This window comes from Lathyrus oleraceus, chromosome 2 (assembly GCF_024323335.1).
Source record: "Lathyrus oleraceus cultivar Zhongwan6 chromosome 2, CAAS_Psat_ZW6_1.0, whole genome shotgun sequence".
Classification (NCBI taxonomy): Eukaryota; Viridiplantae; Streptophyta; class Magnoliopsida; order Fabales; family Fabaceae; genus Lathyrus; species Lathyrus oleraceus.
Genome location: NC_066580.1, coordinates 235,149,601 through 235,293,779, shown reverse-complemented (window position 1 = coordinate 235,293,779; position 144,179 = coordinate 235,149,601). Strand labels below are relative to the sequence as shown.

The following is a 144,179-nucleotide window of genomic DNA, read 5'->3' as shown; positions in this document are numbered from 1 at the left end:
GACAATCGATACCAAGCATCCGGGTAAACGAAAGACAACTCAAAGGGATAAATTGCAAGCATCCGGCAATTATCCGACAACAAAGAAATACTCGATTCCACAACGGGAAATAACGAATCTTACTCAACAAAGAAAACACAAAAGGCTTCGACTGAAGAGTGCATGAGATATATTATTCATTACCGGCAGACCGTGAATAATACACTCGCATGGAAGATTATCCATAACTGGTTACTGGGTTAATAAAGGATAAATCAACCGAAAAGAAAGGCATCGGGATACCAAACTAGGTATATAATGATGACCAATCAAGAGGAACAACAGACATTACCAACAAAAAGGTAAATGAAAGGCGATCTGCTGAGGATTCACTGGTGAGAATCAATGATCCGGGGAACACAATCACTGACACAAGGTGAAAGGACCCGCTGGGGATAAAATTGCTAGCATACGGCAATTATCCATAAAAGACTTGCTAGGGACATAAGTGCTGATCTGAGCAACTTATCCAAGCAAAGGAAAATCAACATCAAGAACTAGATGAAGATAACCACAAGGGAAATTGTCACCGGTTAGGATGAACAACAAAGTTAACTTTGCAAGGAGAGAACAGGGTTTATAACTACCGATTTGTAGGTAGAAAAACCGCAAAGATAGGACTTACGACTGCTGGTTTGTAGGCAAAGGGCCAAAAGGGTGGGGGATAACCACAAAATTAGGGTTTACATCTACCGAATACGGGGTAGAAGACCAACAACTCCGCGTGGGGATAGAATAAATCACAAATCCGCAAGGGAAACCAAGATAGGGTTTATAACAAACCGCAAACTGCTGAAGAGCAGGAAAATAGGATTTACAACTACCGGTATGAGGGTAGAAAACCAAAACTCTGGCTGGAGAATAAAAGGTGTATAACCACAAATTCTGCCAAGAAAGCCAGGAAGAATAGGACTTATAACTACCGGTATGAGGGTAGAGGCCCCAAAACTACTCCGCTGGGGAACAACCCACTGGGGAGCACAAGACATTTGACAAATAGCCGATTCGGGAATAATCCGAAAAGACAGACTGAATCAAGACACGTCCTAATGAGGATATAACTCAAATAGGAACATCCATCCCAATATATGTGTTGGGAGGAAACGGAAGAAACCGTCGTCCACGAGGATGTATCTCAGTGGGGAACTGCAGAAGGAAAGACAACATTTTCTGCTTACGGGCTGACTCTATATGGAGAGATTTTATAACACCCGACATCTGCTTGGGGAGATTTGTAAAGAGATCTATATCACCCAAAAGCAGGGAACAACAAACAAAAGATATATGGCGAGAAATGCAACATAAATATCTGAATGTTTATGAATATGCATGAATATGCGTAATTTATGTTTGACGAATGCTGACAAAACAGACAATTCTAACACAACAAGTTCAGGAATCAAACGTCCGGTATTATACTTCCAGGGGAAAACCAGCTGGAGAGCCAATCTGCGGAGATCTATATGCTGTAAAGCAAAGATCTGCAGGTACTGCTGAAGAAGCAGAGAATCAGAGATATCAGGAAACAAACCAATCCAGGTACAGAAAGTCACAACAGGCAAAACAGCCACCAAAACGAATCTGTAGGGGAACAAGAGAAAACCCAAGATATCTGCAGGGGATCCCAGTGTCAACTAAGAAACAAAAGGTGCATTGCACAAGCCCGAACTGCTGTAGGAGCAACTCCACATAACTCCGCCGGGGAACAACCTACTGAGGGAGAATGATATCATCCAAATAGAGTCTAACTGCATAATCAACTCTACTGGGGAAAACTGTCGGTTACTCTCTTGGGGAACAAACCACTGAAGGAGGACAGATCAAACAAGTAGATTCTGCAACGAACCAACCTACTTGGGGGAGAATATACATAGCGAACTGATCACAACAAGTAGATTCTGCCATATAAGCCACTCTACTAGGGATCACAAACAGTCAGGAAATCAACCCGTTCTCTGGATGCTAGAGCCATCATCCGACCATACTGGGGATTGAAGGAGTATTCAACAGGCGAAACTGCCACAACAAGCATTCTGCAGACTACGCTGAGGAAAAGATGGTTGAAATACTGGGATATCAATCCAGTCAACCATCGAGTAGGAAAATAAATCCTGCTCTGCTGAAGAAAAAAAACTCTGATGGAGAGATAGCAACAATTCCGCAGACGACTTTGCCGGGGAAAAGGTAAAGTACCGGGTATCAAACCACTGACTTACCGAGTCTTCAAAAAGAAAGCGATCGTGCTGAGGAAACAGACAATTCCGCTGTCAACTGCACTGGGAAGAGTGACAACAACTCTGTTCGCAAATCCGATGGGGATATCAATAACAGCTCTACTCTTGACTGTGCTGAGGAGGTAAATAAAGTCTGGGGCATACGACCCACTGGAGAAAATGACGGGGGACCAAGATGATAAACCATCAACCGCCGAAACTCACAAGGAAAAACCCATGCTAGGAAAAACTGCTGCTGGAAAAGACGAAATCTTCAACAACACTTTGCTTGCGACTATACTGGGGAACAACCCCACCAACAACTTTGTTTGAGGAACAACCCCATCAAAGATCTGAAGAAAGAAGATACAACCAAGCCAGGAATATGAACCAATGTCTTACCTGTTGGAAATCATGCCACCCTCGGGAGAGCACTGAGATATTCTTGAGTATCCTTTCAATCTTGTGAACGTTCACTTTGTTTAAAACAAAAATTTTGAAAAATTTGATTTGTTTAAAACAATGACATTTTATCAATTTAAAACATGCAAAACATTTGTTGAATTGAAACAAATAAGAGTGCAAATAATTGGATAAAAAGCTCAAATTTATTTGATGGAATGGTAGCCTGCAAATGGCAAGACTCCATAGATCTGTACAAATTTGAAATCAGTGATATATATTGGAAGAGGGCTACATTGAACATAATGATCCTTTCTCTACCAATTTGAATCTCGATGTATCCGAAGCTTCAGTTGACGATGAATCGAGAATCTTCTGACGAAACGACGACTGTGAAACAGAAAGTCTTGTCAGGATGCAGTTACTTGCCAAATCCCTAATTTTTGCCTAGATTGCCCCAGGGTGAGGTACTCAATCTAGCGGGATGCAAATATTCTCTTTTTTCCAAGTCTCTAATTTTTGCCTGGATTACCCTTGCGGGTTCTCCACCGAGACGCTCATTTTTGCCTAAGCCGCCCTTTCGGGTTTTCAACTTAGCGAGCTATTCTGTTTTTTCATTTGCATATACTTTTTTTCCTAGGCAAAGTATCTCTTAACTGCATCTGAATTCACAGGACGAGTGAAATCCTCCCCATCCATTGTTGTAAGCATCAAAGCACCGCCTGGAAAGGGTCTCTTAACAACATATGGACCCTCGTAGTTTGGAGTCCACTTGCCCCTGGAATCGGGCGCGAAAGACAAGACTTTCTTGAGCACGAGGTCACCTTCTCGGAACACACGAGGCTTGACCTTCTTATCGAATGCTTTCTTCATTCTCTGCTGATATAACTGACCATGACACATGGCAGTTAAACGCTTCTCTTCGATCAAATTCAATTGGTCGTAACGACTCTGAATCCATTCAGCATCAGTCAACTTGGCTTCCATCAAGACTCGCATTGATGGGATCTCCACCTCTACTGGGAGAACGGCTTCCATGCCATAAACAAGAGAGAAAGGGGTTGCCCCTGTTGAAGTGCGTACAGACGTACGATATCCATGCAAAGCAAATGGCAGCATCTCATGCCAATCTTTGTACGTGACAGTCATCTTCTGGATAATCCTCTTGATATTCTTATTAGCAGCTTCAACAGCCCCATTCATCTTAGGTCTGTAGGGAGAAGAATTATGGTGTGCAATCTTGAATTCAGCGCACAACTCATCCATCATCTTGTTATTCAGATTAGATCCATTATCAGTAATGATCCTCTCTGGCACACCATAACGGCAAATCAGCTGGTTCTTGATAAACTTCACAACCACCTGTCTGGTTACATTCGCGTACGAAGCGGCTTCAACCCATTTGGTGAAGTAGTCAATTGCTACGAGAATAAACCTGTGTCCGTTGGACGCTTTCGGCTCAATCATGCCGATCATGTCGATTCCCCACATAGAGAAAGGCCATGGTGATGAAATCACATTCAGAAGTGTCAGAGGAATATGAATCTTATCCGCATAAATTTGACACTTGTGACATTTCTTCACATACTTGCAACAGTCAGACTCCATTGTCAGCCAATAGTAGCCTGCTCTCAACATCTTCTTAGCCATGGCATGTCCATTGGAATGAGTACCAAATGAACCCTCATGGACCTCAGTCATCAATAGGTTTGCTTCGTGTCTATCCACGCATCTGAGCAAAACCATATCAAAATTTCTCTTGTACAGCACTTCACCACTGAGGTAGAAACTGCCTGACAACCTTCTCAAAGTTTTCCTATCTTTCATAGATGCCCCAGGCGGGTAGACCTGGTTCTGGAGGAAATTCTTGATATCAAAATACCAAGGCTTGTCATCTTTCACTTCTTCAATTGCAAATATGTGAGCGGGTCTGTCCAAGCGCATCACAGTAATATTGGGGACATCATTCCACCATCTGACCACAATCATGGAAGCAAGCGTAGCAAGAGCATCTGCCATCCGATTATCCTCTCGAGGAATGTGATAAAATTCAACTTCTGTGAAGAATGTTGAAATTCTCCTTGCATAATCTCTGTACGGAATGAGACCTGGCTGATTCGTCTCCCATTCACCCTTGATCTGATTGACAACCAGGGCTGAATCACCATAGACATCAAGATACTTGATTCTCAAATCGATGCATTCTTCAAGTCCCATAATACAAGCTTCATACTCCGCCATATTATTCGTGCATTTGAAAGTTAGCCTTGCTGTAAACGGAATGTGCGAACCTTGAGGAGTAATGATCACTGCCCCAATTCCATTTCCATATTGATTAACAGTGCCATCAAACACCATCGTCCATCTGGAACCAGGTTCTGGCCCTTCATCAAGTGTAGGCTCATCGCAATCTTTCATCTTCAAATACAGAATTTCCTCGTCAGGGAAGTCATACTGAACATACTGATGATCTTCAATCGGCTGGTGCGCTAGATGGTCAGCCAAGATACTACCTTTGATAGCTTTCTGAGCTCGATACTCGATATCATACTCAGATAACAACATCTGCCAACGGGCAATCCTCCCAGTTAAAGCAGGCTTCTCGAAGATATACTTAATCGGATCCATTCTGGATATCAACCAAGTTGTATGATTTATCATGTACTGGCGCAAACGCTTAGCAGCCCAAGCCAAAGCACAGCACGTCTTTTCAAGTGTAGAGTACCGAGACTCACAATTAGTAAACTTCTTACTGAGGTAGTATATAGCAAACTCCTTCTTCCCTGATTCATCTTGTTGACCGAGTACACAACCCATCGAGTCTTCAAGAACTGTCAAGTACATAATCAGAGGTCTTCCTTCCACAGGCGGAGACAATATCGGAGGTTCAGACAGATAATCTTTGATACTGTCGAAAGCTTTCTGGCAATCCTCGGTCCAATCATGAGACTGATCTTTCCGGAGGAGCTTGAATATCGGCGCACATGTGGCAGTCATGTGGGATATAAATCTGGAAATGTAGTTCAAGCGGCCAAGAAAACCTCGAACTTGCTTCTCAGTTTTGGGTGCGGGCATCTCTTGTATTGCTTTGACCTTTGCAGGATCAACCTCAATACCTCTTTCACTTACCACAAAACCCAACAACTTGCCGGAACGGACTCCAAAAGTACATTTGTTCGGATTCAGGCGAAGTTTGAACTTCCTCAAACGCTGGAAAAGCTTCACCAAATGCTCAACATGCTCAACTTCCGTTCGGGACTTAGCAATCATATCATCAACATAGACTTCTATCTCCTTGTGCATCATGTCATGAAACAAGGTAGTCATAGCTCGTTGATACGTGGCTCCGGCGTTCTTCAAACCGAAGGGCATCACTCGATAACAGAATGTTCCCCAAGGTGTGATGAATGTTGTCTTCTCCATATCCTCTGGTGCCATCTTGATTTGATTATATCCGGAAAATCCGTCCATAAAGGAAAAGACTTTGAATTTGGCTGTATTGTCTACCAACATGTCAATGTGTGGTAGAGGAAAATCGTCTTTCGGGCTAGCCTTATTCAAATCTCTATAATCAACGCACATACGGACTTTCCCATCCTTCTTAGGAACAGGCACAATGTTGGCCACCCATTGAGGATATGTAGAAGTCACCAGAAACCCAGCATCAATTTGCTTCTGAACTTCCTCTTTGATCTTCACTGCCATATCTGGATGAGTTCTTCTGAGCTTCTGCTTCACAGGCACGCACTCAGGCTTTAAAGGCAGGAAATGTTGCACAATATCTGTATCTAAACCAGGCATATCTTCATAGGACCAAGCAAAGATGTCTGAATATTCTCGTAGCAAGCTGATCAAATCTTCCTTGACAGACCCTTCAAGAAGTGCCCCAATCTTCACCAGGCGAACACAATCCTCAGACCCCAAGTTGACTGTTTCCAAGTCTTCGAGATGCGGCTGAATGATCTTCTCTTCGTGCTCAAGGAGACGGGTAATCTCATCAGGAATCTCTTCAACATCATCTTCCTCTGCCTCAAATACAGGGAATTCAAAATTGGGAGATGGCGTTGGATCATTATGTTCAATGGGTTTTAAGATCAACCTGCATAATGATTTTGGTTAAGGAAAAACTTCAGAATTTAGACAAGCAAATCATTATGCAGATGAAAAATGATTGCTTTTATTTTGTTTTTTATGGGTTTTTTGTGATCACTGATATCATGCAAAAAAGCAAAAAGTGAAAACAAAGGAAAAACAAATGTTAAACAATGCATTAATTGAATGAAAACATCATTGTATATATGCTTTGCCAACAATGTCATCACTTCTCCTTTTGGCATGGGAGAAGGGTTTTAAACAAAGTGAACAATTACTCTGATCTATGGATGACTGTAGGAACATCTACAACGACCCAATTGTGGCAGACACCACCAGGAATAACAAAATTGTTCAAATCTTCTGCGTCTTCTTCAATGATAGCAGCAGCTTCCTCTTAAGGTTGATCAGCATGGATGAATCCTCCACTTGTGAACAAACCTTGCTCATTACATGCCCCAGAACCATAGCCAATGCCAGCCCGGGATCTATTGTCTTCGAGTTCAAGCACTTTCCCTAAACCAGCGACTGCACCACATTCAATGGCCAGCTTAGCATTTCGGTAGGAAGTGAATGAAGGAGATTTCTTCTCGATTGGTTCATCAATAGATAAAGCTTGGAACTGAGTTCCGACTTCATCCTCAGCGTCAATGTACGAGAAAGAAGACAGATGACTAACCAGGAGAGCCTTTTCTCCCCCTACTACAACCAGTTTCTTGTTCTTGACAAATTTCAGCTTCTGGTGTAGGGTGGATGTCACGGCGCCAGCCTCGTGAATCCATGGTCTGCCTAAGAGACAGCTGTAAGATGGGTGGATGTCCATTACTTGAAAAGTAACCTGAAAATCACTTGGTCCTGTCTTGATTGGGAGATCAACTTCCCCAATCACGGTCTTGCGTGACCCATCAAATGCTTTTACAACAACCCCACTCTGCCTCAGAGGAGGACCTTGATACGACAATCTGGAGAGTGTGGATTTTGGCAATACATTAAGAGACGATCCAGTGTCCACCAGCACATTGGACATTGCATCAGATTTGCAGTTCATGGAGATATGTAAAGCCATGTTGTGGTCTCTTCCCTCCTCAGGGAGATCAGCGTCACAAAAGCTCAAAGTGTTGCAAGCGGTGATGTTTGCAACAATACTGTCAAATTGCTCAAGGGTGACGTCGTGATCAACATACGCCAGATCCAAGACTTTCTGCAGAGACTCCCTATGGGGTTCTGAATTCAGCAGCAGAGAAAGAATGGAGATCTTGGATGGTGTGTGTAAAAGCTGGTCTACAATATTGTACTCACTCTTTCTGATGAGCCTCAGCATCTCATCAGATTCTTCATCAACAATGCCGCTTGGGCCAACTGAAGAAACAGGAGTCTTTTGTACAAATGAGGAGGGTCTGGCAACATCAAGTGCCGGATTCTGAATATTCACAGCGGTCCCCACAGGGAGCTCAATAGAATCAGAAGCTACAGCCTTAGCAGGCGCAGAAAACACACGACCACTTCGGGTTAACCCACTGACATCAGCTATAGTGGTCACAGAAGTGGAAGGCAAAGGCACTTCGACCCCATCTTGGACAGCAACAGGATTATATCTGAATGGCACAGCTCGATCAGATGAATAAGGCACAGGGCCGGCTGGTTTGATGATCAAAGAAGGGGAAGCCTTCGGCTTGTTGCTATTGTAGCGAATAACAACTGGCTCAGGCAGCTTGAACACTGGCGAGATGACACTCACTTCAGGCTCGACTATATCAACATTGCGATTCTGCAGGATCTCAATGGTACCCTCATTCAACAACTTCTGAAGTTCTCTGCGGACCTGGTCGCAACCCAAGCGGTTAACCGAACAGACGCGGCACTTGTCGTGGTTATGCTCCAAATAGCTGTACTGACACAGCATCTTATGTAAATCAACCAACGACTGCCTGATATGGCTGACATACCTGACCTTGTACTTCCCAAGGCATTCCTGAATCATATTCACAGATTTCCCATGCGGCGGCAATGGGTTCTTGGTGACGTTCGGGCTTGAGTCCTCAAAACTCAGAATTCCACTTCTCATAAGGTCTTGCACCTTAGTCTTCAGTGGGAAGCAATTTTCCACATTGTGGCCCGGAGCACCGGAATGGTAGATACAATCCTGGTCTGGCTTGTACCACCATTGTGGGTTTGCAGGAATGGCAGGAGGATCCCTGGGAGAAACCAATTTCCTTTCCAACAAGGAAGGATAAAGCTCTGCATATGTCATAGGAATTGGATCGAAGCTGATCTTCTTCCTATCATAATTCACGTTAGCTTGATTGGTTGTACTTCCACGAGGCTGGTAAGCCTGTTGCTGTGGACGTTGCTGTTGTTGTTGGTATTGCGGTTGTTGATATTGCTGCTGATGCTGAAATTGTTGATGCTGATACTGTTGAGCATTATCTTTGAATACAGGTGCTATGTGAGCCACCTGGTGCTGATGTCCGGCACGACGTGCAGGCTTCCTCTGAACAGAGGGTCTTCTATGCTTAGGCTGAGATTGCACGGCATGTGCTTCGCCTTCTTTCCTCTTAAACGCCCCATATCGTTTAGAGGAAGAACCATCATCCTTAGCCAACCGTCCTTCTCGGACACCTTCTTCAAGACGCATCCCCATGTTCACCATCTCGGTGAAATCAGAGGGAGCGCTTGCTACCATCCGCTCATAATAAAATGAGCCAAGAGTCTTCAGAAAGATCTTGGTCATTTCTTTCTCTTCCAGCGGTGGAGTGATTTGAGCTGCCAGCTCTCGCCATCTCTGGGCGTACTCCTTGAACGACTCTTTGTCTTTCTGCGACATGGACCTGAGTTGATCTCGGTCAGGCGCCATATCGACGTTGTACTTATATTGCTTGACGAAAGCTTCGCCAAGGTCGTTGAAAGATCGGATGTTGACACTGTCCAGGCTCATGTACCATCTGAGCGCGGCACCAGACAGACTATCTTGGAAATAATGAATCAGGAGTTGATCATTATCAGTCTGTGTTGACATCTTCCTGGCGTACATGACCAGGTGAGCAAGTGGGCAGGTGTTCCCCTTGTATTTTTCAAAGTCCGGGACCTTGAATTTGATCGGTATCTTGACACCGGGAACTAAACAGAGTTCGGCTGCAGACTTTCCGAAGAGATCTTTTCCTCGAAGAGTCCTCAATTCCTTTCTCAGCTCAAGGAATTGATCGTTCATGGCATCCATCTTTTCATGAACATCTGAGCCCTCAGATGGCTCAGAGTGATAGATGGTGTCGTCTACCCTGGGCATGGTATGCACAACAGGAGGAGCGGGAACAGGGACCGGGCTAGATGCCGGCATTTGAGCAAATGTTGGAGCTGGCAGATCAGGCATAAAGCCTGGAGGCATCCCCCAAGGAAAACCGGGAGGCATAGCATTAGGCTGATGGGTGCTGACTGGCACCGTTGAAGTAGAGATTTCAGAAATAACCGTCCTCTGAACAGGAGTTGCTGGCTGTTGAGCAGGCTGATTCTGAGCAGCAAGGAGTTGCTCCATCAAAGCGCCAAGTCTGGCGACCTCTTCCTTTAGTTCTCTGTTCTCTTGTTCCAATTGCTCCATGACCCTTGCTGAATTGACCCGCGTATAATACCGGTGAGTCAGCTTGTCTTCAAAATAAATGAAGAACACAGGTTAGGACGAGAAGACCAGAAACAAAAGGGTACCTGCTTATGCAAAAAATGATGCATGAAATGCTTGTGCAAATGCTTTGTTTTCGAGGAAACCTTAGGGTATTATTTGCAATATTTTGAATATTTAAACATTTTAATTGCTCATGGAAAATATTTCATTCAATATATTGAGACAAAGAAGTACAGTGTTTTTGATTCATTACAAAGAGAAAAGGTAAATAACATCCTATGGATCCCTAGAAGCTCGGGATGCTGGAAGACGAGAAGTGCACAACTTCTTGATCTCTCTCTCATAGGCAGCCTCCATATCAGCTTTCTCCTTTACAAGTCGATCATACCTCCTCTTCCAGAATTTGGATGACTGAGGAAGCAGAGAAGTCCAAGTGTCGTTTGGGTCGTCGATCACTCGGTGCTCGAGAAACTCAATCATAGCATCCTTCTCCTTGAGCTGCTGCAGCAATTCCTCTCTTTCACGGATCCAAGCACGTGAAAGGTCTTCTTCTCTCAACTCCTCTACACGTTGGGTAGGGAGGGTCGAAGGCCCAGCCACATCCAACAGTGTAGGTCCCGGATGGTCGTACGGCATCAGGTAGGTGGCAGCTCTCTGTCTGACCCAAGAGGTGTATGGCTCCAAAGCAATACAGTTCTTTGGACCCAACTCGTTCCTACTCTTCTTGTGAATACTGCGCCAAGCACGGACAAATCTGGCTTTCAGGCCTTGGGGATCTTTACCCTCCTGAAAGAACACACCTTCTAACAGAATGTTATTAGGTTTATCCTTTAGGGGGAACCCAAGCTGACGACGTGCAAGAATAGGATTGTAGGTAATCCCACCACATGTGCCAAGAAGAGGCACATTAGAGAATTCACCACAATAATCGATGATCTGGACGGTATCATACACGCGATCATACCAGGTGATATCATCATTGGTGAGAGACATGAGTCTTTGAGACCACCGTAGACATCCCTTGTTCTCCTTGAAAGCAACTGTCTGCGGCAAGTGCAAAATAAACCACTTGTACAGCAGGGGTAAACAGCAAACAATAACTCCTCCACCTTTCATATTCCTTAGGTGCAAAGAGACATATGCATCGCCCAACAAAGTCGGAACTGGATTAAGAACTGAGAAGATCCTAATGGCGTTCATGTCCACGAACTTGTCGAAGTTGGGAAATAGCACTAATCCATAGATGAGTAACACAAATAGAGCCTCAAAGGCATCCTCACTCATGGCCTTTCCATAAAAGGTAGCTTGGGCAATGAGGAACTCGGAAGGAAAACCCTGAATTCCGCCTTTGGTAGTTAGATTAGCTCTAATCAGATCTTCATCTATATGCAACAAGCTAGCAATCTCTCGAGCAGATGGAATACTCTCTAGGCCACTGAACGGCACTTGATCCAGAATCGGAATCCCAATAAGATGAGAGTATTCTTCCAAAGTTGGCAATAGCTGGAAGTCCGGAAATAAGAAGCAATGATGCAACGGATCGTAGAACTGAGCCAAGGTACTCATCAACCCTTCGTCAACCTGAGTGGTGAGCAGAGGCAGAAGCTTCCCATAGCGAGCTTTGAAACCCAAGGGATCTAATACATAAGATGTCAGATTCCTTAACTCTTTTATATCGGGCTGTTTGAAGCTGTACTTCTTTGTATGCCTTTTTGGTCTTTCCATGTCTGAAAATTTTGCAAATAAACCCTTTAAGTTCCTTGAAAATTTTCTTTTTCTGATGACATGAATGCGGATGAATGCGTGAATGTATGAATGCAACAAACACACTCAAGGATCAAGCAAGGCACACCAAACAAAGGTCGTGAGAAAGCTCATTGTATCCCTAATATCAATCATCCATTTTGGTGGATTTAGGTTTTCACCCTATCGACACCCAAGTTCCATTGATATTAACGGTACATGAACCAGTTCAAACATCCTTAATATCAACCACCCGCTTTGGTGGATTTTAGGTTTTACACCTGATCCGGGATCCATTGATATTAACAATGTTCGAACGACTCGACCACGAATCATGGGTTTGTTGAGAGTCACGAGCATGGAGTCTTGGTTAAGAACCACCCAAAGGGAGTGTATTAGGGTTTAAGCCTGCCAGACATGTTCTACCAGAGGTTCCCATAATCATCGTTCCATCTTTCGAATATTATCGGAGGAACGAATACTCGTATTCCAAGAATATTCTCAAGAGAAACTCTTATGAGTGTAGTATCGCGTAACAATCGTATCAGAACTGACATCTGAACGACCTCCGCACTACGGTCCTAAAAATAGGCCAAGATGGGTTTGGTAAACTAAGGTCCTTGGCTTCTGCGGCACATGATTGAAAGAATAATGCCTAACCACAAATAACTTGTGTGACATTATTAATTCAACATGACCTCCACCAAGTGAATGGACTCGCAAGTCAACTGGCTAAGGAATACTCCACACCAGTCAACAAGACTATGCCATTCTCCTATCCTAGGGTGCACTCGAGTTCGGGTATAGAACTCATCTCACAGATCACCAAAGCACACAGCAATTGTATATCAAGCAATTCAAACATTACAATCAATACAGTGATCCCAAATTGTACAAAAATATGTCAAATAACAAATAATAATATAGCACAACAAGGGTGAAAAGTAGGCAATACCACCAAGGATCGTCTTCCCCAGCAGAGTCGCCACTTTTCTGTAGCGGTGTATTCGTCGCTATATGATTTATCGATTAAACCATAAGCAAAGCATACAATGAAATTTCGAGTCGCCACCGCACTTTTATTTATCCAAAGGACTGGCTAAAAAGCGAACAAAAGCCTAAGAAGTTTTACACGTAGAAAACTAATAAAAAGATCAGAGAGTCTGGGTAAGGGGTAAATTACGCAATGGGAAGGTGTTAGGCACCCACTACATCCTAGGTACTCCTAGGGAGCCCTTTTCACACTTGTTGTAAAAGATTGTTATTTGTTATGACATAAGTATTGTGCAAACATGATTGGGATAATGAGAAAAGAATGTACAATTTTATTATGTTTGTGTTCGAACGGATGAACCCGTTGCCTACGTACCTTCCATCAAAGGTAAGGATCAAAACGTCGTAGTTCGGCTAAAAGATTTCCAAAAGTGGGTGGATTCAATTTTAGACACAAGCCCTAAGGTCTTACGTTATCCACGGGAGAAAACTCAACCTTATACAAACAACAAGTCCACCATGTGAGAACGGCTTCAATTTGCTAGTGAGGGGTTAACCCTATAATAAGCAAGGAAGACTTACAATTCAATCAACTAAGGACAAATAGGTGAGATTGACATCAACCAGCTAAGATAAATCAAACCTATAGCTCATGTATGAAAAGATTAACAATGGACAAAGCCAAAACAATTGTATGGGTGAAGTTAATTGATTATGATTATGAAAGTGGAGTCAAAGTATGATTAAGATTAATTCAAAGAAGTATTATGAAATGGGGTTTGAAAAAAGTCAAGGACTTGGGTCCAGGTTTTTAGTTTGAAAAGCATGAAGATGTTTGCACAATATCTATGTCGAGTTTGAAGTAATGTGTGAAAAGGTTTAGGACATAATGGGGATGAATGGATGAAGATGGGTTGTAAAACTTCTTAGAAGGTTCACCTCTTGAAATCATATAGGAGATGATTCAAGTGTGTCCTTTGGAATAAGCAATGGATAATAACAAACAAACAAAGAAGAAAGTCAACAAAAGCGGATACCGGATGCCAATCACTGGGCTTATACCAATCTCCTAAAACAGAACTGGATATCAGAGGCCACTCAATGGTCTTACACTAATCTCCTCAAACAAAGAAATAAAAGAAAGTGGATACCGGATGCCAATCACTGGACTTATACCAATCTCCTAGAACAAAAACAAGATTAAACTGGGATACCAGATGCCAATCACTGGGCTTATACCAATATCCAACATATGATCATAGGAAAACAAATGCCAAATTACACGGACTTACAATTGTATCCTCACATACAAACAAAGAAAGCAAAACATGGATGTCAGATGCCAATCTATCTGGGCTTACTCTAACCTCCACAGTATGGTCCTAGGAATACAAATGCCAAATTACACGGACTTACAATTGTATCCTCACCTACAAACAAACAAAGCCACATGTGATCATAGGAAAGCAAATGCCAACTTACAGGGACTTATAATTGCATCCTCACACACAAACAAACAAAACAACAGAAGATATGAGTGACCAATGAGGTCTTACACTCTATCCTTCCATATCATAGGAGCAAAGGCCAATGAATGGTCTTACAATTGTCCTCAATGGGTAAACAACAATGATAATGTCACAAAGACAAATGAGATGGTTATGCATTAATGAGCAATTAATGATGATAAATGCATAAAGCATACAAGCAAACATGTGCATATGAAACAACAATCAATCAATGAAGTCAATCAGCATACACTATAACCAAACAAGGAGGCTCATACAAAAGGGTTTAGGCATTGAAGCCAACTGGAATAGGGTCAAAGGTGCTCTTAACCTTGCCATTGAGGGGCTAAGGTGAAACAGATGAAAGGAGATGAGGGGTGTGCCTTATTGCTCTTATCCCTGATCAGGGAGAGCTTTTGAATATCAGAAGGTGTGAGAGTTCAGAAAGTAGGAACTCTCTCCACATATTAGACTCTATAGATCTTGGGTTTGAATCTCAATGCTACAACCATGTAATGGGAGCAAGGAGAAGACTCACAGAATAGTAGGAGATAGGTTGCTTATCTCTTTGATCTACCAATTGCCTTATTTAAAGGACTTTTCCTGCTTGGGACAAATGTAAACACACACAAACATTGCCTCTTAAGGAGGACTTCAGACAGTTGCCTGGCCAAGTAACAGGCCAGGTCTTCCAGACTACATGAAGAATAAGGAATTATACCTCAATGCAAATTGCTATAAAGCAAAGCAAAGCAAGTTCAAAGAACTAAGCAACTAATGGTACCTGAAATAGTCAAACAGAATCAATACACAACTCAAAGTTTAAATCAGAAGGAGGTAGAAACCAACAGTCAAAACAAACAGACAAATGTGCAAAGCACAAGACTCAAATCATATGAGTCAAGCCACCTACAAAACAAAGAGGTTAGCTCATGATAAACAATCAAGCTCAATCAAATTTGTATGATCTCTTTGGGGCATTGTTGCTTAACCTGAAAACAGGAACTCAAACATAAGCAACAGGACCACTAGGACAAGCCTAGGGTCAAAATGGGATGAGAAAGTCAAAACAGAAAGTCATATCCAATCAAAATCAAGTTTAAACATTTAAGAGGCAAACTCAATTGGTCCCACATTCATATCATTCATCATCATCATATCATAAGCAAAAGAAGTCAAAGCATGGCAAATGAAAGCTCATAGAAGTCAACAGCAAGACTTAACTCAAAACCAATCATAATCAATTCCAAAAATCATTAAATAATTTATGATCAATCATAATCCATAACATGACATGCATATAAAATTTCAGCTCATTTGGATCATGGGAAGATGGTCAATGAAAATCAGAAAGTAAAAGCAAGTTTAAGCATGCTCAAAGAAGTCAATCAAACATGTATCAACTCCAAAAAATCATAAATCAGTGATAACATGTGATAAATGAATGGGATCAACACCATGACAAAGCTTAAGATGTCTACTAATCACATGTCAAATTTCATGTTCATCCAATAAAGTATGAGAATTTCACAAATGAAATGGCAACATGTATCACACAAGTCAACATTTTGGTCAAACAGGGGAGAAAATCTCAAACAATTAGGAAATACCACAAATAATTCCAAGAAAATTCACATGTAAACTAGACGTACAAGAGTAGGTTCATGCAAAAATTCACATCAATTTGAGGTCAAGAGGCATGGTATCAAAAATCATGAAGTTGCACATCAATAGTGTGACACAAATTGTCACACCCTAATTCAAAAATTCATAACTCACAATCCCGATAAGATAACTTCACAAACTCTACACCAAAATCACCATGAGCGTGTCTGGTTTAAGCACAAAAAATTTCAGGGCCATTGGATAATGCATCATCATTTCACAAAGGATTTGGTAAAAGGTACAAAATATTGTCACATGAACAAAATCCTAGCACCAATTAAAATCTATCTATGCAAAAATTCTGGAAAAATCATGATAAAATAATAGAGATCCACATGAACACAATGCAAAAATTCCCATGAAATTTGAATTTAAAATGAAGCTGCTAGGATTTTTGTAAGTTGTTGAATCAAAATGAAATAAATATTGAACAAATAAAATGAATTAATTGAAATAATTGGGCACGATGGCAATTTGGTAAATACCGGACCAACTTAATGAAACGGTGCGCTTAAGCTCACAGGCGTGGCAAGTCGTGATAGGTCACATGGCAATGAAACAGGAACCTCATGCAAACAAAATTCAAAAAGTGCAGAAAACGCGATTTCTGGGTTTATGGTTAGGGTTCGCTACAGTACTCATCTTCTTCACCAAATTCGATTCAAATTTTTTCCAGAAATACAAATTGAAACCAGCATTCGAACCAGCCAAGCATCCTCATCAACATTCTACCATTTATTTTCAATAACATAAACTAACACAAGAGAAATAAGCAAAAACAACTTTTAACATGAAACTTCAACTCAACAATATTCACTCAATACTCGACCATTTTTATGGATTCAAGGCTCAATAGAATCAGCAAAACAAGGCCTACCTAAAGCATGGCATGGTTTAGAGAATAATGAAAATCGAAAACTCACCAAACTTGGAGGACAGTGTCGATTCAGTGCTTCTCTTGTTGCAAATGCTCAAAACAGATGCTCCTTGTGGTTTGAAATGATGAATGGAGAGTGACTTGTAGCTCAAAAGCCTTTGGAATGTCTTCAAACTAGATCTGCCATGGAAGTGTGCTTGGTGAAACAGACTCGAGAATGCTGTTTCAGCTAGTGTTTTTGGTTTTCAATGGGCTCAAAAGTGATGGTATATCATGCAGTAACCAAGGCCAACTCGAATCCTTTTGAGTTTTTTAGCAAAAAATCAAAGATGAGGAAATGAGGTTTTTTGAGAGAGAGAGTTTTTCTGTCTTCAATTGATGGCTGCTAGGGTTGCTTCTTGCAGAAAAAGAGCTTATATACCTCTGTTTAACTTCTCTAATTAAGGTTAATGGAAAATGAAGTTGGAATTGCTAATTTGACATGTTTTTTGCTAATTGGTGGTTTCTCACTCAAATGGTGCATGTGCATGAGCTGGCTGCGAAATTTGGGCCTAAACAAATCCAAAATACATTTTCTGAACTATCTCAATTGGCAAGATGTGTTAGAAGTGGTTAATTTTGAAACTCATTTTTGCACCACACTTGAAATTAATTCAAGCAAGTCCAAAAAGGTCATTTTGAATGGTGATGTTTTGATGCATGATGATGACATTTTTGGAAAGAGGGGATCAAATATGACTTGTAGGAAAAAACCCCACCCAAATTGGCCAAATGGTTTGGAAGATATGGCCTTTTGAAGTTCAAAAATGTTTGATATTGAATTGATCATAACTTGCCAACCATACATGGGAATTGAGTGTTCTTGGACTTTTTGGAAATGGGAGAACAAGATCTTCAACTTTCATGTTGGGCAAAATTTCATTTGAAGCTTGTATCATGATGTAAGTTTAGGATCAAGAAGTTTCCATTTTTGGCAAATTTGAATTACAGGTCTACTTTCTATTTCTGGAAATTTCTTGTCTGACTTTATTTTCTTCACTTTGGATGCTTGACATGATATATGAAGCTTATATAGGCATGAATGAGACCTCCCAAACCAAATCCCATCCTCAAATCACTGATTAAATGGACAGTTGACCAAGTTTGACTGTCTAGGGTTTTGCTTGACTGAATCACTTTCTGATGAATTCCAAACCCTAATTCCTTGATATCTTGATTCCAAATGATGTCACAACATATAAGAACTCTTGATGATTGATCATGGTGCCCAAATTCTGCAAGAATGGCCACCATCCACTGCAATGACTGACTTTGACTGATTTTGACCTAATTGGCTGATGATTGCTTCAGCTGCAAGTAACATGGTTAGATGACAATATTTTTGTACTTTTGGTTGATAAACATATGAAAAGCAAAGATATACAAATGCAAAACATGCTTGGTGATCAAGAATCAACTCACAAGGCAACCCACCCACTAGGAGGGAAGCTAGGGCATGCAATGATCCTTGAGGCCATGGTATGATATGATATGGGCCATGAGGGATCTTAGGGCCGAAATTGGGGTCTTACAGCCGCCCTTTCGGGTTTTCAACTTAGCGAGCTATTCTGTTTTTATATACTCTTTTTTTCTTTTTAGGCAAAGTATTTCTTGACTGCATCTGAATTCACAGGACGAGTGAAATCCTCCCCATCCATTGTTGTAAGCATCAAAGCTCCGCCTGAAAAGGCTCTTTTAACAACATATGGACCCTCGTAGTTTGGAGTCCACTTGCCCCTGGAATCGGGCGCGAAAGACAAGACTTTCTTGAGCACGAGGTCACCTTCTCGGAACACACGAGGCTTGACCTTCTTATCGAATGCTTTCTTCATTCTCTGCTGATATAACTGACCATGGCACATGGCAGTCAATCGCTTCTCTTCAATCAGATTCAACTGGTCATAACGACTCTGAATTCATTCAGCATCAGTCAACATGGCTTCCATCAAGACTCTCATTGATGGGATCTCCACCTCTACTGGGAGAACAACCTCCATGCCGTAAACAAGAGAGAAAGGGGTTGCCCCTGTTGAAGTGCGGACAGATGTACGATATTCATGCAAAGCAAATGGCAGCATCTCATGCCAATCTTTGTACGTAACAACCATCTTCTAGATAATCTTCTTGATATTCTTGTTAGCAGCTTCAACAGCCCCATTCATCTTAGGTCTGTAGGGAGAGGAATTATGGTGTGCAATCTTGAACTCAGCGCACAACTCATCCATCATCTTATTATTCAGATTAGATCCATTATCAGTAATGATCTTATCTGGCACACCATAACGGCAAATCAGCTGGTTCTTGATAAACCTCACGACCACCTGCCTGGTCACATTCGCATATGATGCGGCTTCAACCCATTTGGTGAAGTAATCAATTGCTACGAGAATAAACCTGTGTCCATTGGACGCCTTCGGTTCAATCATGCCGATCATGTCAATTCCCCACATAGAGAAAGGCCATGGTGATGAAATCACATTCAGAAGTGTCGGAGGGATATGAATCTTGTCTGCATAAATCTGACACTTGTGGCATTTCTTCACATATTTGCAGCAGTCAGACTCCATTGTCAGCCAATAGTAGCCTGCTCTCAGCATCTTTCTTGCCATGGCATGTCCATTGGAATGAGTACCAAATGAACCCTCATGGACCTCAGTCATCAACAAGTTTGCTTCGTGTCTATCCATGCATCTGAGCAAAACCATGTCAAAATTTCTCTTGTACAGCACCTCACCACTGAGGTAGAAACTGCCTGACAACCTTCTCAAAGTTTTCCTGTCTTTCACAGATGCCCCAGGCGGGTAGACCTGGTTCTGGAGGAAATTCTTAATATCAAAATACCAAGGCTTGTCATCATTCACTTCTTCAACTGCAAACACGTGAGTTGGTCTATCCAAGCGCATCACGACGATGTTGGGAACTTCATTCCAATACTTGACCACAATCATGGAACCAAGCGTAGCAAGGGCATCTGCTATCCGATTATCCTCTCGAGGAATATGATGAAAGTCAACTTCAGTAAAGAACGTTGAAATCCTTCTCGCATAATCTCTATACGGAATGAGACCAGGCTGATTCGTCTCCCATTCACCCTTGATCTGATTGACAACTAGGGCCGAATCACCATACACATCAAGATGTTTGATTCTCAAATCAATACATTCTTCCAGTCCCATAATACAAGCTTCATACTCAGCCATATTATTCGTGCATTGGAAAGTTAGCCTTGCTGTAAAAGGAATATGTGTGCCATGAGGAGTAATGATTACTGCCCCAATTCCATTTCCGTACTGATTCACAGCGCCATCAAACACCATCATCCATCTGGAACCAGGTTCCGGACCTTCATCAAGTGTAGGCTCATCAAAATCTTTCATTTTCAAATACAGAATCTCCTCATCTGGGAAGTCGTACTGAACAGACTGATGATCTTCAATCGGCTGGTGCGCTAAATGGTCAGCCAAGATACTACCTTTGATAGCTTTTTGAGCTCGATACTCGATATCATACTCAGACAACAACATCTGCCAACGGGAAATCCTCCTGGTTAAAGCAGGCTTCTCGAAGATATACTTGATTGGATCCATTCTGGATATCAACCAAGTTGTATGATTTATCATGTACTGGCGCAAACGCTTAGCAGCCCAAGCCAAAGCACAACACGTCTTCTCAAGCATAGAGTATCGAGACTCACAATCAGTAAACTTCTTACTGAGGTAGTAGATAGCAGATTCTTTCTTCCCCGATTCATCTTGTTGACCGAGTACACAACCCATCGAGTCTTCAAGAACAGTCAAATACATAATCAGAGGTCTTCCTTCTACAGGCGGAGACAATATCGGAGGTTCAGACAGATATTCTTTGATACTGTCGAAAGCTTTCTGGCAATCCTCGGTCCAGTCATGAGACTGATCTTTCCGGAGGAGCTTGAGTATCAGCGCACATGTGGCAGTCATGTGGGATATAAATCTGGAAATGTAGTTCAAGCGACCAAGAAAACCTCGGACTTGCTTCTCAGTTTTGGGTGCAGGCATCCCTTGTATTGCTTTGACCTTTGCAGGATCAACCTCAATACCTCTCTCGCTGATAACAAAACCCAATAACTTGCCAGAACGGACTCCAAATGTACATTTGTTCGGATTCAGGCGAAGTCTAAACTTCCTCAATCGCTGAAAAAGCTTCAACAAATGCTCAACATGTTCAACTTCCGTTCGGGACTTAGCAATCATATCATCAACATAGACCTCTATCTCCTTGTGCATCATATCATGAAACAAGGTAGTCATAGCTCGTTGATACGTGGCTCCGGCGTTCTTCAAACCGAAGGGCATCACTCGATAATAGAATGTTCCCCAAGGTGTAATGAATGTTGTCTTCTCCATATCTTCGGGTGCCATCTTGATTTGATTATATCCGGAAAATCCGTCCATAAAGGAAAAGACTTTGAATTTAGATGTATTGTCTACCAACATATCAATGTGTGGTAGAGGGAAATCATCTTTCGGACTAGCTTTGTTCAAATCTCTGTAATCAACACACATACGGACTTTTCCGTCCTTCTTAGGCACAAGCACAATATTGGCCACCCATTGAGGATATGTAGAAGTCACCAGAAACCCCGCATCAATTTGCTTTTGAACTTCCTCCTTGATCTTCACTGCCATATCTGGATGAGTTCTTCTGAGCTTCTGCTTTATAGGCACGCACTCAGGCTTCAAAGGCAGGAAATGTTGCACAATATCTGTATCTAGACCCGGCATGTCTTCATACGACCAAGCAAAGATATCAGAATATTCTCATAGCAAACTGATCAACCCCTTCTTGACGGACTCTTCAAGAAGTGCCCCAATCTTCACCATACGAACACAATCTTCTGACCCCATGTTGACTGTTTCCAGATCTTCGAGATGCGGATGAATGATCTTCTTCTCGTGCTCAAGGAGACGGGTAATCTCATCAGGAATCCCTTCAACATCATCTTCCTCTGCCTCGAATACAGGGAATTCAAAATTGGGAGATGGCGTTGGATCACTATGTTCAATGGGTTTTAGAATCAACCTGCATAATGATTTTGGATAATAAAAAACTTTAGAATTTAAACAAGCAAACCATTATGCAGATGAAAAAGATTGCTTTTATTCTTGTTTTTAGGGTTTTTTGTGATCACTAATTTCATGCAAAAGCAAAAAGTGAAAACAAAAGGAAAAACAAATGTTTAACAATGCATTAATTGAATGAAATATCATTGTATAAATGCTGCCAACAATGTCATCACTTCTCCTTTTGGCATGGGAGAAGGGTTTTGAACAAAGTGAACCATTACTCTGATCTATGAATGACTGTAGGAACATCTACAGTGACCCAATTATGGCAGACACCACCAGGTATGATGAAGTTGCTCAAATCCTCTGCATCCTCTTCCAAGATAGCAGCAGCTTCTTCAGCTCGATCAGCATGGATAAAACCTCCACTCTTGAATAAACCTTGCTCGTTGAATGCCCCAGAAGAATAGCCAATGCCAGCCCGGGATCTGTTGTCTTCAAGCTCAATCATCTTCCCTAAACCAGCAACTGCACCACATTCAATGGCCAGTTTCGCATCACGATAGGAAACAAATGAAGGAGACTTCTTCTCAATCGGCTCAGCAATAGATAAAGCTTGGAAAGGAGTTCCAACTTCATCCTCAGCATCAATATACGAGAAAGAAGACAAGTGGCTAACCAGGAGAGCCTTTTCTCCCCCTACCACAACCAGTTTCTTGTTCTTAACAAATTTCAGCTTCTGGTGTAGGGTGGATGTCACGGCGCCAGCCTCGTGAATCCATGGTCTACCAAGGAGACAACTATAAGATGGGTGGATATCCATAACCTGGAAGGTAACTTGGAAATCACTTGGTCCAATCTTGATTGGGAGATCAACTTCCCCAATCACAGTCTTACGCGACCCATCAAAAGCCTTCACAACAACACCACTCTGCCTCATGGGAGGCCCCTGATATGACAATCTTGAAAGAGTGGTCTTTGGCAATACATTTAGAGATGATCCAGTGTCCACCAGCACGTTGGACATGACATCCGTCTTGCAGTTCATGGAAATATGTAAAGCCATGTTGTGGTCTCTTCCCTCCTCAGGGAGATCAGCGTCACAAAAACTCAAAGTGTTGCAAGTAGTGATGTTTGCAACTATACTGTCAAACTGTTCAATCGTGACATCATGATCAACATAGGCCAGGTCCAATACTTTTTGCAGAGCCTCCCAATGGGGTTCTGAATTCAGAAGTAAAGATAGCACGGAAATCTTGGACGGTGTTTGTAGAAGCTGGTCTACAACGTTGTACTCACTCTTCTTGATGAGCCTCAGCATCTCATCACATTCTTCATTCACAATGCCACTCGGGCCAACAGAAGAAACAAGAGTCTTTTGTACTGAGGAGGGTTTGGCAGCAGGTGTCGGGTTCTGAACATTCACCGCAGTCCCAACCGGACGCTCAACAGAATCAGAAGCAACATGAGGCTTCGGGGGTGCAGAAAACACACGACCACTACGGGTCAACCCGCTCACGTCAGCAATATTAACAACCGAAGTCGAAGGCAATGGCACTTCTTTCCCATCTTCCACAGCAACGGGATTGTATCTGAAAGGAATCGCCTTATCCGAAGAATAAGGTACAGGGCCTGCAGGTTTGATTGTCAGTGAAGGAGAGACCTGCGGCTTGCTACCATCATAACGGATGACAACAGGCTCAGGCAATTTGAACACAGGAGATATAACATTCACTTCTGGTTCATCTTCATCAACATTTAGATTCTGGAGAATCTCTATAGTACCTTCTTCTAACAGCTCTTGAAGCTCTCTTCGCACTTGGCGGCAACCCAGTCTATTGATGGAGCAAATGCGGCATCTGTCATGGTCGTGCTCCATATGACTGTACTGACACAGCAGACGATGCAACTCGACCAATGACTGTCGAATATGGCTTACATATTTGACTTTATATTTCCCAGGACACCCCTGGACCATGTTCACTGGTTTCCCATGCTCGGGCAATGGGTTCTTCGTAACATTGGGGCCTGAGTCCTCGAAGCTCAGCATACCGCATCGCATCAAGTCTTGAACTTTGGTTTTCAACGGATAACAATTCTCAATGTTGTATCCCGGAGCACCGGAATGATACACACAATGTTGATCTGGCTTGTACCACCACTGCGGGTTAGCAGGCACAGCCGGAGGCTCCCTGGGAGTAACCAGTTTCCTCTCCAACAAGGAAGGATATAATTCAGCATATGACATAGGAATGGGATCGAAGTTGATCTTCTTCCTATCATAATTCAGATTGGCCTGATTACTGGTGCTGCCACGAGGCTGGTAAGCCTGTTGCTGTGGACGATGTTGCTGTTGATACTGAGGTTGTTGCTGATGCTGATGCTGATTAGGCTGCTGATACTGAGCATTATCTCTGAAAACAGGTGCTATATGAGCCACCTGGTGCTGATGACGCGCTGGCTTCCTCTTAACAGAGGGTCTTCTTGGTTTAGCATGAGACTGCACAACATGTGCCTCCCCATCTTTCTTCTTAAACGCCCCATATCGTTTAGAAGAGCTCTCATCTTTCGACAGCCGTCCTTCACGGACACCTTCCTCCAGACGCATCCCCATGTTCACCATTTCGGTGAAATCAGAGGGAGCACTCGCAACCATCCGCTTATAATAAAATGAACTAAGAGTCTTCAGAAAGATCTTAGTCATCTCCTTCTCTTCCAGCGGAGGAGTAATCTGAGTTGCCAGCTCTCGCCACCTCTGGACGTACTCCTTAAATGTCTCTTTATCCTTCTGGGACATGGCCCTGAGTTGATCGCGGTCAGGCGCCATATCAACATTGTACTTGTACTGCTTGACGAAGGCTTCGCCAAGATCGTTGAAGGATCGGATGTTTGCACTATCAAGGCTCATATACCAACGAAGAGCCGCACCGGACAAACTATCCTGGAAATAATGAATCAGAAGCTGATCATTATCAGTCTGCGTAGACATTTTCCTGGCGTACATAACCAGGTGAGCGAGAGGGCAGGTGTTCCCCTTATATTTCTCAAAGTCAGGGATTTTGAACTTGACCGGAATCTTCACATCGGGAACCAGGCAAAGTTCAGCAGCAGACTTGCCAAACAAATCCTTCCCTCGGAGGGTCTTCAATTCTTTTCGCAGCTCGAGGAATTGGTCATTCATAGCTTCCATCTTCTCATTAACATCTGGGCCCTCAGACGGCTCAGAATGATAGATGGTGTCGTCTACCCTAGGAATGGTATCCACGACATGAGGAGGCATAGCAAGGACCGGGCTAGACGCCGGCATAGAAGCAAAAGTTGGAGCTGGAATATCTGGCATGAAACCAGGAGGCATACCCCACGGAAACCCGGCTGGCATGGCATTCGGCGTGAAGTGAGCATTGGCAGCTGGCACGGTCGGAGCAACCACTTCAGATATAACCGTCCTCTGGGGAGGCGTTGCAGGAGGTGGAGAAGGTTGATTCTGAGCAGCCAAGAATTGCTCCATCAGAGCACTCAAACGGGCGACTTCTTCCTTCAGCTCTCTGTTCTCTTGTTCAAGTTGATCCATCACTCTAGCAGAATTGGCTCTGGTATAGTACCGGTGAGTCAGCTTGTCTTCAAAATAAATGAAGAGCACAGAGTTAGGCCGCAGACAAGAAGACCAGAATAACCTGTTTATGCAAAATGATGCATGTAATGCTTGTGCATATGCTTGATTTTTATTTTCAAGGAACTTTTAGGGTTCTATTTGCAAATTTTAATATTTAAGCATTTAATAGCATATGGAAAATATCTCATCAAATATATTCGAGACAAAGAAGTACAACATTTTTGATTATTACAAGGGATAAGGAAAATAAACATCCTATGGATCCCTAGAAGCTTGAGATGCTGGAAGACGAGAAACACAAAGCTTCTTGATCTCTCTCTCATAGGCTGCTTCCATGTCCGCTTTCTCTTTCGCAAGTCGATCATACTTCCTCTTCCAGAATTTGGAAGACTGAGGAAGCAAAGAAGTCCAAGTATCATTCGGATCATCGATCACCTGATGGTCGAGAAACACAATCAGAGCGTCCTTCTCCTTGATTTGCTGAAGCAACTCTTCTCTTTCACGGATCTAAGCACGTGAAAGGTCTTCTTCTCTCAACTCCTCTACATCTTGGTTGGGGAGGGTTAAAGGCCCAGCCACATCCAACGGTGTAGGTCTCGGATGATCATACGGCATAAGATACACAACGGCTCTCTGTCTGACCCAAGAGGTATATGGCTCCAAAGCAATGCAGTTCTTCGGACCCAACTCGTTTCTACCCTTCTTATGAATATTGCGCCAAGCGCGGACCATCCTGGCTTTCAGGCCTTGGGGATCTTTACCCTCCTGAAAGAATACACCTTCTAACAGAATGTTATGAGGTTTATCCTTTAAGGGGAACCCAAGCTGACGACGTGCTAAGATAGGATTGTAGCTGATCCCACCACATGTACCAAGAAGAGGCACATTAGGGAATTCACCACAAAAATGCTATAAAGCAAAGTTTATGAAATGATATACAAATGATGATGATAGATGCACAAAGGCACACTCAAGCAGATATGCACAGATGAATCAAGTAAGCAGACAAACAAGTCAATTAGCACACACTATATACAATCAGTTAGGCTCAAGCAAGGTTAGGCTTTAAAGTCAACTGGAATGGGGTATGTTGTGCTCTTAACCCTAACATTGAGAGTTAGGGTGAAGCAGATGAAATGGAGATGAGGGGTGTGCCTCATAGCTCTTATCCCTGGTCAGGGAGAGCTTTGAATACTAGAATGTGTGGGAGTTCAGAAAGTTGGAACTCTTCTCCACAAATGATATGACTCTATAAGATTTTGGGTTAGTATCCATAATGCATCAACATGTTATGTGAGCAAAGGGATGACACACTGAATAGTAGGAGATGGACTACACATCTCTTTTATCTACCAATTGCCTCATAAGAGGACTTTTCCTGCTTGGCACAGAGAGTAAACAATCACAAGCATTGCCTCTTAAGGAGGACTTCAGACAGGTGCCTGCCCACATAACAGGACAGGTCTTCCAGACTACATGAAGATTAGAGGTTATACCTAAGTGGTTAAGCAACCAAGCAAAAGCAAGTTCAAAATGAACTTAAGCAACTTATGTACCTGTGGAAACATCAAACAAATCAGTACAACTATACAGACAAACAACCAACGGTTAACATCAACAGTCAAACCCAATAAGCAAAGGCATAGGCCACAAGTCAAGCTCAAATGAGTTAACAACCCTACAAAACACACAATGTTAGTAGTCAAAGGCAAACATCAAATGCTCAAATGATGGAGCATCATGAACCATATAACTTGGATGTTCAACCTGAAATCAAAGCTCAAACATGAGAGGCAAACCACTAGGTCAAAGCCTAGGGTCAAAGATGGAGAAAAAATTTAAAACAGAAGCTGAAAATTAACATGAATCAACTTCAAACACATCTTGAAACAGTCCAAAAGGTCTCACATCAATATCAATTACCAAATCCATTTCATGATCAATTTAAATTCAAGACAATTTTAAAGCTCAAATGTGACCAACCAGAATGAAAAATCTCAATTGAATCAGAAATCAGTCAAATAATTCCAAGAAAATTCATGTTCATTCATAACATTCATAATATGTATCACACAAAAAATCAGGATAATTGGAGATCATTTGATAGGGTAATCACATCACATAAGGTGAACAAACAAAGGTGTGACACAAATTGTCCCACCTACATTCACATGATCATAAAACAGAAATGAAAAATGATAAAAATACCAAATCAACACCAAAATGTCAAGCAAAGTGTCTAGTTTCAACATGCAAATTTTCAGATTCATTGGATAGAAACTCAGCATTTCACAAATGAAGAAGCAAGGCAATGTCAAGATATGATACATGTTCACAAACCCTAGGGCAAAAATGTTTCCAGCCAAGCACAATTTATGGAAAAATAACCAAAAAATAATAGACAGAAAATGTGACACAATGCAAAAAACCACATATTTTTTGGATCATTTATCAATTATTTCTGAATTTTTAAAGATGTAGAAAAAATAAAAAAAATGTAATATGAAGTATGCATGGAATAATGGAGGGAAAAGGAAAATCATGAAGCACATTTGAATAATTGGTACAGCAGAGGATCAAACCAAGTAACAATTTAAAATTGGCGCCTGGTGCTAAACGCACCGTTTTATTTAAATTTTTGCCTGGCCAATCAGATGCAAGCATGAGCGGTCCATGCAACCACTCACGTGCTAGCCCTAGAAACATACGGAAACGGATTTGCGTGGCCAATGAAGCATCAAAACTGTGGCCTAATGTCCTGTATCATCTTCTTCACAAACACGCGCCATGAACAGTGATTCAATAAGAACATGATGAACAAATTTTCCAGATCTTAAAACTAAGCACATGTACATGTAGCATAAACATCATGGATCAAGAATCAAGCAATGGTTAAGCATCTAACATCGTGTATCATGAGGATCGAACAAAACAAGATTCATCATTAAACTTTAAACAGTCGAATCTTAATGAATATGGCATGGATTTTAGTGATTCAAAGCTCAGATTAACCACAACAACATGATCTACAACATTAGCATAAGCAATTTGAGAAACGAGAGAATCAATTTCGTGACCTCTTGAAGAGCAGCTTTGGAGTTCAATGGAATCAGGCCTTGCAATGCTTCAATCTTCCTCTAGCAAGCTTGTACAAGTGTTTGGAAGAGATCTTGAGGTTCAATGGTTCTTGATTCGAGCAGAATTTGATTTCACCATGGATGAGTTCAAGCTCCAAGCTGCTCCAATGTGCACGAATTCATGTGATTCCAAGTCCAATAATGATCAATGATGCTTCAGAGTGATGAATCAAGTAGTGGATTGTGCTTTGGTAATGTGAAGAAATTTTGAGAGAGAAAGTTTGAAGGATTTTCTAGATCTGAAATTTGTGTGTGTTGTTATGAAATTCTGTTAGGGTTTTATGTTATATACTCCCTCCTAATCATGCTCTAATCAAGATTAACCAATGCTAATGAAAATGGATTAAGTTTGGAGGTGCTTTGACAAATTTTGGTTTTCACCCTTATGCATGGAAATGGCATGTGAACAGTACACGAGTTCAAGTTAATTTCACTTAAAATGAATTTTTAAAATCATTGGAAATGGCAAAATGCTCAAATAATTCACCAATTTTAAATTTCAAGATTTCCCTCCAAAAATCAAGTGAAATACCAAATGTTCATGTGATCATAATTCATGAAACTCAATGCATGATTTGGAAAGTAGAAGTCAAGAGAAGAATGTACAAAAAAGAGCCACTTGAATTGGAGCTTTGGTTGAGAAGTTATGGCCATTTGAATCTTCATGTACACCTTGCCATGTTTTGATCATAACTCCTTAAACACACATGAGAAATGGATGATCTTGGACTTTTTGGAAATGGGAGAGCAAGATCTACAACTTTCATGTTCAACAAAATTTCAGTTGAAGCTTTTCTGATGATGTAATTTGAAGTTGAAGTTAGGTTAAAACCTTTCCATTTTTGGTAAGTTTGAATTATAGGTCACTTTCTATATTTGGAAAGTTTTGACCTGACTTTATTTTCTTCAATGTTGATGTTTGAAATGTCAAATGAGACTTGTTTGAACATGAATTAAGTATTTCTAATCACTTCCCACCTCCAAATCCACAGTTGACTTGGCAGTTGACTTTCTAGGTCTTCAGTTGACCTGGCAATGTTCAGATGAAATTCAAGCCTCTACCACTTGGGATTTTGATTCAAAATGATATCATAGCTCATATGAAGTCTTGATAATGACTGTGGTGTCCAAATTCTCAAGAATGGCCACCACCTATTGCTCAATGACTACCTTTGACTGCTTTGATTGTTGATTGCTTCATCTGCAAGACAAGGGTTAGATGACATATTTTTGTACTTTTGGTTAGTAAACAAATGAAAAGCAATGATATACAAATGCAAAACATGCTTGGTGATCAAGAAATCACTCTCAAAAGATAGCCCACCCCTAGGGAAGGGAACAAGGTGCACAATGATCCTTGAGGCAATGAAATGATATGATATGATGGCATGAGGGATCTTAGGGACAAAATTGGGGTCTTACACCCGACTAGAAAGAGTTAAGGAGTTTGACATCCTATGTATTAGATCCCTTGGAATTTAAGGCTCGTCATGGGAAGTTTCTGTCTATTCTGGCTACTCAAGTGGATGAAGGTCTAATGAGTGTTTTGGTGCAGTTCTATGATCCCTTGTACCGTTGCTTCACTTTTCCGGATTTCCAGCTTTTGCCCACGCTTGAGGAGTATGCTTATCTTGTGGGCATACCTATCCTAGACCAGTTGCCGTTCAGTGGCTTGGAGAGAGTTCCTTCTTCTCAAGAGATTACTGATCTGTTGTGTATAGATGAATCTATTATTGGTGCTCATATGACTACCAAAGGTGGAATTCAAGGTCTCCCATCTGATTTCCTCATTGATCAAGCTACTATGTTTGGGAAGGCCATGAGTGAGGACGCCTTTGAGGCCATATTTGTACTTCTCATCTATGGGCTAGTGTTATTCCCCAACATCGACATGTTTGTGGATGTGAACGCCATTAGGATTTTCTCTACTCTTAATCCCGTTCCTACCATGTTGGGTGACACTTATTTCTCTTTGCATATGAGGAATGAAAATGGCGGTGGTACCATTGTGTGTTGTTTGCCTCTGTTGTACAAGTGGTTTATTTCGCACTTGCCTCAGACGCTCGCCTTCAAGGAGAACAAAGGATGTCTACGGTGGTCCACGAGACTTATGTCTCTCACTAATGATGATATCTTTTGGTACAACCGTGTATATGACGGTGTGCAGATTATCGACTCTTGTGGTGAATTCTCCAATATACCTCTTCTTGGTACATGCGGTGGAATTAACTACAACCCTATTTTGGCACGTCGTCAGCTTGGGTTCCCCCTAAAGGATAAACCCAATAAAATTTTGTTAGAGGGTGTGTTCTTTCAGGAGGGTAAAGATCCCCAAGGCTTGAAGGGCAGGATGGTCCGCGCTTGGCGCAAGATCCATAAGAAAGGAAGGAAGGAGCTAGGTCCGAAGAACTGTATCGCTTTGGAACCCTATACCTCTTGGGTTAGGAGGAGAGCTTCCGAGTACCTCATGCCTTATGAGTATCCAAGACCCACACCTTTGGTTGTGGCTGGGCCTTCAACCCTCCCTAGCCAAGGAGTTGAGGAGTTGAGAGACGAAGACCGTTCGCGTGCTTGGATCCGTGAACGAGAGGAGTTGCTTCAGCAGATCATAGAGAAGGATGCTTTGATAGAGTTCCTTGAGCACCAAGTTATTGATGATCCTGATGACGCATTGACTTCTCTACTTCCTCAGTCTTCCAAGTTTTGGAAGAGGAAGTATGATCGACTCGCCAAAGCGAAGGCAGATATGGAGGCAGCCTATGAGAGGGAGGTGAAGAGGCTTCGTGCAGCTTATCTTCCGGTCTCGAGGGCTTTGGACGATTGCTTCTAGGGATCCATAGGATGTTCATTTTCCTTCTCTATTGTATTGTATTTGGTTACCAAGACTATACTTCTTTGGCATAAAAACATTTCCAAATGTTAATTGACGTGATATTTCCGTATGTGATAAACATTTAATATTTCCAAAATTTGCAAATAAGACTCTAAAGTTCCTCTGATATAAAAATTAAATCATAAGCATTGCATGCATCATGTTTATCTATTCCTAGGGGTTTATATCTTCTTCTTGATTCTAGTCGGGGTTTTCTTACACTGTTTATCTAATGTGAGACTGGAATCAAGGGGTAGAATACCCTTTGAAATTGATAAACATGTCATTGCATTTGCATATTCATTAGCATGTCTTGCATAACAGGTACCGCCGCAGTGTTCTCATCTTGTTTGGTATTCCATTATTAGGATAGCTGACTCAGGCATTCACTGATACGGTACCCGAAGGAATCAACAGAGAGCAATGGAAGGTTTACAAGCAGAGCTCACTGAGATGAGGATTCACATGAATCAGTTCATGGAAGTGGTCCAAGGAGTGGCTCGGGGACAGCAGGAGATTAGATTGTTGGTACATGGGAATCCCCCTACTACTCAACTGGAGGTTGTGGCTGATCCTCCCGCTGGAGAGGCTAATGGACCCAATGGACCGGGGCCTATCCCAATCCCACACGGCAACCTTGGTCAACAACCCATCCATGATGATCAGAAGGATCAATTCCCTCTGCTTCAGGAGGACTTTGGCATGGGCCATGGTATGGACCCTATGTTTCGGAGACTGGAAGAGAGGTTGAAAGCTGTGGAAGGGCAGAATGCTCTTGGTGTGGATGTTGCTGACTTGGGGCTGGTCCCAGGCGTGAGAGTTCTGCCAAAATTCAAAGTCCCTGTGTTTGATAAGTACAATGGCAACTCTTGCCTGAAGACTCATGTACAAGCTTACTTCCGCAAGATGATCGCGTATTCTGATGATGAGAAGCTGCTCATGTACTTCTTCCAAGACAACCTAGCTGGGGCATCCTTGGAGTGGTATATGAGGCTGGACAGAGCCCATATTCGCTGTTGGAGAGACTTGGCTGAGGCCTTTGTGAAGCAATATCAGTACAATGCGGATATGGCACCTGACAGGACTCAACTCCAGGATCTGTCTCTCAAGAGGAACGAGTGCTTCAAAGAGTATGCTCAACGCTGGAGAGAGTTGGCTTCCCGTGTTCAGCCTCTGATGTTGGAAAAAGAGATGGCCAACATGTTTATGAACACACTGCCTGGATTTTATTTGGAGCGTCTGGTGGGTTGCAACGCCTCAAATTTTGCTGATGTGGTCTCTACCGGTGAGAGGGTGGAGAACTACTTGAAGACATGTAAGATCCAAAATAGGGTTGGATCATCTTCGGGGTCAAAGAAGCCGTTCTTAGGAGGACAAAAGAGGAGAGAAGGGGATGCAAATGCCATATCTTCTTATCAGAACAGGGGTAACCGGAGGAATAACTTTCAGAATTTCCATCAACAACCTTATGTTGCAGCTGTGACCATTCCGGCTGCAGCATCAGTGCAACAACAACAACCTCAACGTCAACAAAATCAATACCAACAACAATAGGGTAACAGACCTGCTTATCAACAGAGACTGAGGATGATTGATAGGCGTTTCGACACTCTTCCGATGTCGTATGCCCAATTGCTTCCCAACCTTTAACATTTGCAACTTGTGCAATTACGCACTTTGGCTCCTCCCGTTGGCAGGCTTCCAGTGGGTTATGACGCCAATGCTAAGTGTAATTTCCACTCTGGGGCACCTGGCCACACTATTGAGAACTGCAAAGCTTTTAAGCACATAGCTCATGACCTTATTGATTCAAAGGCCATTAACTTTGCGCCGGCTCCTAATTTTGTCAACAATCCCATGCCGCAGCATGGTGGAGCAAATGTTAACATGGTTGAAGGAGAAGCCAAACTAGTCAAGGAGGTGTTGAAGCTGAAGACTCCGCTGTTAGAAATCAAAGAATACTTGCTAAAGGCAGATGTTTTCCCCGGCTGTGGGAGCGGTTGTTTGGGTTGTGTTGCATAGAGTGGGGGTTGTGTGAAGCTGCAGCAGGGTATCCAGGCCTTGCTTGACGATGGTATCCTCCAAGCTGAAGACTTATCTGCCCACAGGTCTGTTGAAGGGGTTGTTGAAGGGGTTGTTGAGAATGCAGATGTTGATCCTCCCCTTCCTGAAGATGCTGAAGAATTTACAAATGTTGTTCCTGCTGATTTTGTAATTCCCAATGATGTAATTAATTTTTCTGATGCTGTTGCTGATATTCCAAACATGGTGTTTGATTCTGATGTACTTGCTGAACTTGATTCCGATGTTTCGGATGTTTGTACTTCAATAAATAAGATTTCTGAGTATGACTGTGACGTTGCCACTATCATAATTTTCTACCCGACCGCTCAGATCAGTGCGCCAGTAGCGCAACCGGTACCACCAGTACGACCGCATCAATCCACTATGACCATCACGACCCCTGGTCCTTTACCTTTCACCAGCGAAAGGGCCATTCCTTAGCATTACGGGAGGAATGTGTACACGCATGATCATGGAGTGGAGCAGCCACTGAAAGTAGAAGAGGTGCAGGATCAGAAGTCTGAACCTGGAATTGAGATAAAAGATCCCACAGTGGACTATGTTGGTGGAATCGGGCGATTCACCAGACGTGGTAGACTGTTCTCACCACCGGTGACCCAACCTGATAGTGCTGATGCCGCGGCGAAGGCCAAAGGCAAGCAAGTTGCGAATGAGGGTAGCTCTGCACCACAGGCTGGCTCTGAGCCTGCTTTTGCAAAGGATGTGGACGAACTTTTGAGAATTACAAAGAAAAGCGATTACAAGGTAGTCGATCAGTTGATTCAGACGCCATCCAAGATATCTATTCTCTCACTCCTGCTGTGTTCGGAGGCACATAGGGAGGCACTTCTGAAGGTCCTTAATGCTGCATATGTGCCTCCGGAAATCTCAGTGAACCAACTAGAAGGGATCGTTGCAAATGTTCATACAAGCAACGAGTTGGGTTTTACTGATTCTGACTTGATGCCAGCTGGACGCGATCATAACAAGGCTTTGCACATCTTGATGGAGTGTAAAGACACTGTGCTATCCCATGTTCTGGTGGATACAGATTCCTCTCTCAATGTGCTACCCAAGAGAGCCCTGTCAAGGTTAGACGTAGAAGGTTTGATCTTGAAACCTTCCGATCTTGTGGTAAGAGCCTTCGATGGTTCTAAGAGGTCGGTGTTCGGAGAGGTAGAATTGCCAATTCAGATTGGATCACAAACCTTTAACACCGTATTCTATGTGATGGACATCAGTCCTTCGTATAGCTGCTTGTTGGGTCGTCCTTGGATCCACAATGTTGGGGCAGTCTCCTCGACCTTGCATCAGAAGATCAAGTTCCCGGTCAACGGAAGAATTATCACTGTCTGTGGTGAGGAGGATATTCTGGTCAGTAACCTGTCTACATTCAAGTATGTAGAGGTAGAAGGTGAGATTCATGAGACCCTGTGTCAGGCCTTTGAGGCAGTTCAAGTTAAGGATGCAGCTCTAGTGGAAGAGGTTGAAGCAGGTGCCTCTTTGTCGTCCTTCAAGCAGGCACAGGCCTTGGTAAATTCAGGTGTTGCTCCCGGTTGGGGACGTCTGGTGGATTTACCTGTAAAGGAAGACAAGTATGGGATTGGGTATCAGCCGGCATTGACTTCTACAACTTCAACGCCTCAAACTCGTCAGGGGCCGATTACTTTCTCCAGTGCTGTCATCATTCAGTATGGCCAGGTCTCTGCAATCAACAAAGAAGATGGGGATAGTGATTGCGACATTGACAACTGGGTGCGTCCAAGGGTCCCGGGTGAAGTTCTCCGCAACTGGTCTTCTGAAGAGATTATCCAAGTCACTTTTCTTAAAGAGTAATTTTCTTTGTTTATTCATGCATATCCAAGTCTTACATTCCGCCTAGGGCGTGATGACTCATTGTAGGGCTCATCTATGTGGATACTTGTATTTTTTATCATAAATAAATGATGTGTTTTTGCATTCAAATATTTTGTTCACTGTCTTTCTATTTTTGCAGTTTTCAAAAATAAAAAATATAAAAAATATATATATATATTTGGCAATGTTTTGTTTAGTTTCCACTTCTTGTTCACACTTATAAGCACATACCATCACTCATGCAGATGCACGTCACCGGATCCTATTGATAACAGCTCTGCTAGGGCTCGCTTCGACTTTGAAAGTCCAATCTTTCAAGCTGAAGAAGAGGGTGATGAAGACTGTGAACTCCCTGAAGAACTTGCCAGGTTATTAAAACAGGAGGAAAGGGTCATTCAACCGCATCAAGAGTCTGTTGAAGTGATTAATCTCGGCACCGAGGACGCCAAGAGAGAAATCAAGATAGGGGCTGCTTTGGAAGATAATATGAAGAAGGGGCTGATTGAATTGTTGCAAGAGTATGTTGACATCTTCGCTTGGTCTTATCAGGACATGCCAGGGCTTGACACAGACATTGTGGTACACCGTTTGTCTCTCAAAGAGAATTGTCCTCCGGTCAAGCAGAAGCTCAGAAGAACAAGACCAGAGATGGCTGTCAAGATAAAGGTAGAAGTGCAAAAATAGTTGGATGCATGGTTTCTAGCGGTTACAAATTATCCGCCATGGGTTGCAAATATCGTTCCAGTACCTAAGAAGGATGGAAAGGTACGAATGTGTATCGACTACCGGGATCTGAACAGAGCTAGCCCTAAAGATGATTTCCCATTACCTCACATCGACATTTTGGTGGATAACACGGCTCAGTTCTCGGTATTCTCCTTCATGGATGGCTTTTCTGGCTATAATCAAATTAAGATGGCACCAGAAGACATGGAGAAGACAACTTTCATAACCCCATGGGGCACCTTCTGCTACAAGGTGATGCCGTTTGGTCTGAAAAATGTTGGGGCAACATATCAACGAGCTATGGTAACTCTTTTCCATGATATGATTCATCATGAAATTGAGGTTTATGTTAATGATATGATTGCCAAATCTCAGACGGAAGAAGAACATCTGGTGAATTTGCAGAAACTGTTTGAGCGTTTGAGGAAATTCAAGATGAGGCTTAATCCGAACAAGTGTACTTTCGGGGTGAGATCTGGAAAACTGCTGGGTTTTATTGTTAGTGAAAAAGGGATTAAGGTGGATTCGGCCAAAATGAAAGCCATACAAGAAATGCTTGAGCCAAGAACAGAAAAACAAGTTTGTGGTTTCTTAGGAAGGTTGAACTACATTGCAAGGTTCATCTCTCACCTAACAGCCACGTGTGAGCCAATATTCAAATTGTTGAGAAAAGATCAGGCCATCAGGTGGAATGATGATTGCCAAAGTGCTTTTGAGAAGATAAAAGAGTATTTGCAGAATCCTCCAATCCTTATGCCTCCAGTCCCAAGGAGACCGCTGATTATGTATTTGACAGTACTTGATAATTCTATGGGTTGTGTTCTTGGTCAACACGACGAGACAGGTAGGAAAGAGCATGCCATCTAGTACCTGTGTAAAAAATTCACAGATTGCGAGTCGAGATACTCTATGCTTGAAAAGACATGTTGTGCACTTGCATGGGCTGCTAAGCAATTGAGACAATACATGCTGACTCACACGACCTTACTGATCTCCAAATGGATCCAGTCAAGTATATATTTGAGAAGCCAACTCTCACCGGAAGGGTTGCTCGTTGGCAAATGGTACTGACAGAGTACGACATCCAGTATACATCCCAGAAAGCCATCAAAGGGAGTATTCTATCAGACTATCTTGCTCATTAGCCCATTGGTGATTATGAGCCGATGAAGTTTGATTTTCCGGATGAAGACATCATGTTCCTCAAGATGAAAGACTGTGAAGAGCCAATTGTTGAGGAGGGACCTGATCCAGATGAAAAGTGTACTTTAATGTTTGATGGGGCTGTCAATGCCAAAGGAAGTGGAATTGGTGTTGTCATTACTACTCCGAAAGGTGCCCACATGTCTTTCACCGCTCGTCTGAATTTTGAGTGCACCAATAATGAAGCTGAGTATGAAGCCTGTATCTTAGGTATCGAGCAAGCCATTGATTTGAGAATCAAGACTCTAGACATCTTCGGAGATTCAGCTCTAGTGATCAATCAAGTGAATGGTGATTGGAATACTCTCCAGCCTAATCTGGTCCTCTACAGAGACTACACGAGAAGACTGTTGACTTTCTTCACAACAATAAGGTTGTATCATATACCTCGTGATGAGAACCAGATGGCAGATGCTCTTGCTACTCTATCCTCCATGACCAAGGTGATTCGGTGGAACTATGCTCCCAAGATCGATGTTATGCGCCTTGATAGGGCCGCGTATGTGTTTGCTACTGAACTGGTAGTTGATGACAAGTGAAATTCTAGTTAACAAACTTTCGATGTCACACGGGATGTTATGACATCCAATTCTGCGCAGACAAGAATTATGCAGAACTTAAAAAGTAAGTGCAGTAAATAACACAAGGAATTGTTTACCCAACTCGGTGTCACACACACCTACGTATGGGGGCTACCAAGCCAGGGAAGAAATCCACTATTAGTAGTATTAATTCAGACCTTAAACCAACTGTTTGATCTTATCACTTAATACCTACCCAATGCAAATTCAATCTTACACTAAGATCAGAGTTCCCACTCATTCCCCCTCAATCACCTCAGTGATTACAACCTTTAATTAGATTAAAGTTAATGGTGAAGTCACACTTCAAACAACTCTCGATTGTGCTTAACAACTTTAATCAAGATACACAGCACTCACGCTTAAAAGCTTAGAGTGACACAACACTTACAACTCAATGAACACCCTAGTCCAATGCAATCATCTAGGTGATAATTGCTTGGCTCACAAGACACACCTAATACAAGACACACACAAAAATACAACAGTGAAGTATGATGGACCAATAAAATCTTCACGCCTAAAACCCACGAGTTCTAAAAGAAGGATTGCCATCCTCTTATATTGCAGCACTTGGGCCTTGTACTTGTATTTCCTAAAATTAAGGTTAAGCAAGTTAACCTAATTTCCACATATTAGGGTACTAACAAATAGGCTATTTGTTAGGTTCATTAATCGTAGCTTAGTTGTTAGTTTCCTGGATTTTAGCTCAGCTGTTGGACTCCTGAAGAATAGCCTGAGAAAAATGTTGAAACAGAAAAACTAACCATCCTACACTTTAGCATATGCTGTCAGGAATGAATGTCACAACATTCAGTTTGACGACCAGAACATATACCATATGCTAAGTCTGTTATTTTCCTAAAAACGGACTGTGCTAAATGTTGTACTGTAGCAGACCAACCAGTCTATACTTCAATATCAGCTTACAGTAATAAATGTCAAAACATCCAGTTTGACATTTACACAATGGCCTTATGCCAGGTCTGTTATTCCCTTGATAAATAGACTGAGATACATACTGAACTAAAGTAGAAAAAACCAACCTGCCTATTATTCAATATATGTTATCACTGATGAATGTCATAACATGCAGTTTGACATTCACACAGTAGGCCTTATGCCAGGTCTATTATTCTCCTGAATAAACAGACTGAGATAAATACTGAGTTATAACAAACAACCAACTATTCTAAACCTCAGTATCTGCTGTCAGGGATGAATGTCATAACATCTAGTTTGACATTCAGTAAATCCTGTATTAGCTAAACCTGCAACATACTACTCAAGTATGTCATGACATCAGTTAAGACATCATAGTACAGTTAGATGTTTTAACACAAAATGCAGCCAATCAAACATCTACAAACTCCCCCTTTGGCAAATTTTTGGCTAAAACAACTTGGCATCACAATAGAGTTCACAGCAGCAGAAAAACACACATCTAGCAGGGAAATTTACCTAGCTAATACACTCAGAGCAGCAACACACTCAACACACATAGAAGTTAAATAAAAACTTCTAACAGCAGCACACATACAGAAGTTAAATAAAAACTTCAAACAGCAGCACACATACAGATAACACACTCACACTCATCACACATAGAAGTGGACCATCAGCTGCAGCACAACCTCTGGATTAGAGGATCTTCAATATCTGTTTAATCACATAGCAAATAATCGGTTGTCCTGGGGCATCACAGGTGTTACTCCCCCTTTTTGTCAAAAATGTTGCCAAAGCAACACTTTAAATTACAGACCAAAATAAACAGAATTACACACAAATGACAGAAACACAGGAAATGATTTAATCATCTGACTCAGAGTCAGCCTCAGCATTAGTGCCATCATCAGGACTGACATCCTCTTCACGCTCTGCATTTTTCCATGCAGCTCCTTCTGTAGCCTCAGCAGCTTCACCAGGCACACCATCATCAGACATCTCCAATTTGATAATCAACTTTTCCAAAGTGAGCTTCCTTGCCTCTAGCTCTTTGCAAGTCTCTCTGAGTATGGCAATGACAACAACTTTATCTGGTTGATTGCCAACACTTGATGTCTCTCCTGTTGTCATGGCAATGTCAGGGACATGCTTACCCAGGAATAGTTTATAATTGAAGGCCAAGGGACTCTCTCTTCTTTTCACAAAATCATTCTCTGTCAATATGTTTGGAACTTGATTTAACACAATGCCACATATGAGGGAAGGAAAGGCTATAGGCCCCTTCACACTGAAGCTCCCAGCATGTTTCATGGTTTGATAAAAAATGTAGGTTCTATAGTCAAACTTTGATTTGGTTCCAACAGCATAGATGAAGTTTCCAAGCATCACAGCCACAGTGGATTTGTGATTGGTGGGTACCCAGTTGGCAGCTCCAATTTTGTGTAGCATAGCATACTTAACACTGAGTTTGCTGGCCACCAACTTACCATTCAGAGGCCACTTTCTGACTTGATTAGCAGTGATGACTTGACAGATTGTGTTGTCAGTCACCTCAAGCATGGGTTGAGCTACATCAGGTCTTCCCAAATACATGTTGATTACTGAGGGAGAGAAGTTCACACACTTGCCTTGCACATATACTTTTCTGAATTCCCTAGACTTTCCATCTGCACATTCCTCAGACACATTGACAATAAACTCCTTTACTAAAGTCTCATAGCACTTTGAAAGCTGAGTCACAGTTTTCATTAGCCCTGCCTCTTGAATAAGGTCTACAATCTCCTTACACTCCAGGACATTCTGAGCCAGTTCCCTCTCCAAGGCCAGCCTCTTGTGATAGACATACTTCCATCTGTTCACACTAGAAGCAAAATGGAATGAGACATTATCAATAGGTACCTCATGGACACTAGCTGCCAGCTTGCTAGTGGTTGGCTTCTTTTTTGACAGAGATGTTGTGACATCACATGGGACATCTGAATTAGACTCCACAACAACAGACTTGGTCTTCATTTTCTTGGGCACCTCTTTGCTCCAAGATTTCGTAGGCCCATGCTCTTTCCTTTTGAGGGAACTCTCTGTCACCTTTGGATTGGAAGAAGTTGCCACATCAATCTTCCTTTTTGGGGACCTCTGCACCACAGTCTTCTTTTCTCTCCTAGTCCTAACCCTTTTGGCTATGCTCGGGACAACCGAGGTCAACAGTTCATTATCAGAGAACTCTTCCAGATTAACTGTGTCAGCTTTAGGGTTGTCACTGACATCATGAGTGACACGGACTGCCTCACTATCCACATTCTCTAAGGGTTTGTCAGTATTTAACCCCTCATGAGCATCATTTTGCTCAGCCTCATCAGACACATTCTTTGCTAAGGAAAGTGTATTTTCTTGACACGCAACATTTTTTGGTACAATCGTGTTTAGGGGAACTGAGACCCCAAGAACCTTTGAATACTAGACAAAATTCCAGTTACCAAGGTTGCAATGGAATTGTGAACATACCCGGAGCCTTCTTTGGTTTGTTCATCAAGCGCGAGTGCTGAGGAGAAGCCTGAGACCGTTTCTTTAGGTCTTCTTGCATGTGAGGTATTTGCAGAGTCAGACACAGGATATTCCCTGTTAGGGTTGCATGATTCGGAGCTGGAGGAATCGGACATGGTCGTGTAGGAAGATGAGTCGGATTGGTGTGACATGATGAATATCTCAGAGGAGAAATGAAAAGTTTCTTTGAGAGAAAGCTTGCAAGACTGAAAGTTGAAGCGATGGAAGAGGAAACGCTTGTTGCACGAGCAATGTCTATTATTTGTTGACCAATCAGAGTGCACTATCAAGTGTTTAATAAGTTGACTTATTAAACAGTAAATAACTAACATCATTAGTTGCTATAATTTCTCAGAAGGACACATTCCCTCTTTGCCCCTAACTTTGTCAAACTGAGTAGCATTCAACGTCATGACATTCTGAGTGACATTGTACTCAGTCTGCATCTGATTCATCCATACCAGTGGTGAACACTTGCTACCAGAAGCTAGGTACTTAGCTTTTGCAGTGGACAATGATACACACTTCTGTTTCTCCCTTGCTACTACACCATTTTGATGGGGTCCAATAGGTGAGGATGACTCATGGCTTTCAATCTGCATAGGTACCATTAAGTGCATTGGCACCAGTTTCATAAGTTTGGCAGATTTTGAATGTCCCATCTTGGAATGTGGCATCTTGTTTAGCTTGCCCATCTGACATTTTCCACAACCTTTTCTTTCATCCATAAGGAGATTTAGGATTCCTCTAATTGCTTCCTTGGATATTATCTTCTTCATTCCTCTTAAATGAAGTTGTCCAAGTCTTCCATGCCACAACTTCACTTCCTGCTCTTCCTTGGCTAAGGGGCACTTTGAGGAGTAGTGTGAGACTCTAGATTCCCATAGATAACAGTTATCTTTGGATCTGGCTCCTCTCATAACTTCCTAATTGCAACCATTCATCACCACACATCCTTCCTTAGTGAACTGTACATTGAAGCCTTGATCACATAGCTGGCTTATGCTGATGAGATTAGCAGTTAGTCCTTTTACTAACAGCACATTACTCAGTTTTGGAACTCTAGGCCAGTCCAGCTTACCAACACCCTTGATTTCTCCTTTAGCTCCATCACCAAATGTCACATACCTGGTAGCATGAGGTTGTATATCCACCAATAAGTTGCTCATCCCAGTCATATGTCTTGAGCAGCCACTATCAAAATACCAGTCTTGTCTGGTAGATGCCCTAAGGGATGTGTGAGCTACTTTAGCAACCCATTGTTGTTTCTCAATGGGGGAATTATGCTTAGATGCCTTCTGCTTAGGTCTGACTTGAGGGGTCTGGTTAGGATAACCATGCAACCTGTAGCAGAAGGGTTTTATGTGACCAAATCTACCACAATAGTGACATCTCCATCTCTGAAATTTCTTCTTCTGATGGTTACTCATCATGGTTCCCTGATGTTGAGACATCGGTTGTGACTTCTGCTTGAGTTTCTGAACTTCAACCTTTGAGCGTTTGAGTTCAGCTGAGGATTTCTTAACAAAGCCTAAACCAGACATGGTTCCTGACTTCTGTCCCACCTTTAGAATCTCTTCCAAGGTGTCAGTTCCTTTATTCAGCATTCTGATGGATTTTGTCATTTATTCTAGCTTAGATGTCAGCAATGCTATCTCACCATTCAGGCCATCTATGACTGTCAGATGCTTCTGTTTTTCAGCTTCTAGTTCCTTGATGAGTTTCTTCTGCTTTTCTCCTTGGATGCATACTTCTGCACTTTTGACACATAGCTCTTTATATGAAGCAACAAGTTCATCAAAGGTAAGTTCATCTCCACTTGAGTCATCATCGGAGGCACAAACACTAGTTAGTGCAGTGACATGTTTAGCAGATTCTCCTTCAGATTCACTCTCAGAATCTCCTTCAGACCAGGTGACAGATAGCCCCTTCTTTTGCATCTTGAGGAAGGTAGGGCATTCAGCTCTAATGTGACCAAAACCTTCACATCCATGGCACTGGATTCCCTTGCCTTGGGTGACCTTTTCTTCATGTTTTGGTCTTCTACTGATGTCAGAGGAGAAGTTCTTGAGATTAGGTCTGCCCTGTTGATCAACCTTCTTTATGAACTTGTTGAATTGTCTCCTAAGCATGGCTATGGCTTATGAAATGCTTTCATTTCCTCCATTTCCTTCTTCTGAATTCTCTTCAGTATTTGATACAAAAGCTATGCTTTTGTTCTTCTTTTCAGCATCCTCACATAATCCCATTTCAAAGGTTTGGAGTGACCCAATAAGCTCATCAACCTTCATATTGCTGATATCTTGAGCCTCTTCTATGGCTGTGACCTTCATGGCAAATCTCTTTGGCAATGATCTGAGAATCTTTCTTACAAGTTTCTCTTCAGCCATTTTCTCACCTAAGCCACCAGAAGTGTTGGCAATTTCAAGAATATTCATATGGAAGTCATGAATAGTCTCATCCTCTTTCATCCTCAGATTTTCAAACTTGGTGGTCAGCATCTGAAGTTTAGACGTCCTCACCTTGGAGGTACCTTCATGAGTTATCTTGAGGGTATCCCAAACTTCCTTAGCCAGCTCACAGTGATGCACCAGTCTGAAGATGTTCTTACTTATTCCATTGAACAATGCATTCAAGGCCTTAGAATTTCCAAGGGCTAATGCCTCTTGCTCCTTGTCCCACTCTTCTTCAGGAATTTGCATACTGACTCCATCTTTACCTGTCTTCGTTGGATGTTCCCATCCTTTGTTGACAGCTCTCCAGACTTTGCTATCTAGAGACCTTAAGAAGGCTATCATACGAGGCTTCCAGTCATCATAGTTAGAACCATCCATCATGGGTGGTCTATTTGAGTATCCTACATCCTTGTCCATGGTACTAGAAAGTAACTTCCCTAGATCTCACCCAGAAATTAACAGGCAGGGTGCCTGCTCTGATGCCAATTGAAATTCTAGTTAACAGACTTTCGATGTCACACGGGATGTTATGACATCCAATTCTGCGCAGACAAGAATTATGCAGAACTTAAAAAGTAAGTGCAGTAAATAACACAAGGAATTGTTTACCCAACTCGGTGTCACACACACCTACGTATGGGGGCTACCAAGCCAGGGAAGAAATCCACTATTAGTAGTATTAATTCAGACCTTAAACCAACTGTTTGATCTTATCACTTAATACCTACCCAATGCAAATTCAATCTTACACTAAGATCAGAGTTCCCACTCATTCCCCCTCAATCACCTCAGTGATTACAACCTTTAATTAGATTAAAGTTAATGGTGAAGTCACACTTCAAACAACTCTCGATTGTGCTTAACAGCTTTAATCAAGATACACAACACTCATGCTTAAAAGCTTAGAGTGACACAACACTTACAACTCAATGAACACCCTAGTCCAATGCAATCATCTAGGTGATAATTGCTTGGCTCACAAGACACACCTAATACAAGACACACACAAAAATACAACAGTGAAGTATGATGGACCAATAAAATCTTCACGCCTAAAACCCACGAGTTCTAAAAGAAGGATTGCCATCCTCTTATATTGCAGCACTTGGGCCTTGTACTTGTATTTCCTAAAATTAAGGTTAAGCAAGTTAACCTAATTTCCACATATTAGGGTACTAACAAATAGGCTATTTGTTAGGTTCATTAATCGTAGCTTAGTTGTTAGTTTCCTGGATTTTAGCTCAGCTGTTGGACTCCTGAAGAATAGCCTGAGAAAAATGCTGAAACAGAAAAACTAACCATCCTACACTTTAGCATATGCTGTCAGGAATGAATGTCACAACATTCAGTTTGACGACCAGAACATATACCATATGCTAAGTCTGTTATTTTCCTAAAAACAGACTGTGCTAAATGTTGTACTGTAGCAGACCAACCAGTCTATACTTCAATATCAGCTTACAGTAATAAATGTCAAAACATCCAGTTTGACATTTACACAATGGCCTTATGCCAGGTCTGTTATTCCCTTGATAAACAGACTGAGATACATACTGAACTGAAGCAGAAAAAACCAACCTGCCTATTATTCAATATATGCTATCACTGATGAATGTCATAACATCCAGTTTGACATTCAGACAGTAGGCCTTATGCCAGGTCTGTTATTCTCCTGAATAAACAGACTGAGATAAATACTGAGTTATAACAGACAACCAACTATTCTAAACCTCAGTATCTGCTGTTAGGGATGAATGTCATAACATCTAGTTCGACATTCAGTAAATCTTGTATTAGCTAAACCTGCAGCATACTGCTCAAGTATGTCATGACATCAGTTAAGACATCATAGTACAGTTAGATGTTTTAACATAAAATGCAGCCATTCAAACATCTAAAACAAGCCCTGGTACCACGACATCAAGTGCTTTCTGAAGAATCAATAGTACCCTGCAGGGGCATCCAACAATGATAGAAAGACTTTGAGAAGATTGGCAGACAATTTCTTCTTGAACAAAGATGATGTGATGTATAAGAGGAAATTTGACATGGTTTTGCTCAAATGTGTGGATAGACACGAAGCAGACATGTTAATGCAAGAAGTTCATGAAGGCTCCTTCGGTACTCATGCCGGCGGACGTGCAATGGCTAAGAAATTGTTGAGAGCGGGTTATTATTGGATGACCATGGAATCTGATTGTTTCAAATATGCTCGGAAGTGTCATAAATGCCAAATTTATGCTGATAAGGTGGACGTGCCACCAAATCCTCTGAATGTGATGTCTTCGCCGTGGCCATTTGCTATGTGGGGCATTGATATAATTGGAAAGATTGAGCCGACTTCTTCCAATGGGCATCGTTTCATTCTTGTTGCCATCGACTATTTCACCAAGTGGGTCGAAGCAGCGTCATTTGCGAAGGTCACCAGACATGTGGTTACCCGATTCATTATAAAAGAAACCATTTGTCGTTATCGGATTCCCGAAAGAATCATTATTGATAATGGTTCTAACCTCAATAACAAAATGATGAAGGAGTTGTGCAAGAATTTCAACATTCAACATCACAACTCTTCCCCTTATCGTCCTAAGATGAACGATGTTGTTGAGGCAGTAAATAAGAACATAAAGAAGATTGTGCAGAAGATAGTCGTTACGTACAGAGATTGGCATGAGATGCTACCTTTCGCCTTGCATGGGTACCGTACTTCAGTACGTACATCGATCGGGGCAACCCCTTATTCCCTTATGTATGGTATGGAAGCAGTCCTACCTGTTGAAGTGGAGATTCCTTCTCTAAGAGTCATGTTGGATGTCAAGTTAGACGAAGCTGAATGGATTCAGACAAGGTTTAATGAATTGAGTCTTATCGAAGAGAAGCGAATTGAAGCCATTTGTCATAGGCAGTTGTATCAAATTCGGATGAAGAGAGCCTTTGATCAGAAAGTGCGTCCTCGATGCTTCCAAGTCGGAGATTTGGTGTTGAAAAGGATCCTTCTTCCTCAGACAGATCACAGGGGAAAGTGGACTCCTAACTATGATGGATCGTATATTGTCACCAAGGTTTTTGATGGTAAATCCTTAATGCTTGCAACTATGAATGGTGAAAACTTCACTTCCACTGTGAACTCAGACGCAGTTAAAAAATACTTCGCATAAAATAGACCCGCTAGACGATAAAAAGAATAGTCCAGGCAAAAAAATGGGCATCCCGGCGAACCAAGAAAATGAAAAAGGTTCGGGCAAAAGTTAGGTATTAAAAAATGAAAAGATTGTACATCCGGTAAGTTGAAAACCTGAAAGGGCAACTTAGGCAAAAATGGGTATCCCGATGGATTGAAAACTCGAAAGGGCGATCCAGGCAAAAGTTAGGGATTAAGCGAATGGCTGCATTCTGAGTAGTTCTGAATATCATCTCGTGTCGATAACCGGAAACTTCCGAAGGATAGGAAATAGTCCAATCACCTTTTTCGGAAAGCTGATCATCTGGAGGATCTTGAAGACGAGCGAATCATAGCAGAATTGGATTCCGATAGAAATCCATTTCACATTGCCATTAGATTAATTTATGTTTTTATCTGTTGTGCAATTACCTCTTTCCAGGGATTGCTTCCTGATGTAAATACCTATTCAGAGGCCACTCAATCAATAAAATCATGTTATTCAGTACATCTCTGTGTTCATTTTCATTTTACTGTTTTGTTTGCAAAAATGACGTCCGAATTTTTGATAAACATTGCATCATGAAACATAAGAGTTTACAGGCACGTGCTTAATAAACATTGAAAATTGCAGTAAATTTTAAGTGCTTTGGATCGTCTATTTAGAACAGGTACACTCAGACATTTCCTTAAGGTCCCCATCAAATGATCGCGGATGTTTTTCCTCAACAGTTGGAATTTGGTATCTTATCCCTGGAGAGCTGGTCCGAGCGTTGGATTCTTCAATCCCCAGCAGGCTCTCACTGATGTACTTCCCCAAGCATTTGTTTCAGATTATACATTCACCAGTAGAGTCGACAGTGTCAGACTGTATATCCCCAGCGGAGTCGACAGTGTCAGACTGTATATCCCCAGCGGAGTCGACAGTGTCAGACTGTATATCCCCAACGGAGTTGACAGTGCCAGACTGTATCTTCCCAGCAGAAGCGGCTGCTCCTCAGAGTTCGATGCCAGATCGATGATCTCGACGCTAGACCCATGGTCTCTTTCCTTGAAGCAGAATCTCGGTACCGTATCATTGTTTGCTTCCCCCGCTGAGTCGTCTATCTCGCAAATTATGGTTGCCATAACCACTGTCGCTTTCCTCAGCAGCAAGTTTTCAGTGTCATTCTCTCCCCAGTCAGAGCCTCAGTATTTTATTATTTGCCAGAACATCGTGTGGCGGGTCATTTCCCCACAGAGTTCTTTGTGCTGTGCATCTCTAACAGCCTTGCCAGGGTCCAGAAGATGGTGATCATTTCCCCAGTAGAATTCCTTGCCTCAGCTTGGCGTTCTCTCTAATCAAGCATTTCGCATCCCTGCATGTAGAATCATATTGCATTGTATCCTCCCAAATTGCGTAGCATTTCCATTTTCATGGAGCATTACGCCATTGAAAAATTCAAACATACGCATGTAAAGCATAAGGCATTCTCGGTATCCCAAGTGATAAGCCAGAAGTTGTTTCCAGTACTCAGACTGAAGAATGTTCATGACTTATCTTTATTATTCCCAGCAGGGGTCGTTGGCCCACGCGCCGCCTCAATTATCATTTTCCCTATTTCTGCCGATTCTGACAGACATGAAAGTTTCCGGTATTCAGACCGAAGTGGCATTCAGGCCAGTTTTCCGATGTTCAAATCGAAGAAGTTTCTGACATTCAGGTCGATGCAACTTGTGGCATTCAGGCCAAGTTTCTGGTATTCAGACCGGAGTGGTATTCAGGCCAGTTTTCCGATGTTCAAATCGAAGAAGTTTCCGACATTTAGGTCGATGCAACTTGTGGCATTCAGGCCAGTTTCTGGGTATTCAGACTGAAGTGGCACTCAGGCCAGTTTCCCGGTGTTCAGACCGATGTTTGATAATCTAATATCTTCCGATGTTCAGATCGAAGAAGTTTCCGACATTTAGGTCGATGCAACTTATGGCATTCAGATCGAAGTGGCATTCAGACCAGTTTCTCGGTGTTCAGATCGATGTTTGATAATCAAGTATCGTCCGATGCTCAGATCAAAGTCATTTCCAGTATTCAGATTGATGAGCGGCATTCAGGCCATGGTTATTTCTGTGTTACCATTTATTTTGGAATTCAGGCTAACATTCCTTGTTTCAGTGTTCAGACCGACTCTCACCGTACCAGACGGATTCTTTTTCAAGACCACCACTTGGCCGATTCTGACAGCCATTGTTACTTCAGTGTAAATTTTCGGGCTTTTATCGTATTCAATCACTTGATACCTCGAAAGTGCGAAAGCCATTTCTATCTTCCTTTTGGGTTTCCAGTTGATTGAATAGGGGAAGCTGTAATACCGCAAAATTTACCCTTCATTTTTCCTTGAAGCATGGAATTATGTTTTACACTTCATTAGCATCATATTAGGTCATACTCATTGCATACTGCATTAGTGACATGGAGATCAGGTTTTGATCAATCACTCCTTAACAGAAGGAGCCCACACAAAGCAAGATTGAGAATTGGACTCCATTTTCTAAGTATACAAGTCTCAAGGGTCTCAAGGGGGTCCAAGTATCTTATTATGCTCCTCAGTTCATCAGTGAAGGATTCAAAGCTATCAAAGTGTTCATTTGGATTTAATTAGAAATTAGGGTTTCATGGCTACCTGCAACAGGCAATGTTTGGTTGGAAGTAGAGGAGCTCATCCATGTCATGATTAGAGAGGCATCTTGGCCTAGGAATATTCACAATTATCTCAGAAAGATCCATTGGCAATCAGTGCAATCACTTCTTGATCATTTTGCCCTAAAACTAGGGTTTGGTATAAAATCAGTTTATTTCTGATTCTTTGGGTGAAACTCTTTTCCATGTCCCTCCATATGTCCACAACGGTCTACATACAAAAACTCAGCTCTTTATTTGAGCTAGAAGTGCTTCAATTGATCAATCGAATCGGGAATCAGACAGTTTGGGAAAAGTCAACTGTGGGGCCAGAAAACTCAACTCCTGACATTTTGAGAGTGGAATCTCAAAATCCATGCCTAGGGGATCCTACATGTTAAATTTGATCAAGGTTGGATCATGGATTCATCATTTAATCAGGAATTGGAAAAGTTACTTAATTTGGAAATGATTGACTTTCTATTTAGGGCAAGTTTTCATGATCGTTGCACTCACTTTAAGCCCATTTTGCATCAAGATAAAAGCTTCATTTGAAACTTTCTCCAACATCAAAGTTGTTCCTCTTGTTCCAAGCTTTCTAGAGATATAAAGTTTGCTCCATTTGGATTAGAATTGAGAAAGGTATGCTTAGTCAAAGTGAGACATTTTTTTAGGACACCTAGAAAAATTTCTAAGTCCAAAATCTTCAAAATTTCTCAAGACTTCTTGGCCAGTTTTCTTGCACTTCAAGGTATTATTTGAAAATACTTTCTTCACAATAATTGTACCTTGCCATGTCCCCTTTCACATCCTTTTGGAATCATCTCATTTGGATCCATGGTTTGAGAGATACATTCATTTAAAGTGGGCACCATGACTTGATTTTCTAGGCAGATTTTGGGCCTGGCTGGCCCAATCAGATTTTCTAAGCATGCTGCACAAACCAGTCACATTTTTTTACCTCTTTTGGCCAAGCATTGGACATCCATTCACTTAAGTTTGGCCCAAAATAACAACATTTTACACCTCACTTCACACTTTTATTCTTATGGATAAATCACTTATTAAAAAGCCCATGAGAACACCTAATCCACCCTATTTAAGAAGCTGAAACCCTAACCCTAGAGGAGCATTGGGATTTCGTGGCAAGGAGGCAAAGCTTCATCACATATCAGATTCCATTCCACTTCTATTTTCCATTAGGTAATCATCTCTTCCATGACCATGTTTTGATATATCTACGCTTGCTTACCATGTTCATCACCATTAATCCTTCAATTTTCATATTTCTTTTTCTTATTTAATATATTTTCTTCGTCCATAAAATTACCCAAAAATATTTTTCACTTTTCTTAATGTTTTACTTAATTTTATATAATTTTTATTTTCGTATTTTTTTAATAATAATATTTTATTTTAATTATTTATTCTAAATGGTCCATTTTAACACACTTTTTTTTATTGATTTTATTTTTATGACTTAAAATTATTGTTAGCATTTGATTTTTGGGATGAAGATTGAACACTCTCTCATGGTCAACCTGACCTTTTATTGGAATTTTATTTCACATTTTCAATTTATTTTGGATTTATATTTGACCTAGTTTGGTTGGTTGACTTTTAATTTGACTTCTGTTTTATTTTAATTAATTCGCGTACCAATTTTCATTATTTTTAAAATCTTTTTAGGGGAAAATGATGTCTTGACCCAACCTTATTTAGTTTAATTTTTCATAATTTTCTTGATTAATTTACTATTTACTCTTGATTTATTTCTAACCTAGTCTTATTAATTGACTTTTGGTTTGACCTATGTTTTGTTTTAATTAATTCACTTGCCAATTTTCATTATTTTTAAAATCTTTTTGGGGGATGATGATGTCCTGACCCCACCTTATGTAGTTTAATTTTTCATAATTTTATTGATTAATTTTCTATTTATTTGTTATTTTTTAAGTTGACTTGAATATTCATTTGACTTCTTTATGATCGATGTTTGACTTAGGGATTGCTTATGGAAATTGAAGAGATCTTTTGATCCTCCCTTGATCATCTCATATGCCATGTATTAGAGGCCTTTTACCTTGATTTTATTTGGTCCTTACCTCATTTCTTGATTAAATTATTCAGTGGAACCTTCGTGTGTATATTTTCATCTGTTTGATTCATCTGTTATCTTTTATACTTGTTTCTCTCGTTCATGATTTCTATTGCTTGATTATTTAACATGTTCATAATCCCATGCATTGTTTAAATGCTCTACTATTTGATTCTTTTGTTTGATTATATATTGTTTATTTATCTGATCTGATTGATAACTGTTGCCTACTTGTATGATGTATGAGGCATATATTCTTATTGTTTGTTTGCCATGAACAATCCCCATTCATAACAAATGTACCCCTCTCCCATAAAGTGTATAATATTTATTTCTTTATTTCTTTAGTCACATGTTAATATAAGAATTAAAACGAACTTCCGATAACCATTTCAAAATAAGATCAAAAGCTCGATCCAACGCCGAGTAATCATTTTCAAAACATAACAGAACCAACACGCATTCATCCATCCTCTTGTAAGTCGATTGCCACAGGCATAACCATCTACCTGTAAGTCGATTGCCTCCGGCATCGCCATCTACCCTTATCCTTAACTCCTCTCCGCGCTCCATTCGTCGACTCTTGTTCCGTTTAGGTAGCACCCATTAGGTAGAACCCTTTGTATGATAACATAGGTAGAATTCCCATATTCTTTGCATGCTAACATTAGGTAGATGTTCCCCTTTTTAAATCCTAACACATAGGTCCATATTGCATGACAATCTAGAGCAGAGTCTCCCCACTTTTAGACCTTCCGTGCATCTCCGATCTTGTGGCATGTCAGTCCGTTCTATTGCAAAGAGGTAACTGCCTAAGACTCGATTCAGCGAGCTGCGACACCTACTGCTAGGACGTTGAACACACTGCCCACCCTCCTTTGACACAGTTGGTGTCCTCTTTTTTAAGTCCATGTTCAGATGGCAATCCTTAACCCCTAGTTTAGTCGAACTACGACAACTCTGATTCTCATGTTCAGATGAGATACGTAGACACGAGATGTGATGTCTTACCGAGTTTGACTGACGACTAACAACTAATCCTTGTTTGCTTTCGCCCTTGCTGCGATTCTTTTCTCTCGCCCTCGTTGCGATCGAGACCTTCCCTTTCTCTTGCCCTAGTTGCAATCGAGACCCTTGTTCCCATAGTTAGCCGAACTACGTTTTGCTTTGATTCTCATTCCAGATGAGATACGTAGGCATAAGACACGACGCCTTACCGAGCACACTTCTCTTTAACCCATAGGTAGCCGAGCTACGAAGACTCTGATTCTCATACTCAGATGAGATACGTAGGCAGTGGATGCGACATCCTTGCGAGTCATTTTCTTTTAACCTTCCTTTTAGTAAATAGTACTTTAGATATACCTACACCCTTTATACTAGAACAACACTTATGAAAAGGGCTCCCTAGGAGTACCTAGGATGTTTTGGGTGCTAAAAACCTTCCCATTGCATAACCAACCCCCTTACCTAGATCTCTGGCATTTTTACTAGTTTTAGATTCGATAAAACTTTTAGGTTTTTGTTCACTTTCTAACCATTCCTTTGAATAAATAGAAGTGCGGTGGCGACTCGACTTGTATGGTTTACCTTGGATTTATTCAATATCTCTAATGGTAACGAATACCCCGCTACATTATGCTGACAAAACAATCGCGAAGGATACAAAGGGGTCGCAAAGAAAAATGAACCACCGGTACAGTTCTCGGTTAATCCATAAAAATCATGGAGGTAAACTGCTGGAAAACAGAGAGATCAACATCCCAAAAAAACTCAAACCCTAGCTAGGGAAGGAGGAGATCTGCTGAGGAGAAAACACATCCAACAATAGGGAATTTTAGGTCAACACCATAAAATGGGAGACAACCCTACTAGGGAGGAATCAAAAAGCTGCTCAGAAACCAGGAGGAAACTCGAATTGGGAGCAAAGATGCGACGATCGGTGGAAATACCAAGGCGATCTACTGGGGAGAGATCAAGCATCTTCTGATGATGATCTACCTGCGGAAGAAATACAAACTCCACTGGGAAGGACGAAACTCTGTTAGGGACCAGGACATGCCACTGGGGATTTGAATCAATCAACTCAGCTAGGGAACAGAAAAGAAATTTGACTGGTGTATCAAACACTCCATCGGGGAACTGAATCCGCTAGCTGAGGAAAACAACACTCTACTGAGGACATGAATCAACATTAATGCTTAGAGATACCCGAAGAGTTACTGCTTGGGAAACCTCGGATGCTTCACACTTAAGGACTTGTTATTCACTGAAGTGTTGTTGATATTACTGTTACTTGCTTTGGAAAAGTTCTTGCTTTTATATATTTAAGAAAATTTGATTTTGATTTTAAAAAAATTATTTCAAAATGATCATAATAAAAATTTAAAACTATTGGCTGAAGTAAATAAGAGTATAAACAATTGGATAAAAGCTCAACTTTATTTAATAAGATAGTAGTCTGTAAATGACAAGACTCCATAGATTTTACAAAGTTGAAAATGGTAATTTACATGGAAAAGGGTTACATTGAATACAAATGATCCTTAATCCTTCTACCAAATATTGATATCCACTGTGTTTTCGATCGCTACTGAAGATGAGCTGACGTCAACCCTTGTGCTCAAACAAGTCTTTAAAAATCACTGAAGATCAGCAGAATGCAGTTACTTGCCATAATCCCTAATTTTTGCATAAGTTGCCCCAAGGTGGGTACTCAACTTATTGGGAAATCATTTATGTTTTTATGTCTCTAATTTTTGCTCGGATCGCCCTTTCGGGTTTTCAATCCACCGAGACGCTCATTTTTGCCTAAGCCGCCCTTTTGGGTTTTCAACTTAGCGAGCTGTTCTTTTTTTCTTTAGGCGAAGTATTTCTTGTCTGCATCTGCGTTCATAGGACGAGTGAACTCTTCACCATCCATAGTTGTAAGAATCAATGCACCACCTGAAAAGGCTCTCTTGACAACATATGGGCCTTCATAATTAGGAGTCCATTTTCCTCCGGAATCTGGCTTGAACAATAAAATCTTCTTGAGCACAAGGTCACCTTCTCTGAACACACGAGGTTTGACCTTCTTATCAAAAGCTTTCTTCATCCTCTGCTGATATAACTGACCATGACACATGGCAGTTAACCTCTTCTCTTCAATCAAATTCAACTGGTCAAACCTGGTCTGACACCATTCAACTTCATTCAACTTGGCATCCATTAGCACACACAATGAAGGAATATCAACCTCTACGGGGAGCACTGCTTCCATACCATACACGAGAGAGAAAGGGGTTACCCCTATTGAAGTGCAGACGGATGTACGATACCCATGTAAAGCAAACGGGAGCATCTCATGCCAATCCTTATACGTGACAACCATCTTCTGGATAATTTTCTTGATGTTCTTGTTTGCAGCTTCAACAACCCCATTCATCTTGGGTCTATAGGGAGAAGAATTATGATGTGCAATCTTGAAGTCTTTGCAAAGAGCTTCCATCATATTATTATTCGAGTTCGATCCATTATCAGTAATGATCTTACTTGGCACCCCATAACGACATATAATCTTATTCTTGATAAACCTTACAATAACTTGCTTGGTTATATTTGCATACGATATTGCTTCAACCCATTTTGTGAAGTAGTCAATTGCCATTAGAATGAAACGATGTCCATTCGAAGCTTTGGGCTCAATCATCCCAATCATATCAATTCCCCACATGGAGAAGGGCCATGGGGAAGAGATAACATTCAATAGTGTCGGAGGAACATGAATCTTATCAGCATAGATTTGACATTTGTGGCATTTCTTCACAAACTTGCAACAGTTAGATTCCATTGTCAGCCAATAGTAACCTGCTCGCAACATTTTCTTCGCCATTGCATGTCCATTGGAATGAGTACCAAAGGATCCTTCATGCACTTCGGTCATCAACAAGTCTGCTTCTTGTCTATCCACGCTGTCGCAACCTGAAAAAAGGGAATGCGAAAAAAACAACCGGCGAAAAAAGAAAAGACAGAAGAGTCGCCACCGTGCGTTATTTATCCCAAAGGAGGGAAAGGAAAAGCTCGAAGTAAACCTAGAAAAGGGAAAGAAAAAGACAAGGTCTCGCAACCAAATCTTGGGTTCGGGAGTCGATTATGTGAAGGGAAGGTATTAGCACCCCTACGCATCTGTAGTACTCTACGGGATCCACTTTTGTTGTTCTTGTCTAAAGGGTGTGGGTTTATCTAATGTACTATTTGCTAAAAGAGGGGGTCAAAAGAAAATGACTTGCACGGATATCGCATCCACTGCATACGTATCTCATCTGGATATGAGATTCAGAGTCTTAGTAGCTCTGCTGCCTATGGGCTAAAGAGGAGTGTGCTCTCTAAGACATCGCGTCTTATGCCTACGTATCTCATCTGGAATGAGAATAAGAGCAAACCGTAGTTCGGCTAACTACGGGTTAAGGGTTGTGTTTTTTAGATGAACGAAGTTACTATGCAATCTACCGGATGCTCGACCTTTGGAGACTTACTCGCCTGTAGTAGAAGGAGTTAACGTGTTCTTAGGAGAAGAAAAATCAATGAGTTTGTTTGGGTTTTAGGAATGCTCGTGCAAAAAAGGAAGTCCTAGACGAAGGAACAATGCTACCTTAATTGACATGCATACGAGAGACTATACGAAGCCTAGAAATCCTATGGGGAGACGATCACACCATACAAAACAAACATGCATAAAGTAAAATGCCACCAAGGGGGATCAAACCTACATGGGTAGGGCTTTAGTCAAGAGGGGTTATATCAACCTCGACAAACAAGCCGTGGAATAGGTAATCAAATGGGCTCTTAACCACTGACATTGAACGTCAGGGTGAGTAGATCAAAAGGGTAATGAGGATAAGACCTCATAGCTCTTAACCCTGGACAGGGTGAGCTCATGACAAAAAGTGGGGATTCAGAAAGGTGGAACCCTCTCCACTGACTGACCGGACAAAAGATCTTGGGCTTTTATTCTGAAGCATCAGCACGTAGTGCGAGCATAAAGAACGACACACTGAATAACGGGGGATTGATTACTAATCCCTTTTATCCGTCAATTGCCTCTTCGTGGAGGACTTTAGCACTGGTGCCTCCTTTTGGAGGTCTTTGGGCAAAAAAGTAAACAAACAAAAGAAAACATTGCCTCCTATCGAGGTCTTCCAGCTAAGAAAGCGGTAAAATGCGAGAAAGATAAAGGGATCAAGAGGTCTACCACACGGATAAAGATCCGAAGTAATAACAGCTAAAGAAATAAGAAACCCAGAGATCTCTCGAGCTGGCACCATCAAAGAAAGCAAGTCAATACAGGTAATCGGAATAAATCTCCAAATGGTATCCCACAAATAAAGTGGAATGCCAAGCAAGCTATCCTTTTAGGAGTCATGTGAGCCCTCACAAAAAACTCAACAAACAGGTTAGAGTGACAAGATGGGGTGCAATCAAGAGTTGCCCCAAATCAAAATGTAACCACATGAATCATGCCATTAAAATTCACAAAAAGAGCTCACAAAAAGCAACCAAGTGTAGGAGGCCTAAACCTCTTGTCAAACACATGCATCAAAAGGGTATCAAAATTCAAAGTCAGGGGGCAAGGATCCACACATCAAGGCATGACATACATACTAAAACATGTGCCCACATGCAAAACCTAACGATACCCACTCTTCCAAATTCACCCATAATACCTCATACATTCAGAAATTTCAGGTTGAAAGTATAAAGTAATGGAAATAGGGCATACCTGATTGGGGAGGATCGATTGAAATTGAATTGCACCGTTGGCTTTGCAGAACAATCTTAGGGTTTATATGAGAGGGAATTGTTTCTTTGCAGATGAGTTCCCTTCAATCTCTGGAGGTTGCTCTGAATTAGTTAGAATCTCTCTAGGGTTTTTCCACTGAATTTTTTTATAGAATTTATAACCTGATTTTCGTGGCTTTGTGGGCTGAAATGAGAGAGGTCCAAGTCCAAGATTTTCTATTATATTTTGAAAACGCGTGCGCTTCGCCTATCGAAGGATTTGCTCGCCTAGCGAGCGCGACAGTTCAGTTTCGCTAAGCGAACCATGCTGCTCGCCTAGCGAGCATGACAGCTCAGGCACAGACTTCTTCTCCTTCAAGATTAACGTTTTGAATGATGAATATACCCCATTTGAACATGTTGGAAGTAACTCATGTCATTCCCTTGTGTTGACTGATCATTCAGATAAAACCCACAAAGTGTCTTGGATAACATTCAAGCTTCTCGGATCTAATCCTGATTGACATGATGAAATGCAATATGAAATGAATGCATGAATGAGGGAGGGCAAATTTGAGGTGCTACACACGCATCGGAGCAAAACCATGTCGAAGTTTGTCTTGTACAATATATCACCATTCAAGTAGAAATTACTGACTAATCTTCTCAATGTCTTCTTATCTTTCAAAGATGCCCCAGGCGGGTAAATCTGACTTTGGAGGAAACACTTGATGTCGTAATACCACGGCTTCTCGTCTTTGATCTCTTCAACCACAAACATATGAGCCGGCCTATCAAGACGCATCATAGATAAATTGGGAACTTCATTCCAATACTTCACTACAATCATTGATGCCAACGTGGCAAGAGCGTCTACCATCCGGTTCTCATCTCGAGGGATATAATGAAACTCAACCTTTGTAAAGAAAGTTGAAATCCTCCTCGCATAATCTCTATATGGTATCAAACCGGGTTGATTTGTCTCCCATTCTCCTTTGATCTTATTCACTAGCAAAGCTGAATCACCGAAGACATCCAAATATTTGATTCTGAGATTCATGGCTTCTTCAAGCCCCATAATGCAGGCTTCATATTCTGCCATGTTGTCTGTACACTTGAAAGTCAATCTAGCTGTAAACGGTAGATGCGTTCCTTGAGGAGTAATAATCACTGCCCCAATGCCATTTCCATATTGATTAACAGCTCCATCAAATACCATGCCCCAACGGGAACTAGGTTCTGGCCCTTCTTCTAGCATTGGTTCATCACAATCTTTCATTTTCAAGTATAAAATATCTTCATCAGGAAAGTCATATTGTACTGACTGGTAATCTTCGATTGGTTGGTGAGCCAAATGGTCAGCCAAGATACTACCTTTGATCGCTTTCTGAGATCGGTATTCGATATCATACTCTGATAATAACATCTGGCAACAAACAATTATCCCAGTTAAAGCAGGCTTCTCAAATATATACTTGATTGGATCCATTTTGGATATAAACCAAGTGGTATGATTCAACATATACTGACACAGACGCTTAGCAGCCCAAGCCAATGCGCAACAAGTTTTCTCAAGCATAGAATACCGAGTCTCACAGTCGGTGAACTTCTTACTGAGGTAATAAATTGAAAATTCTTTCTTCCTAGTCTCATCTTGCTGACCAAGAACACAACCCATACTATCTTCTAGCACAGTCAAATACATGATCAACGGTCTTCCTTCAATAGGTGGAGACAAAATCGGAGGCTCAAGCAGATATTCCTTGATACTGTCAAAAGCTTTCTGGCAGTCTTCAGTCCAATCTCAAGACTGGTCTTTCTGAAGAAGCTTGAATATAGGCGCACATGTGGTAGTCATGTGGGAAATGAATCTGGAAATATAATTCAACGGGCCGAGAAAACCTCTGACTTGTTTCTCAATTTTGGGCGCAGGCATCTCTTGTATTGCTTTGACCTTGGCAGGATCAACTTCAATACCTTTCTCACTGACAATAAAGCCCAACAGCTTACCAGAACGAACACCAAAAGTACATTTATTGGGATTCAAGTGGAGTTTATACTTCCTCAAACGCTGGAATTGCTTCAACAAATGCTCAACATGTTCCTCTTCATCAATTGATTTAGCAATCATGTCATCGACATATACTTCAATCTCTTTATGCATCATATCATGAAAAAGAGTAGTCATTGCTCTCTGGTAAGTTGCACCAGCATTCTTTAGACCGAAAGGCATCATTCTATAACAAAATGTTCCCCAGGGTGTAATGAATGTGGTCTTCTCCATATCCTCGACTGCCATCTTAATCTGGTTATATCCGGAAAATCCATCCATAAACGAAAAGACTTTGAATTTAGCAGTATTGTCTACCAACGTATCAATGTGTGGCAGAGGGAAATCATCTTTCGGACTGGCTCTATTCAAATCTCTATAATCCACACATATGTGGACTTTTCCATCTTTCTTTGGCACGGGCACAATGTTGGCCACCCATTACGGATATTCAGCAGTTACAAGGAAACCGACATCAATCTGCTTTTGAACTTCCTCTTTGATCTTCACAGCCATATTATGATGTGTTCTTCTCAACTTTTGCTTGACTGGCGGGCATTCTGGCTTCAACGATAATCTATGCTCCACAATATCAGAATCCAACCCAGGAATGTCTTGATAGGACTAAGCAAACACATCTGAATACTCTCGCAGAAGATCAATCAACCCCTTCTTAGCATCTGGACACAGTCGAGACCCAATCTTGACTTCCTTCACATCATCTTCGGAACCCAAGTTGACAAGCTCAATCTGCTCTTCAAATGGCTGGATAATCTTTTCATCTTGCTCAAGAAGACGAGACAATTCATCAGTCACTTCTACATCACTTTCCTCTTCGGCTTCAAACACAGGGAATTCAAAATTTAGAGAAGGAGAAGGATCATTGTATTCAATGGGGTTAGGAACCAACCTACATAATGATTTGATATTTTGATTTTAGAGCAGTGAATTTGTGACCAAATATTATGCAGATGGACAATTATATTGTTTATTTATGTTTTTTGTGATTACCATTTTCAGAAATAAATAAAAAGTAAAAATAAACATCAAAGATGTGGATGAATAGTATTAATTTTAATGATGATCAATTTAAAATGCCCAACAATGTTCACTTCTCCCTTAGGCATATGAGAAGGATTTTTAAAATATAAAAAGCAATTACTTAGATCGATGCAAAATAACAGGAATATCAACAACAGTCCAATTGTTGCATGTCTGTCCATGTGTCACAAAGTTGGTGCAGTCTTCCTCTTCATTGTCCTCTAGCACAACAACTAAGTGTTGTTCGTTCCCATGAATGAACCCTCCGCTATAGAAACTGAGTTACATCTCTCCTGATCTAATGGTTGATGAGCCCTTCTGGAACCCCAAACCAGTTCTTCCCTTGTTGTCGGAGACCTCTACCACGCGCCCCCATTGATCAACAGGACCTTCTTCCACAATCTTTTGCGCATCTTTCAGAGAGGACATAGGTGCCCCAACTCTCTTCTCAGCAGCAATAGACAAGGCTTGGAACGGCGTCCCAACCTCATCCTCAACTTCCACATATGAAAAAGATGACAGATGGCTGACCAACAGTGCTTTCTCACCTCCCACAATCACCAACTTGCCATTCTTGACAAATTTGAGCTTCTGATGCAGAGTGGAAGTAATAGCTCTTGCTTCGTGAATCCATGGCTTTCCCAACAAACAGCTATAGGTCGGGTGAATATCCATTACCTGGAAAGTAATATGAAAATCACTCGGACCTATTTTGACTGGAAGGTCCACTTCCCCAATAATAGTCTCGCGCGAGCCATCAAAGGCTTTGACAATTACTCCACTGTACCTCATGGGAGCTCCTTGATACGATAACTTTGACAATGTTGATTTTGGAAGCACATTGAGTGACGACCCAATATCAACTAGAACGTTTGACAAAGCATCTTCTTTGCAATTCATAGAAATATGCAAAGCTAGATTGTGATTTCTTCCCTCCTCAGGGAGTTCTTCATCACAAAAACTCAAATTGTTGCATGAAGTGATGTTAGTTACAATGTGATCAAATTGAGCCACAGTAACATCTTGCTCCACGTATGCCTGTTCAAGAACTCTCTGGAGTGCTTCTCTGTGCGCTTCAGAATTCAAAAGCAGAGACAACACGAAAATCTTAGAGGGGGTTTGGAGCAACTGCTCAACCACATTAAATTCACTCCTTTTGATCAGTCGGAGTACCTCATCATCATCACTATTGGCTTTCAAATTGCTGGATTCACCAGACTTTTCTCTTGAACAACCCACAGGATCTACCATAGGCACCTCTGCCTTCTTACCAACAATCAAATCTTCCTTACTCTCTGGGACAACTGGCCCAAAAACTCGACCACTACGGGTGACCTTCGTAACATATGCAATGCTTACTACTGAATTGGTCGTAGGCAACGGGACCTCTTGACCTTTCTCAATCATCGTAGCATCGTATTGATACGGTAAAATCTTATCAGATGCATACGGGACTAGGCCCGCCAACCGTATTACCAACGGTGAAACTGATCTATTGCTGACGTTCTTGTTGCTATCATACTGCATCACCAACCGCTCTGGTTGCTTGAAAACGGGAAAAATGACATTAACATCATCATCTTCATGACGAGATTGACAAATCTAGATCATGCCTTCATCCATCAGGCGCTGGATGTCCCTTTTCACAACAACACACCCCCTTGGGTTCACACTACAAATATCACAACCTTCATGATCATGTTCACATTCACTCACCATATAGATGTCCTTGTGTATCTGCACCAAGGATCCATGAAGGAAACGCACGTCAAAAACTTTATATTCACCTGGACAGCCGTCCACCATATTCACTGAAGTATTCCCATGAGCGGGTAAAGGATTAGCTTTCACATTAGGCGTGCGGTCTTCAAAAGACACCATGCCACTCTTCATAAGCTTTTGCACCTCATATTTCAGTGGATAGCAGTTCTCAATATCGTGCCCAGGTGCACCCTGGTGAAAAGCACAATGAAGCTCAGGTTTATACCACCATGGAAGTGGTTCTGGGATCTGCGGTGGATTCCTTGGTTGAATCAAATTCTTGAGGACTAAAGATGGGTACAACTCTGCGTACGACATAGAAATCGGGTCGAAAGAGACCTTCTTCCTCTCGAAGTTCTGTTACTGGTGATGATTGTTGCTGGAATTGTTGTTGTTGTAGGTGTTTGTTCTTTGTTGTGGTTGTTGTTGTTGACGTTGATTTTGATATTGATGTTGTTGTCCTTGAATTGGTGTTGTTGACTGATTTGAAAACACTGGAATAATAGAAGATACTTGATGATGATGATGTTGACGGGGTGGTAAATTTCTTCTTGCTTGAGGCCACCTCTGCCTCCCACTGCTTACTGCATTTGTTTCATTTTCCTTCCTCTTGCTAAAATTGCTCCCATACTTCTTGCTAGTGGACGCCTCTTCTTTCGACAATTGTTTCTCACGGACCCCCTCTTCAAGTCTCCTCCCCATGTTTACCATTTCAATAAAATCATTGGGGGCACTGGCAATCATACGTTCATAATAAAATGAACTCAGGGTTTTGAGAAAGATTTTTGTCATCTCCTTCTCCTCTAGAGGAGGAGTAATCTGGGCAGCCAACTCCCTCCAACGCTGGGCGTACTCTTTGAATGTTTCCTTGTCTTTCTGAGACATGGACCTTAGTTGGTCCCCCAGCACCATATCCACGTTGTACTTGTACTGTTTCACGAAAGCCTCACCTAGATCATTGAAAGTGCGGATGCTTGCACTATCTAGCCCCATATACCATCGGAGTGCAGCACCTGTCAGGCTATCCTGGAAATAGTGAACCAATAGTTGATCATTATCTGTCTGGGTTGACATCTTGCGGGCATACATCACAAGATGACTGAGTGGATAAGATTTTCCCTTATACTTCTCAAAGTCAGGCACTTTGAATTTGACTGGGATTTTCACATTGGGCACTAAGCACAGTTCAGCAACACTCTTCCCAAACAGATCTTTGCCTCTCAGCGTTTTCAAATCCTTGCACAGCTCAAGGAATTGATCCTTCATCTCATCCATCTTCTCGTAGACGTTCGGGCCCTCAGATGGCTCGGAATGATAGATGGTGTCTCCTACACGCGGCAAAGTATGCACAACGGGAGGTGGCACAGACATGATCGGGCTAGATGCCGACATGGAAGCAAAAGTGGGAGCGAAACCCTCTGGCACAAAATTAGGTGGCATTCCCTAAGGGAATCCAGCAGGCAGATTTGGAGCAAAGTGGGCGGTGGCAGCAGGCACTGTAGAGGTAACCACTTCAGAAATGACAGTCCTCGTCGGAGGAGTTGCAGGAGTTGGAGAAGCTTGGCTCTAGGCAGCAAGAATGGAATCCATCATGGCAGTCAGTCGGGCAATCTCCTCTTTCAAATCTCGGTTCTCTTGCTCAAGGTGTTCCATGATCTTTGAATGATTGGCTCGAGTGTTATATCGGTGAGTCAACTTGGCTAAAGCACAGAAGAACACCAATCAGACACCTGGCAAAAACCTGCTTATGCAAATGATGCATGAAATGCAATGCTTGATTGTTTTTATTTTCAAGGAACTTACTATATCATTTGCAAATATATAAAAATTGGAATGGCAATTGCAATAATTTGATATGACCAAAAATCTATTTTCATTTATATAAATTGGAAGGATTACACTGAGTACAATTTCAGAAACCAAAATAAAAGATACAAGAGAAAAGGAGACTAGTCATCCTAAGGATCCCTAACAACAGTGTCAAAAGATCTGGCTGAAGGCGCATACTTCCTTCGAATGCGACGAATCTCGGTCTCAAAAGAAGCCTTCATCTGAGTCTTCTCGAGGACAAGCTGGTCAACAATCTTCTTCCAAGCAACGGAAGGGTGAGGCATGCTAGAATATGGGACCTTTGGCTCTCTCTGTCTCTTCGTCACTCGGTCTTCAAGTAGCTCAATCAGTGCGTCTTTGTCCTTAGACTCCAATATCAACTCTTCATGCTTCTTGCTCAAAGCATGGAAACGCTCTTCCCACATATCCTTCTCTTGCTTCATCTTGATGAGCGCGTCTTCCAACTCCTCTACATCTTGGTTAGGGAGAGTTAATGGCTCAGCCACAACCATAGACATAGGTCTCTCACAAGGATAAGGCATCTTCAATTCCATAGCTCTCTTCTTCATCCAAAGAGTTTAAGCTTCCAAAGCTACACAATTGTGCGGACCAAGCTCGGATCTTCCTTTCCTATGCACATTATGCCAAGCATGCACAATCTTCTGCTTCAAATGTTGGGGATGTTTACCCTCTTGATAGAAAAGACCCTCTAACAACGTGTTATTAGGTTTGTCTCTCAAGGGGAACCCAAGTTGACGACGAGCCAAAGCAGGGTTGTAGTTAATTCCTCCTTGTATACCAATGAGAGGCACATTAGAGAATTCACCACAACTATCAATAATCTCCAAACTGCTTAAGGACGGATCATACCAAACTACATCATCATTGGTGAGAGACATAAGTCTCTGAGACCACCTTAGACATTGTTTGTTCTCCACAAAAGCAGGTGTCTGAGGCAAGTGCGAAATAAACCACTTGTACAGAAGAGGAATACAACAGACAATCGTTCCACCACCCTTAGAATTCCTTAGATGTAAAGAGAAATACATATCACCCAACAAAGTAGGCACAGGATTCCCAATCAAGAAAAGTCTAATGGCGTTAACATCAACAAAACCGTCAATGTTAGGGAACAAAGCTAATCCATAAATGAGCAATACAAAGATAGCTTCAAAAGCATCCACACTACCAGCTTGAGCAAGAGTGGTAGCTTCCTTGATGAGGAAAATAGATGGCAATCCAAATAACCCTCCTTTTTTCACCCAATGAGCCTCTATCTCAGACTTCTTTAAGTGAAGAGCTTCAGCAATAATACCAGATCGTAGAATCTTCTCCAATCCACTAAAATGCACTCTACTAGAAACAGGTATCCCCAAAATATGAGAATACTCCTCCAAGGTAGGCACAAGCTGAAAATCTGGAAAAGTGAAACAACGGTAAAGATGATCATAGAACTTCACTAGCACACTCAAGAGTCCTTCAACTACATCAGCAGACAAGTTGGACATGAGCTTCCCATGACGTTGTTTGAAGTCCAAGGGATCTAATACAAAAGATGTTAGCTTCCTTAACTCTTTCAAGTCGGGACATCTAAAACTGTACTTCTTAGTGTTCCTTCGTCCATAATCCATGGTCTGAAAATATTTGCAAATGATACCTTAGTTCCTTGAAATTTCGTGTGATGAATGTTATGATGCGCATGAAATGCATGAATGCAACAATCACAAGTAAGGGATCACACACAAGGCAAAAAAAGGTCAAGGGATGAATCAAGTCATTGCCAAGATCAATCATCCATTTTGGTGGATTATGGTTTACACCTTATCAACACCCAAGTTCCATTGATATTGACAAGACTTAATTGAATCAACCAAGAATCAAGGGTTTGTTGCAAGTCACGAGCATGGAGTCTGGGTAAGAACCATCCCAAAGGAGTGAACTAAGGATAAAACCTGTAGATCATGTTCTAAAAAGTTCCCACAGTCTTAATTCCATCTATCGAATATTACAGGTTAAGATGACCGACCCATTGACCCATAATATTCTCAAGAGAAACTCGTCTGAGTGTAGTATCGCGTAACAACTGTTATCAAGTCTACACTTGAACAGTTTCCGCACTACGTCCTAAATAGGCCAAGATGGGTTAGGTGTTCTAAGGTCCTCAGCTTCTCAGACCCAATTAGAAATAGTCATGCCTAACCATAAATACTTGTGTGACATTTCCAAATCCAAAGGAGTCTCCACTGAGCAGATGGATCTCAAGCCAACTTGTTAAGGACTACTCCACACAAGTCGAACATTACTATACCGTCCTCCTATCTTAATTGCACTTAAGTTCGGGTTAGAACTTATCTCACCACTCAGAGATCACCAAGCACAACAAGCAGATTATATCACACATACATATATACAAACATCACATATATACAAATATATTCACACAAAAAGTAGGCTAAACCCACTAGAGACTACTCCCCAGCAGAGTCGCCACTTAATTTCTGTAGCGGGAAATTCATGATCATAAAGCTATTGACAAGCTAAACATCAATTAACAAGAGTCGCCACCGTGATTTTGTTTTTTCCAATGGAAAAGGGAAAAAATGCGAACAAAACCCAAATAGTAAGAAGTTTTCAAATAAAAACTAATAAAAATCAGAGATCACATGTAAGGGGATTGGTTACACAGAGGGAAGGTGTTAGCACCCAAAGCGTCCTAGGTACTCCTAGGGAGCCCTTTTTGTGTGCATATATATTTTGTACAAAGTGATGTTTACAAACAAATAGAATGAGGGGATGAGAAAAGACTTGATTAATTATATTTTTGTGTTTGATAAGACCTTTGGTCTCGTCCTACGTACCAACATATAAATGAGGGATCAAAACCTCGTAGTTCGTGCTATAAATTTCAAAGTGAGTTGGTTGGTTTTAACAAAAATTAAGCTTGAAAGGCACAAAGGTCTAAAATGGTTTGGACGAGTTAGTTCTTTTTGGTTTTTTGAAAGTTTAAGTCAAGTATAGTTAAGTTTATTTACAAGTTTGATTTAAGAAAATAAGTTTGAAAATGCAATGGCATAAGGCCAAAGTTTCTACCTTTTTGTAAAAGTTGTCAAAGTTTCTAACAAAATAGTTCACGCAAAGAAGGTTTTGGAAATGGAGGGAAAGATTTTGAAATTAAAGAAATGGGGAGAAGATGAAGAGACTACCCTAGATACAAGAAATTTAAAAGTTTAAAGTTGAAAAGATCTAACCAAATGGGAGCAATTATATCAATAGAAACCCAGAATTCCCTTAGACTTTTTTAGAATCAAGCAACACACAAATGCATAATTATATCAATCTTGAAGAGAAAAGGCATCAAATAAAGATGTCCTCATCCAAGCTTATCCAATTCATTGATCTTCTTTAGAATAGCCTATGTAGTAGATGAATTCCATAAGTCACAGGTTCAACATAACAGCTTAACAAGGATCAATGTTGCAGATGAATCTGGAGAGATCTTGAATGATGTATCAAATGAATTCAAACTTGCAAGTTCTTGGTTCTTCAACAAATTGGCATTGGCCAAGTCCATTAGCAAAGGAATATTGCCTAAATTCTAAGTCCAATTGGGGAGATCAAAACAATAGTCCACTCAAATTGTCTTTTAGGGTTTTTGTTATTATTATGTGCATTAATGGTCAAAGACCAATCAAACAAACAAAGAAACAAAGTATATCACACAATATGGTCCAAGTGGATGATGCGGTGTTTCGCAAGTATACGAACGCGTCAGAGTAATATAAAAGATTGTCGAATCCACAGAGACCAAGTGTCAATCTATCGTTATCTATTGTTATGGTGTTTATCAAAGGCAATCAAAATAGGTGTTTTTGGAGTGTGCAATGAAAAGTAAAGTGTTGAATAAAGATTAATTAATAAAGATAGGATCAAATGTAATTCACGTAATCAATTAATAATCCAAGTACTTGCTAATAGAATTACTTATGGGCAATGTTTCCTACTTTGAAAAGAACTAATTTAACAGGAATTGTCGCTTTCGCGTATTCAGAACCGAGTTGTACTCCCTAATCACACCCTCTTATTGTCACTTATAAAAAGGCGCGCATTGCGTTAGAGTAGTAAACCTATTTTTAAGAAATATAGTATCTTGACTAAGTTGAAAAGTATTATAACCTGGATTTCTTAACCAAAAGAGGTTCTCACGAACCAGACTCTAAACTTATAAACGCGTCCGAAAATAGTTTTAAAATCTCTTTTCTTCTTAAGTTAAAAACTCCTAATGAACTAAACAAAGCGCTTTCTCTATTTTTGAAATAATTAAAAACAATTAAGTTTAGATAAACGTTGGATGGCTTTCGATCTTACCCAACAGAATTGAAGTGCGGGAAAACTTAAGTTGAAAGTTAAAATAGCCTTTAAGTGTTTCTACGAACAATTGTATGGATTATCGGTTCAATTACGATCCTTACATTCTAACCTTATAACTTTAGTTAGACATGGTAAAGTAAAAGTGCATTAATTTAAATAAAAGTAGTGTGAGTGCGAGAAATAAATAATTTAAAGCGAGTGCGAGGAAATAAATAAAGTAAAGCGAGTGCGGAAAATAAATAAAGTAAAGCGAGTGCGGGAAATAAAGAAAAAGTAAAGCGAGTATGAGGAAATAAATAAAGTAAAGCGAGTGCGGGAAATAAATAAAGTAAAGCGAGTGCGGGAAAATAAATAAGATAAAGACAAGTAATGAAAACCTGCTCCAATCGGAGGATTGAGTAAATTGCAAAGCGGAAATGAAAATGGCGGCAGGATTAACTTCCTTCCAAAATGCTCCAAACTCGATTACAGACTCTATCACAGACTCGATTACACAATTGTGGTAACACTCCAATGCAAAGCGATTACCACTTTATAATACTGAATATATGCCTAATTGAAACAAAGTTGCTCTGAGTTTGCCTCTGCTCTAAGTTTGGATCATTGTAAAAGTGATTTCGAGTTTCTATTTATAAGTAAGTAAAAAGATGGAAATGACCAGGATGCCCTTCAACTTGAAAATGGGAGGGAAAACTTTTCCTCTTGTGGCGCCCGCCACAAGGCCATGGCGCCCGCCACAAGGCCAATCTGAGGCACCTTAGTGGAAGTAGTGGGGAACATGGAAGTTGATGGAAGTTGAGCTTGGACACGTCATGGCAGGGTCTATGGCGCCAGCCATGGGGTAGGCCACAAGTACAAAATGCTGAATTTTAGGGGTTTTGGCTCTTTTTCGCTCCTTTTCTCGATTGGGGCTCCGATTAAAGTAAAAACCTGAAAACAAAGGAAAACATAGCAATAACACAACAAAATAACAATAAAACAACTAGAATGCATGTGAAATCGGAGTCGAAAATACGGTAAATTTTAGTGTTATCAAACTCTCCCACACTTAAACCTTTGCTTGTCCTCAAGCAAAACATTAAAAAGCTCATAAAAGAAAATTTGTGTCAACGAGTGCTTCAGGTAAAAATTCTAAGTTCAAGTCGGGATGCAGTGATAGGTACTAACTGAGTGAACTAAGGGTATCATGATGACACTGATCCGCAAATACGGACATAAACTTCATTCCTATATTAACCAACCCATATTATCCCACAATACCTAGGCCTGCCTCTTCATCTCTTTTTGTGTCCTTTTCATTCAGGCGCAATCACATTAAGCCTGTTATCCGTACATGCTTCATAGTAGAGTGGCCTGTTAGTGATTATGATCTGAGCATGGGGTTTCTGGCACATAAATATATGTAAACCCTTTTATTGGACCTAACTGTAGTTGTGGGGGATCGGATCGTAATCCGCCCTACCGAGTTCAGTGCCAGATACCTCTGAACCAACTAACAGTGGGTAAGTGTTTCTTTTTCTTTTTCTTTTTGTAGCAAATTTTTACAATTCTTTGGTTTAAATGACTTTGTGAGGGTCACCTATACCGGAGTTGCCTTTTTGCTTTCTTTTATTTTTTTGTTTTGCTGGATCATTCACTTATTTGCATCGGTCCCCTACGTAGAGGATGCGTAGGCCGGAGCTGACTGCTGAGATAAACTACTGAGGACTTATACGGAAATGATGATTAAGGCCATGGTATATGGGGTTTCGGGAGTGGTTCCTATATTTACGAAGTCTATGGTGCTAAAATAATACTGATGTTTCGCAGAGTTCTCCCAAGTCACCGCATCCTTACTCAAAACATGTCCTTAAAACCTGAAAACTTTCAGAATAACACTATTTTCTTTTGCAAAAAAAAAATCGGTGGGGCTAAAGGTATGGGGAGGTAGGATTGTACTAAAGATATATTATATTTAGTGACTCGTCAGACTTATGCATTATACTAAAAAGCAAAATAAAAAACTAAAAGGAAATAAAAATAAATAAACTATCTAAAAACAGCAAAGAAAAACGAGAAAAACAATAAATAAAAGACGATTGAGTCTCCTCCCACACTTAAATTGAACATTGTCCCCAATGTTTCGAAATAAGATAAGGGAAGAGTTACTTGACAGCCTATTGCTGACCACTAGTGCCCTCGCCATCCTGAGGTGGACGACGGGATCGGGTACGACGACGGTCTCTCTGATCCATCCTCGCCTGCAGGGCATCCTGAGCGGTCCTCACCTCTCGAAGGTTACCCATAATGGAACCTTGAGTGGCTTCAATGAGTGCCATGTGTCTTTGGTGGTAGTGTTGCTGACGGGCTTGTGAATCTGTGATCGTTTGCAGGGACTGTAGAACAGTATCGTAGGACCTGTCTGTCCTCCGCTGCGACTCTTGCATGAAGCTCATGTTATCCGCCATTTGTTGCTGGATGGTAGAGAGTAGGTCGTCACGCCTCTGCTCTCTAGCCATGTGGTCACGCCACATATCCTCTGTAATATAGAATCCAAGAGTGGTACCTGCAGAAGAAGAAGATGGTGCGGTGTGTGGTGGTGAAGGATGATGGGGGGACACATGGGGTACGGGAGATCTCTCTCTCCGATCATATTCATCATCGGTGTCATGTCCCGCCTCATCAGGAATGTTAGGAGAAAGGGGACCCAAAACAGGTGGAGCATCTAAAGCGTAGGTCCAATTCCTCTCATCTCGTACATCTGTACGTCTAGTGCACGGCAAAACAACAGATGGGATGGCTACACCATGAACCATAAGCATATAGCCTCCTTCTCTCCTCGAACGACACAGTTTCATGTCTCTCAAAAAATTTAGGTTAATTGTGCGAGGAGGTAAGGGGTCTAGGGTGTCCATCTCATTGTTCAGGTTAAGTGCCCAAGCAATAGATGTAATCAATCCCCCAAAAGAAATCGGTCCCGCTTTATTCAAAGTTAAAGTCATATGAGCAAGCATGAACGGGACTGAATTAATACATCTATTTGTGAGGCTTCCTTGTAAAAATAGAAGCTCTCTAGCATTAACCTTATTTGGATTCTCCCGGCCAAAAATAGTACATGCCAACAGGTATCTAAAAACTCTGATGGTCGGGTTGTGGATAGTTGAGGCAAGAACTCCTTCAAAAGAGTTTATGGAAGTGTTTGATAAACGCTCCCATAAGGAAAATACCTCAACTGACCACTCTGAATCCAAAGGGGCCTCACAAATAGCACCGTCCCCATGAGGGATCCCTAACAAGCTGGCTAGTTCGTCGGTACTGAATTCGTATTCAACAGCAAACATTCTAAATCTGACAGTACCAATTGTGCTAGTAGTGTTAGGGTTGACAATATAAATCAAGGAACTCAAAAATTCAATTGTCAACCGCTCATAGGTAGGTTCTTTGTTGGAAAAGAAATTATGCAAACCTAAATTATCTAATAAATGAAATATGCTATGATAGATACCTAAAGTGTAGAGACAGTTTTCGTCAACATACCTTGTCGGGAGGATTTCCCGATTTTGCAACCGTTCGATAATTTTTCTTTGTCTATCCCCCGGTTTCCCTCCTCGAAGAATGAATCCATTAAACTCCATTGTGTAGCTCTTGAAAAGTGACGAAGAAGATGAAGTGGTTTGTGAAAAGGTTGGATTTTTACGAAATCTGACGGATGAAAATGAAAATGGAAATCAGAAAGATGATTTGTACGGTGTGGTGGTTAGAAAAGTATGAGCTTTTTGTGGGTTCAAGGATGTTTTTCCAAGATGAAAAAATGGGTTTGGAAGGTTGTAAGGTGTAAAAATGGTGAAGAAAGGGGTTCTTCCCCGACCTTTTACAGACGCTATGGCAGGCGCCACAGGGTCTATGGCGGGCGCCACAAGGCAAAATCTGGCTGGGCCAGATTTTGGTCCTTTGGCTTGGGTTTCTCTTGTCTTTTAGCTTTTAGGGGTCCGGATAGCATTTGTTTTGTGATTTTCCTAGCATCATTGGCTTGCATAATTTTTGTAGAAGTAAAAATAAAATAAAAAATGAAACAAAAATTAAATATTAGACTAATAAATAAATAAACAACTAAAATAAAAAATGCAAATAAAACAAACATAAGACATATATAGATAAAAGTAGAAATATCGATGTATATATGTAGTTTATATAATATTCCAAATGCGATTATATAAGATGGGTTATGTAAATACGAGAAAAATAAAATAAAAGAAAGATAAAATAAGATGGAATGGTGAGATCATATAGTGGGGATGTCATCTTCCTGAGTGGATCCACGGAGCGTGGCTACTTCCTGCTTGAGCTCTGCGATCTCCTGATATAGACAGTCGGCTTCTGTAGCATGGGTGAGATCAGACACTCCCATCTGTAAAGTGAGGTCAACCACCTCCTGTCTAAGCTCTACGATCTCTCTACGACACTCATCAATCTGGGTGCGGATGTCGGGGGTCTGCAATGAAAGATTATTAGAGAAAATAGTGATTCTGGGAGATGGTGGTGTAGGCGTATATTCAACAACGGGTGGTGATCTCGGCTCCTCAACGGTCTCTCCCTGGCCCTCCAGAGCACACTGGTCATCATAGGATCTGGCCGTGTGAAATAATGGATAGCCTCGCTGTCGACTAGCAATCGGAACTGACATGGGTGGAAAGAGGGTCTCCTCATCAACCCTCTGGTTAAACAGAATTCGATGTCCATGGTGGTGTACCCACAGTAGGTCCGAAGATGTAACAGCTTGCGAGACAGACCTAAAGCGACAACAATCTGCGTGATGATTCCGCCAACATGGATGACTCCTTCGGTAGATCTGGAGATATCGCTGAGACTGTATAATAAAAATTTCCCACATGCTACTGGGCGAGACTGGGATGTACAAAATAATAGGAAGATCTCCTCTTCACTTAGTAGTGTCTCTGCATCTGGCCTTTCCAGGAAGGAATATGCTAATATCATCTGAAAGTATCTGAAGGCGGGGTTATGTATAACATGAGACAATAGTGTAGATGGATCCTGGCTTCCGCCACCTGATATATCACTCCAAAACTTCTCAACCTCCTTACCCATAAAATATCCCATAGGTGTCTCCGGGATAGCATCAGGAGTGGTCTGGAAGCCCAAAAGGTCACCGAACTCTTTCTGGCTGAAAGAGTACTCAACTCCAAAAAGCCTGAAAGCAGCATACCCATCTGGTCCAGAGTATGGGTCATAGTCGAATGAACTCAGGAACTCCAGTGTCAGGTTCCTGTAGGTGTTACTCAAGTCATCACCAAACTCGTCCCAGTGAAGCTGGTGGCTAAGGAATCGGATACTCGGCTCGATACCCAGTGCCTCCATACAATGCTGATCAGGATAACGTGTGGGTGCCATAGGGCGCTGATACAGAGCGATGTAGCGCTCTCTCTAAGCATTATCTCTATAGGCCACGTGCATGTCATCGAAATCCTGCATCCTGTAAAAGTTAAGAAAGTGATCCTGAAAGTGCAAACCATTCAAATTTTAGTCTCAGTGCAAAATATGATAAAATAAAATAAAAATAAAAGTAAATAAATGCGAAAAAGTAAAATGAAGGAAAAACCATGGGTTGCCTCCCATGCAGCGCTTGTTTAACGTCATTAGCTTGACGATTATAATCTATACACCTGTAGTAGTAGGAATTGGTGGATCAATCAGGGTGTGGCTTGAGTAGTATGCTAGAATGTCTCCTCCTTCGTAGAGCTTCAGTCTTTGTCCATTTACAATGAATGGACTATAGGTTTCGTTCTTGATTTCCATGGCTCCGGATCTCAGAATCTTGGATACTTCGAATGGGCCAGTCCATCTTGAGCGTAGCTTTCCAGGGAAGAGTCGTAACCTAGAGTTGAAAAGGAGAACAGAATCGCCTATATTGAAGTTTTTCTTTACTATTCTTTTGTCGTGATAGGCTTTTGTCCTCTCTTTATATATTTTTGCATTCTCGTAGGCAGATTGCCTAAGTTCTTCTAATTTATGGATGTCTAGGGTACGCTTTTCTCCAGCGGCTAGGTAGTCTAAATTCAAAGTCTTAATGGCCCAATAGGCCTTATGCTCTAATTTGAACGGTAAGTGACAGGATTTTCCATAAACTAGTTGATAAGGAGTAGTTCCTATAGGGGTTTTGAAAGCGGTTCTATAGGCCCATAATGCTTCTTGAAGCTTCTGAGACCAGTCTCTCCTAGAAATAGAAACAGTTTTCTCTAGGATTTGTTTTATCTCCCTATTAGATACTTCTACTTGGCCACTAGTCTGTGGGTGGTATGGTGTTGCTACTCTATGCCTAACTCCATATTTTCTTAAAAGTTTGTCAAATATTCTCGATATGAAGTGTGATCCTCCATCGCTTATGACTAAACATGGTGTTCCAAATCTAGGGAATATATAGTTTTTAAATAGTTTGATTACTACCCTAGTGTCGTTTGTGGGTGCAGCTATAGCTTCAATCCACTTAGACACATAGTCTACAGCTACTAAGATATACCTGTTCCCTAAGGATGGTGGGAAAGGTCCCATGAAATCTATACCCCATACGTCAAAGAGTTCTACTTCCTGAATGTTTCTTAGAGGCATTTCATCACGCCTTGAAATGTTTCCAGTGCGTTGGCATCTATCACATTTGACAATGTAAGCATAGACATCGCGCCACATGGTAGGCCAGAATAGGCCAGCTTGAAGAATCTTGGCGTATGTCTTAGAGGTGCTCGCATGTCCACCATAAGGTGCAGAGTGATAGTGCTCGATAATATTATTTACCTCTTCTTCTGGAATGCAACGGCGAAAAATGCCATCTTTACCCCTTTTGAAAAGGAGCGGTTCGTCCCAATAGAAGTTTCTCACATCGTGGAAGAATTTCTTTTTGCGGTGGTAGTCAAGATCAGGGGGGACTATATCAGCAACTAGGTAATTAACGAAGTCTGCATACCAGGGTACGTTACTTATTGCTAAGGAATTTTGGGGGTGCTCATAAGGATCTAGGTTATCATCTTCAATGGTTTCTACTCTAGCTATCAGTCTATCATAGGCGAAGTCATCATTTATGGGTACTAGTTCAGGTTTTAGATGTTCTAGCCTAGAAAGGTGATCAGCTACTACATTTTCAGTGCCTTTTTTTATCTCTTATATCTAAATCAAACTCTTGTAGTAATAGAATCCATCGGAGTAACCTGGGCTTGGCATCTTTTTTACTTAATAGGTAACGAATGGCAGCATGATCGGTGTAAACTATAATTTTTGCTCCTACTAGATAAGATCTAAATTTGTCTATAGCGAAAACTACAACGAGTAATTCTTTTTCAGTTGTTGCATAGTTAAGTTGGGCAACATCTAGGGTTCTACTGGCATAATAAATGGCATGTAATTTTTTATCTTTCCTTTATCCTAGAACGGCTCCAACTGCATAATCACTAGCATCGCACATTATCTCAAAAGGTTCCGACCAATCGGGTGGTTTCATAATGGGTACTGAGATTAACGCTTGCTTTAAAAGATTAAATGTGTCATTACATTTTTCATCGAAAATGAATTCAGCATCTTTCATTAAAAGTCCAGTTAAAGGTTTGGTTATTTTGGAGAAGTCCTTAATAAAACGCCGGTAGAATCCAACGTGTCCAAGAAAGCTTCAGACTTCTCTGATGGTTTTTGGTGGTTTTAGGTTTTCTATAACTTCTATTTTAGCTTTATCTACCTCTATACCTTTTTCGGAAACTATATGTCCTAAAACTATTCCTTCGGTTACCATGAAATGACATTTTTCATAGTTTAGCACGAGGTTCACCTCCACGCATCTCTCCAGGATTTTCTCAAGGTTAGCGAGACAATTATGGAAATCAAATCCGTAAATCGAGAAATCGTCCATAAACACTTCCATGATACCATCTAGGTAATCTGCGAAGATTGACATCATGCAGTGTTGGAAAGTAGCTGGGGCATTACAGAGGCCGAATGGCATTCGTTTGTAGGCAAAAGTTCCATAAGGGCATGTAAAGGTAGTTTTTTCTTGATCTTCGGGGTGGATAGGTATTTGGAACAATCCAGAGTATCCATCTAGATAACAAAAGTAAGAGTGTCTGGCTAGACGCTCCAACATTTGGTCTATAAATGGTAAAGGGAAATGATCCTTCCTAGTTGCTTTATTTAATTTTCTATAATCTATACACATCCACCATCCTCCTTCTAAACGTTTTGCTACATGTTCGCCTTTATCGTTTTGCACGACTGTGATGCCTCCCTTTTTAGGTACTACATGCACGGGGCTCACCCACTTACTATCAGAGATCTGGTAGATGATACCTGCCTCAAGTAACTTAAGAACTTCCTTTTTAACAAGATCACTCATTATAGGGTTTATTCTTCTCTGATGTTCTCTGGAGGGTTTTGAATCTTCTTCGAGCGAAATCCGATTCATGCATATGGATGGGCTTATACCTTTCAGGTCAGAGATATTATATCCTAAGGCTGAGGGATATCTTCGTAAAACGTCTAAAAGTTGGTTCGTTTCCTCTTGGCTCAAGGTAGCACTAACTATAACTGGACGGTTCATCTCTTCATCGAGGAACTCATATCTCAGGTTCTTAGGCAGTTCCTTAAGTTCTAAGGTTGGTTTCTTAGGGCATGGCATAACATCTGGAGTAAGGGATAAACATTCGTAAAGGTTATCATCGATGTAGGGTTTCTTAAAGTCATCATCTTCCCTTATGAGAGTTGATGGTAACTTAATTGTTTTTATAATTTCTTTTTGTTCTAATTCTCTAACACATTCATCAATGATATCTAAGGCATAACACGAGTCTCCCATCACAGGTGCCATAAGAAATTTCGAAAGTATAAATTCTATCTTCTCGTCACCTACCTCAAATGTTAACTTTCCTTTCTTGACATCTATTATGGCTCCTGCAGTCGATAAGAATGGTCTACCTAGAAGGATTGGTATATCATTGTCCTCTTTGATGTCCATGACAACAAAATCAGTAGGGATAAATAACTGACCTATCATAACAGGAACATCTTCTAAAATGCCTATCGGATACTTAACAGATCTATCGGCTAACTGAAGTGACATCTTAGTGGGCTGTAATTCTCCTAAGTTTAACCTCTCACAAACTGCTAAAGGCATTAGGCTCACACTAGCTCCTAAGTCTAGAAAAGATTTTTCGATGACATGATTACCCAAAAGGCAAGGAATGGAGAAATTTCCAGGATCTTTATCTTTCTTTGCTAATTTGTCCTCGGAAATAGCATTACATTCCAAAGGCTTCGGATCGTCAAGTCTACGTTTGTTGGTAAGGATGTCTTTGAGAAACTTTGCATAAGAAGGTATTTGGGTGATGGCTTCTGTGAAAGGGATTTCTACATGAAGTTTTTCTATAACTTTAATAAATTTTTGATACTGTTTATTGATCTGGGTTTGTTTGAGTCTTTGCGGATATGGTATAGGTGGTTTATATGGCGGGGGTGGTACATAAGTTTTATCTTTAGGTTCTTCTCCTTTTTCTCGACCTTCCTGAGTTTCAGATTCCTCTGGTTCCTTTACTTCGTCTGTGGGTTTGGTACATTCCTTAGAAGTTTCGGGTTCACTCAATCTAGGGTTTGGTGGCTCATCGTAAGCGTTCCCACTTCGTAGGGTGATGGCATTGGCTTGTCCTCTCGGATTTTGTTGAGGTTGTCCAGGGAATTGTCCTCCAGGTGTAGTCTGAGGGGCTTGGTTTAAAGCTACCTGAGAGATCTGGGTTTCAAGCATCTTGGTATGAGTAACTATTTGGTCAACCTTGGTTCCTAACTGAGTAATCAATTCGTTAACATGAATGTTCTGGTTCATGAACTCCTTGTTTTGTTGGGTTTGAGCGGTGATAAAATTTTCCATAATTTTCTCAAGGCTCGGCTTTAGTGGTACGGGTTGCATAGGTTTATTTGATCTTAGGGCTTGATAACTAGGTCTCAGAGGTGCATTATTTTGAATAGGGTTATTGTTTTTATAGGAGAAGTTCGGGTGATTCCTCCATCCAGGGTTATAGGTATTCGAATATGGGTTCCCTTGGGTGTAGTTCACTTGCTCAGAGTGGGTTTCGTTTAATAGACTGCATTCTGCAGATTGGTGTCTTTTGGTTCCATATATCTCACAATCCGACAAAACTGCGGCTATAGTATTCGGGTCTATGCACATATGCTCGACTTTGAGGGCTAATGCGTCCATTTTAGCTTGCATCATGTCTATAGAGCTTAGTTCATGCACTCCTCCTTGGGCTTCCTTCTTCTTAATTGTCGCTCGTTCGACTCCCCATGATTGATGGTTTTGAGCCATATCTTCGATGAGGGCACTAGCTTCAGGATAAGGTTTGTTCATCAGCGCACCGCCTGCGGCAGCGTCGATGGTCATCTTTGTGTTATAGTGAAGTCCATTATAGAAGGTTTGAATGATTAACCAATTTTCTAAACCATGATGTGGGCATGCTCGTAAAACTCTTTATATCTCTCCCAAGCTTCGAACAACGGTTCTCCTTGGTTTTGGGTAAATCTAGTTATATGGTTTCGAAGAACGGCGGTTTTACTCGGGGGAAAATATCTAGCAAGAAAAACTCTTCTAAGGTTATCCCAAGTCGTAATGGAATTGGGTGGAAGGGAATCAAACCATGATAGGGCTTTATCTCTGAGGGAAAAAGGAAATAATCTTAAACGTATTGCCTTAGGAGAAGCTCCATTGGTTTTAAAAGTGTCTGCTAATTTAAGAAATATTTTTAAATGTTGGTTTGAGTTTTCAGTAGCGAGACCTGCGAATTGTCTCTGTTGCACTAATTGCAACAGGGATGGTTTAAGTTCAAAATTATTAGCTGGGATGGTTGGGTTTACTATACTAGAACTAGGTTCTTCATTTTATGGTTGAGCGAAATCTGTAAGAGGTCTTTGGTTTTGATCTTCCGCCATAGCTCTCTTAATTCTATGAAAGAATAAACGTGTGCGAGCGTAATGTTCAGGTTCCGCCAGAGGGTGTACTAAGCTTAAACTTCCGGTGCTGCGAGTTATTGCATTGACCGGCGGGAAATAGCCTAAGTCTAAACGATATAACAACAGGAAAATGAAATTTGATGAAATTGGTCCCCGGCAACGGCGCCAAAAACTTCATGCGGTGTTTCGCAAGTATACGAACACGTCAGAGTAATATAAAAGATTGTCGAATCCACAGAGACCAAGTGTCAATCTATCGTTATCTATTGTTATGGTGTTTACCAAAGGAAATCAAAATAGGTGTTTTTGGAGTGTGCAACGAAAAGTAAAGTGTTGAATAAAGATTAATTAATAAAGACAGGGTCGAATGTAATTCACGTAATCAATTAATAATCCAAGTACTTGCTAATAGAATTACTTATGGGCAATGTTTCCTACTTTGAAAAGAACTAATTTAACAGGAATTGTCGCTTTCACGTATTCAGAACCGAGTTGTACTCCCTAATCAAACCCTCTTATTGTCACTTATAAAAAGGCGCGCATTGCATTAGAGTAGTAAACCTATTTTTAAGAAATATATTATCTTGACTAAGTTGAAAAGTATTATAACCTGGATTTCTTAACCAAAAGAGGTTCTCATGAACCAGACTCTAAACTTATAAACGCGTCCGAAAATAGTTTTAAAATCTCTTTTCTTCTTAAGTTAAAAACTCCTAATGAACTAAACAAAGCGCTTTCGCTGTTTTTGAAATAGTTAAAAACAATTAGGTTTAGATAAACGTTGGACGGCTTTCGATCTTACCCAACGGAATTGAAGTGCGGGAAAACTTAAGTTGAAAGTTAAAATAGCCTTTAAGTGTTTCTACGAACAATTGTACGGATTATCGGTTCAATTACGATCCTTACATTCTAACCTTATAAATTTAGTTAGACATGGTAAAGTAAAAGTGCATTAATTTAAATAAAAGTAGTGCGAGTGCGGAAAGTAAATAAAAGTAGTGCGAGTGCGAGAAATAAATAATTTAAAGCGAGTGCGAGGAAATAAATAAAGTAAAGCGAGTGCGGGAAATAAATAAAGTAAAGCGAGTGCGGGAAATAAATAAAGTAAAGCGAGTACGAGGAAATAAATAAAGTAAAGAGAGTGCGGGAAATAAATAAAGTAAAGTGAGTGCCGGAAAATAAATAAGATAAAGACAAGTAATAAAAACCTGCTCCAATCGGAGGGTTGAGTAAATTGTAAAGCGGAAATGAAAATGGCGGCAGGATTAACTTCCTTCCAAAGTGCTCCAAACTCGATTACAGACTCTATCACAGACTCGATTACACAATTGTGGTAACACTCCAATGCGAAGCGATTACCTCTTTATAATACTGAATATATGCCTAAGTGAAACAAAGTTGCTCTGAGTTTGCCTCTGCTCTAAGTTTGGATCATTGTAAAAGTGATTTCGAGTTTCTATTTATAAGCAAGTAAAAAGATGGAAATGACCAGGATGCCCTTCAACTTAAAAATGGGAGGGAAAACTTTTTCTCTTGTGGCGCCCGCCACAAGGCCATGGCGCCTGCCTCAAGGCCATGGCGCCCGCCACAAGGCCAATCTGAGGCGCTTTAGTGGAAGTAGTGGGGAACGTGGAAGTTGAGGGAAGTTGAGCTTGGATACGTCATGGCAGGGTCTATGGCGCCTGCCATGGGGTAGGCCACAAGTACAAAATGCTGAATTTTAGGGTTATTGGCTCTTTTTCGCTCCTTTTCTCGATCGGGGCTCCGATTAAAGTAAAAATCTAAAAACAAAGGAAAACATAGCAATAACACAACAAAATAACAATAAAACAACTAGAATGCATGTCAAATCGGAGTCAAAAATACGGTAAATTTCAGTGTTATCAGTGGACAAAGTGAAAATTGCATAAACATAAACAATTAGAATGATATGTACAATGGCAAATGATAATAGAGCAATAAAAATAAATTGCATTCAAAGTAAATGCTTGAAAGTAAAAGTTAATGGTTAGTAAATTAATAGTTAGTTTTGTTTTGCTTTTTGATGTTAAGACATTCTTTGGAGAACACTCAACCCACTTGCCACAAGCATGGATCCTTAAACCAAAATATCTTCCAAAGGAAGGAAAGAAGGACAAGTTTCCACACAATACCATGGAAGAGGGGAGACTTACAATCTCACTAACTAGAATGCTTATGCCTTTTGTGTCACAAATTTAGCGCTATGTTAAGCAATCGTAATTGGACTTATGTAGAAGTCACAACTATTTGAGGCCGGGCAATAAACTTTTGGTGTTAATGCATGTTGGAGACATACTATGCTCATTAAAAATACCACACACAAAAAATATGCAAAGGTGTGACCTAATCTCATCCGTACTCATGTTAATCTTTCAATCAACTAGCATTAGGACTTAGAGATGTCATTGGCCAATTGAAATAAATGGATGAAGAAGGGGAATTAGATGAGGAGGGAAAGGGATGAATGCGATCACAAATTGGTCAAAGGAGGACTTTTACCAAATTAATATTATTCATTCATTTTGGGAGATGGAATGTACATTCCATCAATCCCCTAAATCCAATAATATTAATTTGACAAAGTCAAATCGACCTTGACCAAGGCTCAACAACAAAGGGGAAACTCAAATAAGTCAATCCAAATGGTCAACATAATTAAAATGGCATTTATTTAATTAAAAGTATTAAAATAATGCATTAAATTCAAATATGTTTTATCCAAATCCTAAAATCACATCAAAACACCAAATAAATGGCCATGTGATTAATCATAGGTCAAGCAAGGTTAAAGGACCTTGGATAAAAAAATTCATAATTTTTGGACACTTCAAAATATTTTTAAACAATTAAAAACAAGTGAAAAATCAATTAATTCATGAAAAATATTAATAATGATCCAAAAAATAATTTTAATTCAGAATATGAAAGAGAAAAATATTTGAAATTTTTTAGTGAAGGTCCTATATTTTTTGGATCAATATTGAATTTAATATGAATTATTGAAGAAAATGAAATAAAAAGAAAAATCAGAAATTGCAAAAATACGTGGACCATCAGATATCCCTCATTAATTAAGGTGGCAGATCTGATGATCCACAGCGTGCATTCCACCAATGCACGAGTCAACTGCGTGGCAAACTTGTTAATAAAAAGGAACGACTAAGATTATAACGTGGAGCAAGGAACACACGGTCTAGACCTGAAACACCTCATCACCGGAGCCAGAGCTCCGGTTGTCTTCTCTGGCGAGCTTCGTCGGACTGGTCATCATCAACCATCACCAAAATTTCAAACAGGGACATGATCTTAAAGAGAAAACATCACTGAGCACGAATATCACCTCCATTTCTTCCAATTCCAACTATATTGAGAGATATGTGGAATTGAAAAATGAGGTTCATGATCTGAGTTGCTTCGATTCAGCATCAAAATAACTCAAACACCTTGCCTATATTGGTAGGACTTCAGCCAACACAATAATCAAGAGAATTGAGCAAGAAACAAGGAGAATCGAAGAGATCAAATTTTCTACAAATTACCTTCAATGGAGGTCTGAGCTTGCTAGATCTTGACCTGGATCGTGCTTTGCTTCACTCCAATTGCTTGCAGAAGAGGAATGGAATGGCTTAGAATCAAAGGACTCCTGGAGAATTGAATTCCAAAACAGTGGAGATTCAAGCTCAAATTCAACAAAATTTTTCAGGTTTATCCTCTCAATGTGAAGGGTTTTCTGTGGGGAATCAAAGCTTGCGCAGTGTGTGTCTTGATTCTGAGTAATTAAGCTTCAATTTATAGAGGATTCAAGTGATAATTGCACACTCCTTTCAAGTTTCCAATTTTGGCAAAGTGATGTAAGCAGCTGCATGGGCGCGCATAGTCCCATCAAATGATTGTTCAAAAGTCCATAATGAAGTTCAGATGCATTGGAGGTGGATTGGATTGCAAGGCAATTGAGCATTGTTGTTCGAAGTTTGATCCATGACACATGATACTAGCCTATTTAAGCCATGTGCAGCCTATGCATTTCTCATCCAAAACGGATGAATTTTAGCTCTTTGGAAAGGTGAGATCAAGGGGAACAAGTTAGATGTTGAATACTTTTTCATTTGGAGCTTGTAACTTGGAGATATTTAAGGTGTAAGTTTGGAAAAATTTGACATATAAAAAATTTTCTAAGTGTCAAGCCATATGTCTCAATATTTCGCCTTGCTTAATTTTTTATGGGAGCTTCAAATGAGAAAAGTGTCTTCATCAAAGTTGTAACTATCTCAAAGAGATTCAAAATGATCACAAATTTAATGTCATTTGGATTTGAAATGATAGAGTTATGCATTTTTTAAGTTTGGCAAAATCACTTGATCAATGGTATATGTCAAAAGTGACCTATAATGTAGCCTCATATCACATGTGCAAAGAAGTTGAATTAGCTCCCACTCCCAACATCAAAGTTGAAGTAGACACGATGAATTTGATTGTGCAACTTGGAAATCTTTTATCTCATAAAAATTGAGAATGTTATGGCCTTGGGAAGTTGTCTTTCAAATTAGGGTTTAGACAAAATGACCTATAATGTTTCAACATAGAAAATGATTTTCCAACCAAAACTAGCTCTAGGTATCAACATGAAAGTTGTTTATAATGTCATTTATAGTAAGGTTTATCATGGAATCATTTTCATATGGTGAAAATTGTAGGAGATAGGGTCTAGGGAGAACCAGTTTTGATTAGACGAATCCATCTGGCCAACCACCATCAACCAACTTGCTAATTTCCAATTCTCTTGACTTTCTTGGATCATGGTAGATCATATATGAATAATATGATGAAATTTGAAGTGTCCCTTGAGAAATTTGATCAATTGGCGAGATAGCTTATTGGAGAAGTTACTCAAGATACCCAGTCAAACTAGGGTTTCCAAGGCAAATCACCTTCAAACTCTTGAAGCAAACTTGATCAATATATCATGTAAAGATCATTGGGACTCATATATGATGCTTATAACCATTATTGAATCAATTCTTGATTGTACTCTTTGTTCATGAGGGTCTCAAACCCTAGATGTGATCAATGAATCAAGGAGATCATGCCCATACCTACAAAAAGAGTTAGATAGATACAAAGACATATTTTTTGGTATTTTGGTTAGTAAAAACGATAAAATACAAGTATGATATAATCACAAAGTGCTTCGTGATCTCTCCTAAAACAAACCCAATGAAGGAGGGGTAAGGAGGATACCAAGGTATGATCCCAATGCTAATGCTTATGATGAAGTTGCATGAGGGATCTTAGGGTCAAAATTGGGGTCTTACACAAGCTTTACCATGCGTCACAAAATTGGTGAAGTCTTCATCTTCATCACCCTCTGTCACAATAGCTAAGTGTTGTTCATTACCATGAATGAACCCCCCGCTACGGAAACTGGATTGCACATCTTCAATTCTAGCCACTGATGAACCTTGTTGGAAACCCAAACCGGCCCTACTCTTGTTGTCGGAGACCTCTACCATTCGCCTCCATTGATCAGACTGACCATCTTCAACAATTCTCTGTGCATCCTTATATAAGGACATGGGTGCCCTAACTCTCTTTTCCTCAGTAATAGACAAAGCTTGGAACGGAGGTCCAACCTCATCCTCGACTTCTACATAAGAGAAAGATGACAGGTGGCTTACCAATAAAGCCTTCTCCCCACCGAAGATAACAACCTTCCCGCTCTTGACAAACTTTAATTTCTGATGCAACGTTGAAGTAACGGCTCCTGCCTCATGAATCCACGACCTTCCCAACAAACAACTATAGGCCGGGTGGATATCCATTACTTGAAAAGTAATTTGGAAATCACTCGGACCTATCTTCATAGGAAGGTCCACTTCACCGATCACAGTCTTGCGAGATCCATCAAATGCTTTGACGATTACACCACTATATCTCATAGGAGTTCCTTGGTACGACAACCTTGACATAGTTGATTTCAGAAGTATATTCAATGTAGAACCGATGTCAACCAACACTTTTGACAAAGCGTCCTCCTTGCAATTCATCAAAATGTGTAGAGCTAAGTTATGATTTCTACCCTCCTTAAGGAGTTCTTCATCACAAAAGCTGAGGTTGTTGCAGGAAGTGATGTTAGCCACAATATGATCAAACTTATCCATCGTAACATCATGTTCCACATAATCTTTCTCTAGGACTTTCTGCAATACTTCTCTATGTACTTCTGAGTTCATTAGCAGAGACAACACCGAAATCTTGGAGGGAGTTTGGAGCAACTGCTCTACCATATTGAACTCGCTTTTCATGATCAATTTGAGCACCTCATCATCATCGTTAGGCTTTAAGCCGTTGGATTCACCAGACTGACACCTTGGAGCACTAACAGAATCTACCACAGGCACATCAACCTTCTTACTAATAGACATATCTTCCACATTCTTTGGGAACACTGGCCTAAAGACACGACCATTGTGGGTCACCTTAGTAACATCGGCTATGCTCACAAAAGAACTAGTCGTAGGTAAAGGGACCTCTTGACCATTCTCTAGCATGGTAGCATTGTACTAATATGGGACAGCCTTATCGGATGCATACGGGATGGGTCCCTCTAACCGTATAACTAACGGTGATACTGATCTATTGCTGCCATTGTTACTGTTGTCGCTGTCATACTGGATCACTACTCTTTCTGGAGTTTTGAACACATGGACTATAACATTCACGTCGTCATCTACATGACGGGACTGGGTAATTTGAATCATACCTTCATCCATCAACCTCTGGATGTCTCTCTTCATAACCATACAACCTCTAGGATTGACACTGCAAATAACATAACCATCAGGTCATGCCCATACTTGCTAACCAAGCAAATATCTTTGTGCATCCTTACCAAGGACCTTCTAATGAAGCATACATCAAATACTTTTAATTCCCCGGGACAGCCGTCCACCATATTAACAGATGAATTTCCATAGGCAGGTAGTGGGTTAACTTTGACGTTCAGCGCACAGTCCTCAAAGAACACCATTCCACTCTTGACCAGCTTCTGGACTTCATACTTCAGGGGGTAGTAATTCTTAATATCATGACCGGGAGCTCCTTGGTGGAAAGCACAACAAAGTCCCGGTTTGTACCACCATGGAAGTGGTTCAGGGATTTGAGGTGGATTTCTTGGTTGCAGAAGGTTCTTGAGAACCAATGATGGATACAATTCAGCATATGTCATAGGAATTAGGTCTAAAGAGACCTTCTTTCTCTCAAAGTTGTGTTGTTTTTTATGATTGTTGGTATTGTTGTTGTTGTAGGTGTTTGTTCATTGTGGTGGCTGTTGTTTCTGTTGTTGCAGAACTGGTGTTGATTGATTGTTCAAAAATACCAGAATGATAGATGATACTTGATGATAGTGTTGACGGGGTGGTTGACTTCTTCTGACATGAGGCCTCTTCTGCCTCCCAACAGACACTACATTAGCTTCGCTTTCCTTCTTCTTAGCAAAACTATTACCATACCTCTTGATGGTCGAAGCTTCCTCCTTAGATAATCGTCCCTCTCGAATGCTTCCCCCAAGTCATAATGGAATAATAACTGATCATTATCAGTTTGCGTCGACATATTTCTGGCGTACATCACAAGATGACTGAGTGGACAGGTATTCCCTTTGTACTTTTCAAAGCCAGGCACTTTGAACTTCATTGGGATTTTGATATTTGGAACCAAACAAAGTTCCGCATCACTCTTACCAAATATATCTTTACCCCTCAAAGTTTTCAACTTCTTTCGCAACTCAAGGAATTGATCTTTCATTTCATCCATCTTTTCATACACACCGGGGCCCTCAGACGGCTCGGAATGATAGGTGGTGTCTTCAACACGGGTAGCGTATGCACAATTGGTGGAGACATAGACATGACCGGGCTAGATGCCGGCATGGAAGCAAAAGTAGGTGCAAAACCTTCAGGCATAAAGTTGGGCGGTGTTTACTGTGGAAACTGGAAACAATCGATGGTCCTCCCTAAGCCTAAAGCTAAGGGTTACTTGCAGGATCAACCAGTTGATCCTAAGACATGTGCTAATGTAACAGGGTAACTCGTTCAATTCGACGGACTATTAACTTTGTGAGAAACGACTTCTAACACAATATTGAACAAGCAAAGGTTTTTCCACATGAAATGATGATGCTATAGACTATGGGTGACTCGTGACCGACATCACTATAACACTCAAAAGACATACACAACGAACATGCTTTTGGTGAATTCTATTATCGTAATAGAATTAGTGTCGACAGTATAGACGACAACATAAAAGGATAATTTAAACGTAAATGAAATTAAAACAAAGTGTTCAACGGGAACAATTGAAAAATAAGGAAATTGCATTGAAGTAAATGTGGTGATTCACATACATAGCACTCTTGAAAACTCTTGCTTCCTCGCGCTGGGAATGTGAAGTTTTTTACAAGTGATTTTGGTACAAAGTGAACACCCCGGAGTCCTCTGTGGGATCCCCTATTTATAATGAACTCAAGAGACTGTCTACAGGCAAAACTACCCCAAAAATAACTATCTATAGACAGATGTCGTGCTACACGATCTAAAAACTGCTCCATATCTTTGGCGCTTGTTCTCCTTGTAACTGCTAGTTATTTTGAATTTCAAACTTATCCCGCTCAGGTACTTATGTTGACACCATCCCCTATGTGTCCGATGCAATCAAGAACTTCTTAAGTCCAAATCTCTGGTTTAGTCGACATAACGGATTTCGACCCAACTTGCTTCTTCCGTCGATTTCATCTTCTGGTAACTTGTGGTTTTCCCAGCTCTTGCTTATCTTGGACTCAGATTTTCTTTCAAACATCCCCTTGGTGAGGTATAATACTTAAATCCATAAGGAGCTTTCATTAATTACGCCTTCAACATGCCTTACTAATTTCTTGTGGTAACAAAATGCCCCCCAGAGATGCCATTTTCGAATGTCGACTTTTTATGAGATAATGACATCTTTAAGATAAGATAGACAGAAGCTTCCCATGACGTTGATTGAAGTCCAAGGGATCTAATACAAAAGATGTTAGCTTCCATAACTCTTTCAAATCTGGGATTCTGAAACTGTACTTCTTAGTGTTCCTTCGTCCACAATCCATGGTCTGAAAGTATTTGCAAATAAGACCTTAGTTCCTTGAAATTTTTGGTGTGATGAATGTTATGATGCGCATGAATGCATGAATGCAAAAATCACAAATAAAAAGGATCACACACAAGGAAATCAAACAAAGGTCAAGGGATGAATCAAGTCATTGTCAAGATCAATCATCCATTTTAGTGGATTATGGTTTACACCTTATCAATACCCAAGTTCCATTGATATTGACAAGACTTGATCGGATCAACCAAGAATCAAGGGTTTGTTGTGAGTCACGAGCATGGAGCCTGGGTAAGAACCATCCTAAAGGAGTGAACTAAGTATAAAACATGTAGATCATGTTCTAAAAAGTTCCCAGAGTCTTAATTCCATCTATCGGATATTACAGGTTAGGATGACTGACTCATAAATCCATAATATTCTCAAGAGAAACTCGTCTAAGTGTAGTATCACCTAATAACTGTTATCAAGTCTACACTTGAATAGTCTCCGCACTACGTCCTAAATAGGCCAAGAGGGGTTAAATGTTCTACAGTCCTTAGCTTCTCGGACCCCAAATCAAAGATAGTAATGCCTAACCACAAATAACTTGTGTGACATTCATAACTCCAAAAGGGTGTCCACTGGGTAGATGGGTCTCAAGCCAACTTGTTAAGGACTACTCCACACAAGTCGCACATGACTATACCATCCTCCTATCTTAATTGCACTCAAGTTCGGGTTAGAAATTATCTCACCACTCAGAGATCACTAAGCACAACAAGCAGATTATATCATAAAAACAAATATACAAATTTCAAATATACAATTATATACACATAAAAAAGTAGGCTAAACCCACTGAGGACTACTCCCCAACAGAGTCGCTACTTAATTTCTGTAGCGGTAAATTCATGATCATCAAGCTACGGATAAGATAGACATCAATTAAACCAGATTCGCCATCGCACTTTTACTGTTTCCAAGGGAAAAGGGAAAAGTACGAACAAAACCCAAAATATAAGAAGTTTTCAAATCAAAACTAATAAAATTCTAGAGATTACAGGTAAGGAGGTTGGTTACACAGAGGGAAGGTGTTAGCACCCAAAGTGTCATAGGTTCTCCTAGGGAGCCCTTTCTTTTGTGCATGTGTGTTTTTGTACAAATGATGTTTGCAAGAAATAGAATGGAGGGATGAGAAAATAATTCATTAATTATATTTTTGTGTTTGACAAGACCTTCGGACTTGTGCCTACGTACCAACATAAAACTGAGGGATCAAAAGCTCGTAGTTCGTAGTAACAATTTTAAAGTGAGTGCATTGCTTTTAACAAAAGTGTGAGTTTAACAAAGGCACAAAAGGCCTAAAAAGGTTTGAATGAGTGTTAGTTCTTTTTGGCTTTTGAAAATTTAAGTCAAGTATAGTTAGGTTTATTTGCAAGTTTGATTAAGAAAACAAGTTTGAAAATGCAATGGCATAAGGCCAAAGTTTCTAATTTGTAATATGGTCCAAGTTTAGAAATCACAAACAAAGGAGATTTTTAAAAGGAGGGATAGATTTTTGAAATTAAAGAAGTGGGGAAGAGATGAAGAGACTAATCCTAAGCACAAATTTAAAAGTTGAGAGTTGAAAAGATCTGACCAATGGGTTGCAATCCAATAAACAAGAATGTCATATAGAAACCCAAATTTCCCTTGGACTTTAGAATCAAGCAATATCAATATACAAATAGCAAGAAGAAGAGAAAGACATCAAATAAAGATAGCCACATCCAAGCTTAGCAACTCCATGATCTTCTTCCAAATTCCCATGTATCAGATGACTTCAAAGATGGCATTAGACACAGGTCCAAAGTAACAACTTCAAATATGATCATGTTGCAGATGAGCTCAAATGGATCTCCCATATTGTATCAGATGAATGCTCACTTCACAAGTGTAGCGGGGTATTCGTTACCTTATGGTTTATTGACTAAATCAAAAGTAAGCATACAATTTGAGTCGCCACCGCACTTTTATTTGTCCAAAGGAAAGGCTAAAAAGCGAACAAAAGCCAAGTAAGAAGTTTTATCAAATCAAAAACTAATAAAAATGTCATAGATCTAGGTAAGGGGTTGGTTATGAAATGGGAAGGTTTTACGCACCCAAAACATCCTTAGTACTCTAAGGGAACCTCTTTTTGCAAATATGTGTTGTAGGTTAGTATTTGTGAAAATATGTGTAAAAGATTGGAGGGATGAGAAGACAATAGATTATATTTACAAGTTTGTTGTTTGAATGGATAAATCCATTGCCTACGTACCATTACAAAGGTGGGATCAAAACCTCGTAGTTCGGGGTAAAAATCTCAAAAGATTGGTGAATTGATTTGATCAAAAGCCTTAAGGTCTTTTGTTATCAAAGGGAGAAAACTCAACCTAAACCAACAATCCACCATGTGAGGAGAGCTTCAACATACTAGTGAGGGGTTAACCCTATAATAAGTATGGAAGACTTATAGTCCAATCACTAAGGATAAGGTGAGGTTTACATCAACCACTAGGATAACTCAAACCTATGACTAATGTTTATGAAAAAGGTTTTAACAAAGGTGGCCATTGGAACCACAAAATCAAATTGAAGTGAGTTATATTTACAAGTTAGATTTATTTACAAAATGAAGTCAAAGTTGAATTAAGATTCATTCACAATGAGTAATAAGGAAAAGATTTTGAAAAATCAAAGGCATAAGGCCTAGGTTTCTAGTTTGAAAATAATGTCAAAGTTTTCACAAAAAGAGTTTGGCTTGGGTTAGAGTGAGAAGAAGAAGAGAAGGGTTAGTCCTAAAGCATACAAAGATAAGAGAAGAGATAAAACCCTTGGAGTTCCTTTTCTTGAAATCATAAAGATGATTCAAGATGCTCCTTTCCTTTGGACTTAGCACATAATCAAGCAATCAAACAATTTTAGGAATGAAGCTCCTAGGATCTCCATTTGGCTTGTCTCTCTTAACTTGATTACTCATGACAATGGTCCTCCTTACTATCTCAAGATGGAATCCCTATCACACAAGAGCAAACATCAAAAAAGTTCACAACACAATAAGAGGAATGGACAAAGAATAAGTTTTGGAAAGAAAGTCCTTTGAAGTCAACTTGGAAGTTTTAGCATTCTAAAGGCAAGAGGCCTAGTTGCTCTTCAACAAATTTAGCATTCTAAAGGCATGAGGCCTAGTTGCTCTTGAACTCCTTTAAGCATAGGTATATCCTAATTCTAAGTCCTTTCTCCTTTTTGCATTGGGTTCACACAAACAAACACAAAACAAACACAAGGCAACAATATATTTATATACAATAATGAGCTCAAATGAGCAAAAGGAAAATGACATAAACATAAAATATGTGCTCAAGTGAGCAAAATAAAAAGCAATATGAATAAATGAGCAAGAAATAAAGTGCATCAAAGTAAATTGCGAGAAATAAAATGCTTAAATTAAAGTTAGTAGTTAGTGGTTATGTTAGTTTGTCATAAGACAATTTAGCATTATGTTAAGCAATCGTAAGTGGACTAATGTAGTAGTCAACCTATCTGAGGCCGGTCAATAAAACTATAGGCAAATGAACACAAATTAGAGATCATGACTAGTAAGCCAAGCTCCTACAACTTGCCATGCCAAAAGAAAAGAGGAAGGCCTTGTATGGACTTTAGGTTTTTTGCTTGACCAAGAAGAAACCTATCTTGGACACAAAGCAACTCACTTGATCTTGGATCAATTTGAGTTTGATTTGGATCAAAGAAGGTTAAGCCTCTCATATGCCAAGATCAACCATAAGACATTAACTCATTGGCCAAAATAAAAAGAAATGAGATGAAGATGAAATGAAATGGAAAGAGAAATAAAGTATCAAATACAATTGGTCAAAAGTGAATCAAATCAACATTAACCAATGTCAAACAGAAGAGAAATGAAGATCACAAGTCAACAAGTCAAACATTTTTTTTGGTATTTTTTGAAATTGAAATAAATGCAAAATAAAAATGGACAAAATATGGTCAAACCTCAAATTCAATTCAAATCAACTTCAACATGTCCAATTAAATTCTCATAAGTCTAACATGGTCAAACAAAGTTTGACAAAAAATTTCAACAATTTTTGAAATGTGAAACTATTTTAAATCAATTAAAAACAATGAAAAATAACACAAATGAATTAAAATCTCAAATCAATTAAGAAATTGATGAGACTATTTTTCATTGACTTATCATGATTCATATGTGTTAAAAAAATATTTTTGGATTTTTTCAAATATCAAAAGTATTTTAAAATGAATTAAAACTATTAAAAACCAAATAATTCAAAAAAAATATTAAATGAAGTCATAAAAATAATTAAAAATCAAAATATGGAACTAGATTTTTCCAGAATTTTTTTGGCATTGGTCTCATATTTTTGTGACTTCAAATAAAATATTTATGAATTTTTGAAAATAAAAGGAATTAAAAGAAATTAAAACAAAAATAAGAAAATAACAAAAATCCAGCGCGCTTGGATCATTCATTAAATGATGTGGTCATGATCTGAGGGCTCAGAGGCGCGGATGCACGAAAGGCCTTGGTCAAACGCGCAACACATTGAATTAAAAGAAGTCATAACAATGGAAAGTCACGATTAAAACATTTGAATACAATCCAAGGGCTCTGATGCTTCCATGTGGGGATGATGGTGGAAACCACCATCTTCTCCGGCCAGCCAACTGATTTCGGCCACCACACGCAGGGATTCAAAAGTTAATGAAAATGAAAAAGTAGGTTATCAAAATGAAGCTGGGGTGATGTACATCACCCTTGTAACCATGGATTCTCCTTAATGTTCCTATTTAAGGAGAAACATGAGCTGGAAGTTTATGGTACACAAACTGAAATGGAACAATTCATGAAATTAAGATCACCCCTGGCCTGCCTCTTGCTTGAGGACTTCAAAAAACAATTCAAACCAAAGCAATTTACATTGTGTTTCAAGATCCAGATAAAAAAAGTTTGGTGATATACCTCTGAAATGGAGCTTCAAACAACACGAATTCTCCAAGCTTTTGATCCAATCTTGCTCTAGAAGTGTGATGATGATGCAAGGCTAAGGAATTAAGACTTGAAGATCAACTAAGGATGTTGAAATTCAAGCTTGAAATTGAAAATGAAAACGGAAATTCCTTTAGGTGAGGGTGTGGTTTCAATCCAGCAGCGTTTCAGATCTCCTCCAGGTTCCTTTTTGAATGAGCAAGCACTTCTATTTATAGCTGAACTTGATGCAATGTGGTGCTTTGCTCGTGTGTATGAATTTTGGATCCTCCATTCATGGGCCTGTACAGGCATATGTGAGGCCCAAAAGTGAATGGAAATGCATGCTGAGATCAAATGCAAGTGATTTGGATGTGTAATTGGAGTTGCATTGGCTTGCACATGAAGTTATGAGATGAATTGCAAAATTGAACATAAACAATGAGCCCTTCGAAACTCCCACATGGAAAGTCCAAAAATGGTCATGTGAGTAATGGTTGGAAAGATCTTGGAATAAGGAACAATAGTTATGTTGGGAAAAAATCCATTTGGAGTTTGAAAATATATGAAAACTGGCTGTGATGTTTGGGGTGCAAAACATGTCTAGGTTCCCTTTGAAATGTTTTGTCAAAAGCAAGCAACTTGAAGCCCTTCTGTTTCATTGATAACACCCTAAAATGGAAAAACCTCCAACATAAAAGTTGAAGATATTTTCAAGATGATCAAGTTAGACTTACATTTTGCATCATTTGGATTTTTAATGAGAAAGTTATGGGCACTTGAAGTTGGAATTTGTTCTAATTCAATGACTAAGGTCCAAAGTGACCTACAATGTTTTGTATTATCACATGTGTTTCTTTTAGGATTATGAAATTTTATCCAACATAACATTTGATGTAGACGTCGTAAGCTTTCCAATTCACTTGGTCTCACATAAAAATCATAAAAAATAAGGAAGTTAGGTCCTTGGGAAGTTGACCCAAAATTAGGGTTTTAGTCAAAATGACCTATAATGTTTTGAAATGTATGATGACCTTCCAAGTTTCAAATGTATTTTTGATGAACATGAACGTTGTTCATATGGTTCTTAAGAGAATTTTGTATCTTTCGGTCATCTTCATTTGACAAACACATCACAAGTTGTGTCTCAGTGATCCTCACTTTAGTCAGATGACTTGACTGGTTAACTTCTCAAGGCCAAACTTCAAATCTTGATGAATGAATGATTGAGGATACTCACATAAGCTCATATATGCATAAAATAATGAATTAAAGAACTTAAATTGATTGAATTTGATCATAGGTTGAGGTTGCTTCATGAGCAAGGCACAGTCAATGCACAGTTAAATTAGGGGTTCCTTGGGAAACAATCCTCAAGCCCTTTGGGTTATCTTGATCAAGTTGGCAAATTGAGATACTTGGGAGACATATATAATGATTAGGAGCTTTGTGGACCATTGTCATGCTTGCTCTCATCTTCATTTAGCCACTTGATTGAGCATAGGAGCCTCCTAGGAGCAGGGGATCACATGATTACTTGAGCTTCAAAACAAAAAGAGTTAGTGACATATTTTTGTGCTTTTGGTTAGTAAGCAAAATAAGAAAAGCAACAATATACAATACAAGCATGCTTGGTGGTCTCAAACCAACTCACACAAGTCCCAACCCCTAGGGTAAAGGATCCACACATGCTATGATCCTTGAGGCAATGCATTGAGCAATGATATGATGCCATGAGGGATCTTAGGGTCAAAATTAGGGTCTTACAGATGCCCTATTTAAGGTCATTCTAGCCGGAGATATGAAGGTTAAAATCTTCATCTCTATGAGGTAGAATGGGCTTAAATAATAACAAAGAGACAAATTTTGGTCCCTAAGAGACCTCATGATGCAAATGTATGCATGCAAAATAAAATCTTCATGGTGAATAGCTGCCACGAAGGAAAAGAAATCAGGAGAAACTGAAAATTCGTAGGAGTAACACACTCACTAAGGAGACAGAGACTCTCGGGAGAAATAGGGTAAAAATGCGTGAGCAGGTCACGACTTGAAAACTTGCTGGGAGACACGAAGGGATTCCATGAAAATAAATCGATGGAAAGACTCGAGCTGACGCAAAGGTGCATGTATTGGGGAATATGCCAATACAGCGAAACTATCCACAAAGGATACATCTGATAAAAATCCGGACTCAGACGGGGATGTCCACAAAGGACTCAGGTGAGGAAGAAAAACAAGATATTACCGAATACTGGGTAAATAACTCAAAACGAGAGACATGTTATCAAAACACCGGTTACTGGGTGAGAGAACAACACGCTCAGAGATATAGAATATCTAAGACCGGTATAAGGGTGAGAGATATCAATCATCTGAAACATCTGAGGAGGACCTAAAAGGAACATCTCAACTCAGGAAAATCTGACTCCACAGGGGACAAAAAGTCATAATAGGGAGCAGAAGGAAGGAACACCAGGGATACCTGTTACTAGGCATATAATAGGTGACCAACTAGGCGTGAATTGGGAACATATCTAAGACACTCATCATCCGAAAGGAGGGCTAAAAAAGAAAACTCGACTTACAGGATAGACATTCAATTTCACAAGGAAATACGAATCTTACTCAATTGGGGAAGAAAAAGACTTCGACTGAAGAGCGCATGAGACATATTATCTATTACCGTCATAACATAGATAACATACTCGCATGGAAGATTATCCACAAACGGTTACTGAGTTAATAAAGGATAAATCGACCGAAAAAAGAAAGGACATCGGGATACCGGATACTGGGTATAAAATGATGACCAATCAAAAGGAGAAACGGTCATCACCAAACAAAAGGGTAAATGAAAGATGACTCGCGGGGGATGAATTGCTTAACAGAAGCAATTGTCCAGAGATATATCACCGGTTACTGGGTGGTATACTAAAAAACGAAGGAATATCGATATCGGTTACTGGGTAAGGATAAGCAACAAAGAGGGGATTACATCTACCGGTTACCGGGTAGAAAACCACAGAAATAGGACTTACAACTACCGGTTACTGGGTAGAAGGCCACAGAGATCCACTGGGAAAAAATGGACAATTACTGGTTACTGAGCAATTGAACACCTAACCCGCAGGGAACTGCAGGGGAAATAACAAGAAAGGAGTCAATCTAGGAACAAGCTAGAAATAAACAATCAAACAAGACTCAACCCAATGAGGATATAACTCAAGGGAGTAACTCCATCCAGATACACACCTGGGGAGGAAACTGAAACAATAATCATCCACGAGGATATAACTCAGTGGGGAATGAAGAAGGAAAGATAGACACTTTCTGCCTATGGGGGCTGATTCTATATGGAGAGATCAGACACAAACATCTTCTTGGGGAAGAATATTTCACCAATAGCAGGAGATAACAAGCGTAGATATAGGGCAAAGAATGCATCATGAATATCTGAATGTTATGGTTATACATGTATATGTGTGGTTTATGTATGATTAATGCTGACAGTCAGACATATCTAACACAAACAGGCTGAAGAGCCACGAACTGGCATCCGACATAACATCTCAAAAGAGAAAGACCACAGGAGAAATCAGCTATGGTGGGGATGATATAATACCAGGAGATACAAACCACCGTTGGGGATAGGCAAAGTCTCAGTTGGGGAACATGCAGAGTCACCGCCGGGGACTCGCTGTTGAACATACATAAGATCCGTCGTAGAAGAAACTCTACTATGGAGCTCAATACGGATAAGATCCGTCGTAGAAGAAACTCTACTGGGGAACTTATCAAGGAATGATATGAAACTCTGTGGGGAACAACCGCTAAACAGAAGTTCCAACAATCAAAACACTCCGTCTCATCTGCTGGAAAGACATCTCTGCTAAGGGGAGAGAGAACAATTTGCTCCGCTGGGGAAGGAAATAAACATCTTGACCACCAGCTCTATACTCGGAAGAAATCTTCCAACATGGAGGGGAAACAAATTATCATGCTTGGATCAGGCAACTCCATTGGGGATGGGCTGTAGGTGGCCATACTGGGGATAACCTGCCAAAATTCTCAAAGGAAGCTAACTCTGCTGAAGGGATCGGAAACAAATCCTTCGTCAACACGTGCCATGCTGGGGATGAAAAGGGGAACAAACCCTTCACCAACCTCTCTAGGCAACTACTACTGAGGAGATAATTGAAAGATAGCTTTGCAGGGAACACATGCCTACTCTGCGGAGATTCTTACCCATGCTGGGGAAAGACAAACTTCTTCGTGAATAGATAGCATATCAACTTTTATCAATCTATAAGGGATTTTAGGTCAGTCCGCACAAGGGATGACAACCATATAATTGATAAATTACAAATGCTAGTGCCAAAATCTCTTGGAAGCTGATGATGTATTGTTCTTTCTGCGCTCGCTAGGGAGACAACTTGAATACTGACGAAGAGGATATCGACATGCCAAAATATGAATAAATGTCTTACCTTGAAAATCGTACTATCCGTGGGAGAGCACTGAAGACATTCCAACTATCTTTTCAGTCATTGTGAATGTTCACTTTGTTTAAAAAACAGTTTATAAAAACTTTATTTGTTTAAAACAATGATATTTATCAATTAAAACATGCAAACATTTGTTAAACATAAACAAATAAGAGTGCCAAGAATTGGATAAAGGCTCAAATTTATTTAATAGAATGGTAGTCCGCAAATGGCGAGACTCCATGGATCTTTACAAATTTGAAATTGGTGATATATATTGGAAAAAGGGCTACATTGAACATAATGACCATTTCTCCACCAACTCTGAATCTAATGTATTTGAAGCTTCAGTTGATGATGACTGAGCGAGAATCTTTGACAGCTGACAGTTGTAGAGCAAAGTCTTGTCAAGATGCAGTTACTTGCCAAATCCCTAATTTTTGCCTAGATTTCCCCAGGGTGAGGTACTCAATCTATCGGGATATATATATTCCTTTTTTTCATGTCTCTAACTTTTGCCTAGACCGCCCTTTCGGGTTTTCAATCCACCGAGACACTCATTTTTGCCTAAGCCGCCCTTTTGGGTTTTCAACTTAGCGAGCCATTCTGTTTTTATTTTTAGGTGAAGTATTTCTTGACTGCATTTGAATTCACAAGACGAGTGAAATCCTCCCCATCCATAGTTGTAAGCAACAAAGCACCGCCTGAAAAGGCTCTCTTAACAACATATGAACCTTCATAGTTTGGAGTCCACTTGCCCCTTGAATCGGGAGCGAAAGACAAGACTTTCTTGAGCAAGAGGTCACCTTCTCGGAACACACGAGGCTTGACCTTCTTATCAAAGGCTTTCTTCATCCTTTGCTGATATAACTGACCATGGCACATGTCAGTTAATCTCTTCTCTTCTATCATGTTCAGCTGGTCATAACGATTCTGAACCCATTCAGCCTCAGTCAACTTGGCTTCCATCAAGACTCTCATTGATGGGATCTCAACCTCCACGGGGAGCACAACCTCCATGCCATATACAAGAGAGAAAGGGGTTGCCCCTGTTGAAGTGCGGGCAGATGTATGATAGCCATGCAAAGCAAATGGCAGCATCTCATGCCAATCTTTGTACGTAACAACCATCTTCTGAATAATCTTCTTGATGTTCTTGTTAGCTGCTTCAACAGCCCCATTCATCTTGGGTCTATAGGGAGAAGAGTTATGATGTACAATCTTGAACTCGCTACATAGCTCTTTCATCATCTTATTGTTCAAGTTAGATCCATTATCAATAATGATCTTGTCTAGCACACCATATCGGCATATGAGTTGGTTCTTGATAAACTTCACAACCACCTGCCTGGTCACATTCGCATACGATGCTGCTTCAACCCACTTGGTGAAGTAATCAATGGCTATGAGAATAAAGCGGTGACCGTTAGACGCCTTTGGTTCAATCATGTCATTCATGTCAATTCCCCACATGGAGAAAGGCCATGGTGAGGAAATAACATTCAGAAGTGTCGGGGGAATATGAATCTTATCCGCATAAGTCTAACACTTGTGGCATTTCTTCACATACTTGCAGCAATCAGACTCCATTGTCAGCCAATAGTAGCCTGCTCTTAACATCTTCTTTTCCATAGCATGTCCATTGGAATGAGTACCAAATGAACCCTCATGGACTTCAGTCATCAACGGGTCTGCTTCATGTCTATCCACGCATCTGAGCAGAACCATGTCAAAATTCCTCTTATAAAGCACATCACCATTAAGGTAGAAATTGCCAGATAATCTCCTCAAAGTCTTCTTATCTTTAATAGATGCCCCAGGCGGGTAAGTCTGACTTTGGAGAAAGCACTTGATATCATAATTCCATGGCTTATCATCTTTTACTTCTTCAACTGCAAATACATGAGTTGGTCTATCCAAGCGCATCACAGTAATATTGGGGACTTCATTCCAATATTTCACCATAATCATCGAAGCAAGCGTAGCAAGAGCATCTGCCATTCGATTCTCATCTCAAGGAATATGATGGAAGTCAACCTTAGTAAAGAAAGTTGAAATCCTCCTCGCATAATCTCTATATGGGATGAGGCCAGGCTGATTCGTCTCCCATTCACCCTTAATCTAATTAACAACAAGGGCCGAATCACCATAAATATCAAGATGTTTGATCCTAAGATCAATACACTCTTCCAAACCCATGATACAGGCCTCATACTCCGCCATATTATTCGTGCATTTGAAAGTTAGCCTTGCTGTAAAAGGAAAATGTATGCCCTGAGGAGTAATAATCACTGCCCCAATACCATTTCCATACTGATTAACAGCGCCATCGAACACCATACCCCATCGAGAACCAGGCTCTGGCCCTTCATCGAGCGTAGGCTCATCGCAATCGTTCATCTTCAAATACAAATTCTCCTCATCAGGGAAGTCGTACTGAGCAGACTGATAATCCTCAATTGGTTGATGTGCCAAATGGTCAGCCAAAATACTACCTTTAATAGTTTTCTGAGCTCGATACTCAATATCATACTCAGATAACAACATCTGCCAACGGGAAATCTTCCTAGTTAAAGTAGGCTTCTCAAAGATATACTTAATTGGATCCATTTTGGATATCAACCAAGTCGTATAATTCAACATATACTGGCGTAAACGCTTAGTAGCCCAAGCCAAAACACAGTATGTCTTCTCAAGCATTGAGTACCGAGACTCACAATCAGTGAACTTCTTACTCAAGTAGTATATCGCATATTATTTCTTCCCAGATTCATCTTGCCGACCAAGGACACAACCCATGGAGTCATCAAGCACGGTCAAGTACATAATCAATGGTCTCCCTTCAACAAGAGGAGACAAAATCGGAGGCTCGGACAAATACTCCTTGATACTGTCAAAGGCCTTCTGGCAATCCTCAGTCCAATCATGACGCTGATCTTTCTGGAGGAGCTTGAATATAGGCACACATGTGGCAGTCATGTGGGATATAAATCTCGAAATGTAATTCAAGCGGCCAAGAAAACCTCAGACTTGCTTCTCAGTTTTGGGCGCATGCATCTCTTGTATTGCTTTGACCTTGGCAGGATCAACTTCAATACCTCTCTCAATGACAATAAAGCCCAATAACTTGCCTGAACGGACTCCAAATTTACACTTGTTTGGATTCAGGCGAAGTTTATACTTCCTCAAACGCTGAAAAAGCTTCAACAAGTGCTCTACATGTTCAACTTCCATATTTGACTTTGCAATCATATCATCAACATATACCTCAATCTCCTTGTGCATCATATCATGAAACAAGGTAGTCATAGCTCGTTGATACCTAGCTCCGGTATTCTCAAACCGAAGGGCATCACTCGATAACAGAATGTTCCCCAAGGTGTGATGAATGTTGTCTTCTCCATATCCTCGGGTGCCATTTTAATCTGATTATAACTGGAAAATTCATCCATAAATGAAAAGACATTGAATTTAGTTGTATTATCTACCAAAATATCAATGTGTGGTAGAGGAAAATCATCTTTTGGACTAGCTTTATTCAAGTCACGGTAATCCACACACATCCAGACTTTTCCATCTTTCTTAGGCACATGCACAATATTGGCCACCCATTGAGGATATGTAGAAGTCACCAGAAACCTTGCATCAATTTGCTTTTGAACTTCTTCTTTAATCTTCACTGCCATATCAGGATGAGTTCTTCTGAGCTTCTGCTTCACAGGTACACACTCAGGCTTCAATGGCAAGAAATGTTGCACGATATCAGTATCTAGTCCAGGTATGTCTTCATATGACCAGGAAAAGACGTTGACATATTCTCGTAGCAACTCAATCAACCCCTTCTTCACAAACTCTTCAACGAGTGCCCCAATCTTCACTTCACGAGTGCAGTCTTCAGACCCCAAGTTGACTGTTTCCAGATTCTCAAGATGCGGTTGAATGATCTTCTCCTCGTGCTCAAGAAAACGGGTAATCTCATCAGGAATCTCTTCAACATCATCTTCTTCTACTTCAAATACAGGGAACTCAAAGTTGGGAGATGGTGTTGGATCATTATGTTCAATGGGTTTGATTAACCTGCATAATGATTTTGAGTATAAAAGAGATTTCAGAATTCAAACAAGGCAAATCATTATGCAGATGAAAAGATTGATTTTATTCTCTTTTTTAGGGATTTATGGTGATCACCAATTTCATGCAAAAAGCAAAAAGCAAAAATAATTTGAAAAACAAACATTTAACATGTGATTATTGAATGAATATCATTGTATCAATATGCCAACAATGTCATCACTTCTCCTTTTGGCATGGGAGAAGGGTTTTCAAACAAAATGAACACATTACGTTGACTTATGGATAACTGTTGGAACATCAACAGCGACCCAATTATTGCAGATTCTGCCTGGTATGACTAAGTTGCCAAGGTCTCCCTCTTCATCATATTCAACAATGACAGCAGCTTCCTGATCTTCAACAGTGTGGATGAAACCTCCACTCTGGAATAACCCACGCTCATTGGAAACACCTGAAGAATATCCTATGCCAGCTCGGGATTTGTTATCTTCTAACTTGATCATTTTCCCCAAACCAGTAGTTGTACCATGCTCAATGGCCAACTTAGCATCGTTATAGGAGACAAATGAAGAAAGTCCTTTCCTCGACGACTCGGCAATAGACAAGGCTTGGAACGGAGTCCCAACCTCATCCTCAGCATCAATATAGGAAAAGGAAGATAAATGGCTAACCAAGAGAGCATTCTCCCCCCCCCCCCTATCACCACCAACTTCTTGTTTTTTTACAAACTTTAACTTCTGGTGTAGGGTGGATGTCATGGCGCCTGCCTCGTGAATCCATGGTCTGCCAAGCAAACAGCTGTAAGACGGATGAATATCCATGACCTGGAAAGTGATATGGAAATCACTAGGTCCAATCTTGATCGGGAGTTCTAATTCGCCGATCACAATTTTGTGTGATCCATCAAAAGCTTTCACAACCACTTCACTCTGCCTCATGGGAGGTCCCTGGTAAGAAAGTTTAGCCAGAGTGGATTTTGGCAACACATTAAGTGATGATCCTGTGTCCACCAACACATTAGACAAGGCATCATCTTTACAATTCATTGAAATGTGTAGAGCCAAATTGTGGTCTTTTCCCTCCTCGGGAAGATCAGCATCACATAAGCTCAAATTGTTGCAAGCGGTTATGTTTGCAACAATGCTATCAAACTGCTCAATGGTGACATCGTGATCCACGTATGCCACGTCCAACACCCTCTGTAAAGCTTCACGGTGTGGCTCGGAATTCATCAATAAAGATAAGACAGATATCTTTGATGGAGTTTGTAGCAGCTGATCAACAACATTGTATTCACTCCTTTTGATGAGCCTTAGCATCTCATCACCATCCTCTCTAAACATGCCAGACTGGCCAACCAGGACAGGAGTTTTAACAAATTTATCAACAACAGGGTCAACACCCTTCACAGCAGGATTAGAAGAAGAAGTCCCCACGGGACCAACAGGATTAACAACAGTCTTCTTCATGACATCTTCATGGGGTTTCGGCGGCGCCGAGAAAACACGACCACTACGGGTCACACCAATGACATCGAAAATGCTTACTACGGAAGTTGAGGGCAAAGGCACCTCCTTCCCATCTTCTAGCATCACAGTGTTGTATCGATAGGGAACAACTTTGTCTGATGAATACGAGACAGGACCCGCTGGCTTGATCACAAGAGTGTGGGATACCTTTTTCTTGCTGCCATCATACTTGACGACAACAGGCTCAGGAATTTTGAATACAGGGGAGATAACATCGACTTCATCCTCATTACAATTCTGAAGTATTTTGATCATCCCCTGATCAATCATCTCTTGGATGTCCTTTCTTACTTGTCGGCATCCTCTCTCATTGATAGTGCACACCTGGCACCTATCATGGTCATGCTCGTAGTGGTTGTGTTCACGCAACAGCTTATGCATCTCGACCAAAGATTGCCTTATGTCATTAACATATAGGACTTTATATTTTTCAGGGCATCCCCCTACCATATTAACAGCAGCCTTCCCATGCTCGGGAAAAGGGTTCTTTTTCACATTAGGACCTACGTCTTTGAAAAATAATATACCGCTTCTCACAAGGTCTTGCACCTTGGTATTCAACGGGTAACAATTCTCCACATCATGTCCGGGAGCACCAGAATGATATACCCAGTGATGCTCAGGCTTATACCACCACTGAGGGTTGGTTGGTGCAGCAGGAGGGTCTCGTGGAGTAATCAATTTTCTATCGATTAGAGAAGGATAGAGTTCAACATATGACATCGGAATTGGGTCAAAAGTTACCCTCTTCCTCTCGTAGTTACTGGTGTTGGTGTTATTGTTGTTTCGAGGCTGGTAGGTATGTTGTTGTTAACGATGTTGTTGTTGTTGATGATGAACTTCTCGAAAAGCAGGTGCTATATGAGCCACCTGGTGTTGGTTGACGGCAGGGCGAATATTCTTCCTCTTCATAGAGGGCCTTCTTTTAATATGGGAGGACACATCATGTGTCTCTCCCTCCTTCTTCTTATCAAAGCTCCCATACATCTTTGTTGAAGAGCTGTCATCCCTAGACAAACGTCCTTCATAGACCCCTTCTTCCAGTCTCATTCCCATATTCACCATTTCAGTGAAGTCCGAGGGAGCACTGACAATCATTCTTTCATAGTAGAAAGAGCTCAAAGTCTTCAAGAAGATCTTTGTCATCTCCTTCTCTTCTAGGGGTGGCACTATCTAAGCTGCCAATTCGTGCCATCTCTCGATGTATTCTTTGAAGGTCTCCTTGTCCTTCTGCGATATTGCTCTCAATTGGTCCCTATCCGAAGCCATATCCATATTATATTTGTATTGCTTGACGAAGGCCTCGCCAAGATCGTTGAAAGAGCGGATGTTCGCACCCTCTAACCCCATGTACCATCGGAGCGCAGCACCAGACAAACTATCCTAGAAGTAATGGATGAGCAGCTGGTCATTATCTGTTTGTGTTGACATCTTGCGAGCATACATCACAAGATGGCTGAGCGGGCATGTATTTCCCTTGTATTTCTCAAAGTCAGGTACTTTGAACTTAACAGGGCTTTTCACGTTGGGCACAAGGCACAACTCAGCAGCACTTTTACCAAAGAGGTCCTTACCCCTCAGAGTCTTCAGTTCCTTGCGCAGCTCAAGGAATTGGTCTTTCATCTCGTCCATCTTTTCATAAATATCCGGGCCCTCAGATGGCTCGGAATGATAGATAGTGTCTTCAACACGGGGTAAGGTGTGCACAACGGGAGGTGGCATAGAAAGGACCAGGCTAGATGCCGGCAGAGAAGCGAGAGTAGGAGCAAAACCCTTGGGCACAAAGTTAGCAGGCATTCCCCAGGGGAACCGGGCTGGCATAGAAGGAGCGAAATAGGCTGTTGCGGTAGGCACAGTAGAAGATGCTACCTCAGATATAATCGTCCTCGCGGGAGGAGTTGCAGGAGTAGGCGAAGTTTGGCTCTGGGCAGCCAGCACTGACTCCATCATGGCAGTCAGCCTAGCTATCTCTTCCTTCAATTCCCGGTTCTCTGGCTCTAAGTGCTCCATTATCCTTGGATGATTAGCTCTTGTGTTATACCGGTGCGTCAACTTGTCTTCAAAATAAATGAAGAGCAAAGAGTTAGACCACGGAGCTTGGAACAAAACCTGCTTATGCATATGATGCATGCAATGTTTGTGCATATGATTTGTTTTTATTAGAGGAACTTTATAGAGATCCATTTGCAAATATTTGAAAATATTTAACTGTTAAGACATATATGGAATACTCATAGCAATAACATTTGGAAAACATTTTACACCAAAGAAGTAGTACAGTTTTGGTAACCAAATACAATACAAGAGGAAAGGAGAATAAACATCCTATGGAGCCCTAGAAACAATCATCCAAAGCTCTCGAGATCGGAAGATAAGCTGCACGAGGCCTCTTCACCTCTCTCTCAAAAGATGCTTCTACATCTGCCTTCTCCTTGGCGAGTCGATCATACTTCCTCTTCCAGAACCTGGATGACTGGGGAAGAAGAGAAGTAACCACGTCATCAGGCTCATCGATAACATGATGCTCCAGAAATTCTATCACTGCATCCTTATCTCTGAGCTGCTGAAGAAGTTCCTCTCGCTCACGAACCCAAGCACGCGAACGGTCTTCATCTCTCAACTCCTCTACTCCTTGATTAGGGAGGGTTGAAGGCCCAACCATAACCATAGGGGTAGGTCTTGGATAGTCATATGTCATTTGGTACTCAAGAGCTCTCTTCCTCACACAAGCAGTGTAGGGTTCCAAAGCAATACAATTCTTCGGACCAAGCTCTTTCCTTCCATTCTGCAATTCAAGTTTTGGGGATATTTACCCTCTTGAAAGAACACACCTTCCAACAAAATATTGTTATGTTTATCCTTTAAGGGGAACCCAAGATGACGGCGAGCCAAAACATGGTTGTAGTTAATCCCACCACATGTACCAAGAAGAGGCACATTGGAGAATTCACCACAAGAGTCAATAATCTGGACGCCATCATACACATGGTTATACCAAGAGATATCATCATTAGTGAGAGACATAAGTCCCGTAGACCACCGTAGACATCCCTTGTTCTCCTTGAAGGCGAGCGTCTGACGCAAGTGCGAAATAAACCACTTGTACAACAGAGGCAGACAGCATACAATGGATCCACCACCCTTTGCATTACTCATATGCAAAGAGAAATAAGTGTCACCCAACAGAGTTGGAATGGGATTAAGAGAAGAGAAAATCCTAATAGCGTTCACATCCACAAAATTGTCGATGTTGGGGAACAACACTAGCCCATAGATGAGAAGCACAAATACGGCTTCAAAGGCGTCCTCACTCATGGCCTTCCCAAACAAGGTAGCTTGTGCAATGAGAAAATCATATGGGAGACCTTGAGTTCCACCTTTGGTAGTCATATGAGCAACAATGCCAGATACATCTATGTGAAGCAAGTCAGCAATCTCTTGGGAAGAAGGAACCCTCTCCAAACCACTGAACGGCAACTGATCCAGAATAGGTATACCCACAAGATAGGCATACTCCTCAAGTGTAGGCAAAAGCTGGAAATCCAGAAAAGTGAAGCAACGATACAGAGGATCGTAGAACTGCACCAACACACTCATCAGCCTTTCATCCACCTGAGTAGAAAGAATATACAGAAGCTTCCCATGGAGAGCCTTGAACTCCAAAGGCTCTAATACATAAGATGTCAAACTCCTTAACTCTTTCAAGTCGGGTTGTCTGAAACTGTACTTCTTCGTATTCCTTCTTTGCTTATCCATGTCTGAAAATTTGCAAATAGACCTCTTAAGTTCCTTGAAAATTTTCAGTGTTGATGATATGGATGCAAATGAATGCATGAATGCATGGATGCAACAATCACACTCAAGGATCAAGCAAGTCACACCACACAAAGGTCACGGGATGGCTCAAGTTATCATCAATATCAATCATCCATTTTGGTGGATTATGGTTTACACCTTATCAACACCCAAGTTCCATTGATATTGAGGATATACGAGAACGGATCAACCGCGAATCAAGGGTTTGTTGTAAGTCACGAGCATGGAGTCTCGGTTAAGAACCACCCAAAGGGAGTGTACTATGGTTAAACCTGACAATCATGTTCTAAAATAGGCCCCCATAGTCATCATCTCATCTTTCGGATATTATCGGATAAAACGACTACTCGTATTCCAAAAATATTCTCAAGAGAGACTCTTATGAGTGTAGTATCGCGTAACAATCGTATCAAATCTTACACTTGAACGACTTTCGCCCTATGTCCTAAAATAGGCCAAGATGGGCTAGGTATCTAAGGTCCTTGGCTTCTAAGGTTTATATTGGAAAGAGTAATGCCTAACCACAACTACTCATGTGACATTATTGATCCAACAAAGACCTCCACCAAGTGAATAGGCTTACAAGTCAACTTGCTAAGGAATAACTCCACACAAGTCAACAAGACTATGTCATTCTCCTATCATAAGTGCACTCGAGTTCGGGTATAGAACTCATCTCACAAGAAACCACCAAGCATACAAGCAAATAATATATCAAGCAATTCATACATTAAAAACAATACAGTCATCCCAAATTTGCCCAAAAATATGTCACAAATAAATATAAACATATAACACTCAAGCAAAAAGTAGGCTAAACCCACTTGGAAAACCTTTCAGTCCCCAGCAAAGTCGCCATTTTTCTGTAGAGGGGTATTCGTTACCTTATGGTTTATTGACTAGACCAAAAGTAAATATATAATTCGAGTCACCACTGCACTTTTATTTGTCCAAAGGAAAGGCTAAAAAGAGAACAAAATCCAAGTAAGAAGTTTTATCAAATCAAAAACTAATAAAAATGTCAGAGATCTAGGTAAGGGGGTTGGTTATGAAATGGGAATGTTTTACGCACCCAAAACATCCTTAGTACTCTAAGGGAACCTCTTTTTGCAAATATGTGTTTTTAATACCCCAAAATTTACCCTTCATTTTTCCTGGAAGCATGGGATTATGTTTTACACTTCATTAGCATCATATTAGGTCATACTCATTGCGTACTGCATTAGTGACATGGAAATCGGGTTTTTCTTTGATCACTCCTTGACAGAAGGAGCCCACAAAAAGAAAGATTGAGAATTGGAATTTACTTTCTAAGTATACAAGCCTCAAGGGTCTCAAAGGGCTCCAGGTATCTTATTATGGTCCTCAGTTCATCAGTGAAGGATTCATATCTATCAGAGTGTTCATCTGGATTTAATCAGAAATTAGGGTTTCATGGCTACCTGCAACAGGAAATGTTTGGTTGGAAGTAGAGGATATCATCCATGTCATGATTAGAGAGGCATCTTGGCCTAGGAAGAGTCACAATTATCTCAGAAAGATCCATTGGCAATCAGTGCAATCAGTTCCTGATCAATTTTGCCCTAAAACTAGGGTTTGGTTTAAAATCGGCTTATTTCTGATTCTTTGGGTGAAACTATTTTCCATGGCCCTCCATATGTCCACAAGGGTCTACATACAAAAAATCAGCTCTTTATTTGAGCGAGAAGTACTTCAATTGATCAATGGAATCAGGAATCAGACAGTTTGGGAAAAGTCAACTGTGGGGCCAGAAAAGTCAACTCCTGACATTTTGAGAGTGAAATATCAAAATCCATGCCTAGGGGATCCTACATGTGAAATTTTATCAAGGTTGGATCATGGATTCATCATTTAATCAGGAATTGGAAAAGTTACTTAATTTGGAAATGGTTGACTTTCCATTTAGGGCAAGTTTTCATGATCGTTGCACTCACTTTAAGCCCATTTTTCATCAAGATAAAAGCTCCATTTGAAAATTTCTCCAACATGAAAGTTGTTCCACTTGTTCCAAGCTTTCTATAGATATAAAGTTTGCTCCATTTGGATTAGAATTGAGAAAGTTATGCTTAGTCAAAGTGAGCCATTTTTTTAGGACACTTAGAAAAATTTCTAAGTCCAAAATCTTCAAAGCTTGTCAAGACTTCTTGGCAAGTTTTCTTGCACTTCAAGGCATTATTTGAAAATATTTTCTTCAAAACAATTGTACCTTGCCATGTCCTCTTTCACATCCTTTTGGAATCATCTCATTTGGATCCGTGGTTTGAGAGATATATTCATTTAAAGTGGGCACCATGACTTGATTTTCTAGGCAAATTTTGGGCCTGGCTGGCCCAATCAGATTTTCTAAGCATGCTGCACAAACCAGTCACGTTTTTTACCTCTTTTGGCCATGCATTGGACATCCATTCACTTAAGTTTGGCCCAAAATAACAACATTTTACACCTCACTTCACACTTTTATTCTTATGGATAAATCACTTATTAAAAAGCCCATGAGAACACCTAATCCACCCTATTTAAGAAGCTGAAACCCTAGCCCTAAAGGAGCATTGGGATTTCGTGGCAAGGAGGCAAAGCTTCATCACATATCAGATTCCATTCCACTTCTATTTTCCATTAGGTAATCATCTCTTCCATGGCCATGTTTGGTATATCTACACTTGCTTACCATGTTCATCACCATTAATCCTTCCATTTTCATATTTCTTTTTCTTATTTAAAATATTTTCTTCATCCATAAAATTACTCAAAAATATTTTTCACTTTTCTTAACATTTTATTTAATTTTATATAATTTTTATTTTCTTATTTTTTTAATATTAATATTTTATTTTAATTATTTATTCTAAATGGTCCATTTTAACACACTTTTTTTATTGATTTTATTTTATGACTTAAAATTGTTGTTAGCATTTGATTTTTGGGATGAAGGTTGACCACTATCTCATGGTCAACCTGACCTTTTCTTGGAATTTTATTTCACATTTTCAATTTATTTTGGATTTATTGTTGACCTAGATTGATTGGTTGACTTTTAATTTGACTTCTGTTTTATTTTAAATAATTCACGTACCAATTTTCATTATTTTTAAAATATTTTGGGGGGATGATGATTTCCTTACCCTACATTATTTAGTTTAATTTTTCATAATTTTCTTGATTAATTTACTATTTATTCTTGATTTATTTCTAACCTAGTCTTATTAATTGACTTTTGGTTTGACCTATGTTTTGTTTTAATTAATTCACGTGCCAATTTTCATTATTTTTTAAAAAAAAATTGGGTTTTGATGATGTCCTGACCCCACCTTATTTAGTTTAATTTTTCATAATTTTCTTCATTAACTTGCTATTTATTTGTTATTTTTTAAGTTGACTTGAATTTTCAGTTGACTTCTTTATGATCGATGTTTGACTTAGGGATTGCTTATGGCAATTGAAGAGATCTTTTGATCCTCCCTCGTTCATCTCATATGCCATGTATTAGAGGCCTTTTACCTTGATTTTATTTGGTCCTTACCTCATTTCCTGATTAAATTATTCAGTGGACCCTTCGTGTGTATATTTTCATCTGTTTGATTCATCTGTTATCTTTTATACTTGTTTCTCTCATTCATGCTTTCTATTGCTTGATTATTTAACATGTTCATACTCCCATGCATTGTTTAAATGCTCCATTATTTGATTCTTTGGTTTGATTATATATTGTTTATTTATCCGATTTGATTGATAATTGTTGCATACTTGTATGACGTATGAGGCATATATTCTTATTGTTTGTTTGCCATGAACAATCCCCATTCATAACAAATGTACCCCTCTCCCATAAAGTGTATAATATTTATTTCTTTATTTCTTTAGTCACCTGTTAATACAAGAATTAGAACAAACATCCGATAACCATTTCAAAATAAGATCAAAAGCTCGATCCAACATCGAGTAATCATTTTCAAAACTTAATAGAACCAGCACGCATTCATCCATCCTCTTGTAATTCGATTACCTCAGGAATCGCCACCTACCTGTAAGTCGATTGCCTCCGGCATCGCCATGTACCCTTATCCGTAACTCCTCTCCGCGCTCCATCCGTCGACTCTTGTTCCGTTTAGGTAGCACCCATTAGGTAGAACCCTTTGTATAATAACATAGGTACAATTCCCCTATTCTTTGCATGCTAACATTAGGTAGATGTTCCCCTTTGTAAATCCTAACACATAGGTCCATATTGCATGACAACTCTAGAGCAGAGCTTCCCCGTTTTTAGACGTTCCGTGCGTCTCCGATCTTGTGGCATGTCAGTCCGTTCTATTGCAAAGAGGTAACTGCCTAAGACTCGATTCAGCAAGCTGTGACACCTACTACTAGGACGTGAACGCATTGCCCACTTTCCATTGACACAGCTGGTGTCCACTTTTGAAAGTCCATGTTCAGATGGCAATCCTTAACCCCTAGTTAGCCGAACTACGTTTTGCTCTGATTCTCATTCCAGATGAGATACGTAGGCATAAGACGCGACGTCTTACCGAGCACACTTCTCTTTAACCCATAGGTAGCCGAGCTACGAAGACTCTGATTCTCATACTCATATGAGATACGTAGCCAGTGGATGCGACATCCTTGCGAATCATTTTCTTTTAACCTTCCTTTTAATAAAAAGTACTTTAGATATACTTACACCCTTTAGACTAGAACAACACTTATGAAAAGGGCTCCCTAGGAGTACCTAGGATGTTTTGGGTGCTTAAAACCTTCCCATTGCATAACCAACCCCCTTACCCAGATCTCTGACATTTTTACTAGTTTTTGATTTGATAAAACTTTTCGGTTTTTGTTCGCTTTCTAACCATTCCTTTGGATAAATAGAAGTGCGGCGGCGACTCGACTTGTATGGTCTACCTTGGATTTAATCAATATCTCTAATGGTAACGAATACCCCGCTACAGTGTTGTAGGTTGGTATTTGTGAAAATATGTGCAAAAGATTGGGGGGATGAGAAGAGAATAGATTATATTTACAAGTTTGTTGTTTGAATGGATAAACCCATTGCCTATGTACCATCACAAAGGTGGGATCAAAACCTCGTAGTTCGGGGTAAAAATCTCAAAAGATTGGTGAATTGATTTGATCAAAAGTCTTAAGGTCTTTTGTTATCAAAGGGAGAAAACTCAACCTAAACCAACAATCCACCATGTGAGGAGTGCTTCAACATACTAGTGAGGGGTTAACCCTATAATAAGTATGGAAGACTTATAGTCCAATCACTAAGGATAAGGTGAGGTTCACATCAACCACTAGGATAACTCAAACCTATGACTAATGTTTATGAAAAAGGTAAATGACATAAACAATAATGAGCAAAAGGAGCTCAAATGGGATAACACAAGGCAACAATATATTTATATACAATAATGAGCTCAAATGAGCAAAAGGAAAATGACATAAACATAAAATATGTGCTCAAGTGAGCAAAATAAAAAGCAATATGAATAAATGAGCAAGAAATAAAGTGCATCAAAGTAAATTGCGAGAAATAAAATGCTTAAATTAAAGTTAGTAGTTAGTGGTTATGTTAGTTTGTCATAAGACAATTTAGCGTTATGTTAAGCAATCGTAAGTGGACTAATGTAGTAGTCACACCTATCTGAGGCCGGTCAGTAAAAATATAGGCAAATGAACACAAATTAGAGATAATGACTAGTAAGCCAAGCTCCTACAACTTGCCATGCCAAAAGAAAAGAGGAAGGCCTTGTATGGACTTTAGGTTTTTTGCTTGACCAAGAAGCAACCTATCTTGGACACAAAGCAACTCACTTGATCTTGGATCAAGTTGAGTTTGGTTTGGATCAAAGAAGGTTAAGCCTCTCATATGCCAACATGTCATCATGAATCAATGCTAAACAGAAGAGAAATGAAGATCACAAGTCAACAAGTCAAACATATTTTTTTGGTAATTTTTGAATTAAAAATAAATGCAAAATAAAATAAACAAAATATGGTCAAACCTCAAATTTAATTCAAATCAACTTCAACAAGTCCAATTAAATTCTCATAGGTCCAACATGGTCAAACAAACTTTGACAAATTTTCTCAACAATTTTTGAAATCAGAAACTATTTAAAAACAATTAAAAACAATGAAAAATAACACAATATGAATTAAAATCTCAAATAAATCTCAAATCAAATAAGAAATTGATGAGACTATTTTTCATTGACTTATCATGATCCATAGGTGTTAGGAAAATATTTTTGGATTTTTCAGATATCAAAAAGTATTTTAAAATGAATTAAGACTATTAAAAACCAAATAATTCACAAAAAATATTAAATGAAGTCACAAAAATAATTAAAAATCCCAATATGATACTGGATTTTTTAAGAAAATTTTTGGCATTGGTCTCATATTTTTGTGACTTCAATCTATGAATTTTTGAAAATAAAAGGAATTATCTGAAATTAAAAGAAAATAAGAAAAAATAGGAAAATCCAGCGTCATCAGATCATCTCATTAATTGACGTGGCAATGATCACATGGCTCAAAGGCGTGGATACACGGTAGGTGTGAGTCAAGCGCGCAACACATGGTATTAAAACAGGTAAACACATTGAAGGCTCGTGATTAAAACATTTCAGCATGATCCAAAGGCTGGGAGGCTACCACGTGGGGATGGTTGTGGAAACCACCATCTTCTCCGGCGATCCAACAAGATCCGGCCACCACGCACAGGAAATTAAATGGCAATGAAAATAAAAAAAGAGGACATCAAAATGAAGCTGAGGTGATATACATCACCCCTGTAACCATGGATCATCCTCACAGTATCTATTTAGAGAGAAACGTGAGCTTGAAGATCATGGTGCATGAACTGAAATGGCACGATTTTCAAAATTAAGACCACCACTGGCCTGCCTCAAGCATGAGGGCTTCAGAAAACAACATAAACCAAAGAGATTCACATTATATTGCAAGATCTAGATCAATAAAGTTTGGTGTTCTACCTCTGAAATGAAGCTTCAAACAACACGAATTCTCCAAGCTCTTGATCTACTTTTGCCCTGGGAGTGTGATGGTGATGATAGGTTAAGGAATTGAGCTTTGAAAATCAACTAATGATGTTGAAATTCAAGCTTGAAAAAGAGAAAGAAAACTGAAAATTCCTTTAGTGAGGGTTTGGATTTCAATTCAGCAGCAATTTATATCTCCACTTGGTTACCATTTGAATGAGAATGAGCACTTATTTATAGTTGAAATGTGATGCAAGGCCATGGTTCCCTCGTGTGCATGAAGTTTGAATCCTCCTTGCATGGGCCTGTACAGGCGTATGTGAGGCCCAAGAATGAGTGAAAATCCATACTGAGCTCAACTGGTATTGAATTGGACATGCACAATGGACTGCACAAGCTTGCACACCAAGTTATAATGTGAAATGCAATAATGAACATAAACATGAAGCTCTTCGAAACTCCCACTTGGAAAGTCCAAAAAATTAATGTGAGTAATGGTTGAAAACCTCTTGAAATAAGGAATAAAAGTCATGTTGGGAAAAAATTCATTTGGAGTTTGGAACTTAATGAAAACTGGCTGTGAAAGTTTGGGTACAAAACATGTTTAAGTCACCTTTGAATTTTTTTACCAAAAGCAAGCCTCTTCAAGCCCCTCTGTTTCAATGATGCCAGCCTCAAATGGAAAAACCTCCAACATAAAAGTTGTAGATATTTTCAATATGATCAATTTAGACTTATATTTTGCATCATTTGGATTTTTCATAAAGAAGTTATGGGAACTTGAAGTTGGATATTTTTCAAATTCAATGACTTAGGTCCAAAGTGACCTATAATGTTTTGTATTATCACATGTATTTCTTTTATGATTATGAAATTGTTTCCAACATAACATTTTATTTAGACATATTAAACTTTCCAATTCCTTTGGTCTCACCTCAAAATCATAAAAATTAAGGAAGTTAGGTCCTTGGGAAGTTGACCCAAAATTAGGGTTTCAGTCAAAATAACCTATAATGTTTTTAAATGAATGATGACCTTCCAAGTTTCAAATGGATTTTTGATGAACATTAAAGTTATTAATATGGTTCTTAAGAAAATTGTTTCTCTTGGGTTCATCTTCATTTGACAAACACATCACAAGTTGTGTCTCAGTGATCCTTAGTTTAATCAGATGACTTGACTGGTCAACTTCTTAAGGCCAAACTTCAAATCTTGATGAATGAATGATTGAGAATCCTCAAATAAGCTCATATATGCATAAAATAATGAATGAAAGAACTTCCCATGAATAAATTTGATCATAGGTTGAGGTTGCTTCATGAGAAAGGCACATTCAATGCATAGTTGAATTAGGATTTCCTTAGGAAACAATCCTCAAGCCCTTTGGGTTATCTTGATCAAATTGGAAAATTGATATACTTGGGAGACATATATTATGATTAGGAGCTTTGTGGACCATTGTCATGCTTTTTCTCATCTTCATCTAGCCACTTCATTGAGCTTAGGAGCCTCCTAGGAGCATGGGAGCACATGATCACTTGAGCTTCAAAACAAAAGAGTTAGTGACATATTTTTGTGCTTTGGGTTAGAAATAAAAATAAGAAAATCAATAATATACAATACAAGCATGCTTGGTGATCTCAAACCAACTCACACAAGTCCCACCCCTAGGGTTAAGGAGCCACACATGCTATGATCCTTGAGGCAATGCATTGAGCAATGATATGATGCCATGAGGGATCTTAGGGTCAAAATTAGGGTCTTTCAGATGCCCCTATTTAAGGTCATTCTAGCCGGAGATATGAAGGTTAAAATCTTCGTATCGACGAGGTAGAATGGGCTTAAATAATAACAAAGAGACGAATTTGGGTCCCTAAGAGACCTCATGATGCAAATGTATGTATGAAAAAAATAAATTCTTCATGGTGAATAATTGCCACAAAGGGAAAGAAATCGGGAGAAACTGAGGGTCCATAGTAGTAACACACTCACTAGGGAGACAGAGACTCTGGGGGGAAACAAGAAAAAATGTGTGAGCAGGTCACGACTTGAAAACTTGCTGGGAGACACGAAGGGATTCCATGAAAATAAATTGATGGAAAAACTCGAACTGACGCAAAGATGCATGTATTGGGGAATATGCCAATACATCAAAACTATCCACAAAGGATACATCGGATAAAAATCCGGATTCAGACGGGGATGTCCACAAAGGACTCAGCTGAGGAAGAAACAATGAGATATTACCGGCTACTAGGTAATAAACTCAAAGAGAGACATGTTATCGAAACACCGGTTACTGGGTGAGAGAATCAACATGCTCGGGGAGAAAGAATATCTAAGACCGATATAAGGGTGAGAGATATCAATCATCTGAAACATCTGAGGAGGACCCAAAAGGTGCATCTAAACTCAGGAAAAACTGACTCTACAGGGGACAAAAATTCATAATAGGGAGTGTAGCACCTCAAATTTGCACCTCAAATTTGCACATACATTTTCATTTTAGGTCATTAACATTGCATTGTTCATTACATAGTTCATTGCATGTCATCAGTCAAGACTGGTCAGGAGATCCAGTTGTGCAAGCAAGCAAGTGCATTTTCCATGGAATCAAAACCCTAGGGTTGGTTCAATGAGTTCATATGACCCAAGGATAATTTTGAAGTGGTTAGGCCAAAGGTTGGATGTTCAGAGATCATCAGTCAAGATGCAATTCATCTAAAACCCTAGAAAGTCAACCAAAGTCAACTGTGCATTCAATCATGGATTTGAAGGTGGGAGATGGTTAGAGAGACCTCATTCATGTCCATACAAGTCTCATTTGACATTTCAAACATCAACAATGAAGAATTTGAGGTCAGATGAAAAATTTCCAAAAATAGTAAGTGACCTGTAATTTGGAATTGCCAAAAATGGAAAGGTCTTCTCCTCAAGATTACATCATCAAGAAGGCTTCAAATGAAATTTTGTCCAACATGAAAGTTGAAGATCTTGTTCTCCCCTTTCCAAAAAGTCCAAGAATATGAATTTCTCATGTGTGGTTGAAAAGATATGGATCAATCATGGCCAGGTGAATTTGAACTTCAAGCATGCATAACATTCAAACCATAAAGCCAAATGGAGTGGTTCTTTTTTGTATATTGATATCTTGACATCTACTATCCAAATCATGCATCACAAGCCATGCATTCTCATCACATAATCATTTGATTTTTCACTTGATTTCTTTTTATAAGAATTTTCAAAGTTAAAAATAATGCATTGTTTACACATTTCAACACTTCCATTGGCTTACAAACAGAATTTTGAGTGGATTCAAGCCCAAAAACGTGCACTGTTCCATTCATTTCATGCATGGGGGTGCATTATCCAAATTGCACTTACACTCTCATATTTTGCTAATCCATTTGCCATTTGCCTAAACCTGATTAAGGACATGATTAAGAGGGAGTATAAAGTGCAAACCCTAACAGATTTCAGCATTAACACTTCATAATTTCCAGATCTGAAATTTTCACACATTGTGCTCTCAAACTTTTTCTTCAATTTTCTTCATATACATTGCTATTTCCTCGAGTGATTCATCATCCACAAGCATAGTTGAGCTGGATTGAAGCAGGATTCGAAGGATTTCATGCAAATTCGAAGTTGTTGAAGCTCACCTCCATCAATGGCAGTTGGATTTTCCAGCAATATCAAGCACGATTAACACTCAAGCATTCATCCAAATCATCATTCAAGAGCTGAGGAGCAACTGTTTGGACTTCTAAACGCCTGAATCGCTCTGTTCCAGTTCTGCACTTCAATTAAGGTCAGAAATCGAATGTCATGATTCACGAAATTGTTGTATGCTTATGGTAGATCTTTCATTGGTGATTAGTTTGAGCTTTAAATCCATGAAATCCATGCAGAAATGACTTAGTTATGTTGATTTTAAGTTTGGCATATGAATGTTCTTGCATGCGAATCTTTTGATGTAGTGTGAATTAGCACAATCCAATCCTTGATCCATGTTGCATGATGAGAGATCTATCCAATGGTGTGGTTGTTTTGAATTTCTGTGACAAATGTTCTTGACCTATGATGAATGCGATGAACATGATGAATGAGCTAGGTTTTCATTTCCCAGACTGTGTTTGATCTCCATGAGCGTTGTTTGCATGCATTTTTGTGTTATTCGCCATGTACTGGTCCACGTGTGGCTGGTGTGGCATATTGGTTGGTCCAGGCGCGCTCAACTTGCCATGTAGACTTTAATGAAACGGTGAGTTTCATGGATAGCACGCCCAAGTTCAAATTCTTACACGCTTCGATTCCAGCCGTGTGCATTTCCAAATAAGGCATTAGCATTTTATTCCTTTTCTTATCCATGTTCATCCATATGCTTTCACATGATTTTTTTTATTTTTTCCATTCATTCAAAAATTCATAACTTATTGATGGATGATCCAATTAGCCTGGGAATTTTTGCATGATGTTCCTCATGATGTCTAGTATTTTATGAGATTTTTTCCAGAAATTGTGCACGGTTGGAATTTAATTGGACCTAGGGTTTGCTCATATGTGTGCTATCTTGTACCTACCTTGCCATTTGCTTCATGAAATGATGATATTTTATCCAATGCTCTTGAAACTTTGCATGCTTAAACTAGACATCCTAATTGACATTTTGGTGTAGAGTTTGTATTTTTCTCATTTCTGGTTGTTGAGTTATGATCTGGTTAATGTAGGTGTGACCATGTGTTTCACACCTTTGCTTGCTCAACTTGATGATTTTCTTTACCATGCCAATTTAATTCCAAATGATGTGATTTTTTGCATGATGCTTCTTCTGGATGTTAAGATTTATCATGAATAATTGTAGAATTTTTGGATTCATTTCTGATTTGTTTGGGATTTTTCTTGCTGGTTGACCATTTGTGGACTTTTGGTGAGTGTTGAACTTTCATGATTTGTGAGATGCTTGATGTTTATCATATGAACTTGAAATTTTGTACATTGATTCTAGACACTTTTAAGTTTATTGTGGCTTTGATTGGATGTCTTTATCATGTTTGGATTCTGTTTTAGGCTTGTGCTAAGATGATGTATCAATTTGTGCCTTCTTTGAGCTTGTTTGTGCTTACCTTGACTTGATGAATTTAATTGCCATGCTTAAACTTGCCCAAATGCCTTGATTTTTGGTGTGTTGGACCTATGATGTGTGCTGTTTAGCCATGATTTTTCTTGAGATTTATTGAATCATTTTTGAGTTGATGTGGATTGGTTCATTCTGTTTGCTTCAATGAGCTTTCAACTTGCATGCTTTGCCTTATGTGCTTTGTGAAATGAACTTGGTTGATGCTATTTATATGAGACCACTTGGATATTGTTCCTAATTGATTAAGCTTGATTCATGCCAATTTTCATGTTCTGTTTTGGATTATTTCTCCCACTTTGACCTTAGGCCTTGTCCTAGTGGTTTGTGCTTATGGTTGAGTTGTGTTTTCAGGACAAGAAGCATATGGCCTTGAGGAATTGGTTCATTGGCTTGAGTTACCTATTTGATTGATGTTGATTAACATTGAGTTGTCTTGTAGGTGGATTAGCTCCTTTGAGTTGAGCTTGTGCCTTGCACATTGTAGCTTGCACTTGTTGTCTGTTTGACCATATTTGTTGACTTTTGGACTGTCTGTTTGACTTTGTGAATTGTATACTGACTGAGTTAGATTTTTTTTCAGGTACATTAGTTGCTTAAGGTCATTGTGAACTTGCTTTTGCTTTGCTTGATAGCTTAAGCATTGAGGTATAACTTCTCTGACTTCATGTAGTCTGGAAGACCTGTCTTGTTACTTGGGCAGGCACCTGTCTGAAGTCCTCCTTAAGAGGCAATGCTTGTGTTTGTTTATCATTGTGCCCTGTACATTCAAAGACCTCCTAAGTGAAGAGGCATTGGCAGATACAAGAGATGTGTAGTCCATCTCCTGCTACTCAGTGTGTCATCCACTTTGCTCACACACCTTGTGTTGATGCATTGTGGATAATAGCCCAAGATCTTTTGTTGTGTCAATCATGTGGATAGAAGAGTTCCAACTTTCTGAACTCCCACACTTTCATTTGTCTAAAGCTCTCCCAGACCAGGGATAAGAGCTGTGAAGTCTTATCTTCACTTCCCATTTCATCTGCTTCACCCTAACTCTCAATGTTAGGGTTAAGAGCTAACATCACCCTGATACAGTGGCTTGTTTGTTGAGGTTGACATGACCCCTAGACTAAAGCCTAACCTTGTGTGATCCCACTTTGCTTGTATATAATGTGTGCTATTTGTGCTTGTGTTTACTCAGTTGCTGTTTAGGATAGCTTGCTCCCTGTGCAAGTTAGGTAGAAACTTCAACCTAGGACCATGGTGAATTTACATGATAACTATTAGGCTCGAGTTAGTCTCCCTTCTAGTATGTCATTTCCCAGTCTCTGGTTAGGTTAGAAGTTCTTTCCCTTCGTAGGGGAACTACGTCGCCCTGATCCTCATACCAGATGAGGTACGTAGGCAGGAGATGAGCTGATCTCTCCGAGCGCCCTTTTGTTTTGTCTTTGTGTGTGTTAGGAGATGGACGTAAGCCCAGCGATTGGCATTCCATATCCTCTTGTTATGTGCTTGGAGTCTGATGTAAGTCCAGTGATTGGCATTCGGTTTCCATGTTTGCCTGTTTGTGTGGAGTTTGACGTAAGTCCAGCGATTGGCAGTCGATTTCCTGTGTGGTTTTGTTTGGCGTGCGTGAGCCGAGCTACAAGTGCTCTGATTCTTTAGTCCGAGAAGATACGTATGCATAGGATGCGATATCCTAGCGAGCACGTTTCCCCCTGTCCCGAACTACGTCGAGTCTGATGTCTGTGCCTGACAGACTACGTAGGCCCAGGATGCGATATCCTGTCGAGTTAGTTTCTTTTGTCGTTTCTGTGTCTCCTTTCAGCCAGTGTGTGCAGTGTTTGAGCAGTTTTTAGCAACCTTTATCCTTCCTTTTGTGCGTGGATCCCGTCGAGTACGACGGATGCGTAGGGGTGCTAATACCTTCCCTTCGCATAACCGACTCCCGATCCCATCTCTCTCTGGTCGCGAGACCATGTCTTTTCCAGGTTTACTTCGAGCTTTTCCTTTCCCTCTTTTGGGATAAATAACGCACGGTGGCGACTCTGTTGTTTTCGTTTTCCCGCCGGTTTTTGGCGTAATGCGACAGGGAGCAGAAGGAAGGAACATCAGGGATACTGGTTACTAGGCATATAATAGGTGACCAACCAGGCGTGAATTGGGAACATGTCCAAGACACTCATCATCCGAAAGGAAGGCTGAAAAAGCAAACTCAACTTATAGGATGGGCATTCGACTCCACGAGGAAGTGAGAATCTTACTCAATTGGGGAAGAAAAAGACTTCGACTGAGGAGCGCATGAGACATATTATCTATTACCGTCATAACGTAGATAACATACTCACATGGAAGATTATCCACAACCGGTTACTAGGTTAATAAAGGATAAATCGACCGAAAAGAAAGGACATCGGGATACCGGGTACTGGGTATAAAATGATGACCAATCAAAAGGAGAAACAATCATTACCAAACAAGGGTAAATGAAAGATGACTCGCTGGGGATACATTGACAAGAGCAATTATCCAAGAGATATATCACCGGTTACTAAGTGGTATACTCAAAAAACAAAGGAATATCAATATCGGGTACTGGGTAAAGATAACTAACAAAGAGGGGATTACATCTACCGGATACTGGGTAGAAAACCACAGAAGTAGGACTTACAACTACCGGTTAATGAGGAGAAGGCCACAAAATCCGCTGGGGAAAAGGATGAATAATTACTGGTTACTGAGCAATTGATCAACTAAACCACAAGGAGCTGCATGGTAAAATAAGAAAGGAGTCAGTCTAGGAACAAACTAGAAAGACACAATCAAACAAGACTCAACCCGATGAGGATATAACTCAGGGGAGTAATTCCATCCCAATACACAAATGAGGAGGAAACTGAAACAATAATCATCCACGAGGACATAACTTGGTGGGGAAGAAAGAAGGAAAGATAGACACTTTCTGCTTATGGGGTTGACTCTATATGAAGAGATCAGACACAAACATATGCTTGGGGAAGAAGAATTCACCAATAGCAGGAGATAACAAGCAAAGATATATGGCAAAGAATGCATCATGAATATCTAAATGCTATGATTATGCATGTATACGCGTGATTTATGTATGATTAATGCTGATAGAAAGACATATCTAACACAAACAGGCTCAAGAGCCACAAACGGACATCCGACGCAATATATTCGAAAAGAAAGACAAGGCCCACAGGAGAAATTAGTTTTGGTGGGGATGATCTAATATCAGGAGACATAGACCACCGTTGGGGATAGGCAAAGGTCACAGCTTCCGACTGCCGGGGATTTTCCAACGATTCTTGGGAACAGGTGGCTGAATACCAATAAGATCCGTCGTAGAACAAACTCTACTGGGGAACTTATCAAGGAATGATGTGAAACTCTGTGGGGAACAACCTCCAAACAGATACTCATCAATCAAAACACTCCCTTTTATCTGCTGGAGAGACATCTTTGCTAAGGGGAGAAAGAACAATTTGCTCCGCTGAGGAAGGCAACAACACATCTTCCTCATCATCTCTCAATACTCAAGAGAAATCTTCAGACATGGAGGGGATACAAATTATCAAACTCGGGTCAAGCAAACCTGCAGGGGATAAACTGTAAGCAACTCTCAAAGGAAACGGCCTCTGCTTAAGGGGATCAAAAATGAATCCTTCGTCAACATGTGTCGTGTTGGGGATGAAAAGGGACTCGAGCCCTTCACTAACTTCTCTAAACAACTTCTTGCTGATGAAACAATTGAAAGTTGATGAAGAGGATATCAACATGCCAGAATATGAACAAATGTCTTACCTTTTTGGAAATCGTACTATCCTTGGGAAAGCACTGAGGACATTCCATCTATCCTTTTAGCCATTGTGAGTGTTCATTTTGTTTAAAACGGTTTACAAAAACTTTATTTTCTTAAAACAAATGATATTCATTAATTAAAACATGCAAACATTTGTTAAACAGAAACAAATAAGAGTGCAAAGAATTGGATAAAGGCTCAAATTTATTTGATAGAATGGCAGTCCGCAAATAGCGAGACTCCATGGATCTTTACAAATTTGAAATTGGTGATATACATGGAAAAAGGGCTACATTTAACATAATGACCGTTTCTCCACCAACTCTGAATCCAACGTATTTGAAGCTTCAGTTAACGATGACTGAGCGAGAATCTTTGATAGACGGCAGCTATAAAACAAAGTCTTGTCAGGATGCAGTTACTTGCCAAGTCCCTAATTTTTGCCTAGATTGCCCCATGGTGAGCTAGTCAATCTAGCCGGATATATATATATATATATATATATATATATATATATATATATTCATTTTTATGTCTCTAACTTTTTCCTGGACCTCCCTTTCGGGTTTTCAATCCACCGAGACGCTCATTTTTCCCTAAGCCGCCCTTTTGGGTTTTCAACTTAGCGAGCTATTCTGTTTTTTTTATGTTAGGCGAAGTATTTCTTGACTGCATCTGAATTCACAGGACGAGTGAAATCCTCCCCATCCATAGTTGTAAGCAACAAAGCACCACCTGAAAAGGCTCTCTTAACAACATATGAACCTTCATAGTTTGGAGTCCACTTTCCCCTAGAATCGGGCGCGAAAGACAAGACTTTCTTGAGCACGAGGTCTCCTTCTCGGAACACACGAGGCTTGACCTTCTTATCAAAGGCTTTCTTCATCCTTTGCTGATACAACTGACCATGACACATGTCAGTTAATCTCTTTTCTTCAATCAAATTCAGTTGGTCATAACGACTCTGAACCCATTCAGCCTCAATCAACTTGGCTTCCATCAAGACTCTCATTGATGGGATCTCAACCATCACGGGGAGTACAGTCTCCATGCCATATACAAGAGAGAAAGGGGTTGCCCCTGTTGAAGTGCGAATTGATGTACGATAACCATGCATAGCAAATGGCAGCATCCCATGCCAATCTTTGTACGTAACAACCATCTTCTGAATAATCTTCTTGATGTTCTTGTTAGCAGCTTCAGCAGCCCCATTCATCTTAGGTCTATAGGGAGAAGAATTATGATGTGCAATCTTGAACTCGCTACATAGCTCTTTCATCATCTTATTGTTCAAGTTAGATTCATTATCAATAATGATCTTGTCTGGCACACCATACCAGCATATGAGTTGATTCTTGATAAACTTCACAACCACCTGCCTGGTCAGATTTGCATACGATGCCGCTTCAACCCACTTGGTGAAGTAATCAATAGCTACAAGAATAAAAGGGTGACCGTTTGACGTCTTTGGCTCAATCATGCCAATCATGTTAATTCCCCACATGGAGAAAGGCCATGGTGAGGAAATAACATTCAGAAGTGTCGGGGGAATATGAATCTTATCCGCATAAATCTGACACTTGTGGCATTTCTTCACATACTTGCAGCAATCAGACTCCATTGTTAGCCAATAGTAGCCTGCTCTCAACATCTTTTTTGCCATGGCATGTCCATTGGAATGAGTACCAAATGAACCCTCATGGACTTCAGTCATCAACAGGTCTGCTTCGTGTCTATCCACGTATATGAGAAAAACCATGTCAAAATTCCTCTTGTACAGTACATTACCATTAAGGTAGAAACTACTAGATAATCTCCTCAAAGTCTTCTTATCTTTAACAGATGCCCCAGACGGGTAAGTCTGACTCTGAAGAAAACACTTGATATCATAGTACCACGGATTATCATATTTTACTTCTTCAACTGCAAACACATGAGTTGGTCTATCCAAGCGCATCACAGTAATATTGGGGACTCCATTCCAATACTTCACTACGATCATTGAAGCAAGCGTAGCAAGAGCATCTTCCATCCGATTTTCATCTCAAGGAATACGATGAAAGTCAACCTTAGTAAAGAAAGTTGAAATCCTCCTCGCTTTATCTCTGTATGGGATGAGGCCAGGCTGATTCGTCTCCCATTCACCCTTAATCTGATTAACAACAAGGGCCGAATCACCATAAACATCAAGATGTTTGATCCTAAGATCAATACATTCTTCCAAACCCATAATACAAGCCTCATACTCCGCCATATTATTCGTGCATTTGAAAGTTAGCCTTGCTGTAAAAGGAAAATGTGTGCCTTGAGGAGTAATAATCACTGCCCCAATACCATTTCCATACTGATTAACAACGCCATCGAACACCATACCCCAACGGGAACCAGGCTCTGGCCCTTCATCGAGCGTAGGCTCATCACAATCCTTCATTTTCAAATACAGAATGTCCTCATCAGGGAAGTCGTACTGAACAGACTGATAATCTTCAATTGGTTGATGTGCTAGATGGTCAGCCAAGATACTACCTTTAATAGCTTTCTGAGCTCGATACTCAATATCATACTCAGACAACAACATCTGCCAACGGGCAACTCTCCCAGTTAAAGCAGGCTTTTCAAAGATATACTTGATTGGATCCATTCTGGATATCAACCAAGTCGTATGATTCAACATATACTGGCGTAAGCGCATAGCGGCCCAAGCCAAAGCACAACATGTCTTCTTAAGTGTTGAATACCGAGACTCACAGTCGATTAACTTCTTACTCAAGTAGTATATTGCATACTCTTTCTTCCCTGATTCATCTTACTGACCCAATACACACCCCATGGAGTCATCAAGCATGGTCAAGTACATAATCAAAGGTCTCCCTTCAACAGGCGGAGATAGAATCGGAGGTTCAGAAAAATACTCTTTGATACTGTCAAAGGCTTTTTGGCAATCCTCGGTCCAATCATGACACTGATCTTTCTGGAGGAGCTTGAATATAGCCGCACATGTGGCAGTCATGTGGGATATAAATCTCGAAATGTAATTCAAGCGGCCAAGAAAACCTCGGACTTGCTTCTCAGTTTTGGGCGCAGGCATCTCTTGTATTGCTTTGACCTTGGCAGGGTCAACCTCAATACCTCTTTCACTGACAATAAAGCCTAATAACTTGCCGGAACAGACTCCAAATGTACACTTGTTCGGATTCAAGCGGAGTTTTTACTTCCTCAAACGCTAAAAAAGCTTTAACAAGTGTTCTACATGTTCAACTTCCGTTTTCGACTTCGCAATCATATCATCAACATATACCTCAATCTCCTTGTGCATCATATCATGAAACAAGGTAGTCATAACGTGTTGATATGTGGCTCTGGCGTTCTTCAAACCGAAGGGAATCACTCGATAACAGAATGTTCCCCAAGGTGTGATGAATGTTGTCTTCTCGATATCCTCGGGTGCCATTTTAATCTGATTATAACCGAAAAATCCGTCCATAAATGAAAAGACATTGAATTTAGTTGTATTGTCTACCAACATATCAATGTGTGGTAGAGGAAAATCATCTTTTGGACTAGCTTTATTCAAGTCACTGTAATCCATACACATTCGGACTTTTCCATCTTTCTTAGGCGCAGGCACAATATTGGCCATCCATTGAGGATATGTATAAGTCCCCAGAAATCCCGCATCAATTTGCTTCTGAACTTCTTCTTTAATCTTTACTGCCATATCAGGATGAGTTCTTCTTAGTTTTTGCTTCACAGGTACACACTCAGGCTTTAGTGGCAAGAAATGTTGCACAATATCAGTATCTAGACCAGGCATGTCTTCATACGACCAGGAAAAGACGTCGACATATTCTTGTAGCAACTCAATTAACCCCTTCTTAACGGACTCTTCCAAGAATGCCCCAATCTTCACTTCGCGAATAGAATCCTCAGACCCCAAGTTGACTGTTTCTAGATTCTCAAGATGCGGCTGAATGATCTTCTCCTTGTGCTCAAGTAGACGGGTAATCTCATCAGCAATCTCTTCAACATCATCTTCTTCTGCTTCAAATACAGGGAACTCAAAGTTGGGAGATGGTGTTGGATCATTATGTTCAATGGGTTTGATCAACCTGCATAATGATTTTGAGTATAAAAGAGATTTCAGAATTCAAACAAGGCAAATCATTATGCAGATGTAAAGATTGATTTTATTCTCTTTTTTAGGGTTTTATGGTGATCACCAATTTCATGCAAAAAGAAAAAAACAAAAATAATTTGGAAAACAAACATTTAACATGTGATTATTGAATGAATATCATTGTATTAATAAAATTATGCCAACAATGTCTTCACTTCTCCTTTTGGCGTGGGAGAAGGGTTTTTGAACAAAATGAACACATTACGCTGACTTATGGATAACTGCTAGAACATAAACAGCGACCCAATTATTGCAGACTCCGCCAGGTATGACAAAGTTGCCAAGGTCTTCCTCTTCACCATCTTCAACAATGGCAGCAGCCTCATGATCTTCAATGGTGTGGATAAAACCTCCACTCTTAAACAACCCACGCTCATTGGAAACACCATAAGAATACCCTATGCCAGCTCGGGACTTGTTATCTTCCAACTTTACCATTTTCCCCAACCAGTAGTTGCACCATGCTCAATGGCCAACTTTGCACCATTATAGGAGACAAATGAAGAAAGTCCTTTCCTTGAAGGCTTAGCAATAGACAAGTCTTGGAACGGAGTTCCAACCTCATCCTCAACATCAATATAGGAGAAGGAACATAAATGACTGACCAAGATAGCCTTCTCTCCCCCTATCACCACCAACTTTTTATTCTTCACGAACTTCAACTTTTGGTGTAGGGTGGATGTCACGGTGCCTGCCTCGTGAATCCATGGTCTGCCAAGCAAACAACTGTAAGACGGATGAATGTCCATGACCTGAAAAGTGATATGGAAATCACTAGGTCCAATCTTAATCGGGAGTTCTAATTCGTCGATCACAGTTTTACGCGATCCATCAAACGCCTTCACAACCACTCCATTATGCCTCATGGGAGGCCCCTGGTACGAAAGTCTAGCAAGAGTGGATTTTGGCAACACATTGAGTGATGATCTTGTGTCCACCAACACATTGGACAAGGCGTCATCCTTACAATTAATTGAAATGTGTATAGCCAAATTATGGTCTTTTCCCTCCTCGGGAAGATCAGCATCACAGAAGCTCAAGTTGTTCAAGCGGTTATATTTGCAACAATGCTATCAAACTGTTCTATTGTGACATCATGGTCGACGTATGCCACATCCAACACCCTCTGCAAAGCTTTGCGGTGTGGCTCAGAATTCATCAACAAAGATAAGACAAATATCTTTGATGGAGTTTGTAGCAGCTGATCAACAACATTGTATTCACTCCTTTTGATGAGCCTTAACATCTCATCACCATCCTCTTTCAATATGCCAGACTGGCCAACCAGGATAGGAGTATTATTATTCTTAACAACAAAAGGGTCAACACCTTTCACAATAGGAGCAGGATTATTTTAAGAAGAAGTCCCCACGGGACCGGCAGGATTAACAACAGTTCTTTTCACAATGTCTTCATGGGATTTCGGCTGAGCCGAGAAAACACGAACACTACGGGTCACATCGCTGACATCTGAAGTGCTAACAACAGAGGTTAAGGAAAACGACACCTCCTTTCCATCTTCTAGCAAGACAGCGTTATATCGATAGGGAACAACTTTGTCTGATACATACGGGACAGGGCCCGCTGGCTTAATCACAAGAGCTGGGGATACTTTCTTCTTGCTTCCATCATACTTGACAATAAAAGGCTCAGGAATTTTAAACACTGGGGTGATAACATCAACTTCGTCCTCATTACGATTCTGAAGTATCTCGATCATCCCTTGGTCAATCATCTCTTGGATGTTCTTTCTTACTTGTCGGCATCCTCTCTCATGCACACCTGGCACCTATCATGGTCATACTCGTAATGGTTGTGTTCATACAATAACTTATGCATCTCGACCAAAAACTGCCTTATGTCATTCACATAAAGGACTTTATATTTGCCAGGGCATCCCTGGACCATATTAACAGCTACTTTCCCATGCTCGGGCAATGGGTTCTTCTTAACATTAGGACCTACGTCCTCGAAAAACAATATCCCACTTCTCACAAGGTCTTGCACCTTGGTCTTCAATGGGTAACAGTTCTCCATGTCATATCCGAGGGCACCGGAATGATATACACAATGAAGCTCGGGCTTATACCACCACTGACGGTTGGTTGGTACAACAGGAGGGCCTCGTGGAGTTATTAGCTTCCTATCAATCAAGGAAGAATAAAGCTCAGCATATGTCATCAGAATCGGGTCAAAAGTTACCCTTTTTCTCTCGTAGTTGCTGGTGCTAGTGTTATTATTGTTGCGAGGATGGTAGGCATGTTGTTGTTGACGATGTTGTTGTTGTTGATGATGTTGAACTTCTCTAAAAGCAGGTGCTATATGAGCCACCTGGTGTTGGTTGACGGCAGGACGCACATCCTTCCTCCTTACAGAGGGCCTTCTTTTGATATGAGAGGACACAACATGAGTCTCTCCCTCTTTCTTTCTAGCAAAGCCTCCATACTTCTTTGTTGAGGAACCATCATCCCTAGATAGACGTCCTTCACGGACCCCCTCCTCTATTCTCATCCCCATATTCACCATTTCGGTGAAGTCTGAGGGAGCACTGGAAATCATTTTTTCATGATAGAAAGAGCTCAAAGTCTTCAGGAAGATATTTGTCATCTTCTTCTCTTCCAGGGGTGGCACTATCTGAGCTGCCAGTTCTTGCCATCTTTGGGCGTACTCCTTGAAGGTCTCCTTATCCTTCTGCAACATTGCCCTCAATTGGTCCCTGTTTTGAGCCATATCCACATTATATTTATACTGCTTGACGAAGGCCTCGCCTAGATCGTTGAAAGTGAGGATGCTTGCACTCTTCAGCTTCATATACCACCGGAGCGCAGCACCTGTCAGGCTATCCTGAAAGTAGTGGATCAGCAGTTGATCATTATCAGTCTGTGTTGACATCTTGCGAGCATACATCACAAGATGGCTGAGCGGGCATGTGTTTCCCTTGTATTTCTCAAAGTCAGGTACTTTGAATTTAACAGGGATCTTCACGTTGGGCACTAGGCACAACTCAGCAGCACTTTTACCAAAGAGGTCCTTACCCCTCAAAGTCTTCAGTTCTTTGCGCAGCTCAATGAATTGATCTTTCATTTCTTCCATCTTCTCATATACATCCGGGCCCTAAGATGGCTCGAAATGATAGATGGTATCTTCAACACGGGGAAGGGTGTGCACAACGGGAGGTGGCACAGACAAGACCGGGCTAGATGCCGGCATGGAAGCGAGAGTAGGAGAAAAACTCTCTGGCACAAAATTAGCAGGCATTCCCCAAGGGAACCCAGCTGGTATAGACGGAGCAAAGTGGGTTGTTGCAGCAGGCACAGTTGACGTTGTTACCTCATATATGACAGTCCTCGCGGGAGGCGTTGCAGGAGTTGGTGAAGCTTGGCTCTGTGCGGCCAGAACTGAGTCCATCATGGCAGTCATCCTAGCAATCTCTTCCTTTAGGTCCCTGTTCTCTTGATCTAAATGCTCCATTATCCTCGGATGATTGGCTCTGGTATTATATCGGTGTGTCAGCTTGTCTTCAAAATAAATGATGAGCAAAGAGTTAGACCATTGATCAAGAGCTTGGAACAAAACCTGCTTATGCATATGATGCATAAAATGCTTGTGCATATGATTTTTTTTTTATTAGAGGAACTTTATAGAGATCTATTTTCAAAAATTTGAAAGTATTTAACTTTTACGACATATATGGAATACTCATAGTAATAATATTTGGAAACTTTTTACACCAAAGAAGTAATACAATTTTGGTAACCAAATACAATACAAGAGAAAAGGAGAATAAACATCCTATGGAGCCCTAGAAACAATCGTCCAAAGCCTTTGAGATCGGAAGATAAGTTGCATGAAGCCTCTTCACCTCTCTTTCGTAAGCTGCTTCCATATCGGCCTTCTCCTTGGCGAGCTGATCATACTTCCTCTTCCAAAACCTAGATGAGTGAGGAAGAAGAGAAGTAACCACATCATCAGGCTCATCAATAACCTGATGCTCTAGAAATCCTATCACTGCATCCTTATCATTGAGCTGCTGAAGAAGTTCCTCACGCTCACGAACCCATGCATGTGACCTGTCTTCATCTCTCAACTCCTCTACTCCTTGGTTAGGGAGGATTGAAGGCCCAACCATAACTATATGGGTAGGTCTCGGGTAATCGTAGGGCATGCGGTGCTAAAGATTTTTTTTCTTACCCAAGCGGTGTAAGGTTCCAAAGCAATACAATTCTTCGGACCAAGCTCATTCCTCCTTTTTCTATGAACTTTGCGCCAGGCGCGGACCATCCTAGTCTTCAAATTCTGGGGATCTTTACCCTATTGAAAGAATATACCTTCCAACAAAATGTTGTTGGGCTTATCCTTTAAGGGGAACCCAAGTTGACGGCGAGCCAAAGCAGGGTTGTAGTTAATTCCACCACATGTACCAAGAAGGGGTACATTGGAGAATTCACCACAAGAATCAATAATTTGAACGCCATCATACACACGGTTATACCAAGAGATATCATCATTAGTGCGAGATATAAGTCTCGCAGACCACCGTAGACATCCCTTATTCTCCTTGAAGGCAAGTGCGAAATAAACCACTTGTACAACAGAGGCAAATAACACAATGGAACCACTGCCCTTTGCATTCCCCATATGCAAAGAGAAATAAGTGCCACCCAACAGAGTCGGAACGGGATTCAGAGAAGAGAAAATCCTAATAGCGTTCACATCCACGAAATTGTCGATGTTGGGAAATAACACTAGCCCATAGATGAGTAGTACAAATATGGCTTCAAAAGCGTCCTCACTCATGGCCTTCCCAAACAAAGTAGCTTGGGCAATCAGAAAATCAGATGGGAGACCTTGAATTCCACCTTTGGTAGTCATATGAGCAACAATATCAGATACATCTACATGAAGCATGTCAGCAATCTCTTGAGAAGACGGAATCTTCTCCAAACCACTGAACGACAACTGATCAAGAATAAGTATACCCAGATGATAGGCATACTCCTCAAGTGTAGGCAAAAGCTGGAAATCCGGAAAAGTGAAGCACCGATACAGAGGATCGTAGAACTGCACCAACACACTCATCAGACCTTCATCCACTTTGGTAGAAAGAATAGACAGAAGCTTCCCATGGCGAGCTTTGAACTCCAAGGGCTCTAATACATAAGATATCAAACTCTTTAACTCTTTTAAGTCGGGTTGTCTGAAATTGTACTTCTTCGTATTCCTTCTTTGCTTATCCATGTCTGAAAATTTGCAAATAGACCTCTCAAGTTCCTTGAAAATTTTCATTGTTGATGATATGGATGCAAATGAATGCATGAATGCATGGATGCAACAATCACACTCAAGGATCAAGCAAGTCACACCACACAAAGGTCACGGAATGGCTCAAGTCATCATCAATATCAATCATCCATTTCCAAAAATATTCTCAAGAGAGACTCTTATGAGTGTAGTATCGCGTAACAATCGTATCAAATCTTACACTTGAATGAATTTCACACTACATCCTAAAATAGGCCAAGATGGGCTAGGTATCTAAGGTCCTTGGCTTCTAAGGTTTATATTGGAAAGAGTAATGCCTAACCACGACTACTCGTGTGACATTATTGATCCAAATAAGACCTCCACCAAGTGAATGGGATTGCAAGTCAACTTGCTAAGGAATAACTCCACACAAGTCAACAAGACTATGCCATTCTCCTATCATAAGTGCACTCGAGTTCGGGTATAGAACTCATCTCACAAGAAACCACCAAGCATACAAGCAATTAATATATCAAGCAATTCATACATTACAAACAATACAGTCATCCCAAATTTGCACAAAAATATATCACAAATAAATATAAACATACAACACATACAAGCAAAAAGAAGGCTAAACCCACTAGAGAGATTTGTTTCCCCAGCAGAGTCGCCAATTTTCTGTAGCGGGGTTTTCGTTACCTTTAGGTTTATTGACTAAACCAAAAGTGAACATACAATTCGAGTCGCCACCGCACTTTTATTTGTCCAAAGGAAAGGCTAAAAAGCGAACAAAAGCCAAGTAAGAAGTTTTATCAAATCAAAAACTAATAAAAATGTCAGTGATCCGGGTAAGGGGATTGGTTATGAAATGGGAAGGTTTTACGCACCAAAAACATCCTTAGTACTCTAAGGGAACCCTTTTTACAAATATGTGTTGTAGTTGGTATTTGTGAAAATATGTGCAAAATACTGGATGGATGAAAAGAGAATAGATTATATTTACAAATTTGTTGTTTGAATGGATGAACCCATTGCCTACGTACCATCACAAAGGTAGGATCAAAACCTCGTAGTTCGGGGTAAAAATCTCAAAGATTGGTGAATTGATTTGATCAAAAGCCTTAAGGTCTTTTGTTATCAAAGGGAGAAAACTCAACCTAAACCAACAATCCACCATGTGAGGAGAGCTTCAACATACTAGTGAGGGGTTAACCCTATAATAAGTATGGAAGACTTATAATCCAATCGCTAAGGATAAGGTGAGATTCACATCAACCACTATGATAACTCAAACCTATGACTAATGTTTATCAAAAGGTTTTACCAAGGATGGCTATTGGGACCACCAAATCAACTTGAAGTGAGTTATATTTACAAGTTAGATTTATTTACAAAATGAGGTTAAAGTAGGATTAAGATTTATTCACAATGAGTATTAATGAAAAGATTTTGAAAAGTCAAAGGCATAAGGCCTAAGTTTCTAATTTGAAAGCAATGTCAAAGTTTGCAAGAAAAGATTTTGGATTGGGTTAGAGTGGAGAGAAGAAGAGAAGGGCTAGTCCTAAAGAATACAAAGATAAGAGAGAAGATAAAAACCCTTGGAGTTCCTTTTCTTGAAATCATAAAGATGATTCAAGATGCTCCTTTCCTTTGGACTTAGCACACAATCAAGCAATCAAACAATTTAGATTCAAGCTCCTAGGATCTCCATTTGGCTTGTCTCTCTTAACTTGGCTATTCATGACAATGGTCCTCTTTACTATCTCAAGATGGAATCCATATCACACAAGAGCAAACATCAAAAAGTGCATAACACAATAAGAGGAATGGACAAAGAATAAGTTTTGGAAAGGAAGTCCTTTAAAGTCAACTTTGAAATTTAGCATTCTAAAGACATGAGGCCTAGTTGCTCTTCCAAAAGTTTAGCATTCTAAAGGCATGGGGCCTAGTTGCTCTTGAACTCCTTTAAGCATGGGTATGTCCTAATTCTAAGTCCTTTCTCCTTTTTGCATTTGGTTCACACAAACAAACACAAAACCAACACAAGACAACAATATATTTATATACAATAATGAGCTCAAATGAGCAAAAGGAAAATGGCATAAACATAAAATATGTGCTCAAGTGAGTAAAATGAAAAGCAATGTGAATAAATGAGCAAGAAATAAATGACATTAAAATAAATTGCAAGAAATTAAATGCTCAAATTAAAGTTAGTGATTAGTGAAGTTATGTTAGCTTGTCATAAGACAATGTAGCGCTATGTTAAGCAATCGTAAGTGGACTAATGTAGTAGTCACACCTATCTGAGGTCGGTCAATAAAACTACAGGCAAATAAACACAAGTTAGATATCATGACTAGTAAGCCAAGCTCCACAAACTTGCCATGCCAAAACAAAAGGGGAAGGGCCTTGTATGGACTTTAGGTTTTTTGCTTGACCAAGAAGCAACCTATCTTGGACACAAAACAACTCACTTGATCTTGGATCAAGTTGAGTTTGGTTTGGATCAAAGAAGGTTAAACCTCTCATTTGTCAAGACCAACCATAAGACATTAACTCATTGGCCAAATTATGAAAAGAAAAGGGATGGAGATGAAATGGATGGAAAGAACATTCAAGCATCAAACACAACTGATCAAATGTGAATCAAATCATCATCAATCAATGCTAAACAGAAGAGAAATGAAGATCACAAGTCAACAAGTCAAACATATTTTTTTGGTAATTTTTGAATTAAAAATAAATGCAAAATAAAATAAACAAAATATGGTCAAACCTAAAATTTAATTCAAATCAACTTCAACAAGTCCAATTAAATTCTCATAGGTCTAACATGGTCAAACAAACTTTGACAAATTTTCTCAACAATTTTTGAAATCATAAACTATTTAAAAACAATTAAAAATAATGAAAAATAACACAATATGAATTAAAATCTCAAATAAATCTCAAATCAAATAAGAAATTGATGAGACTATTTTTCATTGACTTATCATGATCCATAGGTGTTAGGAAAATATTTTTGGATTTTTCAGATATCAAAAAGTATTTTAAAATGAATTAAAACTATTAAAAACCAAATAATTCACAAAAAATATTAAATGAAGTCACAAAAATAATTAAAAATCAAAATATGAAACTGGATTTTTCAAGAAAATTTTTGGCATTGGTCTCATATTTTTGTGACTTCAAATAAAATATTTATGATTTTTTGAAAATAAAAGGAATTATCTGAAATTAAAAGAAAATAAGAAAAAATAGGAAAATCCAGCACCATCAAATCATCTCATTAATTGACGTGGCAATGATCACATGGCTCTAAGGCGTGGATACATGGTAGGTGTGAGTCAAGCGCGCAACACATGGTATTAAAACAGGTAAACACATTGAATGCTCATGATTAAAACGTTTCAGCATGATCCAAAGGCTGGAAGGCTACCACGTGGGGATGGTGGTGGAAACCACCATCTTCTCCGACGATCCAACAAGATCCGACCACCACACGCAGGATATTAAATGGTAATGAAAATAAAATAAAAAAGAGGACATCAAAATGAAGTTGAGGTGATGTACATCACCCCTGTAACCATGGATCATCCTCACAGTTCCTATTTAGAGAGAAACGTGAGCTTGAAGATCATGGTGCATTAACTGAAATGGCACGATTTGCAAAATTAAGACCACCACTGGCCTGCCTTAAGCATGAGGGCTTCAGAAAACAGCATAAACCAAAGAGATTCACATTATATTGCAAGATCTAGATCAAGAAAGTTTGGTGTTCTACCTCTGAAATGAAGCTTCAAACAACACGAATTCTCCAAGCTCTTGATCTACTTTTGCCATGGGAGTGTGATGGTGATGCTAGGTTAAGGAATTGAGCTTTGAAAATCAACTAATGATGTCGAAATTCAAGCTTGAAAAAGAGAAAGAAAACTAAAAATTCCTTTAGTGAGGGTTTGGATTTCAATTCAGCAGCAATTCAGATCTCCACTTGGTTACCATTTGAATGAGAATGAGCACTTATTTATAGTTGAAATGTGATGCAAGGCCATGGTTCCCTCGTGTGCATGAAGTTTAATCCTCCTTGCATGGGCCTGTACCGGTGCATGTGAGGCCTAAGAATGAACGAAAATCCATGTTGAGCTCAACTGGTATTGAATTGGACGTGCACAATGGACTACACAAGCTTGCATACCAAGTTATAATGTGAAATGCAAAAATGAACATAAACATGAAGCTCTTCGAAACTCCCACATGGAACGTCCAAAAAATTAATGTGAGTAATGGTTGGAAAGCCCTTGAAATAAGGAACAAAAGTCATGTTGGTAAAAAATTCATTTCGAGATGGAACTTAATGAAAACTGGCTGCGAAAGTTTGGGTACAAAACATGTTTAAGTCACCTTTGAATTTTTTTACCAAAAGCAAGCCTCTTCAAGCCCCTCTGTTTCAATGATGTCAGCCTAAATGGAAAAACCTCCAACATCAAATTTGTAGATATTTTCAAGATGATCAATTTAGACTTAAATTTTGCATCATTTGGATTTTTCATGAAGACGTTATGGGCACTTGAAGTTGGACATTTTTCAAATTCAATGACTTAGGTCCAAAGTAACCTATAATGTTTTGTATTATCACATGTATTTCTTTTAGGATTATGAAATTTTTTTCCAACATAAAATTTGATTTATACATCTTAAACTTTCCAATGCCTTTGGTCTCACCTCAAAATCATAAAAATTAAGGAAGTTAGGTCCTTGGGAAGTTGACCCAAAATTAGGGTTTCAGTCAAAATGACCTATAATGTTTTGAAATGAATGTTGACCTTCCAAGTTTCAAATGGATTTTTGATGAACCTGAAAATTGTTCATATGGTTCTTAGGAACAGTTTTTCTCTTGGGGTCATCTTCATTTGACAAACACATCACAAGTTGTGTCTCAGTGATCCTCAATTTAATCAGATGACTTGACTGGTCAACTTCTCAAGGCCAAACTTCAAATCTTGATGAATGAATGATTGAGGATCCTCAAATAAGCTCATATATGCATAAAATAATGAATGAAATAACTTCCCATGATTAAATTTGATCATAGGTTGAGGTTGCTTCATGAGCAAGGCACATTCAATGCACAGTTGAATTAGGGTTTCCTTGGGAAACAATCCTCAAGCCCTTTGGGTTATCTTGATCAAATTGGAAAATTGAGATACTTGGGAGACATATATGATGATTAGGATATTTTTGGACCATTTTCATGCTTTTTCTCATCTTCATCTAGCCACTTCATTGAGCTTAGGAGCCTCCTAGGAGCATGGGAGCACATGATCACTTGAGCTTCAAAACAAAAGAGTTAGTGACATATTTGTGTGCTTTTGGTTAGAAATCAAAATAAGAAAAGAAATAATATACAATACAAGCATGCTTGTTCATCTCAAACCAACTCACACAAGTCCCACCCCTAGGGTTAAGGAGCCACACATGCTATGATCCTTGAGGAAATGCATTGAGCAATGATATGATGCCATGAGGGATCTTAGGGTCAAACTTAGGGTCTTACAGTTGTCCTGCACAAAAGCTATTTCGCTCATCATATATCCCAGTGGAGAATTTCTCTATGACCTATCTTCACATTTCATTTGTTCCTAGTGGGTAATTTTTTTGATATTTTAGTATTTAATCCCCTCCTACCTTGAATGTTCGAAAGTCGTTTCTATCCGTACATTCAGGTTTGAAAAGATTAAATAGGGGCAACTATCATACCCAGAAATTCACCATACCCTTCATAATGTTCATCTAGGCCACTAACCGTAATCATTTGCATATCCTCGTAGACATTAATTTCATCTGCATAACCATGGTCCAATACAAGAGGACATGTATCATGAATTCCAAGCTTTATGCTTGCACCTAGTTAAATTAGGGTTTCTCTGCAACTTGAGGTGGCTCAACAATCAAACCCTAATCTGAGGGTAGCTCTTGATACTTGTGCATTGTGCCCATCATTGGTGATTCAACTGTGGCTTCTTGATGAAGTAAAACCCTAATTTGGGGATCCTCCCTTGATCAGGGCTTCCTCAAACCCTAATTATGTCCCATGCCCTTGTGTATGGCCTCCTAACCCTAATTTCATAGGATTCACTATCATCCATTATACATGTTCACTTCTTAGTCAAACTCCATTCAAGTTTCATTTGTCCTTGGTCCATTATGAGGCTTCATTGGTTGGATTGAGTTCATTTCAAGTCTTTACATGTTCATCTATTACTTGATGGTATCCTTTGGTCCAAGCCCATTATCACGACATCATAATTTCCATTTGTCCCATTCATGGTCATTTCATCTGGTCATTGCTAGTTCTTGGTTGGGTCATGACTAGTTGTTCATGGGTCCATGCTATGGTCCTTGATTCATTGGTCATTTGTGTCATATGGGATTGCTCCTCAAGTCAACTTCCATTTCCATTCATTTCATTCCCAATGCCATTAGTCTTTGATTCATTCAAGTTTTGTCATTCACATTCCCTTCATCATACATGCAAGTTTGTGGGAGTTAGGTTTGATTAATGTGTGTCCTAGTGGTTGGTCATTCAAGTCCATGTTTAATGCAATTCATTGGATTTCCATTAGTCCATTTTTAATTTTATTCATTTTAATACGATTCATTTCAAGCATTCAATTTATTCAAATATCAAATATCATTTCATACAATCATATTCAAAGTCCATACATGTACAAAAATTACAAAATTGACCATTTTTACAACAATTAACTTTTGGTCAACAATTGACTTTTTTGTCAACCAATTGACCAAAGTCAACTGACCCCCCTAAGACCTAATCTCATCCATCTTGCCTTGATTCATCATCCAAAGGTCATGTTTGCTTGCTTTTACCATGTTTCTTCATTTACAATTCACATTGTCCATGTTCGTGTCCATGACCACCTTACCTACAAAATCAACCAAGTGAAATCCAACCATGTTCAAGTGTTATAAAAATAGGTCAAAATACACTACAATACATTTCAATAAGGTCAAGCATTGCATTACCTGTCCAAGCATTGCAATCCAACATTTCAATAAGGTCAAGCATTGCATTACCTGTCCAAGCATTGCATTTCAATAAGGTCAAGCATTGCAATCCAACATTTCCAAGCCACCATGTTACATGTCATGCAACCATGGCCTACCAATACAACTAAGCTTACATCATGGACCTGAACTTGCAGAGACAATAATACATCATGAGCAGCCATACCATAATATAATGCCTAGCAACCATAAGCTTGCAGTCCGCACATAGCCATGATTAATGCAAGCCATTCAAACAAATTACATCAGGTCACACCAACATGTGCATACCACACAAACCCTGCCAGCCATCTTGCAAACCCCTGCACAAACATGAGTATCCAACAGACCTAACAAGCCAAGATAATAAGACCAAGTAATGTAACACAGATCATGTAAACAGGTTGCAACCAAGACAACAACCAAGCAGTTCAACATGGCCATAACAATGCATAGCACCATGCATCATCCAAATTGCATACATGACATAACCACACATAACACATCAAAGCAGGCTGTAATATCAATTCAGAACATACACATTCCAAAGAACAATCATATAACATGAACAAACAGCAGAAGCTATGCATTTCAACCATTTCATTCATAATAGAATTTCTTAACCAATTTCACTAACAAACTGAACTTGCAACCACATTGCCAACAAACCTACCTTAAATTTATGTCAGACCTGCAGATGATCCTTGCAGCAGACCAATGCACACCTGCAATAATTCCAATCTGCATCAATACATTAACATTGCACTCAACCAATACCAAACAATTTGCATACTAACATGACCGATTCATTCCTAACAGCAGACCTACAATACCCATTAACAGGACAAATCATCACCATACCATTTAGCCATTCACAACCAGAAGGCACACACTTATTGCATTGACATAACAATAGTCCATACATTAAACTAATTGCACACATTCAACAGATTTTTCCTAACTAACTAACCAACCCAATTGATTGTACCATCAATCCCTAATTAACTGCTAACTGCACTAACTTAACCTAACTCATTATTAACCATTCAATCCTAACTGCCTCAAATCAACTAACTGCAAAAAAACACAATCCCAACCATCCAAAACTAACAGATGTCTTCAACCAATCAGAACCATAATGTCAGTTACTACAGAAACCTAACTAACTCATTTCCCTTGATTTCAAACAAAATCAGTTATAATCCCAACTGAATCCTAACTCCATTTTCCCAATCCCTATGATATAACCAACCTATAAAACACTCTCCAATAATTGATCTATCCTCTATTGATTTCATATCTCATAATCATACCACTAGATCATTTTTTTTCATCACTAAACACCCAATCATCATCTCAACCTCTGAGTTGAGAATTCATTTTTTCAACCTCTCATCTCAGAACTATCTCAAACCTCTGAAAGCTCTCACCTTCAATCCTCAAACCCCGTCCTTTTCAACCATCATCATCACCTAAGCATTCACCTAAACCCCACTCTCGAAGCCTCATTATCAATCTCTCAATTCACTCATTGAGTTCAGTGGCAAGTCCAAGAAGAAAAAGGAAGGAGTAAAAGAGGATCTCGCATCAAAAAAAGACAAAAGGAAAGGGTCAGAAGCTTACCTGAGATGCTTTTTCTGATATTCTTCTATGGCAAGGTAACTTCAAATCCCTCGAACTCTTCAGTTTTCATGTGAGCATTGACGAGACGAACCAAAGCCCTAAGGTCCTAGAGCTCGATTCATCATAACTACCATTTAATTTAACTTCAAACTCTTAGGGTTCTTAACCCCTTTTCCTTTGATTCAAGCTTATCATTGAGATTTTCACAAATTCACTTCCATATTCTTCATCAGCATCATGTGGTGTTTCGATTAGTTGTTTCAATTTGAATTTTTAGGCACCACCGCTGCCGGAGGCAACCTTCGGCGTGGTGATTGGTGGTGATGGTCACCTGAGTCTCATTTGAATATCCATTTTTTCAGTTGGCGTGTTTTTCGTCATTTCAATTTAAATTCAATTTCATTAGAATTTTGCAAAGTTGAATGATACATTTGCCTTTCTGTATGTTTCGTTTTGGGCTCTATTGTCAGTTGGGCCTTGTAACACTTTATGCACCCATACTTACTATCACCCACCCCACACTGGAGGATTGAACTACCATAGACCTTCTTGCATAGGCCCATGTGCAGGATTACTCCCTGCACCCTTTTCCAGTCCATATACCTCCCTGGCCCAATCCTTCCTTTAATTTGTTTTTTTTTTCTATTTTCTATTTTTCTTGCTATTTTAATTCATGATTTCTTTGCTTTTTAATTCTTGATTTGGTTTTAATTGTTAATTTAATTTTCATGTTTAATTGTCATGTAGAATTTAATTAGAAATTAACACGTTTAGAGGTAATTATTTTACTAATCCTTTTGGAAAAATCCCTATAAAGTACTTGATTCAATGTTAACTTTTGATTTGTTTTGATCCATTTTTCTTGACTTCTTAGTTCAATTGACACTGTATGTTTAGATAGGTTCAATTTGATTTAATTCCATAATTTACATATTCATGTTCATGTCTTGATTGTAATCCCATTTTAATTGTTCAATTTCTTCGATTGTGGTTATTGGATTTAAATTGAAAATGATATTTCAATTTAATATGACGTGTTAGCATGTCCAATATTTCTACCATGATCTCCATATCATCATCATCTTATCATGTCATATTTCATTTCACCCATTTTTTTTAGCATTTTAATTCCATTTTAATCCATTCATTAATGTGTTTAACTAACTTTATTTCATGTTTGTGTCCACATGTGACTTTGAGATCCAAGTACATTCCAAGTTATCCAATGCCTTTAATCCATCCAATTGACTTGTATTGTGTGAGAGTACCATGTCACTTGTATGTTTTAGGCATGGTACATGGGTTTTATTTTGTCTAATATCTTTCCATTTCCCATTTATGTTGTAATGCTTACATCCTCCCATTGTGGGTCACATGTTCTCCACCCCATGAAAGTGTAATAGTCTAGGTATATTCTTTTATTAGTTCATCATGAATGCTAACTCAAAAGATAAAAAAACAAATGATAAAATAAAGTATTTCAAAAGAAACAAAAGGTAATTGATCCAATGTTAAGTTATTTTCTAGATAAAACTCACACCATTGCAACACAAGTACTTGATCCAACGTCAAGTATCTCTCATCCATTCCATACCATGATCTACATCTCTTCTCAATCACACTCTATATCTCTCTCCTTCATTCTTCACACCATATTCATAATAAACCCAAACACTTGATCCAATGTTAAGTGCCTTTTTAAAAAACTTTTCATAACAAACGGAATGCAAAAATGGGGTGTACATGCTTGTACACAACATTCAAGTACTTGGATTATGGACCGGACCTAGATTGAGGACCCGACACTTGACTTCCCCCTTAATGTTAGACGATAGAACCGATCTAGAAGGAGGGTTGAATAGATCATTTTTTGAAATTTAGCGCTTTTTAAAAATGTTTTCAACGGTTGCGGAAGCACCCTAGATTGTAATCGTCTAAACGATTCGTTAATGGAAAGATCGGATATGCGTGAAATCGAATGGAATAACTATGATAGAGATAATCAACCACTATCTAAATCAATCGATTAACCACTATAATCCTTAATATCGTTACCTCTAATAATTCTTTAACACAATAAGAGAGCAAGTAAA

At 40.0% G+C, this 144,179-nt stretch overlaps 1 non-coding gene across 1 annotated transcript; it reads left to right on the top strand.

Annotated features, from left to right (window-relative positions):
• The first annotated feature begins 79,405 nt into the window (after nucleotides 1-79,405).
• LOC127124134 (small nucleolar RNA R71) lies at nucleotides 79,406-79,511 on the top strand. Its single transcript, XR_007803766.1, has one exon. It is a non-coding gene; the product is annotated as a small nucleolar RNA R71 (small nucleolar RNA).
• Nucleotides 79,512-144,179: the final 64,668 nt, after the last annotated feature.